The 103,919-nt window shown below is 44.2% G+C and overlaps 7 protein-coding genes and 3 non-coding genes across 15 annotated transcripts in view; 8 read left to right on the top strand and 2 right to left on the bottom strand.

Moving 5' to 3' along the window:
- Positions 1 to 304: 304 nt before the first annotated feature.
- LOC147320238 (odorant receptor 131-2-like) lies at positions 305 to 1,288 on the top strand. Its single transcript, XM_086307617.1, has one exon. The coding sequence runs from the start codon at positions 305 to 307 to the stop codon at positions 1,286 to 1,288; it is 984 nt and encodes a 327-aa protein (XP_086163743.1).
- Positions 1,289 to 27,459: 26,171 nt separating this feature from the next.
- On the top strand, positions 27,460 to 28,443 carry LOC147320237 (odorant receptor 131-2-like). The gene has a single exon (XM_086307616.1). The coding sequence runs from the start codon at positions 27,460 to 27,462 to the stop codon at positions 28,441 to 28,443; it is 984 nt and encodes a 327-aa protein (XP_086163742.1).
- An 18,002-nt stretch (positions 28,444 to 46,445) lies between these two features.
- LOC147320236 (odorant receptor 131-2-like) lies at positions 46,446 to 47,396 on the top strand. The gene has a single exon (XM_086307615.1). It carries the CDS (start codon positions 46,446 to 46,448, stop codon positions 47,394 to 47,396), a length of 951 nt encoding a protein of 316 aa, XP_086163741.1.
- Positions 47,397 to 49,788: 2,392 nt separating this feature from the next.
- On the top strand, positions 49,789 to 59,483 carry LOC147320235 (trafficking protein particle complex subunit 14-like). 2 transcript variants are annotated; one of them, XM_086308023.1, is made up of 13 exons: positions 49,789 to 50,052; positions 51,124 to 51,467; positions 51,588 to 51,683; positions 51,777 to 51,906; positions 53,479 to 53,565; positions 54,000 to 54,120; positions 54,443 to 54,590; positions 54,850 to 54,932; positions 56,505 to 56,656; positions 56,947 to 57,083; positions 57,161 to 57,239; positions 57,322 to 57,436; positions 57,504 to 59,483. In XM_086308023.1, exons 1-13 carry the CDS (start codon positions 49,860 to 49,862, stop codon positions 57,658 to 57,660), a joined length of 1,842 nt encoding a protein of 613 aa, XP_086164149.1. In that variant the 5' UTR covers positions 49,789 to 49,859; the 3' UTR covers positions 57,661 to 59,483. The 2 variants fall into 2 exon arrangements, with proteins under 2 accessions (XP_086164149.1, XP_086164150.1); XM_086308024.1 differs by having other exon boundaries at positions 51,127 to 51,467; positions 57,504 to 59,481.
- A 4,339-nt stretch (positions 59,484 to 63,822) lies between these two features.
- Positions 63,823 to 73,733, bottom strand: LOC147320234 (hydroperoxide isomerase ALOXE3). Its single transcript, XM_086307413.1, has 17 exons — positions 73,622 to 73,733; positions 73,407 to 73,448; positions 72,063 to 72,150; positions 71,727 to 71,921; positions 71,389 to 71,614; positions 71,155 to 71,236; positions 69,273 to 69,362; positions 69,072 to 69,187; positions 67,181 to 67,353; positions 66,959 to 67,102; positions 66,651 to 66,854; positions 66,435 to 66,521; positions 66,177 to 66,346; positions 65,976 to 66,085; positions 65,175 to 65,275; positions 64,906 to 65,076; positions 63,823 to 64,581 (listed from the first exon to the last, which is right to left on the bottom strand). The coding sequence occupies exons 4-17, from the start codon at positions 71,880 to 71,882 to the stop codon at positions 64,402 to 64,404; spliced, it is 2,010 nt and encodes a 669-aa protein (XP_086163539.1). The 5' UTR covers positions 71,883 to 71,921; positions 72,063 to 72,150; positions 73,407 to 73,448; positions 73,622 to 73,733; the 3' UTR covers positions 63,823 to 64,401.
- Positions 73,734 to 74,125: 392 nt separating this feature from the next.
- On the top strand, positions 74,126 to 74,198 carry trnav-uac (transfer RNA valine (anticodon UAC)). Its single transcript has one exon. It is a non-coding gene; the product is annotated as a tRNA-Val (tRNA).
- A 442-nt stretch (positions 74,199 to 74,640) lies between these two features.
- On the bottom strand, positions 74,641 to 74,712 carry trnaa-cgc (transfer RNA alanine (anticodon CGC)). The gene has a single exon. It is a non-coding gene; the product is annotated as a tRNA-Ala (tRNA).
- A 384-nt stretch (positions 74,713 to 75,096) lies between these two features.
- Positions 75,097 to 75,178, top strand: trnas-uga (transfer RNA serine (anticodon UGA)). The gene has a single exon. It is a non-coding gene; the product is annotated as a tRNA-Ser (tRNA).
- Positions 75,179 to 87,808: 12,630 nt separating this feature from the next.
- LOC147320229 (rap1 GTPase-activating protein 2-like) overlaps positions 87,809 to 103,919 on the top strand; it is a 37,160-nt gene continuing 21,049 nt past the window's right edge. For 3 of the 5 annotated variants that reach the window (XM_086308021.1, XM_086308020.1, XM_086308019.1), the window contains exons 1-2: positions 87,810 to 88,028; positions 95,998 to 96,033. In XM_086308021.1, the coding sequence (XP_086164147.1) occupies positions 87,985 to 88,028; positions 95,998 to 96,033 (80 nt within the window). In that variant the 5' untranslated portion in view covers positions 87,810 to 87,984. Of the gene's footprint in view, positions 88,029 to 95,997; positions 96,034 to 99,640; positions 99,815 to 103,919 lie in introns of those variants that run through there. The other 2 variants (XR_015131230.1, XM_086308022.1) reach the window with 2 other exon arrangements.
- Positions 96,454 to 98,024, top strand: LOC147320230 (uncharacterized). The gene is made up of 3 exons (XM_086307581.1): positions 96,454 to 96,779; positions 97,014 to 97,822; positions 97,954 to 98,024. The coding sequence occupies exons 1-3, from the start codon at positions 96,454 to 96,456 to the stop codon at positions 98,022 to 98,024; spliced, it is 1,206 nt and encodes a 401-aa protein (XP_086163707.1).

The following is a 103,919-nucleotide window of genomic DNA, read 5'->3' as shown; positions in this document are numbered from 1 at the left end:
ACGTCATCATGTCCCTGGCGCGAGGAGGGGGGTTGTAAGGAAACTGGAAAAAAATAATGCAGACATGTGATAGTCACATGAAAAGGTGTGACTACAGAGCGTATATACACAATGTGTGGGTAAGAAAATCTTGCTGTCCAGTGCCGTTTAGCGGAAAGCAGCCACAGCCCTCTAACCTATTAATTTCCTGCAGGAGGAGGATGACCTGAAAAGAGCTCTGTGGATCTTTCTGTTTTAAATGTTGGAATACTTTTTTGTGTTTTATTTCCACTGAAGATGTTAAAAACTGAATTTCTTTATTGAAATGTTACTTGCAAATCTGTCTCTGACCAATGTTACTGCTAACCAGCAGTATCAAGGGGTTTTGGAAAGAGTTTTATTTTCCACTCTGACTACACTGCCATGTTGTTTATTTCTCTGCATTAATGGAATCATGCTTTTTACTTTAAGGAGCAAAGCTTTGTTCTGTGAGACGTCGCGATACATTCTCCTGTATAACCTTCTGTTTGCAGACACAGTACAGATGGCACTGAGTCAGTTATTGTATATTATTGCCGCTTGTAGGATAACACTAACATATCCTGTATGTGGTTTTCTCACCATGCTTGCCAATCTTACAACTGTGGTCTCTCCTGTCACGCTGGTGGTGATGTCTCTGGAGAGATATGTTGCTGTGTGCTACCCACTGAGGCATGCTAGCATCATCACTATCACCAACACAGGTGTGGCCATCATTGTGATCTGGGCCATCGGTTCACTAAATATATTGACTCGAGTTCTTCTGCTGTTAGAGTTTCCTTTTGGAGCCCTTGATAGTCTGCAGATGAAAGACTTTTGCTCTGAAATAGCAATGTCTGGTGGGTCTATGTCTGATGATTACGACAAAGCCTTCACATGTGCTCTGTTTATTTCAGCAAGTGTGGCAATCACATGCTCTTATATCGGTGTTATAGTAGCAGCCAGGTCGGCCTCCACAGATAAAGCTTCAGCCCGTAAGGCTTGTAACACACTGCTGCTACATCTGGTGCAGCTGGGTCTCAGTCTTTCTTCAACCATTTGTAACCCACTACTCACAGCACTTGCAAGAGTTTTAACAAGGATAGTGTTTGTGCGCATCCAGAATGTTTTTTATGTTTGTATTTTCCTTTTCCCCAGATGTCTGAGTTCACTGATTTATGGTATCAGAGATCAAAGCATCAGACCTGTGTTCATATATTATCTTTGCTGTCGACTGAAATACTCAGTCATACAGCCAAGACTGAAGGCTGCGATCGAAGTAGAGTGTTAGTCAGAGTATACACCACGCTTACAAGCATACAAACCTCAAAGTACCGTACTGCAATTCTGGATAACTCCTGTTTCTGACTTGACTTTTGAATTTTTATTTAAAACCATACAGTTGTCAAATGACACACGTGAGGAATTGTTTGCTGCAGTTTACTAAAGGAACATAATTCTTTATAATTCTCTCAAATGATTACATGCTTTGGTAAAACAGGAAAGAGCGTCACATTTGTGTAACCCCGTAATCTGTGTACAGCCACTCTATCTCAAGCACTGCTCAGGCAAAGAAATTGCAGCAATTTTTAATTAGATGTAATTGGCCTACATCTGTCCTACTTCTAAACCTGCAGTTTAGCCTTGGAATTACTGCAGGTGTCCTAGAGGGTTTTCTTTCAGTTCCAAGTTGTGCAAATAAATTCAGCACTTTGGAAAACTAAAGGTGCTTTGTGTTGGTAAAGTTGTTCTCTGCTATCAGTCTTAAATAATTTGGTGAATTTTCAATCAACAAAACGTCTTAAATAGTTTGATCACAGACCTTTTGTATATTGTATGGTATTCACCCCATTACATAAATCGCCTTCAGGTGACTTTTGTGACTTTGTGATATATATATAGCTGTACTTTGCTTATTTACAGCTGCCAAAATGGCATAGATTATAGCGGCAACATGAGAGCATACCTTAAATAACCCAGCCTTACAGGTCTGCAGTTGAAAGCTTTTATTCAGGCAGCAGTGTGAGGTGAAGGATTCTCTGCAAGATACATGTAGATGTCACCAAACAGGGGCTGTGGGACAGTTGCTGGGGGAGAATATGGATCACGAGTCCCCAAAATGTGTAGTTTCTCCTTGTATCGTAGCTTTTTTTCCATGAACAGATGATCTGAGTGGTCTTGATTTGGGACAGGTGAGATTTTTATTCTACTGGACAGTCCATGTGTGAGTCAGTCATGTGACTGAAAACTATGGATTCAAAATTGAAAAACAAAACAAAAACAAAAAAACAATGAGAGAAAGGTTGCTGCCATTGGATGAGGTGGGAAATTAAGTTATAATGTGCTAACTTTGCTTAACATATGTTCACATTAAATAATGATGCTTCGTCAATGCATGAGATGACTGTTGCTGTGGTTTGGTGCTATATAAAAAAAACTTTATTTAGGGCTGGGCGATATGGCCTAAAATCAATATCACGATAAATTGAGCAGTTAACCTCGATAACGATAAATGGACGATAACCCCCCCAAGTGCCAAAAAAAACAAACTTTTTTTTTTTTTTTTTCATTTGATGGGGCTGTGGCAGGCAGCATAATTCCTCCAGTTATTTTGATAATATTATTCCCCCTAGACCTATTCATTGCAATTATATTATTACCACTTTAAAGGGCTGTAAAATGTCACTGAAAATAAATGAAGACAATAGTAGTAAGTACTTTTAGTGGTTAAGATTTATTAACTGAACAAAATAAAAAGTGTAGGATACAATATGTAACCATGCTCTCTAAAAAATGTATATCCCTTGTAAACAAAATAGTTTAATAATAAATATGTTTCACATTGGCTATTCAGAAAGTAAACAATGATTGTGCAAATGTAATGCCATCATGGACAAAGGCCTATCTCTGCTAAGGCCTTGAGGTACTAGAACTTGTAAACAAATAATGTCACAAACACAAATGTCAATTGAACACAGAAAAAACTATAATAAATACTAAGCACTGCCATGTGACTAGTGAAAACTATAAACTCTTAAACAAAAACTTGTGCTGCAGGTGGTGGAAGAGGTTGGTTGTGTTACCTTGACTTGACGCAACAGTCTTTTTGCAGAGTTTACATTTAACAATTTTTTGATCAATATCATCCTTGTTGAATCCAAAATGTTGCCAAACGATTGATGATGCATTTTTTTTGTTAACAAGCGTCTCCTCTTCCTCCTCCACCATCTCTACCTCCGTCGCTGCTGCTTCAACATTTAAATCGTCCTCCATTTGTTCACCCGTGTCTCGTCTTGTTATGCTGGGCTCACACTGTGCGATTTTTGGCCCATTTTGAGCCGATTTTTGAGTCGTGCGACCGTTTTGGCGATCGGCCCGATTTTGGCCTTCATCTGCGTCATGCATCGTATAGTATACGTGGGGTAACGAGAAGCGATTGACACCTCACGACGAGCTCCTGATCATCAATCGCTTGGTCGCGAGGATTCACGACCGTCGTGAGGGTGTCACCGCAGTTTGTCACACTGCGCACGCGCAAACACAAATGTCAGCGAAAAAGACGGAGCAGCACGACAGTGCAGCGTGTGATCTGGACACAAGCGACGGAGGCACAACTTGTAGAACTTTGGAAAGCTCATCCGAGCCTTTTCGATGTGGCCTCACAAAATGATCACGACCACAACAACCGTGAAAATAGTTGGATTTACATGCTGCTCAATCACAGCTGCCTGATCATGTTTTTCATTAGCAATTTAGCAAAGTTGATGGTGGTGGTGTGTCTGTGTGAGTGAAAGACAGAGAGAGCGACAGATTTTCTGTTATAACCTTAATTTTATGGAGGCACAGTGTGAGCACTCGGGTCGCATCAGAGCATCGGGCCGTATAGTGTGAGACCCTGCATCGTGACCTATGAACTTCTAACCCCTGCGAGTCAATCGTGCAGTTTGAGCAGGAGCTGAATCGCGCGACTGAAAAAATCGCACAGTGTCTGCCCAGCTTAACAGGTAGTAGAGTCATGTGACTCCACCCCGTCAAGTCTGTAACGTAGCACAGCGTCTTAAAGGGACATGAACATCGCCAACCTGCACATGCCTTTTCTTTTTTTAAAATATCGAATTTACCGACATGGGCAAAATGACGTCGATGAGAGTCATAAATTTCGGTAACGATAAATTTTTGATATATCGCCCAGCCCTAACTTTATTACATTTACAACATTACAATAATGTTACCTATTAGATTTCAATAATGTATCCACCATCTGAGTTACAGCACAGTCCTTTTCTAAAGTTTTCTACAGTTTCCATATCTTCTCTCTCTGCTTATATAAGCTTATATTATGAAATATGTGATGAATAGGACAGAAAATAGAAATTATGATACTCATTACATGAGTTTTAAAACAATCATTTGTCATTCTTATTTCTTTTTAAGTTCTCCCTGTTACCAAAGAACTTGCTCAAAGGGGGTCATACAGCTGTTGGTCTCTTTACGTTTTCTTTTTCTTTTTTTTTTTTTTTTTGCCTGTCCCGTTTGGCTCTTTTGCCATCAGAATTGTTGTCTAAAGGCAAAGAAAGATGCCCACTTTACCAAACTGACCATCCCAGCCTTGCCGTAATGGTCTATTTGATTCACCTTTTATTGTTTATTTTATTTTCATTTGCTGAACACGGGACAGACTTGACTGGGGGAAAGAAGGGGAGAAAGAAAGAGGGAAAGAGAAACAGCTGAGAAGAGGGACGGGGGAGAAGGGCAAAAAACAAAAACCAACAGAATAAGCAGAGAAAAAAATGCATATATCAATCACCTGGATCACCTGTTGAGAAAGAAAAAAGAAAACAAGCAGAAGAGAACGAGAGTAATAGAATAAACAACATCACAATATGACAGTAAATACTAAATATTAAACATTATTGTGCAGCTCATAAGATCAACAGCACACAGTGTGCTTTGAGGTAGGAGCCAAAAAGGGTGTAGTTTGTGGGTGTGATCACCCGTGTGTACACCTGTGAGCATGGACGCGCTTGTTTTTTTAAAAGGTTCCTTCATGTAATGATCTGCTAGAGGGTGTGGGGGGGCCACAGCCCCGTCCTCCAGGGCATGAAGCAGGTATGGAGGAGATCAAAACTCCAGACATCCAGAGGCCCCCAGAACACAAGAGACCAAGGAAGACCAACAGAGGGGCAGCTGCGCCACTGTCCCAGAAAGAGCTGAGGAGAGTCCCGTCTTTTTACGTTTTCACTGTATCATTGTCAGGCCTTTACCTTACAATATGAATTGCCTTGAGCCAACTGTTGTTGTCATTTGGTACTGCCTAAATAAAACTGAGTGGGGGTGTCCAATCCCAGGCCTCGAGAGTGTTAAGGTTCAAAATATTGGGGATGGAGACAAGAGAAAAAAACCACAATAACAACACTGGTCCGGCCGGGTTGAGTCAAACGATGATTTAATGATCACACACGTGGGAGATGGACACTGATGCAGACAGCCTCAAAATCTCAAAATGGTGGAGCATTGCTCAAACTTTTATAGCCTCTGGTGCCTCCACCTTATCATAAAAAGCCTAAACATTCACATGCTCTCTCTCACACAGCGCCTGAGCTACGACCTTGGCTCCCTGTTTATCTGCTCCTGCTGAAATGGGGCAGAAAACTCCAGCACACTCTGTTCTCTTCTACTCAGACAAATTAGACAATAACCTTCTGCGAACAGTATTTCTTATAACTCAGCAGTATAATGCATCATAAAACAATATCATTCATTCACAACAAGTCAGCAATTTAATGTAATGCAAATCAGTTTAACTAATGCAATAGTTATCAGCTTCTTCTAATTCAGGAGAATAATGCAAACTAAAACTACATAATAATTCACAATCTTTAATTCGGGGTATAACATGGCATAAAATAATATTAGAATCTAACAATTCCCCCTGATGAGGTCATTAGAATAATGACCTCACCAACACCCTTCAATTCAGTGTGGCCGGGTTCATCTCTTCTCACTCCTGAGGTCCTTTGTCCCCCTGAGGGGCAAACCATATGTAAGATGACCTCTGTGTTTGCGCAATTCAGATGCAAGAAAAACTAGGATTCCAACAGTAGCAGGTCCAGATGACACTCTCCTTGTCTCCCACTGCTTTCAGCCTTTATTCTATTGCTGCAGCTACCAGTGTCGTCCAGTTGGGTGATCCTCTGCTCTTAATTCTTCAACCTTAGGGGTTAGACAACCCTTCAGTCGTAACACAGATCAGGGGATTATTCTGCCCCGATTTCAAACAACGATCTGTGTATTCTCCAGAAAAAGGAACAGGAAGGTGTCCCCTTTTTGCCCAAAAGCCTCTCGAACTTCGTTGGTCTGGTGTTCCCGGATTTCCGCCAACCCCTTCATGGTTATTGCTGTGTTTATGGGATCCATCCTTTTGTGGTGACTAGCTGGAGCCCAAACGCCATGACCCTTGGACCCAGTTGATGTCTCGGCAGTCACTGTGTCTGACTCTGCTACGGAGGATCCTCGCATCTCTGTGACCTCGTCTGGTGTCTGTTCCTTTCTCTGTAAGAGACAGAAAACCAAAACACCTCTCTACCTAACCCTAATAATCTAATGTTATTATCTACTGACCTTCTAGTGATTCAGAATTGGTCTAAACATTCAGAATGTCCCAGGGACTTATTCTAATCATATCTTATGTGTGTGTAAGCAGTGTTTGCATTCAGCCCTCCGCACTCAAGGCATTTCTTACACTTTATCAGTCCGGACAGTCACGCCGAACGAAGCTTCTGACCTTCAAAAGGCCGAGTGCCAACTCGTTATAAGCACATTTGCAAGGTGTGTCTGAAAATTATTGAAACCCCTCTTTTTAACAAAAGACAAAGAAATTAACAAATCTTCTAAGCGCTATTCAGTTCATTTCAATGAGTAATGATTAAACATGAAAATGATAGTTTATGCTTTTTCACTGATTCTCTAAAAGGTTATAAAATGTTCAAATAATCCTTGTTTGATGTTAAAGCTCAACCTCCCCCCCCCTTTTTTGACACATTCCAATGTGTCAAATCAACGGAGCTAGAACATTCAAAAAAAGTTAGGCAGCTACAAAGTTTCCCAGACTCTTAAGGTGATCCGCGTGTAACGTTCTGACTCAGGTATTTAATATTTTAATAAATCTCGTTTAATTAACTGCCACTATTTAAACTAAACTTAAAGACATAATTTAAGAAAAGATCACAAAGAATAACATGATATCAGTGTTTTGTAAGTGCGTGCGGCCTTCTATGCTCGAAGCCTTTTCCCTCAATAGATCAGTCAGACATTCGCGCTGACTGTAGCTTTTAACCCTTATTAACTTGAGCACAACTCTACAATGAGCAACAAGTTGCAATATGTATAAAATGATCATGGTTACACCTGCAATGAAAAATTATATCATTATCCTAACACCTGTAAATAGAAGATTCATCAGAAGTTATAACAATCACAGGAACACAGATGTTAGTATAAGGTCAAAAGCTTCAATAAATGATCATCAATGCAATGTTTGTTGCATGATTCTCATACAATAATAATGCTGACATTAAAATAACAGTATAACACCCCCTTTTGTCCCGTTTCACTTGACACCTAAACGTTTATAAATGCCTCTTTAATTCTTGATTTTATTTCCCCCTTTTCTCCCCTTTCTGACCACAGCAGGGGGATCTTAGTTTTGAATCAGCCATGAATCCAGCTCACCTGATTCATCAGTGAGCTCCACCATCACTGGCGTCTGACAGGGTGGTGCTGCATACTCTTCCTTTAATGTCACTATTTTCAACCTGTTAATTAGAGTGTTTAAACCTGAAGTCGACTACGTCCACAACAAGTCAATACAGCTGTAAATGTGGCCAATTATCAATCTATTACCAATCAATAACAACAGATAACTTTTATTTTATACATGCTTTTAATCAACCACTCACCCAGAGGATCTCCAATCCCAGCAAGTTCCTTCTCCTCCTTTAATGAGTCTGTCCTCCTTCCATGCCCTGGTAACTGGTCCATCCAGAGCCATATGATCTCAAATATACATACGACAAGCCAAACCACACCTTGGTCACACCAACCCCTTCCCACCCCCAAGATGTCCAATGCCATCCTAGTATGGACTGTCAAAAGTGGCTTTAACGCTGACTGTCCTGACAATCCATCTCATACTTTTCCTGGTCAGATTTGCCAATCTCTGCACCAGGGTTTTAAACGTTTCGCCATTTTCATTAGGTTTTATTTTTTATTTAGTTTCGACTCCAGATTTTCAATTTTTTGCCAGTTGTAATTAGTTTTTACCAATTCTTTGCTAGTTTAGTCTAGTTTTTATTTTCTGAAAATCCTTAGTTTCAATTTAGTTTTAAGATAAGATAAGATAGAACTTTATTAATCCCTCGGGTGGGTTCCTCTGGGAAATTCGATTTCCAAAAAAGCACAGCACCGACAGAAGTTACAGAGTTATACACACACACATATATATAAATACAGAGACAATATAAATAAAATATACGAAGGGGATAAATAGAATAAATAGGAATAAAAATAAAAATACAAGTGAATTGCACATTTCAAGTATTGAGTCTATTGCACCGTTGACTATTTACAAAAGTATTGCACAAAAGGTATTGTACAGTGAGGTGAAGAGGCACTACAGCTTAGTTGTTCCCTCCTTTGTCCTCCTGTTTCCCCTCCTTCTCCCCTCCAGAGAGGAGTTAAACAGTTTGATGGCGTGTGGGACAAAGGAGTTTTTAAGTCTGTTAGTTCTTGTCTTTGGGAGAAGCAACCTGTCACTGAACAGACTCTTCTGGTTGTTAATGGCCGTGTGCAGAGGATGCCCAGCATTGTCCATAATGTCCATCAGTTTCTTTTTTATTTGTGTTTTGCAAAAATTAAGTGTAACAAACTCTCAGTTCCATCATATCAATCATGCTCTTCTGGTTATCCTTGGGTGTTGAGACTAATAACTATTAACTCTTGCCGCACCGAGTGTTCCTAATTTTGGTTAAAGTTAATTGATAACCTTTTGAAGGCGATTGTTTCACACCTTTATTTAGATGTCCCAGTCCTGTTATCTCGGGATACATCACGCTGCCTTATCTGGGGTTAGCTGTTTTCTTGGGATGCGAGTTAAGTGGGTGAGCTCTAAAAAGAGGGGGAGTGTGCTCCCCCTGATGAGGTCTTCTAGGTAAGCTAGGTTAACCTTCTTGTGTGAGCTTTTCAAGTGCACTTTTAAGGTTTGTGGGATTTTTAATTTTATAAATGTCCCTCAAGACCCCCTGATGACCCAGTAATTCATTTTTGCACACTGTAGTACACATTTAGTTTTTTGCTTGTAGCTCTCATACTCTACTTGCCACTCCTCTAAGTCCTGATGTTTCTTAGAGAGGACAACAGAACCTTTAAAATTATGTCACATGTGTGGGGGTGTGGCCTTGCCAATTGTTTTTCCCACCTTTTCAAAATGGCTGGCGTGCCCACAAGCACATTTTATGGAAGAGAGAAAGGTAAGCTTGATATTTACAATTAAAATGTTTTGTTAAACTCAGATTTTTATTTTATTCAAAAAATAAACATCTGGTAAATAATTTCAGGGGTCTTTAAGAATTAGGCTCATTTACTTTCACAGGGAACATGACTAATTTATTAATGTGTGCTCTACACATTGGGACTTTATATTTATATTTATTTCACTTTTTCCTAATACCCAACTTTTGACCAAGGCGGAGAGAATTCTTAACACAATTATTAAGGGAGATTCAAACATAGATTTTTCAAAGTATGAGAGGGTCAGGACCCACTAGAAGCCACACAAAGATTATCGAGATGCAGTGGCAGATGTAATAGAGAAAGACACAGGGCCACCTGAAATCTGTCATCCTATCTGGTGCAAAACCAACATGTAGTAGAATCTGGAATTTTGATTTTGAGTTAAAAATAAAATATGGGTAAAATGCAGAAATCTTTTCCAGTAAAGTAAAAAATAAGAGTCGCAATTATAGTTGAATCCATAACACCTAATTGTTTCTACGAGATCACGTCGTTGCTGAGAGTTATCAGTGATCTCAATGTGTGAAAGGAACTCACAGTATCTGGGGTTTAAGCTCCTCTTAGCTGAGAAACCCGGGACAAACATGTGAACAAGACCTGAATAATACCAGTAATGAAGACTTCTCTCCAAAGATCAATAAAAGAAAGCCCCAATCTGATGAGAGTCTAGCAAAATATAGTTCACTCCACTTGCCTGAAATGGTTAACAGTCCAAGGCATTTCAGTTGTAGAATGATTGGGTGCAACAATGAAACAGATGTGAGATGAGGGAAGTGCCAAATGTTCCTTTGTGTCTCCAAATAAAATCAGTACTTCCTCAGATATCCTAAATAAATTGACTTTTGTGAAATAGAAAGTTCAGTGCCATCACTTATTCCTGAACCAATAGTTTACAGCTAGTGAAGTGTCAGTGACTTCTGGGTTGGTCCCTGATCTTCATCTTATGAGATTTTTTATTTTAATAACACTTGATTCATTTAAAAGAAAAAAGAAAAAAAAGAAAAAAGAAAAAACGAAAATATTTTCTCCCTGTTTTTTTCTTATTCTCTGGGTCTCAGGAGGACATTATGTCCCTCTCCACTACAAGACTCTTGTTATGTCTACAAAACAGTCATATTAAAATCATCCTCAATTCTATTCTGGCACTGTCTCCCGACTTTTCCTGACCTGATTCTGCGCGTGGACGGAGCAGCAACACAGACGACTCGACTAACGTACTACCTTAACTTTACTATAGCAGGGCACGCACACATCAATGCAACCAAACACATTTTGCTATAAATCCAGTTAATTTTAGTTAGTTTTGTGAACATTCAGTACAGTTTTAGTTAGTATTTCTTTTTGTTTTGATTTTATTACCGTTAACGCAAATTCTTTCCACTTCTACTTTTCGTTATTTCATTTGTTGTCTTTAATAATAATAATCTCCTCTGCACCCTTGAATACACATCATTAACATGATCAACCTTTTGCTGCTTGTTATTTCACCATGTTATTGAATCAAATACTTCATGCTTATGTGGTTTACGACATTATATTTACCTAAATCTCCACTTTGTGTCTAAATGTTTGAAGAATTTTTGAGGGTCAAATTTTGAGAATTTGACCCTAAGTGAAAGTTATGGCGTTATCACCCCCTTTGGGGATTACCTTTTTCCAGTTTTGATGATATTCCTCCCCGTTCTTTATTTTTATTTTTTGCAAGTACCCCTTTTCGGTGGCGAGAAACTGTTGGTGTGGTCAAGCGGGTGCTGTAAAAACAAAAGCTCAGGACAGAACAGTCAGCAGTCATGTACTTCATTCAAAATTAACAAATATCAAGCTTCATATTGATCCTCTGAGTGTAATGGTACATTTTAATTTGCACTTCTCAAACCTAAAAACAATATTTTCTTTATTTTACTCTTGTTCTTGTGCAGCACCACCCCTCAGCACATGCCCCTGTTATTTTATCTTACTTTTAAATTGTTGACTACTTCAAGAGAGCGCCCAAAAGACGGGGACCAGTGTTTATCATTACATATCTCCATTTTGAGTGTGGCTGTCTATCATTCCCCTCTTATTCATAGACCTCGGTGGAGGGTTTTTTGTTTGTTTGTTTTTTTCTAAAATTAATTGACTCTCTATAGTGACCCACTATGGTTAATAATAACATGCTCAGTCATGAGTGGGATCAAACCTTTTCTTCACTTTAGCATTTAATATTCCCAACAATATAATGTGATACCTTAATTAAAACACAGCTACTAAAACACAATTTCCTTAATGCAAACATCAGTAGCTCAAAATTAGCAACCAAAGGGTTCAGTCTGCAGTTCACACTGCTGTGAAGCTACAGCTCTTTAGTCTCTGTCATTCTTCTGTTCTTGCAGACAAAACAAAGCGAAACAAAACATCCACCCTTCTTTTACAGGCTGGGTGAATTGTCTGTGGACATTCAATAATCCTAAAGTCAGCACCGTTTTTGTCTCAGTATCAAGTCAGTTAAACTTTTAGTCGTCAGTCATATGCATACATCCACACACATTCATACCAAAAGTTGCTGATAATGGAGTCTCACGCGCAACCTATTCGAGGCTCCATCACCAGCAAGATGACGTCATCATTTTAAAGGAAACAGCTCCTTGTTTGTTTTTCCTTCTTTGGACTGGATCGACTCGCTGCAATCCTTTTAGGCTTCAGGATCAGTGTCCCATATAAGTGAATTTTCTCCCAAGCCCATTATAATCATGGAGAAAAAATACTTTGCGACTGTTTTCAATAAGAATATTTTATAGCGCTTTAAAGTTCAGTCTCTCAGGCCTGGATTAAAGAGCTGATTTGTTAAATCAGGAACTCACAAAATACCAAAATATCACCACCGGTGGATCACACCTCTCAGATGTTCTTATCTCAGTGCACTGTAACAAAAGCAAAAACAAACGTAAACAATAAAACACTCATATAATAACAGATACTGGGGCCCATTGCAAACATGTCCAAAGTTCAAACCATCTTTCTCTCTCTTAGAGAAAGAGAACAATCCAAACCTCACTGATAGAATCAACCTAGTGTCAAACAAAACCCAAAAATCAACCAGAACTTCACACACTGTATTGTGTAGGCCTACAGGCACCGTAACTCCTTTTTTTTCACTGACAAAGACCTATTGGATTGACTTGATTCAATAGTGGACACTGGTTACACACAAATGTTTTGCTTTGGCGGAAACTTAAACAACTGAGTCAAATCAACACAACCTTTTCATATTCTCTCCGAAATAAAACTCACATCATTCACTCATCATTTTCACTCTGTACCACTGCTCCTTATCAGGCTGTGTGAAGCACAGTACACAATTCAGTGGAGGCCTTAAGCCATAAACAGACATCACGCACAGACATTGTTTTCACAACCAAACTACTTTAAACCGTGTCCCCTAAATCTACACAGATGCCCTCTGTGTGGCATGAAATGCATTTAACCAATAAACAATCAATGGCTTCTTATTGTTGTACCCGACTCCATATTCGGATGTTTGTGTGCAGCATTTGTTAGTAAAGCATTCTTCGTTGCATCAGCGTGTGTGTGTGTATCACTCTTTATTGCACAAGCTTGTAGATGTGTGTGTGGATCACTTCTCAGTGAAGTGAATCAGCATATTGATTTTTTGCAGGTGTGTGTGTCATTTCTCACTCAATCAACGAGTGCATATGTTCGTATGTGTTTCTCTTCATTCTGAGTCAATGCATGTAGATGTGTGTGTTTGTGTGGGTGTTTGTGTTCATCACTTTCCTGTTCTGGTGTTCTGGGTAAACCACGGCCTGAAGCGTGCCCTGGGGTCCTGCCCTCCTCCTTTTCAGTCCGTTTGCATCTGTTGGTGCTGCTGCTCAAAGTTCTGTCCATACTGGTTCTGACCCCAATTAGGGCAGTGCTTTTCTCCAGTATCCTGCATCTTCTCCTTATTCCACTCCTCCTTAGCTTGACCCTTTTGCTTCTGTAGCTCCTTCAGGGTTTTGATACGCAGCTCAATCGTCTGGATGTCAGTGTCAAGCTCCAGTCTACGCTGCTGCTCCAGCTCTTCCTCTGTTTCTCCCAGCCAAGTCAAGATTTTGTTCAGGTCAAAGTTCAGCTGCTGTCACTGCTGCTCGTTCTGCTTTGTTGTCATCTCCTTGCTGAGGTCCTGAGCCTGCAGAAGCTCCCAGTGCTCCATCACTCCTGAAGTCTGGGGGTCTGAGCTGCTGGGATCTGCCAGTCCAGACACCGTATCCTCTTCCTCCTCACCGTGTCAATACCTCCACGACACTCGCCCCTCAGTCGCAGATATCACATGTATGAGGAGTCCGTTTCTATGCCTGTACAATTGCAGCTGCTGTCCATTTGTTGCAGGCAGAAACGGCTGACATCCAGAGGGTGTAAATGAGAGTCTGCAGCAGCAACTTCACCAGTGGAAGACCTCAGTGTTTGTTCTGTTAGCTTAACAAAGGCCTCAAGGACGTTTCTGGGATGCTCATCTGGCCCCGGCAAGCTCCGGCCTGACTTCACGTCCAGCGTCTGGGACTGCAAGTCTGATGGGTTCCATTATCAGCCAGCTCCTCTTGAGCCATGCTCAGTTTCTGCTCTGATGTCTTGAGTTCTTACTGAGGGGCAGAAACCTCACAATCTTTTCCGTCCACTTCAGATTGAAGTACATCGATGTTTTCCTTGCTTTGCTCCACGTCCTTTTGCGGCTCTGCTGTTCGGCTCTTCTCAGAGGTCAGCTCCTGGCCGAGCCCCGACACCTGTGCCTTCAGCTTATTTTCTCCTGGTGTTTTGTCCATTCTGAGGTGCCTCCTGACCTCAGTTACTCCTCCTGTCTCTGGCACGCCCTTCTTGCTGCCCGATGGTCATTGTTGGTCCGTCACTGTCCTGCACAGTTTTAATGCAGAGTGGTTAAGGTCAGCATGGTTTTGCTCGGCCTCACTTTTCATCTGGGCTTAATGGGCGTCTCGTCACAGCTCTGTCAGCTGAAGCTGTCTTTTTCCATATGGCAAGAGTGTGAAGCGTGTGTGAGAGGGGTGTGTCCGATCAGGCACAATGCTGGTGGCTTTGCGAGTGCCTCGTTTTCCAAATCCAGATGTTTATTTCTCACGTACACAGCAACAGAGAGAACAGTCTGTTGTTGGGATGGCTGAGGTCTTTCACGATCTTCCTGGTCTTGGTCCAGCACCGCCTGCTGTAGATTGAGTGCAGGTCAGGGAGCTCGGAGCGGATGGTGCGCTCAGCTGATTGCACAACCCTCTGTAGAGCTTGTCTGTCCGGCATGGTGCTGTTCCCGAACCAGACAGTGATATAGCTGCTCAGGATGTTCTCAATAGTTCCTTTATATAAGGTGGTCAGAATCGGTGGTGGGAGGCGGGCCTTTCTCAATCTTCTCAGAAAGAAAAGACGCTGACAGAAATCTCCCCGTGTAGTGAAACGGGCCTTGGATTACCGCTCTCCGTCTCTGCTGCCTGAGATCATTTTCCTGCAGCACTGTTGACATTTTCAAGTTGTTGTTGTGGGTCCAGCTGCTTTAGCATTTGGTCAGGGTCACATCAAAGATGGTGGAGGAGAGAGCAAAGATGGTAGAGGGGAGAGCAGGAGTCCAGGGTCAGCTTCGGCTTCCCGGGCCGACAAAGCAGCCTGTAATCAAGCATAAAGAGAAAAAACAAAACAAAACAAAGACAAACAAAAACAAACGAACAGGAAAATGATGTTATTTTGGCTGCGTTATTCAGAGAGGGGAGAAACAACGGGACCAGGCCCTGTGTCAGCCTTCTCTCCCCCTTTTTTTGTTTTTTCTCACCATATAATCCACTCATGGCCCACTAAGCTGACAGGACAACACAGGTACATGTTAAAATTCTTAAGATCATGTTTAAAGCACAAAAATGGAATTTTCTTTCATTCAGTAATCACTTGTATTAATCAATCAGAAGAAAACATGTCACAATTTGACTTTTATTAACCACTAAATTTGTCGTGTTATCACTGGTTGTGATTTTTTTTTGAAGTTAAGTTGTTGTCCTGCAACCCAGAGGGTTTATTTGTTAGTAGTGGATAAACTTTATTATTTAACGGCGGGTGTATGTTAAGTTTCACTGCTTTACTTGCTGGAAAATCATCACGTGTTCATGGGTGTAAGCTGTTTCTTCATTGCGTGTATGTGCGTTTGTACATGGGCTAATTTAACGTTTTTTCTCAAACGAGGCATTTCTCTAGCACGTGCCTCTCTCTCACATTTCTCTGCTTGTGTGTGTTTTTATTTCACCTTTTTGTTGTGATGCTCCAGGCGCCTTCCCAACCTCCACAAGTCTGTTGGCCGCAATTTTATGTGTTAAAACTTCTCTTAATTTCTCCTTTAATTCTCTTCTAGCTGCTGTCTTTTCCACAGCTGCTGATTCTTGCTGAGTTTGGTTTCCATTACTATAATTTTGCTTGTGGGGGCAGTTGGTCCAGCCCCGTAGCCACCTGTATCAACACACTGAGAGATTTATTTAATATCATTTTCATCACTGTTAAATAGACCAGCAGGCAAGACGCCCACCTTTGCACTGCAGACTACATGCCAGTCTCCCAACACACTCCTCTCTGAGTTTCCGCTTTAAACTCCAACATCATTCACACCCTAGTCATTCAACACCTTATTTGTAGTATCATAATCAGCAAAATCAGCGTTTTACTTACAGGCATGTATCATTGTTTGCAAATCAAAATTATAAAACTCAAAAACACGCTAAACAGCAACAAAAGTCCTCTGTGCGCGTCACCGCTCATTTGCATGTTCACACACTGTCTAAAAATAGCTCGCAGCGCTGCAGCTGCACGTCACACAGAGTCTCACACAAAGCTCAGGCAAAACTCTATTATTTTATATTACAAAGACGTCTTATATTTACAATCACTGACAGGCCTGACAGATTCAGCACCTAACAAATTTAGACAAAATTTAAAATAACGGGTCTCACCGAAGAAAGTCCAACTTTTTTGTAGTCAATCAAACAGTATCTGTTACTTCTGGGAACAGTTTCTGACCTAACTTCTAAAATCCCTAACTCAATTTAACTTTGTCCAAACAAGCACATGACACCGTTTTAAACGGTGAGGAGACTCGGTAACTCCTAGCTTATTTCAGGATGCCCTGTACCCCACAGATAAGCCAAATTGAACTAACCCTGTTCGCCGACAGGTCAAGACCGCGCGTCCACGGCCAGGAGGGGGCGTAACCCCCGGGCTATGTGCTTCTTAGCAGGCTTCTGGGCTGCCGTCCTATAATAATTTTCACCTAACCGATTTTGAGAAATTTTACCATAACGGGTCTCACCGAAGAAAGATAACTTTTTTACGACCAATTAAACAGTCTCTGTTACTTCTGGGAACAGTTTCTGTCCTAATTTCCCTACCAAACTACCTGAGCCTTCAGCTCAATATCCAGGGACTCAAACCCAACATTATTACGTTCATATTTACTTCAACTTCATTAAATACTCTTAAGCAACTTTAACTGCATAACACACGGTGATTCTCATCAAAATCAAAACAGACACTCTACCAGTAATTTCAGTGAGTGGACTTTAATTTAGTCATATCCAATTTGGCACACTTTGGAAATAATTCAACAGGTAGTGCCTTACCTTTAGATAAGCCGGCTTATGTCCACTCACATCAGACCACTGGCTCGTGCCTGTCCGTTCGACAACCTCGGACCGTCCAAACCTTTAAATTCCACCCCAATACCACAGGACGAGCCCCCAAGCTGTTAAGGTTCAAAATATTGGGGATGGAGACAAGAGAAAAAAACCACAATAACAACACTGGTCTGGCCGGGTTGAGTCAAACGATGATTTTAATGAACACACGCGTGGGAGATGGACACTGATGCAGACAGCCTCAAAATCTCAAAATGGTGGAGCATTGCTCAAACTTTTATAGCCTCTGGTGCCTCCACCTTATCATACAAAGCCTAAACATTCACATGCTTTCTCTCACACAGCGCCTGAGCTACGACCTTGGCTCCCTGTTTATCTGCTCCTGCTGAGATGGGGCAGAAAACTCCAGCACACTCTGTTCTCTTCTACTCAGACAAATTAGATTTCTTATAACTCAGCAGTATAATGCATCATAAAACAATATCATTCATTCACAACAAGTCAGCAGTTTAATGTAATGCAAATCAGTTTAACTAATGTAATAGTTATCAGCTTCTTCTAATTCAGGAGAATAATGCCAACTAAATCTACATAATAATTCACAATCTTTAATTCGGGGTATAACATGGCATAAAATAATATTATAATCTAATAGTGAAGCCCCATTCATGGAGCTCAGTGACCAGTGCTTAATGGACAATGGAGCAAGGGTATTTAATGTTTCATTATAAGCCAGATTAGTCTTTAATAGGACTTTAAAATCAACATGAAATTGAAGAGACAAACACTGTAGTACTGAAGTATTATGTTCATTTTTCTTGATGTCCCTTAAAATCAGGTAAGGACATTCTTAATTGTCAGAAACCTTTTAAGAGCGCTCTGAACAAAGAACATGGCAAGGCAGGCAAAAATAATATGATGTATGACTTTCTGTAAATTCTGTAGCAGACAAGAATGATTACGTGAGCATCACTGCTGACAGTCACTACATGGTTACTGTCATACTGCTTAGTTTTTTTGCTCAATGATGGTGCCACCACAGCCACATTGCACTGAAGGAGAATTTCTCTAACCCAGATCTTAAACTATTGTGGTGGATGCATTTTAGCAAACAATTACTTTGGCTAGAGCGTCACATATGAGTCTTATGGTACGTACATACGTACGTGTATATGTGTGTATATGTGTGTATATATGTGTGTATATGTGTATATATGTGTATATACTGTACTGCCCCTTGTGGCTGTTCAACTTGTAGCCAAGCATCTCACTGATCACTGCTGCCGTATTGTAGATCAGCTTGTTATATATATATGTACGTACGTATATACACGTACGTATGTATGTACGTACGTGTATATATATACGTATGTACGTACATACGTATATATATACACGTACGTACATATATACACGTACGTACGTATATACATGTACGTACACGTATGTACGTACGTACACATACGTACACATACGTACATACGTGTACGTACGTACGTGTATGTACGTACTTGTATGTACGTATGTACATATATATATATAACAAGCTGATCTACAATACGGCAGCAGTGATCAGTGAGATGCTTGGCTACAAGTTGAACAGCCACAAGGGGCAGTACCCTCCATGGAGAAGGAGGCTAGAGGGCAAGATCAAAGTAGCACGGAAGGAGGTTAGCCAACTATCGGAGTTGCAGAAAGGTGCGACAAAGAAGGTGCATAAGAAATACAGCAAGCTGTCCATACCTGAGGCCTTGGAAACTGTCAAGCAAAGACTCACAGCCTTGGCCAGCCGCTTGAGGAGGTACACCAGAGAGATAGAAGGCAGGAGAATAAACCAGCTGTTCTCCACAGAACCAGCAAAGGTGTACTCTCAGTGGCAAGGGAACAATAAGAGAACAGCACCACCAAGGCTGGAGATGGAGCAATACTGGAAGAGCATATGGGAGAAGGACGCAACCCATAACGGCAATGCTCAGTGGCTAGTGGATCTGAGGGCAGACCACAGCGACCTCCCTGAACAGGGTCCAGTAACCATCACAGTGGCAGATATCCAAGAAAGGGTCTCCAGTATGAAGAGTTGGACAGCACCAGGGCCAGACATGGTTCGCGCCTACTGGCTGAAGAAGCTGACTGCACTCCACGAGCGTCTGGCAGCACAAATGAACCAGCTGCTAGTTAACGAGAGACACCCGGAATGGCTAACCGAAGGTCGGACGGTCCTGATCTCCAAGGACCCCAAGAAGGGACCGGTCTCCTCCAACTACCGACCAATAACCTGCTTTAGTACCACATGGAAGCTCCTGTCAGGCATCATATCGGCTAAGATGAACAGGCACATGGGTCAGTACATGAGCAGGACACAGAAAGGAATTGGTAAGAATACCAGAGGCGCAAAACACCAGCTACTGGTAGACAGAACAGTCAGCCGAGACTGCAAGACCAGACTGACCAACCTTTGCACTGCCTAGATTGATTACAAGAAGGCCTATGACTCAATGCCCCACAGCTGGATACTGGAATGCCTAGAATTGTACAACATCAATGGGACCCTAAGAGCCTTCATCAGGAACTCAATGGGGATGTGGCGTACAACACTAGAGGCCAACTCCAAGCCCATAGCACAAGTCACCATCAAGTGCGGGATCTACCAAGGAGATGCTCTGTCCCCACTGCTGTTCTGCATAGGCCTGAACACCCTCAGTGAGATCATTAACAAGACTGGCTACGGATACCGACTACGGAACGGAGCAGTTGTCAGCCACCTCCTGTACATGGATGACATCAAGCTGTATGCCAAGAGTGAACGAGACATCGATTCACTGATCCACACTACCAGGCTATACAGCAATGACATTGACAATCCAGCACATAACAGCAGGGTGCAAGATGCTAGCAGGCAAGGCATACATGGAACGCCATAACCAAGTGGCCGGCATAGTGTACAGGAACATCTGTGCCAAGTATAACCTGGAAGTCCCGAGGTCAAAATGGGAGATGCCCCCAAGGGTGGTGGAGAATGACCGAGCTAAGATCCTGTGGGACTTCCAGATACAGACGGACAAAATGGTGGTGGCTAACCAACCGGACATATTGGTGGTAGACAAACAGAAGAAGACGGCCGTAGTGATCGATGTAGCGGTTCCGAATGACAGCAACATCAGGAAGAAGGAACACGAGAAGAGAAATACCAAGGGCTCAGAGAAGAGCTCGAGAGGATGTGGAGGGTGAAGGTGACGGTGGTCCCCGTGGTAATCGGAGCACTAGGTGCGGTGACTCCCAAGCTAGGCGAGTGGCTCCAGCAGATCCCGGGAATAACATCGGAGATCTCTATCCAGAAGAGCGCAGTCCTGGGAACAGCTAAGATACTGCGCAGGACCCTCAAGCTCCCAGGCCTCTGGTAGAGGACCCGAGCTTGAAGGGTAAACCGCCCGCAGGGGCGTGCTGGGTGTTTTATATATATATGTATATGTGTGTGCGTATATATGTGTGTGTGTGTGTGTGTGTGTGTGTGTGTGTATGTGTGTGTGTGTGTGTGTGTGTGTGTGTGTGTGTGTGTATGTGTGTGTGTGTGTGTGTGTGTGTATGTGTGTGTGTGTATGTGTGTGTGTGTGTGTATGTGTATGTGTGTGTGTGTGTGTGTATGTGTGTGTGTGTGTGTGTGTGTGTGTATGTGTGTGTGTGTGTGTGTGTGTGTGTGTGTATGTGTGTGTGTGTGTATGTGTGTGTGTATGTGTGTGTGTGTGTGTGTGTGTGTATGTGTATGTGTGTGTGTGTGTGTGTGTGTGTGTGTATGTGTGTGTGTGTGTGTGTATGTGTGTGTGTGTGTGTGTGTATGTGTATGTGTGTGTGTGTGTGTGTGTATGTGTATGTGTATGTGTGTGTGTGTATGTGTGTGTGTGTGTGTGTGTGTGTGTATGTGTATGTGTATGTGTGTGTGTGTGTGTGTATGTGTGTGTGTGTGTGTGTGTATGTGTATGTGTGTGTGTGTATGTGTGTGTGTGTGTGTGTGTGTGTATGTGTGTGTGTGTGTGTGTGTGTTAATAATGTCTGTTTAAACACTTTCCTGTGATTATTTCTATGTTGGCTTGAAAATTAGTTTCTCCCTCTGTTGGTATTGCAGCTTACTGTAGCTTCCACATGTGTTTACTTTTCATGTTTTGTAGAGGTAAAGCATGAAATGGACATGGTGGACAGGCGTGTCAATTACATGCTTTGTCATGATATCTGGTTGCATATCAGCTCAAGTGTGTGAATGAAGTTGTTAATTAATGATAGTACCCTTGAGTTAACTTACAACACAAAGACACCCCCACCCCCCACCAAAAACACAGAAGTCTCCCAATCATCATGTCCACAGATGATCCTGTCACTTGAAAAAATTCAAAACAAAAGTGACGAAAAGGAAAGTGTAAGTTTTAATATGTGCATGGATCCAAACCGAAAACTGCACGTCATATGTTACAATGTGTGTCACAGTGCTTGACAGTGTTGTGTTTTTAGTCTTTTTTGGCTGTGGGTGGCTTTACTTTTTTGGTATTAATGATAAATAGATAATGGCAAAGACGCAAGAGTTGGTTGTACCTTTACATTTTTTTAACTGTAGAAAATATATTAGAAGAAAAATATAAATCAGTTTTTGTCTGTATCCATTAGTTTTTCCTCTCTTGGATTTCATCATCAACATCAGCATTTTCTTTTTTTTACTGTGTCTTTGCTCCTGTTTTCTTAATTAACCACTGCCATTTTCCTAATGTGCTAAGTCTAAATGTTGTTGTTGTGGCATTGTTGTTTTTCAGTGGCTGAAACCACTCAGAGGTACCACAGAGAGAAAGCTCCCATCTAACAAAGTCTCCTGATAACTCATTTAATTACATTAAATATTCAGAACCTAACTAATTAATGCTTTTAGTAAATATTGACATGATTAATGAATCCCATGGGTATTGATTAGCAGTCTTCGTGGGGAGCAGATGATGTGCATCCCAGCAGAGACAAATTATGGGAAAGTTAACAAGAAGTCAAAGGCAAATCGAGAAAAGTTCACTTCAGTGTCCTTAATGGATCCCATGGGCGTTGATTTACTAGTGCGTCAAATCTGAGTGATCCAACTAGTTGACTACTACTGGGCCTTTTAAGTATGCTCAATAGAAAAAACTCATAAACAGTTACATTGAAATTTGAAACCGTATAAAAACAAGAGGAAAACCCTTATTCTCAGATTTATTTGACAGGTAAACTGCACAACTACTTATATCTCATATTAGATATATAAAAATAGCTCCATGCTGAAGTATATTAACATGTAACAGCTAACATCTGAGAGATTTGGTGCATATGTGCTGATTATTTGTTGAACAGTGCCAACCAAAAATGCTTCAATACACTCTAAAAAGTAATTCACCAGGCCTTTTACCTTCACTTGATTAAATCCATGGCTACAACATAAAAATTCTAAGTTGCAAACTTTCTTTTTTGGGGTTGTGTTGAATTAATAATGTTGGTAATTACATTAAATTCATTTTATATGTAATTTCAAATTAAATCCCAATGTCAGTGGGCTCAAAATAAAATTCAAGTTGTAATTACTTAAAGAAATTGAATAGATAACGTATTTTATTTCCACTGTAACTTCTGATTTCAAGTTCCCACTTCACTAACCCAGGCAAATTCACATATGGTGCGTTGCATGGTGGACTTGCAAGCTTTTGTAAAAGACATTTCGAGGTAAATAACATTTCATTTACAATAACAATTCTAACAAAGCAAAGCATTTGTGCTAGTCACTTGTACTGGATGATGTGATGCTCATTTTGCACTACCACATGTAGCTAATGCTAGCCATTCTAAACTTTAGCACAGGAGAGGATAAGACTTATAAAGTTTAAGGAGCTTGCAAAGAAAAGCGTCTGGACTTCTTTAAGTTGCTTGAAGACGTTTCACCTCTCATCCGAGAAGCTTCTTCAGTTCTAAGGTCAAATGGTGGAGAGTCCCAGATATAAACCTAGTGGGAGTGACCCCCCACAGAGGGACAAAAGGACCCCTGATGATCCTCTAATCGCCTAAGACAAGATGTGAAACTGGGTGTGGGTCCCAATCAGCCAGAGTTTCAGGTGAGCTCATTGTGAAACCTGGCCCCACCTTATCATGCGAATTCCTGAGGTCAGATGGTCCAGGATGTGAGTGGGCATTAACGCGTCTGGGGAGGGATCTCAAAACTGGATTATAGATGGCAGAGAGTTGGTGTCATAAGCCCCGCCTCTGTTCAAAGATGGTCGCTCACAGTGGACATAGATGGCTTCTTTCACTCCTCTTTCAAACCATCTGTCCTCTCTGTCCAAAATGTGAACATTGGCATCCTCGAAAGAGTGTCCTTTATCCTTAAGTTGCAGATGGACTGCTGAGTCTTGTCCTGTGGAGGTGGCTCTCCTGTGTTCCTGTGGGAACATCTGTGCCGAGTATAACCTGGAAGTCCCGAGGTCAAAATGGGAGATGCCCCCAAGGGTGGTGGAGAATGACCGAGCTAAGATCCTGTGGGACTTCCAGATACAGACGGACAAAATGGTGGTGGCTAACCAACCGGACATAGTGGTGGTAGACAAACAGAAGAAGACGGCCGTAGTGATCGATGTAGCGGTTCCGAATGACAGCAACATCAGGAAGAAGGAACACGAGAAGAGAAATACCAAGGGCTCAGAGAAGAGCTCGAGAGGATGTGGAGGGTGAAGGTAACGGTGGTCCCCGTGGTAATCGGAGCACTAGGTGCGGTGACTCCCAAGCTAGGCGAGTGGCTCCAGCAGATCCCGGGAATAACATCAGAGATCTCTGTCCAGAAGAGCGCAGTCCTGGGAACAGCTAAGATACTGCGCAGGACCCTCAAGCTCCCAGCCCTCTGGTACAGGACCCGAGCTTGAAGGATAAACCGCCCGCAGGGGCGTGCTGGGTGGTTTTTTTTGTTTTTTTTAATATAAATTTTCAGTAACACTGGTGCAGCATAAAGAAACAAACAAACCAACAGAGACACACAAGAGGGAAAAAAAGAAGGCCACATATATGGGGAGAGTTCCAGAAAGGAACGGGGAAAAAGAATAGGGTAAATATGGCATATATGAGAGCATATGTGTGTGTGTGTGTGTATATATAAACAAACACCCAGCACGCCCCTGCGGGCGGTTTATCCTTCAAGCTCGGGTCCTCTACCAGAGGCCTGGGAGCTTGAGGGTCCTGCGCAGTATCTTAGCTGTTCCCAGGACTGCGCTCTTCTGGACAGAGATCTCTGATGTTATTCCCGGGATCTGCTGGAGCCACTCGCCTAGCTTGGGAGTCACCGCACCTAGTGCTCCGATTACCACGGGGACCACCATTACCTTCACCCTCCACATCCTCTCGAGCTCTTCTCTGAGCCCTTGGTATTTCTCCAGCTTCTCGTGTTCCTTCTTCCTGATATTGCTGTCATTCGGAACCGCTACGTCGATCACTACGGCCGTCTTCTTCTGTTTGTCTACCACCACTATGTCCGGTTGGTTAGCCACCACCATTTTGTCCGTCTGTATCTGGAAGTCCCACAGGATCTTAGCTCGGTCATTCTCCACCACCCTTGGGGGCATCTCCCATTTTGACCTCGGGACTTCCAGGTTATACTCGGCACAGATGTTCCTGTACACTATGCCGGCCACTTGGTTATGGCGTTCCATGTATGCCTTGCCATGCCATGTATGTATCTTGCACCCTGCTGTTATGTGCTGGATTGTCTCTGGGGCATCTTTACACAGCCTGCACCTGGGGTCTTGCCTGGTGTGATAGACCCCAGCCTCTATGGATCTTGTGCTCAGAGCTTGTTCTTGTGCTGCCATGATTAGTGCCTCTGTGCTGTCTTTCAGTCCAGCTTTGTCCAGCCACTGGTAGGATTTCTGGATATCAGCCACCTCCTCTATCTGCCGGTGGTACATACCGTGCAGGGGCCTGTCCTTCCATGATGGTTCCTCGTCTCCCTCCTCTTTCTTGGGTTTCTGCTGCCTGAGGTATTCACTGAGCACTCGGTCAGTTGGGGCCATCTTCCCAATGTATTCTTGGATGTTTGTTGTCTCATCCTGGACTGTGGTGCTGACACTCACCAGTCCCCGGCCCCCTTCCTTCCGCTTAGCGTACAGCCTCAGGGTGCTGGACTTGGGGTGAAACCCTCCATGCATGGTAAGGAGCTTTCTTGTTTTTATGTCAGTGGCTTCTATCTCCTCCTTTGGCCAGCCTATTACCCCAGCAGGGTACCTGATCACGGGCAGGGCGTACGTGTTGATGGCCCGGATCTTGTTCTTACCATTCAGCTGACTCCTCTGGACTTGCCTGACCCTCTGCAGGTACTTGGTGGTTGCAGCCTTTCTAGCGGCCTCTTCATGGTTCCCATTTGCCTGCGGGATCCCCAGGTACTTGTAACTGTCCTCTATGTCTGCAATGTTGCCTTCTGGTAGTTCAATCCCCTCAGTTCTGACTACCTTCCCTCTCTTTGTTACCATCCGACTACACTTCTCCAGTCCGAACGACATTCCAATGTCATTGCTGTATAGCCTGGTAGTGTGGATCAGTGAATCGATGTCTCGTTCACTCTTGGCATACAGCTTGATGTCATCCATGTACAGGAGGTGGCTGACAACTGCTCCGTTCCGTAGTCGGTATCCGTAGCCAGTCTTGTTAATGATCTCACTGAGGGGGTTCAGGCCTATGCAGAACAGCAGTGGGGACAGAGCATCTCCTTGGTAGATCACGCACTTGATGGTGACTTGTGCTATGGGCTTGGAGTTGGCCTCTAGTGTTGTACGCCACATCCCCATTGAGTTCCTGATGAAGGCTCTTAGGGTCCCATTGATCTTGTACAATTCTAGGCATTCCAGTATCCAGCTGTGGGGCATTGAGTCATAGGCCTTCTTGTAATCAATCCAGGCAGTGCACAGGTTGGTCAGTCTGGTCTTGCAGTCTCGGCTGACTGTTCTGTCTACCAGTAGCTGGTGTTTTGCGCCTCTGGTATTCTTGCCAATCCCTTTCTGTGCCCCACTCATGTATTGACCCATGTGCCTGTTCATCTTAACCGATATGATGCCTGACAGGAGCTTCCATGTAGTACTGAGGCAGGTTATTGGTCGGTAGTTGGAGGGGACCGGTCCCTTCTTGGGGTCCTTGGGGATCAGGACCGTCCGACCTTCGGTTAGCCATTCCGGGTGTCTCTCGTTAACTAGCAGCTGGTTCATTTGTGCTGCCAGACGCTCGTGGAGTGCAGTCAGCTTCTTTAGCCAGTAGGCGTGAACCATGTCGGGCCCTGGTGCTGTCCAACTCTTCATACTGGAGACCCTTTCTTGGATATCTGCCACTGTGATGGTTACGGGACCCTATCTCTCTGGTGTACCTCCTCAAGCGGCTGGCCAAGGCTGTGAGCCTTTGCTTGGCAGTTTCCAAGGCCTCAGGTATGGACAGCTTGCTGTATTTCTTATGCACCTTCTTTGTCGCACCTTTCTGCAACTCCGTTAGTTGGCTAACCTCCCTCCGTGCTACTTTGATCTTGCCCTCTAGCCTCCTTCTCCATGGAGGGTACTGCCCCTTGTGGCTGTTCAACTTGTAGCCAAGCATCTCACTGATCACTGCTGCCGTATTGTATATCAGCTTGTTAGTGTCGGTAATCGTGGTTGTAGGTATCGTCCGTAGTGCTGCATTAACATCATCTAGCAGACCTTCTGAGGGTACTTCACGTAATCTTGGTAACCGGCTATGGGGGATCCAGGTTTCAAGCTTGGCCATGATCCTATTTTTCAGGTCAGTTCCTCTCGCACTCAACGATCCTTCTCCTATCGCACTTGGCTATGTACCCAATCTCGGGTGGGGGTGAAGAAAATGCTTTAAACAATATGGAATCAACTTAACAGGCTATTAATATATTACTACTATACTATAATCTTCACGTCATCATGTCCCTGGCGCGAGGAGGGGGGTTGTAAGGAAACTGGAAAAAAATAATGCAGACATGTGATAGTCACATGAAAAGGTGTGACTACAGAGCGTATATACACAATGTGTGGGTAAGAAAATCTTGCTGTCCAGTGCCGTTTAGCTGAAAGCAGCCACAGCCCTCTAACCTATTAATTTCCTGCAGGAGGAGGATGACCTGAAAAGAGCTCTGTGGATCTTTCTGTTTTAAATGTTGGAATACTTTTTTGTGTTTTATTTCCACTGAAGATGTTAAAAACTGAATTTCTTTATTGAAATGTTACTTGCAAATCTGTCTCTGACCAATGTTACTGCTAACCAGCAGTATCAAGGGGTTTTGGAAAGAGTTTTATTTTCCACTCTGACTACACTGCCATGTTGTTTATTTCTCTGCATTAATGGAATCATGCTTTTTACTTTAAGGAGCAAAGCTTTGTTCTGTGAGACGTCGCGATACATTCTCCTGTATAACCTTCTGTTTGCAGACACAGTACAGATGGCACTGAGTCAGTTATTGTATATTATTGCCGCTTGTAGGATAACACTAACATATCCTGTATGTGGTTTTCTCACCATGCTTGCCAATCTTACAACTGTGGTCTCTCCTGTCACGCTGGTGGTGATGTCTCTGGAGAGATATGTTGCTGTGTGCTACCCACTGAGGCATGCTAGCATCATCACTATCACCAACACAGGTGTGGCCATCATTGTGATCTGGGCCATCGGTTCACTAAATATCTTGACTCGAGTTCTTCTGCTGTTAGAGTTTCCTTTTGGAGCCCTTGATAGTCTGCAGATGAAAGACTTTTGCTCTGTAATAGCAATGTCTGGTGGGTCTATGTCTGATGATTACGACAAAGCCTTCACATGTGCTCTGTTTATTTCAGCAAGTGTGGCAATCACATGCTCTTATATCGGTGTTATAGTAGCAGCCAGGTCGGCCTCCACAGATAAAGCTTCAGCCCGTAAGGCTTGTAACACACTGCTGCTACATCTGGTGCAGCTGGGTCTCAGTCTTTCTTCAACCATTTGTAACCCACTACTCACAGCACTTGCAAGAGTTTTAACAAGGATAGTGTTTGTGCGCATCCAGATTGTTTTTTATGTTTGTATTTTCCTTTTCCCCAGATGTCTGAGTTCACTGATTTATGGTATCAGAGATCAAAGCATCAGACCTGTGTTCATATATTATCTTTGCTGTCGACTGAAATACTCAGTCATACAGCCAAGACTGAAGGCTGCGATCAAAGTAGAGTGTTAGTCAGAGTATACACCACGCTTACAAGCATACAAACCTCAAAGTACCGTACTGCAATTCTGGATAACTCCTGTTTCTGACTTGACTTTTGAATTTTTATTTAAAACCATACCGTTGTCAAATGACACACGTGAGGAATTGTTTGCTGCAGTTTACTAAAGGAACATAATTCTTTATAATTCTCTCAAATGATTACATGCTTTGGTAAAACAGGAAAGAGCGTCACATTTGTGTAACCCCGTAATCTGTGTACAGCCACTCTATCTCAAGCACTGCTCAGGCAAAGAAATTGCAGCAATTTTTAATTAGATGTAATTGGCCTACATCTGTCCTACTTCTAAACCTGCAGTTTAGCCTTGGAATTACTGCAGGTGTCCTAGAGGGTTTTCTTTCAGTTCCAAGTTCTGCAAATAAATTCAGCACTTTGGAAAACTAAAGGTGCTTTGTGTTGGTAAAGTTGTTCTCTGCTATCAGTCTTAAATAATTTGGTGAATTTTCAATCAACAAAACGTCTTAAATAGTTTGATCACAGACTTTTTGTATATAGTATGGTATTCACCCCATTACATAAATCGCCTTGAGGTGACTTTTGTGACTTTGTGATATATATATAGCTGTACTTTGCTTATTTACAGCTGCCAAAATGGCATAGATTATAGCGGCAACATGAGAGCATACCTTAAATAACCCAGCCTTACAGGTCTGCAGTTGAAAGCTTTTATTCAGGCAGCAGTGTGAGGTGAAGGATTCTCTGCAAGATACATGTAGATGTCACCAAACAGGGGCTGTGGGACAGTTGCTGGGGGAGAATATGGATCACGAGTCCCCAAAATGTGTAGTTTCTCCTTGTATCGTAGCTTTTTTTCCATGAACAGATGATCTGAGTGGTCTTGATTTGGGACAGGTGAGATTTTTATTCTACTGGACAGTCCATGTGTGAGTCAGTCATGTGACTGAAAACTATGGATTCAAAATTGAAAAACAAAACAAAAACAAAAAAACAATGAGAGAAAGGTTGCTGCCATTGGATGAGGTGGGAAATTAAGTTATAATGTGCTAACTTTGCTTAACATATGTTCACATTAAATAATGATGCTTCGTCAATGCATGAGATGACTGTTGCTGTGGTTTGGTGCTATATAAAAAAAACTTTATTTAGGGCTGGGCGATATGGCCTAAAATCAATATCACGATAAATAGAGCAGTTAACCTCGATAACGATAAATGGACGATAACCCCCCCAAGTGCCAAAAAAAACAAACTTTTTTTTTTTTTTTCATTTGATGGGGCTGTGGCAGGCAGCATAATTCCTCCAGTTATTTTGATAATATTATTCCCCCTAGACCTATTCATTGCAATTATATTATTACCACTTTAAAGGACTGTAAAATGTCACTGAAAATAAATGAAGACAATAGTAGTAAGTACTTTTAGTGGTTAAGATTTATTAACTGAACAAAATAAAAAGTGTAGGATACAATATGTAACCATGCTCTCTAAAAAATGTATATCCCTTGTAAACAAAATAGTTTAATAATAAATATGTTTCACATTGGCTATTCAGAAAGTAAACAATGATTGTGCAAATGTAATGCCATCATGGACAAAGGCCTATCTCTGCTAAGGCCTTGAGGTACTAGAACTTGTAAACAAATAATGTCACAAACACAAATGTCAATTGAACACAGAAAAAACTATAATAAATACTAAGCACTGCCATGTGACTAGTGAAAACTATAAACTCTTAAACAAAAACTTGTGCTGCAGGTGGTGGAAGAGGTTGGTTGTGTTACCTTGACTTGACGCAACAGTCTTTTTGCAGAGTTTACATTTAACAATTTTTTGATCAATATCATCCTTGTTGAATCCAAAATGTTGCCAAACGATTGATGATGCATTTTTTTTGTTAACAAGCGTCTCCTCTTCCTCCTCCACCATCTCTACCTCCGTCGCTGCTGCTTCAACATTTAAATCGTCCTCCATTTGTTCACCCGTGTCTCGTCTTGTTATGCTGGGCTCACACTGTGCGATTTTTGGCCCATTTTGAGCCGATTTTTGAGTCGTGCGACCGTTTTGGCGATCGGCCCGATTTTGGCCTTCATCTGCGTCATGCATCGTATAGTATACGTGGGGTAACGAGAAGCGATTGACACCTCACGACGAGCTCTCGATCATCAATCGCTTGGTCGCGAGGATTCACGACCGTCGTGAGGGTGTCACCGCAGTTTGTCACACTGCGCACGCGCAAACACAAATGTCAGCGAAAAAGACGGAGCAGCACGACAGTGCAGCGTGTGATCTGGACACAAGCGACGGAGGCACAACTTGTAGAACTTTGGAAAGCTCATCCGAGCCTTTTCGATGTGGCCTCACAAAATGATCACGACCACAACAACCGTGAAAATAGTTGGATTTACATGCTGCTCAATCACAGCTGCCTGATCATGTTTTTCATTAGCAATTTAGCAAAGTTGATGGTGGTGGTGTGTCTGTGTGAGTGAAAGACAGAGAGAGAGCGAGCGACAGAATTTCTGTTATAACCTTCATTTTATGGACGCACAGTGTGAGCACTCGGGTCGCATCAGAGCATCGGGCCGTATAGTGTGAGACCCTGCATCGTGACCTATGAACTTCTAACCCCTGCGAGTCAACCATGCAGTTTGAGCAGGAGCTGAATCGCGCGACTGAAAAAATCGCACAGTGTCTGCCCAGCTTAACAGGTAGTAGAGTCATGTGACTCCACCCCGTCAAGTCTGTAACGTAGCACAGCGTCTTAAAGGGACATGAACATCGCCAACCTGCACATGCCTTTTCTTTTTTTAAAATATCGAATTTACCGACATGGGCAAAATGACGTCGATGAGAGTCATAAATTTCAGTAACGATAAATTTTTGATATATCGCCCAGCCCTAACTTTATTACATTTACAACATTACAATAATGTTACCTATTAGATTTCAATAATGTATCCACCATCTGAGTTACAGCACAGTCCTTTTCTAAAGTTTTCTACAGTTTCCATATCTTCTCTCTCTGCTTATATAAGCTTATATTATGAAATATGTGATGAATAGGACAGAAAATAGAAATTATGATACTCATTACATGAGTTTTAAAACAATCATTTGTCATTCTTATTTCTTTTTAAGTTCTCCCTGTTACCAAAGAACTTGCTCAAAGGGGGTCATACAGCTGTTGGTCTCTTTACGTTTTCTTTTTTTTTTTTTTTTTTTTTTTCTTGCCTGTCCCGTTTGGCTCTTTTGCCATCAGAATTGTTGTCTAAAGGCAAAGAAAGATGCCCACTTTACCAAACTGACCATCCCAGCCTTGCCGTAATGGTCTATTTGATTCACCTTTTATTGTTTATTTTATTTTCATTTGCTGAACACGGGACAGACTTGACTGGGGGAAAGAAGGGGAGAAAGAAAGAGGGAAAGAAAAACAGCTGAGGAGAGGGACGGGGGAGAAGGGCAAAAAACAAAAACCAACAGAACAAGCAGAAAAAAAATGCATATATCAATCACCTGGATCACCTGCTGAGAAAGAAAAAAGAAAACAAGCAGAAGAGAACGAGAGTAATAGAATAAACAACATCACAATATAACAGTAAATACTAAATATTAAACATTATTGTGCAGCACATAAGATCGACAGAACACAGTGTGCTTTGAGGTAGGAGCCAAAAAGGGTGTAGTTTGTGGGTGTGATCACCCGTGTGTACACCTGTGAGCATGGATGCGCTTGTTTTTTTAAAAGGTTCCTTCATGTAATGATCTGCTAGAGGGTGTGGGGGGGCCACAGCCCCGTCCTCCAGGGCATGAAGCAGGTATGGAGGAGATCAAAACTCCAGACATCCAGAGGCCCCCAGAACACAAGAGACCAAGGAAGACCAACAGAGGGGCAGCCGCGCCACTGTCCCAGAAAGAGCTGAGGAGAGTCCCGTCTTTTTACGTTTTCACTGTATCATTGTCAGGCCTTTACCTTACAATATGAATTGCCTTGAGCCAACTGTTGTTGTCATTTGGTACTGCCTAAATAAAACTGAGTGGGGGTGTCCAATCCCAGGCCTCGAGAGCTACAATTCTGCAGCTTTAAGATGCATCCCTACTCCAACACAGCTGAATCAAATTATCTCTTCAGCATGCCATCAAGTTTGGCAAAGGCCTGATAACAAGCCATTCATTTGATTCAGGTGAGTTGGAACAAGGATACATCTAAAAGCTGCAGGAAGGTAGCTCTTGAGGACTGGGATTGGACAACCCTGTCCTATAGAAACTCATTCCCATCACAAAGTACACACTCTACTCTTTTTCAAATGAGAACCATGGCCTCAGACCCAGAGGTGCCAATTCCTATTCCAGCTGCTTTACATTGGCTTAAAATTGCCCTAGATAAAACTGGAGGTCATGCTTAAGAAAGTCAACAACCCCTGCAAAAAGCAGAGACAAAATCCTGAGGTCGCAAAGCTAAACACCATTTACCCCTGGGCCGGATTCTAGACAAGGAAATAATTAACAGAATGACAATCACAATGGGACAGCACTGGCAGATACCCACCAGGAATGAATCTGACTTATTGCCAGCAATGCAAACTAAGGTCTCATTGTGGTTCTCTAGGGAGCTAATAACCTAAAACAGCTTTAATACCCAATATTTCCAAAAGCAGAGGTGGGACCAAGTCATTGTTTTGCAAGTCTCAAGTAAGTCTCAAGTCTTTATCCTCAAGTCTCAAGTCAAGTCTCAAGTAATGTCAGGCAAGTCAGAGTCGAGTCTCAAGTCACTGGTGTAAAAGTCCGAGTCAAGTCACAAGTCTGAAACTTTGAATTTCAAGTCCTTTCGAGTCTTTAAAAAAAACAAACGAAAAAATAATGTTGCAGTTATGCTAAATGTAAATATTAGACCATGTAATTTTAAAATCTGTGTTTTTCTCAACACATGACAAAATAGTGAACTTAGAAAATATACACAAATTGTGAAATTGCACCTCTTTAAAATGCAGCTCAATTAAACCTAGCTCCAAGAATAATTTTCACCGACAGTTCTGAGATAAGCTGCATGTTATTCTTGGATGCGGTTGTAGGACCAGCTTTAAAATCGCATGACAAAAATATCATACACATTAAAAAAAACTGTATCACCAACGTAGCCTGGACAACATTTGCTAGTTAGATGAAGTCAGCTATCTCATTGTAACATATTTATATGCATATTTATAATCATACGGTTCTTGGAGTGAGTGCATACACTCATGAAGTTTAGTAACTTCAGGTCACTGCAACAAGCCCAGGTACAGTTTACCGACGGATGGGTGCAGGACCTTGAAATGCACCGTGTAGAACGAAAGACCATCGTACGTATCATAAGTTTACCAGTCTCACAAATCGTCGTCATAAATACATAATCGTACTGGGCAATTAGTGATACAAAAAACCTGTTTTATCCTGTGAATAAAAGTATATGTTTTTGTCAATGTACCATAATAACAGAAGCGAAACACAATATTGTGTCAGGACAATTCACTATTTATGCACAATAAATAAAGGAGCATAGCGCGACAATTTCTGTTCAGCGCCAGACTTGCTTGTAACCTATATCACCAATTATGTTAAGAAAAATGACGCATTAACTACAACAGCAGACTGACCTTCGTGTAAATGCTTGGAGCAGACTAACCTGTGAGCTGGAGGGTTCTGGGACGTTATATTTGGTCTTTGAATGGCTGCAATCCAGACCATCCGTCGCCTCTTTGTTACTTCGGAAACATGGCTCGAACAATTTCTCTTCAACGACGTAATCCGATAACAACCGATCTCTTTACCCGTCGGCTTCCCGTGGCTGTCATGCGACCGGCTATTGCAGTTAATGATACAACAGCTTCTTGACATTTTTGTGTTTCTTTTTATCGCTGTGTGACTGATTTTAATTGAAAGCCTGCGTGCGCTAGTACCGCTTGCCACGAGTTCCCAGAATCCTTTGCGGTTCTACCCGTGAATGACGTCACATTTTCAATCTCTATATAATATGCATGTTAAATTTTATATTTGGGGTAAAATATCAAGTCTTTTCAAGTAAACCGGTTCAAGTCCAATTCAAGTCCCAAGTCATTGGTGTAAAAGTCCAAGTCAAGTCACAAGTCTTAGAACATTTTTTCAAGTCAAGTCTAAAGTCATAAAATTAATGACTCGAGTCTGACTCGAGTCCAAGTCATGTGACTCGAGTCCACACCTCTGCTATAAGCAACAGTGGCTGAGGTTTTTGCACCAGTGAAACGGTATTCATTCATCTTGCTCCCTAAACTTTGTTTACTACCATCTAACACAACCAGGTTAATCAGCAAGCATCCAGTGAGTTTTCTGTTTGATGTTTGTACAGCATTTAATTTTCAGATGTGTGAAAATTAATATACAACTTTTATGTTCCCCTCTGGGGTTCAAGGTATAATTGGCCATTTTTGACTACTTTTGATTTTACCTATGTAGCTCACATTTAAAAACTATTTACCTTGCCTTGTTTGGTATCATTCTCTTCTTCACAACCTCACCATATTAGCACAATTGATCTAAATTCAGACAAAAAACATAAAATCAGAGTAGAAAAAAGTTAAATTTTTTACTGTAAAAACCACGAACATAACTTGAAACGTAAATGGAATTTGTAAGTTTAAAAAATGCACCAGTTTTGCAAACAACAAAGTTATAAACTGTTTACCTAAAAATGCAGCCAAGGAGGTTTTTTATACAACCATTTCAAACTATTTCAAATTCAAATTTTATTTGTCACGTACACAGTCATACACAGTACGATATGTAGTGAAATGCTTGGAAAAAAAAAAATTGTCTCCACGGTATCATCCGCTAGTTTCCCGATGAATCCCACAACCGCTTCCATAAACACGTTGACGTCATCGTCGGAGCTGTTTCTGAACATGCCCCAGTCTGCGTCATCGAGTGCGTCCTGTAACGCGGCCACCGATTGATCCGTCCAGCGCGCGACCTTCCTCTGAACCGGAACTTCCTGTTTCAGCCTTTGTTTGTATTTTGGCATGAGGAAGATGGCGGCGTGATCAGATTTGCCAAACGGGGGGCGGGATTGTGCCTTGTAGCCGTCCTTGACCGTAGTGTAGCAGTGGTCCAGTGTCCTTTCACCCCTGGTGGGGCAGGTGATGTGTTGATAAAAGTTCGGCGCTGCGCGTTTGAGGTTGGCGCTATTAAAGTCCCCCGTCACAATAAGCGCAGCGTCCCGGTGTTGTGTCTGGTGCTGTGTGAGTGCCTCATGCAGCTCGCATAAGGCGGTGACCGTGTCCGCTTGTGGTGGAATATAAACGGCACTTACAATGACCGATGTAAATTCCCGAGGTAGATAAAAAGGACGACACATGATGGACAGTAGTTCCAGATTTGGTGTGCAGGAGCGTGTGAGAGGAACAACGTTCGCACTGTTGCACCAGTTGTTGTTCACCATTAAACACACGCCGCCTCCCCTTGACTTCCCCGAGTCCCGTGTCCTGTCCATGCGGTGAACCGAGAAGAACTCGGCCGGCTGGATGGCGTGGTCCGGCACCGCTGGGTTCAGCCATGTCTCGGTGAAGCAGAGGAGATTGCAGTCCCGAATGTCTCTCTGGAACTTTATCCTGGCCCTGAGGTCGTCAAGCTTGTTCTCCAGTGACTGGACGTTGGCGAGCAGGATGCTAGGCAGAGGTGTGCGGTGTGCACGAGCTCTCAGCCTGTTCCTGACGCCGGCACGCTTCCCTCTAGGCCGCCGCCGCTTCCCTTTGTTCTCCCTCGAGATCTCACTCGGCCAGCTCGGATCCGGAGTTAAAAACTTCGAATTGTGAGTACATTGTATACCAATAGAAACAAGAGTGTCACTGTCATACCTAATGTACCCAATGGTGATGATTTTGCCGATTTAGAAACGCTGAAAACTAACTTAAAAAACAAAGACAAAGAAAAAGTGGTCGGAGCAGTCGTGACGGCAGCCGACCTCACCGGCGCCATCTTTATTATTTACAGAACAATTGCGTGTTCTGCATCAGATAAGAAGGCACACAAATTATTTGTGCCACTCCAAAAAAAAAAAAAAAAAAAAGAGTTTCTGTTCCCTATAAGACAGAGGAAGACATCACAGGCCTGAACCCTGCAGGTCTACACAACAGGAGGTGTATCACTTCTCCTGTTTTCCACCTGGAGACAGTCCGTTCTCACTCCTGAGGTATAACACCCTTACGATTTGTCATGTCCTGCGGCATTAACGAGGAACGCAAAAGGTGACCTTCGGCATTCTTATGGTAGGTGCTGGGTTATGTGTGAAATACAGTAAAATGACGGTGCCACAGTAAACACGTTCAAGCCATGTATTCCAGCCCTAACCATATCCCTGACCTTATTATATTACATTACATAGTGTTTTCCAAAGCAATTTAAGGAAAATGAACAACATGTGTGGGTTGATTCCAAACGGTTCTCATGTTTCCTCATTTTTCCGATCTCATCATTTAGGAACATGTTGGGTGCCTGGAAGCATAACATGTTGACGATTTGTCACCTAGCGCAAAATATGACGTCTCAGGAGTGAGAATGTGTTGTATTTACAGTGCAGTCAATCAGAATCAGCATACTTTCTAAATCATAATATGTTCCAGATTTAAGAAATAGCACTAATATATACAAATCGCTCAATAATAAATATCAAGGATTAATATAGGTGATTATAAATAAATATCAAGAATGTTGACAGGAATATTACAAAGTAGAAAAGAGTGCGTGCAAAAGGGTGTAATTATTGCAATGTATACAGTGTGTTAGATGGAGGAGTTGTACAGAGGGATGGCCACAGGCAGGAAAGATTTCCTGTGTCATTCGGTGGTGCTTCTTGGTAATCTCAATCTCTCACTGAACGAGCTCCTGTGACTAGCCAGGAGGAATTATCCAACATTGTCTTTATCTTGGACAACATCCGCCTCTCCGACATCGCCTTAAGAGAGACCAGCTCCATCCTCACAACATTACTGGCCTTGCAGATCAGTTTATTGAGTCTGTTGGCAATCCTCAACCTGCTTCCCCAGCATGCAACAGCATAGAGGATCGCACTGGCCACCACAGACTCATAGAAAATCCTCAGCATTTTCTGGCAGATGTTGAAGGACCTCAGTCGCCTCAGAAAATAGAGACGACTCTGGCCCTTCCTGAAATGTGCAGTGGTGTTTTTAACCCAGTCCAGTTTATTATCTATGTGTACTCTGAGGTACAGCGGTTTGCAAAAGTATTCGGCCTCCTTGAACTTTCCCACATTTTGTCTCATTACAGCCACAAACATGAATCAATGTTATTGGAATTCCAGGTGAAAGACCAACACAAAGTGGTGCACACGTGAGAAGTGGAACAAAAGTCAGACTTGATTCCAAACATTTTTTACAAATAAATAACTGCAAAGTGTATGTACAGTCATCCACAATGTCAACACTGACCCCCTGGATTGAAACAGGGGTCAAGTGTTTCCTGGTCTTCCTGAAGTCCACGATCAGTTCCTTGGTCTTTGCCACGTTGAGCTGCAGATGATTCTGCTCACACCACGTGACAAAGGAGTCGATCACAGCCCGGTACTCTGTCTCATCATCCCTGCTGATGCATCCAACCACCGCAGAGTCATCAGAAAACTTCTGAAGATGGAGGCCTCTGTGCAGTGGCTGAAGTCTGTGGTGTAGAGGGTGAAGAGGAAGGGGGAGAGGACAGTCCCCTGTGTTGCTGATCACCTTGTCAGACACACAATGTGGAAGACACACATATTATGGTCTTCCTGTCATCCAATCCAGGACACCAAAGAAGCATCGACCTGCATCGCTGTTATCTTATCACCCAGGAGGGTCGGCCTGATGATGTTGAATGCACTTGAAAAGGTAAAAAACATGACCCTCACAGTGCTCGCCGATGATGGCATCCTCAGCTCCAAGGCAGGGCTGGTAAACAAACTGAAGGGGATCCTGCCGGAAAGTAATTAAAACTTTCCTTCAATCATGGCTTGGTAGGTGCATGACATGCAGGTAGTGCATGTCATGCAGACGGTGGCTTGGCAGCATGTGTACGTGCAGGTAGTGCAGAACATGGATTGGCAGGACGTGGATGTACAGGCCCTGATGGTGTGTAGACCCTCCGGCTTGGGCAGAGCAGGTCCAGACAGCGTGCAGACCTCTGGCTCAGGTGTGGCAGGACTAAGTGTTCCTGGGCCACACAGTACAACAACCTCTGGTTGAGACATGGGTGGGCCAGATGGCGCACTGACCTGTTGATGAGATCGCAACAGGCTCTGGTTGCTCTGGCTGGGGCTGCCAAGGGTTCACAACTGGCTCCAGTCCTTGGTGCCACTTGGGCTCAGGTGGAGTTGGACCCACTGGCTTGGTAACTATAGCAGGTGGCAGCATGGAGGCAATGGCAGGTGGTGGGGAGGCTGAAGGAGAATGGGCAGGCTGAACACCCAGCTGCCAAAGTAGGATACTGGATGGGCTCTCCTGAGACTTCAGCAGATGTGGAAGGATGCTGGACAGGCTCACCTGTGCTACAACCATTGTGTAGTGCGTAGTGCCGATGTGGGACAGTTTCCAATTTCATTGTACTATTGTACCAGGTATGACTGAGCAATGACAGTAAAGAGGTATCTTTTATGTCTTATACAGTTTCACTGCTATGCGAATAACACCCAACTTTATCTGACTATGAACCAGTCTCGGCAGATGACTGCCCCTCCCTGAGTCAGGCTCTGCCAGATGTTTTTTCCTGATAAGACTGAGACTGTGGTGTTTAACAGTAAAATCCCTCGTGCACAACTCTGTGCTGCCCTGGGTTCCTTTGCTAGCTCTTCCTGTGACTATGTCAGTAACTTGGGTGTACTGCTGGATAGCTCGCTCAAACTCGATAAGCAAGTGTCTGCTGTAGTGAGATCTAGCTTCCACCAACTGCGCCTTAGGCATTATGGTCCACATGAGGACCTGGAGAAGCTTATTCACGCTTTTATGACCTCCAGGCTGGATTATTGTAACTCCTTGCACGACGGTCTTCCCTCTTCTCTTCTTCTTACACTGCAAACAGTCCAAAATGCAGCAGCCCGCCTCTTGACTGGTACCAGGAAATTTTGCCCTATTACTCCTGTTCTAGCTGGCTTGCATTGGCTGCCCATAAAGTACCGTATTCAATTTAAAATATTACTCCTTACATTCAAAACTATTAATAAATTAGCGCCAAGTTATCTTAGTGAACTTCTCAAGCCACATACTCCTGCTAGAACACTCAGATCTGCCACTCAACTACTTCTGACCCAGCCCAGATCTCGGCTGAAGTCCTGAGGTCACCATGCATTTGCTCCGGCTGCCCGGGACTGTGGAACACCCTTCCTCTCGACCTCCGCGCATCTCATTCTGTAGCACTGTTTAAATCACGACTAAAAACCCACTTATTCAATCTTGCGTTTCCCTCTAGTTAATATTTCTTTTATGATTTTATATGATGCACTTTTATGCTCATTTAATTCCTTGTTTGTTCTGCATCTGTTGCTTTCCTATGTGTCAGTGACAGCTACCTGCTTGCATACCTAGTACTTGCTTTGGTCCTATTTCTGTTATCTTCCTTTTATTCTCTATGTTACCTGTTAAGCACCTTGGTTTTTAAGTGTGCTTTGTAAATAAAGTTTATTATTATTATTATTTTTATTATTATTACTCCCTTAGGCAGTATTATTAGAAGGCATAGCATATATTTACACTGCTTCATTGCTAATTTATTTATTATTGTTAACAAGTTTCAACCTTTAAGATGCAAGTTAAGGAAGTTTTTAGGAAAGGCAGTGGAGATTAAAGTTTTCTCCAATCATATTGAACTTGTTTGTGCTTGTTAAATTTTGTCCCTACAGGGATACACATAACACTCCATTAAGATTAATGATGCCAACAGGATAATTCAGTATTTATCATTTGAATAATTAATGTGCTGAAATAAATAATCAAGGGACTGTTAAACCTCTGAGTATTTCATCAAACTAAAAACAAAGTTTACAAGAGAAAAAACATAATTATTTGGAAAGTTTACTCACAGCTCTTACTTCAAATAATTGTTCGTTTCCTTTGTTAATGCTGCTGTTTACAAAACTTTAGAATGAAACCTAAACCACTAACCTGACATCATTTAACAACACTGCATAAAATACCTTTTGGAACCTGTGGTATCCAAAATTTATGATAATAATGACAGCTTGTGTCATTGTATGTACTACATAGATAAATTAAAGCATGACCATCATGCATTTTAATTTATTCTTAAAAGGATAATATTTTGGACTAAAGGAAAGAATTATAAATTGGTCAATTTTGTAACTCTCAAAAACTGTCTCAGTTGAAACACTCTCTGTGAAGCTGGATTTAATATTTAGAAGTATTATTTAGAACATGTTTAGTCCCACCTTCTGCCAGCACAGAACATTGGCTCACTAGTGAAAGGACCCATAAGTCAGGGGAAAATAAGGACACTAAATGTATTGTTATTACTATCAGGAAGTCCTAAAAACTCCCTGAAAAACCTTCAGCTGATCCAAAATGCTGCAGCAAGAGTCCTGACAGGGACTAGAAAGAGAGAGCAGATTTCTCCTGTTTTGGCTTCCTGTTAAATCCAGAATTCAAAATTCTGCTCCTCACATACAAGGTCTTAAATAATCAGGCCCCATCTTATCTTAATGACCTTGTAGTACCAGCCACCTGCTCAACCACCAATTAAACCTCTACTGTCACTAGCACAGTCACTAGCTCAGACATCTGATCAGCCATCCGCGGTTTCCACGCTGCCATCTGGCAGCTTCCACTGAGAGATCAGGTGAGCTCATCCTGTAAAGGATTTTGTTTTGCTGCAGCCCAAGAGGCATCCAGTGCTAGCTGTGTGTCCTATGCAGCTCCAGCTAACTTCACCTCAGCCAGAGGTCTCCGCACTTGCTGGCCCTGCATCACCTTGGGGGCGAACGTGGCTCAAGAGTTGGGAGTTCGCCTTGTAATCGGACGGTTGCCGGTTCGAGCCCCGGCTCCGACAGTCTCGGTCGTTGTGTCCTTGGGCAAGACACTTCACCCGTTGCCTACTGGTGGTGGTCAGAGGGCCCGGTGGGGCCAGTGTCCGGCAGCCTCGCCTCTGTCAGTGCGCCCCAGGGCGGCTGTGGCTACAATGTAGCTTGCCATCACCAGTGTGTGAATGGGTGTGTGAATGGATATGTAAAGCGCTTTGGGGTCCTTAGGGACTAGTAAAGCGCTATATAAATACAGGCCATTTACCAATTACTTTCTGAGGGTTCTCAGAAAGAAAAACACCCCTGAGAAATTGTTGGTGTCCTATCGCTGCACAATACAGTGTATCCTGGCCTATTGTCTCTGTGCATGGCTCTCCTGCTGTACAGCAGCACAGAATAACGAGCACCACAGGGTTATATAGGTTGCCCATGGGATAGTCGGCTGAGAACGTGAATAAAATCCTTCAAGAGCCATCTTAGCCTGGTCATGTAGTGTTTGAATGTCCACCTTCAGGCAGATGTTTCAGAGCCATGAAAACAAAACCTAACAGATTAAAGAACACCTTTACACCATGCTGCAACTTAACAGACGATCAGATCCAATATAACCTTAATGCACAATGTTTACAATAACACAGTGTCATGTTTACTTTTTACAACTGCATGTTTACCACAGGTTTTACATTAACACAGGCAAATGGGGTCTAGGACAAAATGAGAAGAATTGTGGGTTGTTTTTTAAATAGACATATTTGTATATAGAAATTTCCCCCTCTGGTGTTCCTGCCAATATATTGAGCCGCAGGCTTTCGTGTGGTAACTGAGGGAGTAGTGTTATTGATATTGAAGCAGGAGACCTGGAAGAGACCCTTGTGTCAAGGTGAACAGCAGGACTCAAACGCAAGACTCAGAATAGTGCAATTATTTACAGTGAGGCACCAGGTGCTATCTACAACGTTGAAGGGAAAGGGGCTCCAGGGAATCTGGGGAAGAAAAACACATCCACGCTCCTCTCTTTACAAAGCCAGTCACTCACACATCCCAACTTGCATTCCACACTGACACTTAGTCACAAACAGGAACTTGGAGGAGGTACTTCTAGAAGGAGGTCAGTAGTGCAATTAGCGTTCATGTTGGCAGACCACTCCAGCTTGTGATCCAGTTCGACTCCCACATTCTTATAGGATGTGACTATTTCAACATCAGTCCCACCAATGCAGACAGGGGAGGGTCAGGATTTGTTTAAACCTCTTCTGACAGGGTTCCTGGGTTGTTTACCCAGTATTTTCAGTTCATTCATGTTCAGTGTATTTATCACTTGCTCTCATTTCCTGTTTTTCCTGTGCCTGCTAGTTTCATGTGTCATTAGCCAGATTATGCTCAGCTGTGTACTCACCGGTCTCTCATTATCATCCTCATCAGTCTGTGTATTTAAGTCTTCAGTTTCCACTCGTTCACCGTCGTGTCATTGATGTTGTCTACACCGTGCATGTGTCCAGCCCAGCCAGCTCAGTCAGTCGTGTTTGATAATTAAAACTAAACAATAAGATTAAAATATTAAGAGTTTAAAAAGGGGGGCAGCACGGTGGTTAGCACTGTTGCCGCACAGCAAGAAGGTCCTGAGTTCAATTCCACCATCAGGTCTCTCTGTGTGGAGTTTGCATGTTCTCCCCGTGTTTGCGTGGGTTCTCTCCGGGTACTCCGGCTTCCTCCCACCGTCCAAAGACATGCAGCTTGTGGGGATAGGTTAATTGGACAATCCAAATTGTCACTAGGTGTGAATGTGAGTGTGAATGGTTGTCTGTCCCTGTGTGTTAGCCCTGCGACAGACTGGCGACCTGTCCAGGGTGTACCCCGCCTCTCGCCCTATGACAGCTGGGATAGGCTCCAGCGCCCCCCGCGACCCTGAAAAGGAGAAGCGGAAGCGAATGGATGGATGGAGTTTAAAAAGAAAGACAGAGACACTAAAATATCTAAAGAACCTGACAAACATAGGGAGCCGCAACAACAGGCTGTCACGACCAGGTGGCCAGACACAGGTAAGTGGACTCAAATGCAGACACCACATGGAGGCTCGGAGGTGTAGTGCAAACGAACAATTTATTTGGCACTCAAAAAATGGCACACCATGGAAGTTGTTACACCCCGGCCTAGCCAACCGGAGTGCAACACGAAAAAAATTAAAATAAAGGAAAAAAACACACGAGAAAAAAACTACAGCTCTCCACCAAAATCCCAAAACTAAAGTATCGACAAATCTATTTATAACACGGGGGAGATCGCAACCATGACCAACTGACACACAGGGCTTAAATACATAGAAGGAGCAATCAGGGAATGGACCACAGGAGGGAAACACAGCTGGGGCAAATTAGACCTGACGAGACAAGGAAACATAAACTGAACACACTAAGATAACAACAGACCTTCAAAGTAAAACAGGAAACACATGACAGTCACGCAAAAACAAAACACTGACAACACCGAAACGTAACATTTCCCCCCACCCAAAAATCAAACATGTAACCCCAAGTGAAATGTTTGATCAAAAGCGGATGAAGGCTGGTGGAGGCTGGAGCGGTCCCCCGGACCCTCCAGCGAAGACGGATGAAGTCTGGAGCGGTGCCTCGGACCCTCCAGCGAAGACAAACGAAGACTGAAGCGGTGCCTCGGACCCTCCAGCGAAGGCGGACGAAGGCTGAAGCGGTCCCTCCAACGGACCCTCCAGCGAAGACGGACGAAGGCTGATGAAGGCTGGAGCGGTCCCACTGACCCTCCAGCAGACGACGAAGGCTGGAGCGGTCCCTCGGACCCTCCAGCGAAGACAAACGAAGGCTGACGAAGGCTGGAGCGGTCCCACTGACCCTCCAGCAGACGAAGGCCGGAGCGGTCCCTCGGACCCTCCAGCAAAGACAAACGAAGGCTGGAGCGGTCCCTCGGACCCTCCCGCAGAAGGCAATCCCGGACGAGCCCCCATATGTTACACCCCGGCCTAGGCAACCGGAGTGCAACACGAAAAAAATTAAAATAAAGGAAAAAAAACACACGAGAAAAAAACTACAGCTCTCCACCAAAATCCCAAAACTAAAGTATCGACAAATCTATTTACAACACGGGGGAGATCGCAACCATGACCAACTGACACACAGGGCTTAAATACATAGAAGGAGCAATCAGGGAATGGACCACAGGAGGGAAACACAGCTGGGGCAAATTAGACCTGACGAGACAAGGAAACGTAAACTGAACACACTAAGATAACAACAGACCTTCAAAGTAAAACAGGAAACACATGACAGTCACGCAAAAACAAAACACTGACAACACCGAAACGTAACAGAGGTAAAAGAAACAAAAATGCTATACGGGAACTAATGACGAGAGGGAAAACATAGACCTCTGAACATTGGCTACCTACTAACATAAAGTTTCTGATTATGGTACTAAGAATCTGTAGCTACAAACACACTGATTAGCAAGGGCTAGCAGATAAGCTGTTACCAGGAATGCTGAGAAAGTAAACAAGTCTTGGCTAGACCATCTCCAAAATAATTTTTAAACCAATAAACAAGATTCGCACCGCGTGTGCAGCAGCGAAGCCAGAAGGAAATAGTCTCTTTATCGGGCTGGGCACGTTATTTGGGATTTTCCGGAGCAGGCATACAAGGTGCAGGGTCACAGGGTTTCTCTGAGTCACTGTAATGAAAGGAGTGTAGAGTCAATGCATGCCCCACACAGCACTCCAAGAAGTGGTGGCAACAAAATACATAGTCTTACTTGTCTGGGTTGACGGCGAGACTAGGAGGGGATTAGTGGTCCGAGTGAGGCTAAACCAGTTCGTGTACACTCACTGTGAAGTGCAGGGCAGGGAGGCAGGCAGGTGAATAGGGTCGAGAATAGTAGCAGGCCAGCGACGGGGAGTTGAGTGGTTACAGGCAGCAAGATCCAATCCACTGTGAAGCTGCAGAGGCAAGTAGACAGGGTTTACTGGGCTAGGACTCTCACTAACGTGGGTTAGCTGACATTCCAGCGAGGAATGTCTTCTTCTTCGTTTAACGGCGGTTAGCAACCAACGTAAAGGAGCATTACTGCCTCCTACTGTTCCAGAGTATGGGACAGACATTGAGTTTACAATTTGTATCACAGCGAGCAATGTTTGAGAACGCTGGTCTTAAGAGCCTCCCAGCAAATTACACACAGGTGCCACAAACGAGGGGTGTGGTGACTCTGCCCAGTGATGGATTTACTGGCATGCAGGAAAACCCAGCACTCACCCGGACCATGACACAGGTATCCTCCTACCAGAGCCTTGCACTAGTGTCTGGTGAGTCCTTCAAATGAAGACAAAGTCCAGAGAAGAGACAGTCCAGAATCTCATATACAGGAGTCATCTGGGCTCTATTACCAAAACAATGACTTGTAGTAGACCAAGTAGAACAGAGTGGATATAGTACGAAAGGATTCAGACTAACCAAAACTTCTACAACAGTCTCACAGCACAATCTCTGGGTGTTCTAACAGTAAGATTGTTCACTTGTTTGATTGCTTCAAATCGGTCCCATCTGGCAGCTCTGGTGTTGCAAAAAACACATTTGCTTTGCCAAAAGGGGCCCTAGAAACTGAACATCGGCTGCTCTTGTTAGCCAATATTTTTATATATGTGTAGTGTAACAATCCCACAGGTGACTTGTGGAAGAAAAGAGAACAAAAAAAGAAAGGGGTAGAAATCTGTCAGTATGAGTATCACATGATGTGACATCACATGAGATGACGTCAATGAGGTGTCATAAACAGTACGTGACCAGATGGCAAAAACTGCAGATCAACTGTGGTCATGTGGAAAGATTATCTGTTAAAGTTCTGCAAGGAAGTATTTTGGCTTCTTTCTCTGCTCCAAAGATCAAAATCCCTCAAAGCTAAAACATTAATTTTGCTGTGTGCTAATTTAACATGTTTTTAATGTTTGTTTAACATGTTCTTCACAAACGAAACTCTGACAAATATCACTGTCGGGCAGCAGAATCAGCTATTTCTCGAGATAGTGTTTTCTTGCATTGTCACAACACTAACATGCTGTGTATTTCTTTTTATTAATGCAACCATGTTGTTTACTCTAAGAAGTAAACCCGTGTTTGGTCAAACCTCTCGTTACATTCTTCTCTACAACCTTCTGTTTGCAGATACTCTACAGATGGCACAGAGTCAGCTCATGTTTTTACTGTCTGCTTGTAGAATAACGTTGCTGTATCCGATATGTGGTGTGCTAGTGTCACTTGCCACTCTATTGACTTTAATCTCTCCTCTCACACTGGTGGCGATGTCTCTGGAGAGATATGTAGCTGTGTGCTACCCACTGAGACATGCTACGATCATCACCGTCAGAAACACAGCGCTGGCTGTTTGTGTGGTTTGGACACTAAGTTTGCTAAATGTTTTAATAGAAGTTGTTCTGATGTTACGTGTCCGATTCCAGGATCTGCTGCACCTTCAGATGGAATATTCCTGTAACAAGGAGAAACTGACTCTTGATCCGATATCTGATCTCTATGCCAAAGCCTTCAGTTATTTTCTGTTTGTTTTAGCTGCAGGGGCATTCATTTTTTCTTATATTGGTGTGACTGTAGTAGCCCAGTCGGCCTCTACAGACAAAGCTTCAGCTGAAAAGGCTCGTAAGACACTGGTGTTGCATTTGGTGCAGCTTGGTCTTAGTGTCTCCTCAACTATACATAACCCAATATTTGTCTTTATTTACAAAACTGTGGACAGTGTCATAGTTGTGCGCATCCGGGTTGTTATTTATCTTTGTATTATCATCCTTCCCAGATGCCTGAGTTCTTTCATCTATGGTCTCAGAGACCACACCATCAGACCTGTCCTCATGCTCAATCTCAGATGTCAGTGGAAATGTCAACCTTTCCTCTGAAGAGTCTCAATTGAAGTCATTCTCATCACTTAATCAGTGTGATTTCTTGACAAACACCCATTTATTCAACTTGAGAATCAAGGGGAGGGGTAATTTAGAAAAAAACAAACATTAAATGTGATGTATGAGTTCATACTAGGCGTGTTGGTTTGTGTCTATGAATTTAGTGGGGTATGCTTGGGTTTACATGACATAAAATTTGTCAGACGGTGGGAACGATGTAGCCTCCAGCCGGACGTTAAGCAAACTTCAAAGAATTGTAGCAGGAACCACTCTGATGTGTCTCTGACTGCTTTGTCCAAAACATGCAAAATCATAGATTAATAAAACACGATACTTTATGCAGCTGGCTATGTTTATTAACAGAATGTGGAGATTTAATGGCTAAGGTGATATCTTAAAAACTGAAACAAATATTTCAGAGATATTTAAAGTTAGCATGCTTACAGCTCAAGGTTATTTAAGTCTGGCATCTCTTTTTTTCTTTGGTGTGTCCTCAGAGCATTTTTTTACTTTAAAACATTTAAAACTATATTTGTTGTGGGGTTTCTGAAACAAAGATTCCAAATGACACAATAATGGTCAAAAATGTTACTGACCAATACTGTCTCCCCCCCTTACGTTAGCTGCTTTCATCAGGCCAGTGAGTTCTGTGATGGGATATTACTCTATTACATATTGATGGCATATTTTAACAATATCACTTCAGTAATAGTTATATGCATGTAGAATAGCATCACAAATGTATATTTATGCTTTACACCCTGTGACATGGGCCAACATGTAAGAGTTGTGGAATATCTTTGTCTAAGATGAGAGGGCGGCAGACATGGTCAGGGACCAATTTCTCAATGTTGCAACGTTTGATTAAACCACTTCAAAGACTCTCACCAAGGGTTTGCAGCTTGCTTTTGTTTTTTATTTCCATAACAGTAACAGTGAAACTCAGCACACATCTGAGAAAGTGATTTTAAATAGAAGTCAGGAATTTTTCATCATTTCTAAAAAGATGCATAATCCAAGTGTCTGGGATGCAGGGAAAAAAGAAGCTAAATGCAGAGCTCTGGTGAACAGTGTGTTTATTTACAGTGTCCAAAGGTGCTCCCTTTCAAACTCCCAAGTGCTGCTTCATCCGTGCAGTCCCGTGAGCGACTAGTGTGTCCCGATTCTCCTTTCCGTCCAAATAACCTAGGGGAACCTGAGACCAAATACACGGTTAGCTGACTTCTTAACCAACAATCTCCCACACTCTCAGTTTGCTAACGCTACCAGTTTGGCGTAGGATGAAGGCTGATTAGAAGCAGCTGGCAGAGCAATCAAGCACGGGTGAGTCGAGAGCCGCGTGGACGAGCCTCCAGGGGGAATAATAATAATAATAATAATAATGGATACTTTATTGATCCCCATGGGGAAATTACTTGTTTTTCTCTGCATTTGACCCATTCACTCAGTGAAGCAGTGGGCAGCCCACTAAGCAGGCGCCCGGGGAGCAGTGTGTAGGGACGGTACCTTGCTCAGGGGTACCTCAGGGTAGCCGTTAAGTGGATTCGAACCGCCGACCTTCCGATCATGGGGCGACCACTTTACCTACTGAGCTAGCGCTCACTTCCCTAAACAACTGCCACAGCTGGGGAAAAGAGAAAAATCTGCAGTAAGCGTTAAGTGACTGACAATTCTACAATCACCAGTTCACACCACTGTACTTAAATACTAATCATTCCTTTGTCTCCAAGGCGAGTCCCTCTTCTTCTCTCCAGGCTTTATGAACAATAACGGTCGGAGATGTCGATCAGTGGTATGTGCACAAAGTTTGAATCAGATATTAATACATCAAAATTGTTGCAGGGGACTACTTGTTATCACTGCTATAGAAAACTTTTATTGAAATCTCTAAAACAAAATCAGCACAAACAAAAATGTTTGACATCAATTTTGTTTGATTTAAGGAAGGTGCGACTGCAGCTTCACTCATGGAGGACCGAGAAAATGGACTATTCAATGCACACACACCCTCACACACACACAGAGAGACACACGCACACCCACACACATGCACACACATAAGTAAACACGTGTGTGTGAACTCAAAACGTCAAAAAGCAAAGCAAACATGTCTGCATCGGTACATGGATGTGAATTTATCTCGTTTCTAATCAGAGCCACACTTAAGTGCAATAAATCATGTAAAAGGTCCAGATAGCTGCACTTAAATAACAGCTAAATAAAACCCAGACGCTCCTCTCGGTGCTTATTATTTTCAATTTCATGTGAGTTTGGCAACGGCGAGAAACTTGGTGTCGTAGTACCATGGACGTCCACTATGGGGCGCTAACGGTCTCATTTTCCCCCATTCGGCAGGTGTCCGTGCTTTTACTTTGAAAGTCGCAACAGGAAGTGCGCGTTTCATTGTTAGAGCGTGTTGACTGTGGTCCTGCTGCCGCTCAGCCTCCTCCCGTCGTCGCCATGGTGCAGATGATGGAGTCGCAGTGCGAGTATTTCATGTATTTCCCGGCGGTGCCGATCACGGACCTGTCCGACCCGGCCCGGTACCGCACGCTGCCCCGCAGGAGCCACCTGTACCTGGGCGAGACCGTCCGCTTCCTGCTGGTGCTGCGCTGCAGGGAAGCCGGAGCGACGCCGACCGAGCACGGCCCGGGTACGTGAGGGAGGGCCGAGGAGAGATGAGTGTACGAGCCTGTGATAGTCAGACAGACGTGAACATGAAAACACGGAGACAGAGTCTGGTGTGGGAGCAGCTGTCACAGAAACCTGCTGAGGCTCCTCCTGTAACGTTAGGATGTTACATTTTCGTGTCCCGCAGGTGTGCGCAGGATATCCTCGTTATGCCGTCTTACATACGTCACGTGTATTTATATGCATGAGTCACGTTAGTCAGGAACAAACAACAAAGCCTCAGCAGTAACGGCCGCACACTCACGGTTAACCCTTTGTCTGCATTTATGGAGGTCATACCTGCACCACCCAGAAACCTCCACCTGACTGTTATGGCCGCGCAGTTTAGGTCAAAGCAGGCTCAACGTCTGCGGTAACAGAGCACGAGAAACTAACACATCCAGACAAATGCATTCATTAAACCTGCGCTTGGCCAGCAGTAGATACGAGCTTCAAACGAAACCATGTAGGTGCAGAGCGGGACTCACATACAATGAACCAGAGTTAAACTCCTGAGATGATCCGGCCGGGGGACCCGTACTGATCCAGGACCAGAACATCGCTCAGTACCCAGCAAACTGGAGCTGAGACGGTAAAATCCCAGCAGCCATGATGGATCAACGCAGGGCTGAAATGCTACTGTGCAAAAAGCAAGTTCAGTTACTGGGAAACGAAGCAGCAAAAAGATGCAGTAAAACACATTTAAATAGAATAAAATATCGTATGAAACAGGAACTTACCTGCCTTAAACACCTGCACAGATGGGGCCGCAAACACGAGCTACTGTAGGACCGCAGCTCCACCTGCAGGGATGAAATCCCACAGCTCCAACACGGCTGCAGCACTGAAACAGGAAAAGATGTGAAGGTTCAAAGAGTGAGCGCTGCCACTGAAACAAAGAACCGTTTGGGGAATTTGTTTTCGCTTAACTTTGTTAGTCATTTTCTCAGAAGTCTGAGTTACAGAGTCAAACTCTTCAGACTTTTGTACTTAAAAATGTTTCTTTGGGTGTAAAAAAGCTTCCTTAAGTCTGGAGCAGAGCTGTCTCTTCCAGCAGGGGGCGCTGATGGCACCGCGGCAGGTTTTGGGACGGAATCGGCCAGCAGCCGGGCGTGGAGGGAGCTGGCCGGATCTCTGTGCGCCGTGGCGAGCGTGAGTCCGGGTGAGAGCAGTCGTCACCGAGGCAACCACCATCAGCATCACCACGACTACCAGAGCAGCGGGGACGAGGCCAACGAGGACGGCGAAGAGGACTACATCGCGGCGGCCGAGGCCGCCATCGCTGCGCTGGGCAGCAGGGTGGACTCCCGGTGCCGGAGCTTCAGGGACTGCAAACCTCTGCTCATCCACAACTCCTCTGGGACGGCGTCGAGGGAGTTCCGCAGGGCGCCCGTCCAGGTAGACGCGCACCTTTACCTGTCTTTGATACGGCGCTCCTCTCTCCAGCTGTTAGATTAAGATCCTCAGAGGCGATGCTTTCCTCTCAGGCGCCATGATGTGTTTGCTCCTCCCTGTCAGTCTCCTCTAGATGAGCCGGTGGTCCTGACGGATGAGGTCATCTTCCCGCTCACCGTCTCTCTGGACAAACTGCCCGTCAGCACCCTTAAAGTCAAGGTCCGCCTTCTTCTGGACGCAGATATCTGGTGTTGTGTGAAGACTTTGAGTTGTAGCTGCTTCGCGCAGTAATTTTGCTCCATGTGCATTCAGGTGATGGTCACGGTGTGGAAGAAGGAGGCGGAGAAAGTGGAGGTGCAGGAACTCGGCTACCTGAGCGTGCTGCAGCAGAGAGAGCCGACGCACACCTTCAGACACGACCTGAACACCTTCAAGGCTCAGGGTAGGCACTGAATGCTTCATGGGAACGCCGCGGGTAGACAGACCGCTCCATTAACCCTTTAGAGCCGGTCGGAGCGGGCACGCTCTGTTTTACGTAACTATTTTTAAATCCCGGTAGCTCTGCAACCACGTAAGCTAGCGCAATAATTTTTTTTGCATATGAAACTGGAGGAGTTGTACTTACATCTTATGCCATCAGCTTGTCCTCGGTCACGGTTTCCTTCCACATAAAGCTTTGCAAAAACTGCATAAAAAGCACTTGCAGCAACAAAAACATAATATTCCAGAAACACGCTTTGCCGATCCGATCAGCTGTTCGTAACACTTCCTACGTTGGAATAGACGTCAGCGCGAACTTTTGCATGTCCGCCATTACCTGCCCGAAACCGGAAGTGACGTCATTTTTGCGGAAATGTAGTTTTTTTTTTTTTTTACCATCAGGGCCTCATGAGCCTATACTGCTCTTTTTAAAAGTTATCTTTGACTTTATAACTTTCTGTGTGGTTTCTGGGATGCTGAGGACTCATATTGCACTGCTGGAAATAGTTTATTTTGATGCACATGCTGCTTTTTTGCAAATTTTCTTTATAATATTTTTTTTTCCTGCAGTGTATAAAAATTGGTGTATTTCAAAAAGAAAACTATGAAGACACTCAAAATAAATTTCCTGTGGTGGGAAACTATTTTGTGCAACTTTTTTGTATTTATAGTTTTGAGGGATAAACCTCTTAAATTTCTCTAACTAGAAATATATGTTAAAATATATGTTATTGCACTTTTTTGCAATTTATGTAATTACTATGCACTTAATGCAGACATATTATTAAAATCTGGGCTATAATGGTTGTATTGATGTATAGCAACTTGAAATGCTCCCAAAAATGGCTCCACAGCAGGTAAAAATATGATATAAGCTTTGGTGGACTTGGTTCTATGGTCGGTCTTAAAGGGTTAAACATGAGCCACAGCCGGGGCTGAGAGGAAGCAGGTGGGAACAGCGCGCACCTGACAGTGACTCACACAGGTGACGATGAGAACAAACAAGATGCAACAGGAAAGTAACCTTCAAAATAAAACAGGAAGTACTGAACAATTATGAATCAAAGTAACGGGATGACGAGACATTTAATCATTATTTATTTTTGATGTCTGGCTCTCTTCCACAGCAGGGGGTCACGTGAGTGTGGGGGGGTGTTATTGTAGGCTCTGCCTGACAGCTGCTCGAGGTGACACCACCTGAGTCGTTAGCAGAGCATCCGTCTAGATTTCAGTAAATCAAGATAAATGCTGTAACAGTAAAAAACAATCAATGACGGAGGTCAGTTATGGACATATGATCAGTTTCATTGATCAGTCACGAGTTAAATCAGCTCCTTCACTTCCGGCCTCCTCGGCTCCTGAGTCGCCTGAGATGGGGTGGGACCCATTTCCTGCTCCGTCCTCGCCTCTGAGAGCCTCGCTGAGGTTCCCACACTGAGGGCGGGACTGTTTTATCCTGATAAACAGAATTTTAATGATTTTATAAGATGTCACGTTGTCCTCTGGGAGGTTTAACACAGCTTCTGATCCACAGTGAGCACCACCCTGACCGTCCTGCCGCCTCCAACCGTCCGCTGCAAGCAGATGACTGTTTCTGGAAAACACCTCGCGGTCTTAAAAGGTACAGAACGCTCTTCATCATCACTGTGATGTCACTGTGGTGACCGATGCTTGCATGTCAGGGAAGCCTCCAAGCTAAGCGACATAAACCCAGCTGTGTGCTGCGACATGAAGCTGAACAGGGCGGCGATCAGCAATAGATGCATCACCTCCTTTAACCTGACGTCCAGCATGCCAGCGCACCGCCGGCACGCCGAGGCGTCGCTGAGCCCCGTGAAACGGTCGAGTCTCTGCTCCGTGGTTGTGACTCTGATCAGCAGGACGATGTAGGAATATTTTGGTATTTAATCTAAAAGCACCAGCAGAGGGCGCTGTTTTTTAAATCCTCGTTAATTAAAGGCCGAAACGAATCCGTAAATAAAATAAAATCGATTCAGTTGCTTGGTTGCAGTGGTTTGATTCCAACTGTGATTCTGTTTCCTGTCCCGCTGTCAGTGCTGAACGAGTCTTCTCAGGAGGAGGTGAGTGTTCGGGATGTTCGCATTTTACCGAACCTCAACGCCTCCTACCTTCCCGTGATGCCCGACGGCTCCGTGCTGCTGGTGGACAACGTGTGGTGCGTATACGACCCGTTCAAATGGTTTGTGCCCAGAGTTCAGAAGGCGCCGCCGTGGCTGCTGCTGTCTCTGCGTGTTAGTTATGACTTTGTGTTTGTTACATTGTATTTAATGACAGTGTTGTGTATACCTTGTTACACTGTGTTGGATTTTTATCATTTGTATCATTGCAGATAGTTTTTAGTAATGATGCTACTTTGTGTTATACTCGATTACTTTGAGTTTCTGGGACTTTGTTCGTAAAACGAGTTGTTGTGCAGTCAGATTGTGTGTTTGTGCGATGCTCCTGAATGTCTGTATTTGTTGTTCTTCGCTCTGCAGTCATCAGTCCGGTGAGGTCGGCATGGCGTCCTTCTGCCGGGTGGACAGCCTGGCCTGCCGTCTTCCCAGCATGCTCAGCGCTTTGGAGGAGCACGACTTCCTGTTCCAGCTGCACCTCAACGACATGCCGCAGGACGACTCCAGTGAGGTGCGTTCGTGTTGCGTTGTGTGTTTTATAGTTTGGTGCACAGTGCGCTCTGGTGACGTGACAGTTTGTGTTCTCCTCGCGATTTCCTGAAGAAGGAAAAGTAAACGACGTGTTTCTGTGAACGGCTGTGTCAGCGCAGGATTTATTAGGACTTTGAGGGCGGACACACTGTAGAGCAGCTGTGACGCGACGGTCGTTCCTGCATTAATGCGTCCTTTACTTATTTCGCTGCTGTCAGCATGTGTGTGCTTGTGTTCAGGGGCTGGAGGTTCCTCTGGTCGCTGTGCTGCAGTGGTCAACTTCCAAGATGCCTTTCACCAACTGCATCTACACCCACTACAGGTAAGGCTGGATGAAACGCTCCACACGTGCTGTGTTAGTCTTGGTAAGAGATATCCAGGCTCGGGGCTGCAGACCTCTGCTGTGGCCACCAGGAGCGACGGGAAACATCTCCGTGCATCCGGACATACACTGAACAAAAATATAAACGCAACACCTTTGTTACTGCTCCCATTCCCCATGGGATGGACGTAGAGACCTAAAATTCATTCCAGATACACAATATAACCATCCCTCCCAAACAGTGGTCACAAATCAGTCCAAATGTGTGGTAGTGGGCACATCTGCTATATTGAGATAATCCATCCCACCTCACAGGTGTGCCACATCAGGATGCTGATCTGACATCATGAGTAGTGCACAGGTGTACCTCAGACTGCCCACAACAAAAGGCCACCCTGGAATGTGCAGTTTTGTCTCACAGCAAAATGCCACAGATGCCACAAGCAATGAGGGAGCGTGCAGTTGGCATGCTGACAGCAGGAATGTCAACCAGATCTGTCGCCCGTGCATTGAATGTTCATTTCTCAACCATAAGCCGTCTCCACAGGCGTTTCAGAGAATATGGCAGCACATCCAACCGGCCTCACAACCGCAGACCTCGTGTAACCACACCAGCCCAGGACCTCCACATCCAGCAGGTTCACCTCCAAGATCGTCTGAGACCAGCCACCCAGACAGCTGCTGGAACAATTGGTTTGCACAACCAAACAATTTCTGCACAAACTGTCAGAAACCGTCTCAGGGACGCTCAACTGCATGCCCGTCGTCCTCATCGGGGTCTTGACCTGACTCCAGCTCGTCGCCGTAACAGACTTGTGTGGGCAAATGCTCGCATTCGATGGCGTCTGGCACGTTGGAGAGGTGTGCGCTTCACGGATGAATCATGGTTCACATTGTTCAGGGCAGATGGCAGCTGAGAATGTCCCAGTTCTTGCATGGCCAGCATACTCACCGGACATGTCACCCATTGAGCATGTTCGGGATGTGCTTGACCGGCGTATACGACAGCGTGTACCAGTTCCCACGAATATCCAACAACCTCGCACAGCCATTGAAGTGGAGTGGACCAACATTCCACAGGCCACAACTGACAATCTGATAGACTCCATGCGACGATGTGTTGCACTGCATGAGGCAAATGGTGGTCACACCAGATACTGACCGGTTCTGGGTCCCCAGACCCCCAATAGCGCAAAAAACTGCACATTCCAGGGTGGCCTTTTGTTGTGGGCAGTCTGAGGTACACCTGTGCACTACTCATGATGTCAGATCAGCATCCTGATGTGGCACACCTGTGAGGTGGGATGGATTATCTCAATATAGCAGATGTGCCCACTACCACACATTTGGACTGATTTGTGACCACTGTTTGGGAGGGATGGTTATATTGTGTATCTGGAATGAATTTTAGGTCTCTACGTCCATCCCATGGGGAATGGGAGCAAAAACAAAAGTGTTGCGTTTATATTTTTGTTCAGTGTATTTCCTGTCCAGCAGCAGGACGACACAGCGTTTAGTGTTTTTCCTGCTGCTTCTCTAAATGACCCGCCGTCCTCCCTCCCCTCCACTCAGGTTGCCCAGTATCCGTCTGGACCGGCCGCGCTTCGTCATGATGGCCAGCTGTCCGAGCACCGTCAGGGTGAAGGAGCACTTCAAGGTCAAATACGTTCTTCTCAACAACCTGCAGGACTTCCTGGCTGTGCGGCTCGTCTGGACTCCAGAGGGTCAGCGAGTATTTTGATTCATGTTTGATTTTTTGAAAAAATCCACCCTGCAGCTGTTTGAAAGGAAACCTGTGAGCGGGTTTGTTTCTGGGACTCATGGCAGTCTGTGGGGACTCAGCCTCTAGTGGACGTTAAGGGGAGTGCAGGCTGATGGTGCTTTGTCCAGCTGGTTCTGGTTGTGTTCTCCTCGTGGATGGAGACGGTTCTCTGGACCAGATTCAGGAGAATCGCGCCGCTCTCTGTCAGTCGTGGTTCAGACCGAGTAATGTGTTGTTTGCTTGCTCGCTCAGGTCGAGGTCAGGGGGAAGACGCAGCGCTGTCTGCCGTGGTCTGTCACACCCCTCTCAGTAACCTGGGTCACTGCCGCAAAGGAAGCACTCTGTCGTTCAGCGTGGCCTTCCAGATCCTCAAACCAGGACTGTACGAGGTACGCCGAGCTTTGAGCGCCTGCTTCCTTATCTCGCCCGCTCACACGGGACGTCATGTTTTCTCCTGTCTCTGCAGCTGAGTCAGCACATGAAGTTAAAGCTCCAGTTCACAGCGTCGGTGTCCAACCCTCCACCCGACGCCCGGCCCCTGTCACGTAAGCTCTGAGCAGGAAACAAACACAAAAGGCTTTGACCTGCGTCTGTTCTGATTTCTGTGTCGTGTCGAAAACCATCCAGGTAAAAACAGCCCGTCCAGCCCGGCGGTTCGAGACCTCCTGGACCGACACCAGGCCAGTCTGGGGCGCTCTCAGTCCTTCTCCCACCAGCAGCCGTCTCGGTCCCACATCATGAGGTAACTTTAGTAACTTCAGCTTCATATCACATCGAGTATGTCGTTTAATCTTATCTGTGTGCGACAGGACGGGCAGCGCCATGGAGCGACGGGCCATCACGCCTCCCGTTGGCTCTCCGGTCGGTCGGCCGCTCTACCTGCCGCCGCAGGACAAGTCGCTGCTGTCGCTGGACAAGATCGCCAAGAGGGAGTGCAAAGTCCTGGTGGTGGATCCTGTCAGCTAGGCAGCGAGAGGAGAGGCTTTTATTTTGATAGAGAAACGCTCACGAGAAGAGATGACAAAGAAGCTGACTTCATGTTACTGCAGGAAACACCCCTGTGTTTGATCAGCTGACCAATCAGAACAACGAGGAAGAAGTTCATCCTTCAGCTGAAATATTTCATGTTTTATTGTATTTAAAGACACGTTGGGTTTTCCAGCTCGTTTCCTGGAAGCGTTCTTTAAAGTTTTATCTTATATTTATCTTTAAAGCATCGTCCAGATGGAGCCACTGAATCGTTTTATGCTCCAGGTGTGTTTTACAGGATGAAAGCTGCAAACACGCAGCTCAGCTCCACAAAGAGCTGAAGAACTGAGAATTTATTTTACATTGTTTAGTAAAGTTTCCAGGAAATGAGCTGGAAAGTGCCAAACCTGCAAAATAAAGTGTTAGCTTTTTACTTCTGTGTTATTTTCAGAGTAAAAGACATTACAGGTTAAAAACGTATTAACCTGAGGACAGTCACAGTTAACGTTTTCTTTCAGTGTTATTTCCTCCATCGCGTCACAAACGGTAACTTCAGCAGAATGTTGCTAATAAAATGAATGTAATGGTCCAGGCTGTTGTTGTGAGTCTGCAGACACCCGGAGCTCCCTCACAGCGTCCCTCTGAGGACACTCAGCCTTTTATTAAAGAGCAGCACGAGTCTGCCGCCTTGCTCACGGTGTTCTGGTTCATCCTGGTTATTAACTGGCGCACATTAGCAAGACAAACTCATGAAAACTCGGGAATTCAGCTGGGATGCAGGCAGGAATCTCCAGCACTCAACCTGGGAAAACAGTTTTTTTCTGGTTTTGGCTATACTTGATGTTTTTAGGGGAGGGGCTACTGTGTCAGCGGTAGCTCCTCCCACTCCAGGTAATAACAGTGACCATCATTGCGTTAATTTATCGCAGTTCTTGGTTTATCATTAGTGAAACAATAAGCTACCAGCGAGGACACAGATGTAGCCAGAGTGTATCTGCTGTCACTGATAAAAATCAACACATGAGAAGAAGTGAGCGTTTCTTTAACGTCAGAGGTCACATGATGCACCCAGGCATTTGATTGGCTCTGCTCTGTTCTCTGTGTACTTCTACGTTCTTGAAGACATTTCATCCAAGAAGCTTTTGCAGATCAGGAAGGATCTCAAAACTGGACTGCAGACAGTTGGCGTCACTAGCCCCGCCTCCGTTCAAAGATGGCCGTTCACAGTGGACATAGGCTGTAGCTGTGTCCCAAAACGTCGGCTGCATCCCCCGGAGGCCGCATTTGAAGGCCGATTACGTCACAGCCAGACGACAAAGGCTGTCCAAATTCGTAGACTCCTTCAAATGCGTCCTTCATTTCCCCGAATTCGAAGGATGGGTCGGGTGTGTCCTTCGTGGCCCACCATATCCCAGAATTCATAGCGCGGCCCAGCCAAATTTCAGCTGCCAACAATGGCGGCCGCTACTAAGTTTTAAAATTACTCTTATTAATCTTTCTGGGTCACAAAATAAACTTTTAACATATATTAAGGTGAGAGTGTATCTGTGTAAACTTCAAATATCTGCTCGGTTTATCAAGACACCACATATTTGCCAAAGTGCTTCGACGTTTTCGGAGACGTCTGTTACCCACCCGCTCGATAGCGAGCCGGGGGGTTCAATGGTCACTCCAGCTGGCGAGAGCAGCGGACTCCCGGCTTCATCGTTTTCAGACCCCCGCTCTTTTGCTACTCAGGTTATATATGATATAAGTCACTCGGATAACTTAAAAATGTAATTATTAGCCTTTTTTTCTGTTTTATTTGTTCCGGAGTAAATCGGTTCTGCTGAGATCAAAGTTATTAGATTAAATACAACTCTATTAATCCATCGGGTTGGTTCCTCTGGGCTTTTCTCACAGCTGAATAAACGTGAAACAGAAAACTGATTAAACAGAAGTGTGAGACGGTCGAGAGTTTACACCAGTGTCCTGTTAGACAGCAAGGAGCAGAGGCAGAGTTTATTAAACTCCACCGAGACAGCGGTGACGCAAATCTGAAGGCTAGACCGTCCCATTTCACAGCCTCGCACTTCCGGCCTCCTTGGTCTTTGCAGGACCCGGCCCACGTAGACTAAGAAGGCCGGGTCCTCTGAAGGATGCAGCCGAGGGTCTGCAGCCTGAAAGGCCGCATTTTAATTACGTAACTGCGACAGACAAAGGCTGTCCCAATTCAAAGGCTGCTCGAAATGCGGCCCTCAAATGCGTCCTTCATTTCCCTGAATTTTAAGGACATGGCGGTGTAGACTTCGTGGCCCAACATATCCCAGAATGCATAGCGTGGGTGTGGATAATTTTGCTGAAAAAAAACGGCGGATGAGGGGCGCCCGAAGAGTAAACTTTAAGTAAGTACTGAATATTTTGTCACTTATTTATGTGCAAATGTTTAATAACGAAGAACATTAAACATTACTGTTGGCCACATGTCGGCAAAGTCATGTGACGTTAGTGACGTTTGTACTAACTTGGTTTTAAAGCCTTTACTTCAAAATATTCGCCGTTCAATAGCTGAGCTTAATCACAGAATGATCAAAGCTCATGTAGAAACAAACAAATGAACAAAAGATTTTCTCCTTCATCTCTGTCAAACACAGCTGTATGACACGTTTCCAGCTGTTAGTATCATGGTTGCTAGGCAACCGGGGCAGCGCGACAGAGGCTAGACCGCCCATTTCACAAGCCTCGCACTTCCGGCCTTAGCGGTCTTTGAGTACGTGGTGCTTGTGGACGTTAAGGCTGCAGACCCTGAATTGGGATACAGCCTTTGATGCTTCTTTCACTCCTCTGTCTTCTCTGTCCAACATGTGGACATTGGCATCCTCAAAGAGTGACCTTTGACCTTTAGATGCAGATGGTTTAGGGCATAGGTGTCAAACTCTGGCCCGCGGGCCAAATGTGGCCCGCAGCCTAATTACATTTGGCCCGCGAAGCCACACCAAATTACTATCAGAGCTGGCCTACTGCTATTATACAGCTAATATATATATTGTTTAGTATTAAGCTTTGCTTGTTCCATATTCAGTTTTCCAGCAAAATGTGTTTGAGTCCATAAGAAAAGATTCATTCTTATATCTGGAGGAAGATTTTGTTTCAATAAATATTAATGTTAGCCCGCGCCTTTGTTCCAGTTTTGAATTTTGGCCCACTGTGTGTTTGAGTTTGACACCCCTGGTTTAGGGGTTGACAGTATTGTTCAGTTTGTTTCTGATCCTCCTTCGTTGGTGTTTGATCTTGTTTTCTGTGCGTCTTTGCTGATTTGATGAAAGCCCCGTTGGGATAACCACATGTTTCTTTACATGTGTTCCTTCTGTTTCCCTTCTGGTTCCAAGTTTGACAATTTTATCTATTTGTATTCAGTTAGGACATCATTGTGATGATTGGCTGTTACACTAATGTCACTTCACACCACACGTTTGCCTGTTTGAAACAGGAAAATAATGCAAACAAAAAGAGATAAAAGCTGTTTCTTAGTACTTGTTGCTGCTTCATGTTCTGTGTGATAGTTTCCATCGAATTCACCAGAATCTGCAAAGCTTGTGACTTCCAGTGATGGACGACAGACTAACTAAAACAAAAGCCTTCCCTTTACGTGCAGTAAGACTTTAGACCAGTGGACGTCCTGCAGGGACACTCAGTACTGACCACCACCACACACAAAGATACACAGGGTAAAGATAGACAAAAGTGGAAAAGCATCAGCAAAGTTTGAACAGTGTGTTTAATACATGAGTGAAACATCAGGTCTGTGGATGGTTTTGGTTTTCAGAAGATCGATTACAAAAACAGGACGTGGATCCTTAAAGTCCACGCCTTTATTCTCTGATTGGACGAGAGTAGTTTCATGACTCATAGTTCAAAGTAATCCTTATTTGTACAGAGCCTCAGTGGAGCGCCGCTCTTTGTGACATCATACAGAGCTGACAGTGAAAAAAGTGAAACCTGAGTTTTAGAGCAGTGTGAAGCCCGACGTCATGACCTGTAACAGCATGTATACTAGGGCTGCCACGATTAGTCGACTAGTCACGATTACGTCGACTATCAAAATCGTCGACGACTGATTTAATAGTCGACGCGTCGTTTGAAGCTTTGTAAGATCACAAAAGACGCAGGAATAAGTAGCAGGATTTAAGAGTGTAATAACGGACTGAAACAGAAGATGGCAGCACTGCATGTACAAGGATACCAGCTGCCGTTAAACCCAGAAGAAGAAGCAGCTGTGTCCCAGAATTCATAGCGCGGCCCAGCTCAGTTTCCAACAATGGTGGCAGCTAGTTAGTTTTAATATTACTCTTATTATTCTTTCTGGGTCACAAAATAAACGTTTAACATATTTTCAGACGAGAATGTAGCTGTGTAAACCTCAAATATCTGCTCAGTTTATCAAGACACCGCATATTTTCAAAAGCGCTCCGACGTTTTCGGAGACGTCTGTTACCCACTAGCTCGATAGCTAGCCGGGGGCTAGGCTAACTAGAGCCGTGAGAACACCGGACTCCCGGCAAATCGTTTTCAAACCCACCGCCGTCTTTCGCTACTCAGGTTAAACATGATATATGAGTCACTTAGATAACTTAAAATGTTATTGTTTGGCTTTTTTTAGTATTTTATTTGTTCCTGAGTAAATCGGTTTGTCTGAGATTAAAGTTATAGTTTTTACACAGCTGAATAAACGTCAAGCAGACAGCTGATTATCAGAAGTGTGAGATGCTGGAGAATTTACTCCGGTGTCCTGTTATATTTTAGATAGCAAGGAGTTTATTAAACTTCACCGAAACAATCTGCAAATGTCATTAAAATTTAATAAACTATCATCTTGTCTTTATTTTTAGTTAGCACCTGAAACACTTAAAGCTGTAAGCTAATGATAGTTATATAAGAGCAGATGCTGCTGGTGCAATAAGCTGTATGGATGATGATCTGATTAGTGACTAATCGCAAAAATAATCGCTGACTAGTCGACTATCAAAATAATCGTTTGTGGCAGCCCTAATGTATATGATGTGTTATTAGCTTCTATTTTGGATTGGCTTTCATCATATAAACCCCCTGAGAATAAAACAGGCTGCATGTAAAATCCTTAAAGGGCTCATTTTACATAAAGATTGTTACCTTCAGTTCTTTCTTATGCTCGTAGTTCTGGACATAATTTTGAGAGCAGGACTTTTACTCAAAGCTTTCTTTGAGTTTCTGTTGGTACTTGAAGGAGAAATAAACTCAGAGTATCCACAAATCTAACTGTGACAAAAACAGGCACCGAGGCAGTCAATGCACAAAGCCTGACGTTATTGGTCGAATATTCAGCCACGCGCATGAGAAGGAGTACAGCTGACAGCGCCTCCTCTGTTTCTGACTAGCTTCATTTCCAGCTGACAAAGATGCCTGTGAAGGTCATCGTAGTCTCAGGAGCTTGGAAAGAAAAGCGTCTGGATGTTTCCTCCGACAAGATTGTCCTAAACACAAACTTAACAACGTAGTGCATGCAGCAGAGAGCACCAAGGAATGCTCCGACCTTTACATTGGAGAGACTTCATAAACAAATGGCACAACATGGAAGAGCCACCTCCACGAGACAAGACTCAGGGGCCCATTCAATTCAATTTTATTTACACAGCGCCAAATCACAACAACAGTCGCCTCAAGGAGCTTTATATTGTACAGTAGATCGTACAGTAATGCATAGAGATAAAAACCCAACAATCATATGACCCCCTATGAACAAGCACTTTGGCGACAGTGGGAAGGAAAAACTCCCTTTTAACAGGAAGAAACCTCCAGCAGAACCAGGCTCAGGGAGGGGCGGGGCAATCTGCAGTGATTGGTTGTCCATCTGCATCTAAAGGTCAAAGGTCACTCTTTGAGGACACCAATGTTAACATTGTGGACAGAGAAGACAGATGGTTTGAAAGAGGAGTAAAAGAGGCCATTTATGTCCACTGTGAGCGACCATCTTTGAACAGAGGCGGGGTTTACGACATCAACTCTCTGCCATCTATAATCCAGTTTTGAGATCCTCCCCAGACGCCTTAACGCCCACTCACATCCTGGGCCATCTGACCTCAGGAATTCGCATGATAAGGTGGGGCCAGGTTTCACAATGAACACGCCTGAAACTCTGGCTGATTGGGACCCACACCCAGTTTCACACCTTGGCTCAGGCGATTAGAGGATCATCAGGGGTCCTTTTGTCCCTCTGTGGGGGGTTTCTCCCACTGAGCTTAAATCTGGGACTCTCCACCATTTGACCTTAGAACTGAAGAAGCTTCTCGGATGAGAGGTGAAACGTCTTCTTAAGGTCAAGATGATTTCTTTCCAAGCTCCTTAGACATTAGAATAGAGACTTACTCTAATATTTAAACTCGTGTACTCATGTAACACAGTGTGAGCTCACACCAAAGTCACTTCATTGACGCCAAACAAAGTAATTTGGTGAGCTCACAAAGCAAGACATTAATTTCATCGTGAGTCCTTCACCAGAGTCGGAGAACATCTGAGTTTAAGGCGCGTTACAGTCACCTCGAAGAAAAGAAAAAAGTTAGTACGTGAAAAATGTTGCGGTTTGAAGAGAAGTATCCCAGCAGAAACGATTAGTCCGTCACATGATCAGATTTAAAAAACAGGAACGATTATCGATAATTAGGTGCATGGAGAGGTTTTTTTCCTGTTGGAAATGATGATCGCAGGTGAGGACGATGACAGTTACTAAATGGCCACGCTGTTCTCGATGCGCTCGGGGCTCAGGTACGGATACGGCAGCTCCAGCTGGCTGTTACGCTCTGCGATGGCGTCAGAGATGTCCCGGAGCTGTGCCTGCACCTCCTCCAACAGCCTGCGGTGAGCGTCCTCCCTGAAAATAGCCTCCTTGTAGTGACAGAGAGGAACCTGCAGGGGGACACACACAGATTTAATCTTCAAAAACGTGACAAATAACGAGACGCATTACAATGATTTGAAATGAAAATGATCAGAAAGAGAACCTCAGAGGAGGTGCAGAGGGTCGGAGTGACAGGAGGATGGTGGGATAGGAGGAGATGGAGGCAGTGATTGGCTGTGGTGTCCGAGGAGGAGGAGGAAGACAAAAGAAAAAGCTTATGAAGAAGAAAAAATGTAAATGATGAAAAAGAAGAAGATGACAAAGATTTTGAAGAGGAGGAGTTGAGGAAGAAGTGAGTGTAAATGTTTTATGAGGAGTGGGCGGAGCCTCACAAAGTCGATGGCTGGCTGCGACAGCCCATTCAGCGCCATCAGGACGCGGCACGTCGTGTTCACATCTGGCAGGAAGGACATGATGTCATCTTCTGTGACGGCGCCTTTGACCTGCGGAGGAGGGCGCAACATGGCGACCGGACAGTTTGGCACCCAGAAGGCAAAGTCCAGCTGGAGGACAGCAAGAGAGAGGAGACAAACGTGAGGCGGCGGGACATCCTCAGCAGGAAGCCGCGTGCTTTTCCCATCTCTCGCAGTGGCCGACTCACCTGGGAGAAGTTGACGGCAGCGTGCAGAGCAGAGCAGGAGTAGATGAGCGCGGTGACAAACTTGGCCACTTCTGCTCTGGTGTGAAAGCGCTGAGGGAAACCTGTGCAGAGGCATCATAGTCACAATGTTCAGGTGAATGCATGCGTGCACATGTGTGTGCTGTGGGCGAGGGCGGAGTCAAAAAGAGCTGCTCAGTGTTCCAAGCACATAAATAACAAATGTTAATGAACATAAAAACACACGAACATGGAAAACTATCCTGTGGTCAGCTTTATATAATAACATACATATTTATCTCTAATTATTTAACCACTAAAATCCAAAAGTTTTGCTTTTAATATTATATCATTACATCAAACTATCAATATTTAATACCATACAGTGTCAAACACACATCTGCTCAGTATCATTTTATATTGGTGCAACTTTTCAGATCCTCCTCCGCACAGATCCAAAGGTCGACACAGTTTGATGTCGGGTCCCTCTGCTCGTCCCTGCAGAGCCCCGTGATGCTGTGAGCTGACCTGTTACTCTTACATCCACCGACTGAAGCGCTGCCAGTGCGTGCAGCTCTCCATCAGGAGCTCCACCCCCCACCTACACCTCTATACCTACAGCCATCTCCACTTTACGCTTGCAGTTCCACTGCAGCATGAAAGGAGACTCAGCTCTCTCTAAGAACAACTAGCAGTCATTATCATTATTATATTATCGTGAACTAACTTAACGTGTAAACACAGTTTGCTGACAGAATCGTTTGAAACGGTGCAAAGTGATTTGGAGAAACTGCTAAAACGCACCATTACTGAAGCCGTGAGCGTTGATGTCTGTGAGCCAACCATGGAGCTCGGGGTCACGCTGCACCGCGTCGTCTCCATGGTAATACAGTTCCACCCAGCTGGTTACAAACCTGCAACACACACAGATCACAGAGGATCTCCTGTTGCCATCGGATAAAACATTTGCACGAGTGTTCATGTTTCTCAGGTGTGCTCGTTTACCTGTGCACTGTGTCCCAGATCCTCAGAGCGTCCTGGGCGTAGAAGCTCTGCGGCAGTTTGTCCAAACCGCGGTCGCTCAAGTCTTCGGGGACGCACAGGGTTCGATAGGAAATCCTGGCCGATCCCCTGGAGAGGAGAAGGGGTAATGTCGCCAGACCAGAACCGACAGCCTGGAAGGACGAGACCAGGGAACACAACAGATCTTACTTTGCTTGTTTGTTCTCCTCTTTGTGGTTCCTGTTACTTCCTGCATTTTACCTGATCAAACAGTCCTTTGGAGGCCAGCAGCGACGCTCTGGCCCCGAAGTTTATCTTTAAAGATGTCTTGACGTGCGGCAGTAGCAGCTGTCCATAAAAGAAATGAGAGAAAAGACAGCTCAAGCCATTTAAAAGCAGAAATGATTGGATACAACAATTCTGTTCTCTGATCTCCTGTGGGTGAAGTCGAGCGAGCTGCAGGGGAGCGGGGTTTACCTGGTGCAGTGGGTGTGCATCTGGGAGCTGCCGCAGCGTGGCCACGCAGCACAGCTCTGCCATCATGTGAGTCCGCAGGTAATGTGAGATCAGCTGGTGGCACTGGAAGTCTGCACTGTGAACCCACATCTTAGCCAACAGCCAATCGTAGCCAGAGTCAGAGGGCAGGAAGACCGGGTTCTGAGGGCCAGGTTTCTGCTGCAGCTGAAGGACGGGACCACATTCCCAGGGTGAATGGGCTGAACTTAGACAACAGGATTCCAACTGAAGACAATCGTCACAGTCAGGTTTCTACATAACAAGCAAACCTGGATGGCGATGGGGAGCAGCTGCCCCTGCTGGTTCAGGTGGAGAAGGCACAGCGGGGCGGACAGATACGTCTGCTTTTCATTGATCACGTTGGCTGGAACACCGTCTAGAACCTCGTAGTCCAACAGGTAAATGTTGCCTTTCTGTCACAGCAAACAAACACACTGATTAAAAAGGGCAGCTGCAAATAACGCACAGCTGAAAGTCACAACAGCACACACCTGTAGCTCTTTTTCGAGGGAGGAGCCTTCAGGCAGGAAGGGGCGGAGCATGTCAGAGGTGACAGACAGGTTTGGAGGGAGGTGGCGGGTCTCACGCAGCATGAGAGGGTTGCTGCCGTTCAGACACTGGTAGCCAAAATACCAATCCTCCATCCAATGAGCCTTAACGAACCCTGAGAGACAGAATCAACCATCTCATTATTCTTTGTCACGGAGCCCGATCGCCGAGTCAGGAAGCAAGAAGACTTTATTTGTCACATGCAAGTTGCCCCCCCCCCCGACATTATATACACAACACAGACATCACATGGGGAGACAGGTCGGACACCGGTAGTATTACGGAAAAACACTGAAATATAGACTACAATGGGAAAGTCCAGGAGGGGAAAAAAGAGACCTCTACTCATGCTGGGCTCCTGGGAGGAAAGCATGAGAACAGGAAACAAAAAAACTCCTCTGCACAGAAATGTCCACAGCACAGCAATATAGAGCACGTGACCAGCAACAGGGTCGGGTAGGGGGTGTAAGCCGGGGCGCACACAGCCATCCTGCCCAGACCCGCCGTGTCCTCCAGGAGGGAACAAGCATCGAAGGCGTTTGAAAAGGGAGGAGGGATGAGTGCTTATCAGTGTCTGTGTGTGTGCGTGTCCAGAGTTCAGCTGAGACAGTGTCCTTCACCCTGCCAGGCTAAGTAAACAGTCTTCCAGCCAACCCAGGTGGCCTTGCAGGGATGGGAAGAACAGACTCAACACAGTCGTTATCAGGGTGTTGTTGTTCGGCTCCAGCCTTGAGCCCACAGCTGGCGCCGAAGGGATAGCAACATGATCATGGTGGTTTTTACTTTAGTGCGAACAACTCATGAGAATTTCAAAGCAGTTCTAACAGTCCAACACTGGTCTCTCAATCTCCCGTTGGAGAGCCGCGAGCTTCTCCATGATGTTATCAAACTTACGCTCCGTGATGTTGTCAGTCTTGTGCTCAAAGAGCCGATTCTGAGAACTCACGATCACAGTGAGCTGCTCCAAGATGTGATTCAATGTACGCTCAGAGGTCTTATTCTGAGTGTTCACAGCAGCCGTAAGCGTCTCCAAGCTCTTAACCATGCTGCACTCAGTGAGCCCATGTTGAGAAGCTGCACCTCGTCCCATCATTTCAATCCCAGCGGGCAGCCTTGTGGGGGTTTGAACAGCCGGTTCCTCTTTCTTAATTCTCCGATAAGTCAGGGCCAAGCCAGCTCCGATCAGCCAGAACCCTGTTATCATGGTTCATAGGTAGATATCTTCAGCGTCCTCAATCCATAGTCCCGCCAGGCACACGATCCTCTGCCACCCGTCCATCGTGTATCCGGCAGGGAAAGTCCCTCCAGGGCACTCAGGCTCACCCGAGCCCAGACTTCTCGTTGAGAAAAGGGTGTCAATAGCATTCAGAGACCAGTTGATCAAATCCATAATTCTCTTTAGGTTTTAGAGACAGACTGTGAGAGAGTGTTCCAGGGAAAGTAATACAAACGAGACAAGACAAGGACATAGAGGCTAAGCAGGGAAGATAAGGGAGAGGAGGAGAGGAGAAAAGTACGACCGCCTTCGCCAAGAGCCAAAGAGGCGATCGGGCTCAAAGAACTACCCACAAACACACTACAAGAGATACAACGCTAAAAAAAAACAATTACAGATGCTCACAAAACACAGAAACCTACAACAAAGCACAAAATAATCAAAAAGACACAAAACTACTAAAACATAAATACAAATGATGAAAGAACGATACAGTAAATACAAGAATAAAGACCCAGAATAACCACAAGGGGAAATAAAAACTTTGCAGCGATGTCCTGTAGCTAGAAAGGTTCAAAAACACAAAGATGAATGAGATGTGCTGCATTGTTTCTTACTGGCGATGCCATTCTGTTGTGCGCTGTAGGTGAAAATCATCTCCAGCTCTGAAAAACTCTTCCAGGACTCGACTCGGGTGGTGAAGCCGTTCAGATAGTACAGGTTAGTAGCCGGACTGAGGACAGAGGGACAAACACAGCTCAAGCCAGCTGGTTCAGACCACATTTCATTCACAATGTGCACCAACTGTTAGCATTCACCTCTTCTGCGTGTAAAGAAGGTTTGGCCCGAGTTCAAACAGACTGTTCACGTCAACGCACTGCGGAGCGCCATCAACGAAGATTCGCCACCTGAACGAGAGACAACCAGTTTTCAAGCTGTCAGTTTCAAATTTTGTAGGATGGGAGACACCAAAAATGGCACATGTCATTCATCTCTGTGTTTTTGAATCATTCTAGAAAACACACACACACACACACACACATATACATATATATATATATATATATATATATATATATATATATATATATATATATTAGGGGTGCAACGATACACAAAAAATCACGGTTCGGTTTGATATTTTTTCGATACAAAAAAATGTTCATGCTTTTTTAATTTGTCATTTATTAAAAGTATAAATATGTATTTAACTCAAAAGTACAGGTTTTAAATTTAATGTTGCTGAAACAACAAAGTAATAAAAAAAATTAATCTATCTGATCGAGAAATCACTCATCTTTGGAAAAGAGAGTGTATTACAGAGAAATGGCTCTTTCCAAAATAAAAGCTATACTATACGCTTCTATACTATTAGCTAACTGCGTTAACACACTAGTTCCCACCAATGTAATTGAGCATTGCGTGGCACATCCAACATACTGTTTTACTTTTGTCCATGACGCGCTTACCTTCAGGGTCATACGTCACATGAAAACCAAAATAGTTCCAAAGGTCAGATCTGAATGAGGGTGGGGGAGGTTCAATTTGCCATGTTGCAACGAGCTTAGCTTCTGTCTTGCTAGCTTGCGCTGCGCTCAGTGGATCTGCGCTCGACAGTGCAGCCTAGGCGGAGTAGTCAAACGCAGATCCACTGAGTGTTCAACACAGACAGCATCGTCAGAAGGAAAGTTGATGAAATAAATTAAAAATTTTGTATTGTTCATACATATGCGTATGAACCGAAAGCACTGTATCGAACGGTTCAATATCGATACGAGTATCGTTGCACCCCTAATATATACATATGCTTAGCCTCTTGTATATATGTATATATATATGACACGAACAGGCATGGAGACGCTGCGCAACATTCTTTTTTTCAGTATGATACTCTATGATGTCAGAAATAGCATATTCAATTTAGTTTTAATTATACAGCAGCAAATCACAACAACAGTCACCTCAAAGTGCTTTATATTGTAAGAGAAGGCCCTGACAATCATATGACCCCCTGTGAGCAAGGACTTTGGTGACAGGGGGAAGGAAAAACTTCCTTTTAACAGGAAGAAACCTCTGGCAGAACCAGGCTCAGGGAGGGGCGGGGCCATCTGAGTCCACTGTCAGAGGCCATAAGAAGATCATTTGTAACCTTCACTAAAGCTGTTTCTGTGCTGTGCTGAGCTCTGAAACCTGACTGAAACTCTTCAAATAACCTCTGCAGATGATCTGTTAGCTGTTTGACAACTACTCTTTCAAGGATGTTTGATATAAAGGAAGGTTGGAGATTGGCCTATAATTAGCTAAGACTGCTGGGTCTAGAGATGCTTTTTGAGTAAAGGTTTAACTACAGCCAGCTTGAAGGCCTGTGGTACATAGCCGATTATTAGAGATAGTTGATCATATTTAAGATCGAAGCATTAATTAACGGCAGGATCTTCTAGATATTTCAGCCAGTTCTGCTCCAGCCATATGGGTAAAGATAATATAATACCCCATTTTAGCATTCAAGGTCATAGATCAAAGGTCAGATATCAGTGTGCTGTAAACATGTTATCGTGTTTGGATGACACCGGCCGCCCACAGAGTACAGCTCACAAACACTGCGTGCTGCCCCTCTGCAGGACTCCAGGATGTGGCCAGTCAGAGCGCTGTAAGAGGACCAAAGGTAAACCAGCATGCTAACACTGTGACATCAGGTACCTGATGAGCTGCTGCTGATGTTGCAGCTGTCTGAGCCTCTGCTGCTTCAGCTTCTCTTCTGTCTCCTCCTCCAGCAAACACACTGTGGACCAACAACAGGAAGAACTGCTTTTAGATTCAAAGGAAATGATTTGCATGGGCACACCTGCAGGATGATGTGAGGAAATAAAGAGGTTTTTGTGCTTGGGTCCACATGCCTCTGTTTCCTGCTAACGGTCATTAAACGTCACTCACACTTTCCACTCCGGAGCTCCACGTCGCCATCTGCTGGCCGCAGCCATCTGTCGCACAGGAACACCTGTGTTTCTGAGTCTGACCCCTGACTTTTAGACAGCCTGCAGACCTCCACTCTGCTGCAGTGCCAGTCCAGGTTTGGAAATCTGGTCTGAACCTCGAGCCGGAGCCGAACCAGAATCAGGCGACCCAGAGGACTGCTGGCCTGAACCCGGACTGGACACACCTGTGAGCATGACAGGAAGACACCGTCAAAATAAAACTCCAAGTACTGACCATAAACCATGCCCTTCAGTACTCCCAGCGAACGCTACAAATGAATGAATCTCAAAACTCACCGATCCTGGCAGGAGATGACTGTTGCCGTCGGTCACACGGATGGGCGGAGTCTCGCCCTCAGAGCCAATCAGGCTAAGCCACAGGTGGCTAAAGGTTCCACAGGTGGGGCCAGGTGAGGTGTGAACGGTCACTTCAAACTCCTGACAGGAAGCCATTATGTTGGGCACGATGGGCACAAAGTTGGACGGCGCCACCTGTTGGCCCGAGTGCAGGTTTGTGAGCCTTTCACCCGCGAATTAATATTTAAGACATGTTGTGACCTGTTTCAGGAGAAACTGATGGAGGAGGTTAAGCTGTTTAAGCCGAATCACCTGACAGACACAAAGACACTTCACCTCTGGCTGGAGGGATGATCAGAGCCTCACGTGGTGAAACGGCCGCTTCAAGAGTCTTTACTGAGGTTTCACCTGAAGCTCACACTTCCTGTTTTATTTGTGAAGATGAGAATCGCCACCATAACTGTCAGTGTCACTATCATCTCAGGACCATCAGAGCTGCGTTAAGGCTGAGAAAGGCTACAGCGAGGCCCTTAAAGATGTTACACTTTGATTATTTTGTTGGAAAGTTTCTTATTTTCTCTCCATGTTTGCTGTCTTTGTTTTGCACCATGACACAGAGAAAACTTCGCTACGTCTCTGTGAAACTAATAGTGAAACTGCGTTGCTTTCAGCTTTCATTTATCTCAGAAACAAAAACGACTCTTACAAACACATTTCTGTCTTTGTGCTGTGCAGGACTCCCGCTGATGCTGACATCAGCTTATTTGTTTACCTTGCTCACATTTGCCTTGGAAATGAAGGGCAGTTAGCGTGGGCTTCCAGCTAACACACTGGCTTCTCCTGACAGATCCACAAGCAGTAAACACTGCTCTCTTTCTTGTTAAAGGTCACGTTGTCAGCCTGACGAGGAAGCTTCCTGCTCCGTGCTTACAAACAGAAATCAGCCATAAAAACACCGGCTGCTGATTTTCCTGTTTCCTCCTATTTTATCATGTTAGAGATGAACCTACGAGTTACATTATCTACAGCGGCTCTGACCCAAGGGTACGTTTAAAAAACCAAATCATTTGTTTATTGGGTAGCAGGCCTCGTTTCCTATAAATAATCCGTAATGAAGAAGTCAGCGCAAAAATCCACTCAATATAAACTCTGCACTTATTTAGTCTTCACTCAATCCTCGTATTCGTTGGACTTTTGATTTTAATTGAACATAAAACAAAAAATAAAAACGTGAAATGACAAATTTAATTAAAAAGGAAATGTGATCATATTATATTGAATGCCATTTAACTGCTACATGAGAGGAAGAAATATATTACTGTCCTGAATTATAAATAACAAAAACTCAACTGACATTGAGTAAAACAATTAGACAAAATCAAATAAAATGTATATTTTTAAATAAAATAAATGAAAATAAAACTTATAAAATATCAGATTTAGATTCAAATTAAAGTTGGAGCGACTGTTTTTTAATGTCAGATTTGTATGAATGAGTGAAGCAAATGAATCAAATTTTGGTACAGAAAGACGGTCAGGTCAGCTTCTACTGGTGGGCCAGATTAAAGGAAAAATTTGCCCTCTTCACCCAAGAGGTGGTGGTGGTGGTTTGGGGGGGTCTCTCTGCTGCAGTGGGAATTTTGCTCCCACAAAATGAACAAAACAAAAGTGTTTGTTTACCTGTCAGAAGATTCTGGTTTCTGGTAATGTTCTAGAAGATTTCTGCATGAAAAACAGGAACATAAAAGAAACTATTAGGGAACAAGCAAAACAGAGTATACACCTGAAGGCCGTTAAAGGGATGGAGACAAACACCGGAGGCAGGTGTGTTAAGAAAAACTAAAGTATGTGAATAAAAAGCTGACTGGCTGAGAGAAACACACAGGTAAACATACCTGCAGAGTGAGCCTCCTCTGCTCCGGCTGAGCTGCCCAGGAGTTGCTTCTCTCCCAGGCTCTCTCTCACCCGAGCTCTCTGTTTAGTGCTCCGCCCATCAAGTCAACGGCACATCCTATTGGGTTAAAACAACACCTGAATAACAGGTACTGCTTTCCCGCGTTGTTTCCTTTGTAAACTGATTAATTTAAACATTTTAACAAGCATATAACATATCAACTTATGGATGAATACTGAGAAAAACAAAAGTGTTACCACATATTAACAACAATAATTACAACATTTTTTACGATTGCATTCATTTCTTCTATTCTATCTAAAATTGATACTTTACAAAAGAAACAAATACCCTAAATCAAGTGACGCATTTAAATAAACAAGATTTACATAAACGTGTAAATAACATTATATACTAAATTTAAAATGAAGTGTCTAAATATATGTCTTACTGTTCATGTATCATTTCAAATATTAACATAAATATGAACAACGGCTACATGTGGGGTTCTATAGTGTAGCGGTTATCACGTCTGCTTTACACGCAGAAGGTCCTGGGTTCGAGCCCCAGTGGAACCACTCACTTTTCATTATTGTTTTTGCTTTTAGGTTATCAATGTGACTGTTGATCAAAACAACTGTACGACAAGAAGATTAAATGCTACATATTCTAATACCTGCCGGACTACATGCCGGTTAACGTCATCACACAAAACGAAAGGATATGAAGCATAACATCCGGTTTGGACAGATAACCTTCAAAATAAAAGCGAAGACTATAAATCGTATTTTTCTAACGTAGCACAAAGGAAAGGATTCAGATTTGTAAAAATCGAAACCAATGTTTTTTATTGTTTATAGTTTGTTTATTTATTGTTTAATATTCGTAAAACAAATATAAGGTTGACATGAATAAAGACATGAAAACCAGAAGAGCCAGTTCACCTGTAATCTGTCGCACGCTGTGGTAAGTGTTTCAACAGTGAGATGAGAAAGAAACGATTAAAACCTAAAACGAACATGGAGATGCCGGGGATTGAACCCGGGACCTCATACATGCGAAGCATGCGCTCTACCACTGAGCTACATCCCCACACGTGTGATTACATAGGACAGACAGGAGTATTTACTGGTAACGGAGGTCGGTGTACTTAAATTTTCCTCGGTTATGTTAAACATCTGAAGCTTTCCTTACAATGACTATTCTAAATGTTTAAACGGTGAAAACACACTCAAAGAGCTCTAAATACACGCATGTGACGACAGTGAAATATGAAACGTTGCGGAAAACCTGATAACATGATGACGAAAAACAGGCCTAATAATTCACTTTAAACCCTCCTGATATCCTCGGTAAGGCGCGTGAAAGGTTCATGTCACCTGGCTGATATTAAGAAGACCCATTCTCCAGCAGTTCACGTGTGATGTTTTCGCTGATACCGGATAAGTATGATTGGGAAGGACACAAGTGACGTGAGCTGCGATGGCCGAGTGGTTAAGGCGTTGGACTTGAAATCCAATGGGGTCTCCCCGCGCAGGTTCGAACCCTGCTCGCAGCGGTATGCTCTCTTTTTTTCCTTAAGAGGCACATTGTTAACTTCACCTCACGCGTTAAAGTTAACTCTAACTGATACGTTAAGGTTAACTCACTATTTCTCCAGTGAAGTTCTAGCCAGAACCGACTAGTTTTCGTACATACATACCTGTGAACCTGTTTGGTCAGTCACTGGAAGAGCATCTATACAAAACCTGCTACATAAGTGCTTTATATATAAACACCTATGTACATATGGAGGGCCAGGAGTGACAAAACGAATTAATTACATGCACCATTTAATAATTAATTAAATGTTTCAAAGTCATCAAAGTCATTTCAAAGTACACCAGACTCATCTGTGTGATGATGATGCTTCTTCTTTTAAACTCCTTATTTGCTGTAGCCACACATGAGGGCCACTTATTCTTCAGCTGAAGGCGGCTGCTACAGCAACAACACCTTCCACAGAGAGCACATGCTAGCAAGAGAGCTAGTGTAGCACAGAAGCAGCAAAGAGCAAAGGCTCGTCAGTTTGGAGTTATTTCACACCTGTTACACCAACAGCTTTTCTTTGAAGGACCTTTTCTTCTTTATTTTCTTCTCCCAGCAGTCAGAGCAGTTGGGGCAGGTCTTCCATCGTCCTTGTATTTTTCCATCTCTCTGTACTGGAACTATAAGCACAGGATGGTTTCAATCTACCAACTGTTAGATTGTGGGAGAGGAACACTTCAGCTGCAGATCTCTGTGACTAGAACTGGGTATTTCTCTCTTTGAGTTATTTGGATGGATGCAGCCTTGGCCAGGTGGAGCAATAACCCAACCCTGTCTGCTCTCATCTGCTACGTTCCTCAGTTTGATTAATATTAAGCTGTTGACTCTTTGAGTGTTCTGATGAATGGTTTGCCAGGAAAGCGACTTATTGAACAGAAGAACTTCTTGTAAGCAGAACCTAAACCTCCATGGGGACTTTTAGAGGACGAGCATCACAGCTCACAGCTTCGACCTTTGGGTATTGGTCAGATGTCACTTTCCTTCAGTCTGATCTTCTTTATGTTTCCTGCTGCTTGTCTGATGGAGAAGAACAGCATGAACGTGTAACTGAGGTCCAGACAGCAACAGAGAAGCTGAGTGTGCGTTTATGTAAGTGTGACGACCACAGACAGGATGATTTTCACCTAATACCACCAAACCGAGGTGAAGCTGTGTTTCCTCTGGGATAAGGAGCCTTCATGGTGTTGTGAACATGTTGTCTACTCCTGCTGTAAGGACAGAACTCCTCCCTTTTGGCAGGCAGCTGTGATGAAATTCATGAAATTGTAAGGTGAAGCCTCGGTTCAGGTGAGGTCAGGTTTGGGAGATAATGTTCAGCCTGCTCTCAGCATCACGAGGCCTGCTGGCAGAGGTCAGGTATCTCACAGCTCCACAAGTATGCTCAGAGTTCGACCCTGCCAGGCTGCCAGGAAGCTGCTGCATCCCCATCACGTGATTTGTCCACGCCTCCAGCGTTAACCTTCATGCAGCCTGTGTCACAGACTTGAGGCAGAGGCTCTAATGAAAGACGCCGTGCTGGATCTTCGGGGTTTGAACTCTTAGACTGGAGTCTAAATATGAGAATACATCCAGCCCTGCTGCGACATGAAGACATAAGCATTGTTGTTAGGATATGACATGTGTTTTTTTTATGTTTATTAGCAGCTTTTCTGTAAAATCCTTTATTTTAAACTGAAAGTAACGGACAGGTGTAACTGTAACAAACGCTTTCACCACCAGGGGGCAGGGTTTCCTAAAAAGCGTCAGTGTGGCTGCCTCCTCAGTAAGGCGAAAATGCAGACGAGGGCCGAGACGAGGTCGGTGCAGCAGTCAGCTGAGCCTTTCTGTGAGCTGACTGGTTAATTACTGCTCCTAAACTGGCTGAATGTGTGGCTGTGATGGTGGATGGTGTGTCTGAGCTGGGAAACACTCCAGTCCTGGGACCTCACACAGTGTTTGCAAACCTGAGGCTGCTGTTAGCTCACATGAGCCCTGTCACACTTAATTAGACACTAACAGCAAAGAAAGGAAGTTGTTTTTACTTAAACCTTTTTTGCTTCTCTGAGCTCGTGTCTGTCCACCGCATCAAATCCATCCATCTCTGTACGGGAGGGCTGTGACTCTCGGACTGCTCTGACCTTTGTCTTTATGCTGGACGTGACTAACAGACTCTCTGGTGTCTCAGTCAGGGCTCCAGATTTTTGAGGACTTGTTCTCAGAGCCCTTTGATTGATATTTATGACAAACCATTTTCAGCTGTGTGCTTGTCTGCTCTTGCTTTGCTGTCGGGGCCTGGGAAGTTACGGTCTTTGTTCTGCCTGTCCTGGAAGTTTGCACTACATTTAGAAACGGAGCTCACGGTAGCAGCTCCATCCTCCTGGAATCATCTGAAACTGACTCTCACTGCATCAAATCAATTTTATTTATACAGCAGCAAATCATAACGGCAGTCTCCTCAAGGAGAGCTGGGACCAAAGTAACAAAGGTCACCATCAGTAACACACTACAACGGCAGGGAATCAAATCCCGCAGTGCCAGACGTGTTCTGCTGCTGAAGCCAGTGCATGTCCAGACCCGTCTGAAGTTTGCCAGAGAGCACATGGATGATACAGCAGAGGATTGGGAGAATGTCATGTGGTCAGATGAAACCAAAGTAGAACTTTTTGGTATAAACTCAACTCGTCGTGTTTGGAGGAAGAAGAATACTGAGTTGCATCCCAAGAACACCATACCTACTGTGAAGCATGGGGGTGGAAACATCATGCTATGGGGCTGTTTTTCTGCCAAGGGGACAGGACGACTGATCCGTGTTAAGGACAGAATGAATGGGGCCATGTATCGTGAGATTTTGAGCCAAAACCTCCTTCCATCAGTGAGAACTTTGAAGATGAAACGAGGCTGGGTCTTCCAACATGACAATGATCCAAAACACACCACCCGGGCAACAAAGGAGTGGCTCCGTAAGAAGCATTTGAAAGTCCTGGAGTGGCCTAGCCAGTCTCCAGACCTCAACCCCATAGAAAATCTGTGGCGGGAGTTGAAAGTCCGTGTTGCTCGGCGACAGCCCCAAAACATCACTGCTCTCGAGAAGATCTGCATGGAGGAATGGGCCAAAATACCAGCTACTGTGTGTGCAAACCTGGTAAAGACCTATAGTAAACGTTTGACCTCTGTTATTGCCAACAAAGGTTATGTTACAAAGTATTGAGTTGTATTTTTGTTATTGACCAAATACTTATTTTCCACCCTGATTTACGAATAAATTCTTTACAAATCCTACCATGTGGATTCATGGATTTTTTTTCACATTCTGTCTCTCACAGTTGAAGTGTACCTCTGGTGCAAATTACTGACCTCTGTCATCATTTTAAGTGGGGGAACTTGCACAATCGGTGGCTGACTAAATACTTTTTTGCCCCACTGTATATGCTTTAGCAAAAAGGAAAGTTTGAAGCCTAATCTTGAAAGTAGAGATAGTGTCTGTCTCCTGAATCCAAACTGGAAGCTGGTTCCACAGAAGAGGGGCCTGAAAACTGAAGGCTCTGCCTCCCATTCTACTTTTAAATACTCTAGGAACAACAAGTAGGCCTGCAGAGCGAGAGCGAAGTGCTCTAATAGGCTGATATGGTACTACAAGGTCATTAAGATAAGATGGGGCCTGATTATTTAAGACCTTGTATGTGAGGAGCAGGATTTTGAATTCTGGATTTAACAGGAAGCCAAAACAGGAGAAATCTGCTCTCTCTTTCTAGTCCCTGTCAGGACTCTTGCTGCAGCATTTTGGATCAGCTGAAGGCTTTTCAGCGAGTTTTTTGGACTTCCTGATAATAATGAATTACAGTCGTCCAGCCTGGAAGTAATAAATGCATGAACTAGTTTTTCAGCGTCACTCTGAGACAGGATATTTCTAATTTTAGAGATGTTGCACAAATGGAAGAAAGCAGTCTTACATATTTGTTTAATATGTGCGTTGAAGGACATGTCCTGGTCAAACATGACTCCAAGGTTCCTCACAGTGTTACTGGAGGCCAAGGTAATGCCATCCAGAGTAAGAATCTGGTTAGATACCATATTTCTAAGCTTTTCAGGGCCGAGTACAATAACCTCAGTTTGATCTGAATTAAGAAGCAGAAAGTTAGCGGCCATCCAGGTCTTTATGTCTTTAAGACATTCCTGCAGTTTAACTCATTGGTGTGTGTTATCTGGCTTCATGGACAGATAGAGCTGGGTGTCATCAGCATAGCAGTGAAAATGTATGCTATGTCTTCTAATGATGCTGCCTAAGGGAAGCATGTATAATGTAAACAGAATTGGTCCTAGCACTGAACCCTGTGGAACTCCATGATTAACCTCAGTGTGTGAAGAGGATGTTAAAAGTCCGCTTGTTCATTGTAACTGTTTTATACTACGTTACCCATGATGCACCTCGGTATCTGTACTTCCGGTTGGGAACGTGTTCAGCGCAGTTCTGCACAGATGAGAGGTGTGTCGGAGGAGTAATGTATTTATTTGCATTCCTGTGTGAGTTAATACTGTGTGCGTGCTTACCATGTGAGTATTGTAAGATGAGAGTGATGCTTGTTTGACTTCATCTGTGTAATTTGGTACGTAAGAAGCTAGTCCCGTTGCTATTGCTAAGATGCGTTTTTTGGCCTACTACAGGCAGCCTTGTGTTCAGCCCATATTTCATTCCATATACGACTTACTGTCAAGCATTGTGGTTGTAGGTGGATGTAACTATTTACTATGTTTATTCTCTGAAGCGTTGTAATCTGCAGAGGTCTGGTTTGCCAATGTATACGAGCCAGAAATTCATTTATGGTCTTAGGGTGCCATCTAGTGGCCATGAGGTTATGGCAGATTGTATAACATTACGCTGGAAACCCACAGTACTGTAGAAGGGGTACACTGCTATCTATAGTGGTTAATACAAATGTTTGTTCTTCCTGTTTACAGATGACCACACACACCCATATACACACTCACACCCCCTTTACCTGCATGTGAATACTGTAATGCCTCCCTACCAACGCTGTACATCCTGTTGATGTCATCTGCCACCTCCTTATTAAAGTTATTTGAACTACATCACTGTGGAGTACCATTCCTTCTGACCGAGGACGACTCAGTTGAAGCGTGATCGGCAATCAGTGCAAACATACATTACAGAGGACTCTCCATTTACATGCACGAACTGGAGTCTATTAGATTGATATGATACAAACCACTGCAGCACAGTACCTGTAATACCTACAGCATGTTCTAATCGCTCTAATAGGATATTATGGTCGACAGTATCGAACGCTGCACTGAGGTCTAGCAGGACAAGCACAGAGATGAGTCCACTGTCAGAGGCCATAAGAAGATCATTTGTAACCTTCACTAAAGCTGTTTCTGTGCTGTGATGAGCTCTGAAACCTGACTGAAACTCTTCAAATAAACCTCTGCAGATGATCTGTTAGCTGTTTGACAACTACTCTTTCAAGGATGTTTGATATGAAAGGAAGGTTGGAGATTGGCCTATAATTAGCTAAGACTGCTGGGTCTAGAGATGCTTTTTGAGTAAAGGTTTAACTACAGCCAGCTTGAAGGCCTGTGGTACATAGCCGATCATTAGAGATAGGTTGATCATATTTAAGATCGAAGAATTAATTAATGGCAGGACTTCTTTGAGCAGTTTTGTAGGAATGGGGTCTAAAAGACACGTTGATGGTTTGGAGGAAGTAATTATTGAAGTTAACTCAGAAAGATCAATTGGAGAAAAAGAGTCTAACTTAACATCAATGGTACTAAGAGTAGCTGTAGATAATATTACATCTGTGGGATGATTACTGGTAATTTTTTCTCTAATGATAAGAATTTTATTTGTGAAGAAGTTCATGAAGTCATTACTAGTTAACGTTAAAGGGATGGTTGGCTCAACAGAGCTCTGACTGTTTGTCAGCCTGGCTACAGAGCTGAAGAGAAACCTGGGGTTGTTCTTATTTTCTTCAATCAGTGATGAATAGTAAGATGTTCTGGCTTTGCGGAGTGCTTTCTTATAAAGCAGCAAACTATTTCTCCAGGCTAAATGATGATCCTCTAAATTTGTGACACGCCATTTCCTCTCCAGCTTACGAGTCATCTGCTTTAGGCTACGTGTTTGAGAATTATACCACGGAGTCAGGTACTTCTGATTAGAGACCTTAGTTTTCACAGGAGCTACAGTATCCAGAGTCGTACGTAGTGAGGAGGTGAAATTATTAACAAGATAATCGACCTCTGTTGGGGTAGCGTTCAGATAGCTGCTCTGCTCTGTGTTGGTACAGGGCATTGAAGATGATAACAGTGGGTGGATTATATTCTTAAACTTAGTTACAGCGCTTTCAGAAAGACATCTACTGTGATAAAGTCTACTCTCCTCTGCTGTGTAATCAATTATTGTAAATGTAAATGTTATCAGGAAATGATCAGACAGGAGAGGGTTTTCAGGAAACACTGTTAAATGTTCAGTTTCTATGCCATATGTTAAAACAAGATCTAGAGTGTGATTAAAGTGGTGGGTGGGTTCTTTTACATTTTGAGAGAAACCAATTGAGTCTAATAACAGATTAAATGCCATGTTGAGGCTGTCATTTTTAGCATCTACATGGATGTTAAAATCACCCACAATAATTATTTTATCTGAGCTCAGAACTAAATTAGATATAAAGTCTGAGAAATCAGACAGAAACTCTGTGTAAGGCCCAGGTGGACGATAGATGATAACAAGTAAGTGTTTCACAGCTGGGGTGGACGAGGCTGAGCATAAGGCTTTCAAATGAATTAAAAGTCTGTCTGGGTCTTTGGTTGATTAATAGGCTGGTGTGAAAAATTGCTGCCACACCTCCCCCTTGGCCTGTGCTTCGAGGTTTCCAATCAGAGGACAGATGGGTTTGGCTGTCAGAGGGATGCTTTACTGAGCTGCAGGTCATGGAAGGGTAATAGAGTTTGACGCTGGAGGATCTTTAGGTAAATATCTCATAAGGCTCATACAAGCTAGGTCCTTTAACTTTTGGTAGCCGTTGAAAGGATACAGTTGTGCAGAGGCGGAGCGTGGCTTACTGGGCTTAAGCCCGGGTTGTTTTGTCAGAAGCCCGGGGTCTTTTGTAGTGTAATTTTTTCATAGTTAGATGCCTGGCTGACAACTGTATAAAACAAAAAGTACACACAATATTCGAAGCACATAGTGCACACTGTGGGAATTTATGACTGTGCGTGAATCCCCCCTGATATTGGTATAATCCGAGCTCAGGCACTAAGCGACTGAGCGAGGGGGCGGGGCAGCTGCTGCCCGTGAGTGCGCTGTTGGAGAAACGGAGCCAGCCATACTAGGAGAGCTTAAGTTTGACCAGGTACCAAAGAAAATCATTTGTACCGTACAAATAATGTAAATATGACGGTGCATCACGAAAGATTGATATCAAACTGATCACTTGACCCATATTACGTTACTTGCTCTTCAAGTGAATCAACAAATGGCGAAATGAAAAGCCGAACAACAACAAAGCTGTTTCTTTAGAGAGTCTCAGCTTACATGTGTTTATTTCATATTCTCAGTTCTTACCCTCCCCGACTAAATCGGTTTCAGTTATGTACTGAAATATAAGAATGGACATTAGAGGCTTCTTTCAAAGAAAAAACTCAGGTAAATGTTATTTTATATATTATGCTTTGTATGTTGTTCAGTATATTTCTATGCAAAACAAGAGGGGTTTCAGTACACAGCAGGATATTCACATTTGTAACCAGATATTTACACTTTAGGGAGAAAACATAAAACATTTTTACTGCACAACATCAATTTAGAGTAAACTTTTGTTTTAGATAAATATTGAAATATATTTTGAATCAGTTAAATGTCAGAATAAAGAGAGACAGAGCTTCTATTTTAATCACTTTGATCAAATGTAGGAGTACATATACACTAAGTTTGTTAATTAATAAGAAAACTCCAGACGATTCCATTCTGAGCTGAAGAAGCTTCTGATTGGTTCGTAGAGTCCATGTGAGTAAACTGGTGGCACAGCTGTGGATGCATATAAGGCAAAACACAGAGCCTGTTTCTGTGACATGGGAACATCAAGAGATGTCAACCAAAACACCAGAAAAAGAATCGTGGAGCTCCATAAGTGTGGCTCAGTTTGAATACAATTTGGTGCCATTTACAAGAAATACAGACAGTTTCTCTCTTTACTCTTAAAGTTAACAAATATGTTTTTATATTTATCTAAAAAATAAACATTTAGTCTGATTTGATGTTACAATTAAAAAAGTGTTTTTATCTGAAGAGTAAATATCTGGTTTCAACTGTAGATTTGATGATTGTCAGCACAGAGAGGGAACAAGAGCAGGTGAGACACACCTGTTAGTCACATGGTTGTTTACCAAAAGTATCACCGTATCACAGGTCCTCATGTATCTCGTACCTCGTGTTTCTTTTTAGGTTTGTTATTTTTCAAATTCTATATTTATTAAGTTCTGCAGCTTGTTTGCACAACAAGACTAAATAATTATATAAACTTTTCTCAATCTAAATATTGTACTTTGGTATTATTAAAAAACAAGTGTAGTGCAGGTCTATGATGGTTTTTAGTGCTGCTATCATCTAGTTCTGATTCTGGTTCTGTCTTGGTTAAGTCCTCAGTAGTCCTGATTTTGAACTGTTGTAGTCCGGTTTTAATTCTGGATCAGTTCTGGGTCTGGTTGAATTGGGGTTTAGTCCTCGTGTCTTGATACAGCCAGACTTTGTTCTGCCTCGCTGCTTAATTAAAAACTAGTCTAAGGTGTCCTGCACATGTGATATATATTTTTCCCTCTATGAAGTCATTCTTTTTTGAACAAAACTCAAAACAGAGCCAATTAATCTTTCAGTCATTTCTAACCCCCCCCCCCCAAGGGGAAAAAAAAATCCCACATGCATACTACCCTTTTGGGCTAAGCCCCGGGTGTTTCAGATGTCTGGCTCCGCCTCTGCAGTTGTGGTATACCAGTGTTCAGAAACACCATTATTACTTTAGTGTTACTTTAACACAAAATCAGGGTTGACCCGGGACAGCTGCTATGAGTCACACTATGCAGGCCTTTTCACATCGGACGCATGCGCTGTGCTCGCCGCTAACTAAGAGCAAAGGATCCAGAATTTGTTGCGCTGGCTGCTGAGCTCTGCTTGTATATCGTTTAGTAGCGGCCGCTCTACGTGTACTAGATCCACCTGATCCTTGTCGTTTCAAAACATGTATCTCTCTGATTTTATCTCCTCTCACGGTTAAGCGATAAGAGACGTGAAAGGGCATTTATTCTTCCATGACCTACAGCTCAAAAGAGCGCCCCTTCGACAGCCAAACCCATCTGTTCTCTGATTGGATATTTAAATTTGTGATTGACATGACATTGACCAATCAGCTGAAAGGAAGAAAAATTGGGTCAAAATTTGTACTTGTAAGTTGAAACTTGAGTGCAGAGTTTCCTCAGTGTGGCCTGCTCCGGCGACTGACTTCAGACTGATGTTAAATGTCCTGCAGGCTCCAAACGCTCAGCGTGTTACCGGCACGGCTCTTCCACGATGACTTTTGCAGCTCATAAATGTTGGTTGTACTTGTATATTTCTTCTTAATACATTTGTTGTGCTGTGTGTGAGATTGTGTCTCTCAAGGGTCATATTATACTGGGTAGATTCATGAAATGAATTGAATTACCTAAGCTACATGCATGACTCCATCATATTCCTCCTTCATCGTGCAAAATGAAAAATATGGTTTTATAAATAGCTTTGTGTGCACAAACTGGTTCCAGCTCTGCAGTGTAAACGGTGCTTTTCATTGGTGGTAATGTGATGTAAATGTATTCAGCTGCTGGAGGGTTTTCATGGAGAATTAAACCTGAGGACTCCAAAATTAGAGGAACCCCTCTGAACGCTGCGCTGCTGCGTCTTCATTTACATTTTGATCTGCGACCTCTGAATCATCGTAGCAGTGACTGAGCTTTTTCTCTTGTTGCCACACAAACGTTCGCTCTACTGTCAGCACGGTAATACATTAACCGCCTTTACACTCGCAGCCTCTGCGTGTGTTTACATGCAGTTTAGCCGGGCTGCACGCATGCATCAGGATCACCGAGGTCAGACGGCCAGAGTCTGACGTCAAAGCATGTTCAGATGAGACACGACAGGTGAATCGGGAGAAGATTGACAAAGATGTCAGCCTGACACGCTCTCAGCTGGTTATGAGCTAAAGAAACAGTTAAATGTGTAAAATGTGCCTTTGCATCACTGCTGGAACATTTTCAGCAGCTCAGCTGGTAACGTTTGCAGAAAGTGCAGTTTAACCCTGTAACACCTACCGTAGAACCAAGTCCGCTAGAGCTTATCTTTATATTTTTACATGCTGTAGTGCCATTTGTGGGAGCATTTCAAGTTACTATACATCAATATAACTGTTATAGCCCAAATTATAATAATATGTATGCATTAAGTGCATAGTAACTACATAAATTGCAAAAAAAAAAAGTGCAATAAACTACAAAAAAATTGAAAATCGTTTTTGTTTTGTTTTTTCCATATATTGCTAGTTAGAGGTTTTTCAGCGGTTTATCCCTCAAAACTGTAAATACAAAAAAGTTGCACAAAATAGTTTCCAACCACGAGAAATTTATTTTGAGTGTCTTCATAGTTTTATTGTTGAGATACACCAATTATATACTGCAGGAAAAACTAAAATAAGTATTATAATGCAAATTTGCAAAAAAAACAAACAAACAGCATGTGCATCAAAATAAACTATTTCCAGCAGTGTGATTTAAGTTCTAAGCATCCCTGAAACGACACAGAAAGTTATAAAGTCAAACATGACTTTTAAGGACATCAGTATAGGCTTATAAGGGCCTTGAAGGTAAAAAACTACATTTTCCGCTGACCGGCTTTAAAGGGTTAAAACCTGTCTGTCCTTTCAGTGATGAGTCAAAGTCTGCTTTAAATCAGGACACACTCTGAGAAGAGTCCAGTTCAGAGTTTTTAGTAATGAAACGAGTATAAGACACTCCTGGGGACTGGTTTCCTGGTCCAATGAGAGCTGTGGGAGTACCATGGGGGAACAACAAGTCATTTACTGTGAAAATAAATAAATAACAGATTCTTATTTTTTTTAAAAACCCTAATGAAATAAGACACCTTAAACAGACAGGCTTGGCTGGACAGACGAACTCAGAGGACAAAGTAAAGCTGTTAATGGAGAATCCGGCCAAACGAGCAGGAAGATACACAAAGCTTAATCCTTCATCTTAGACCAGTGCGATGATCGGAGCAGTTAAAGGTTCACAGATTTTTAACTTGGCTGTCCGCGGCGGCGGAGTCCAAACTTCATATGAACATCGGCACGTGGACTGATTCCCTTTATACAACAGATGCCCTGCTGTCAATGCCAAAGTGCTTTTGAACATTCACTCTGATGGCTGCGTCAGAGAGCAAACTGGGGTTCAGCGTTGGGCGTTCAGGGATCAAACCCCCAACCTTCCAGTTATTAGATGAGCTGCTCTGCCTCCTGACCCACAGACCTGAAGAATCGAGCCTTGTTTCCCCGTTAGCCTGGTCACCACGGCAGGCATGTCCCACTGACAGCTGACAGGCCAGACATTCAGGTCGAGGTTATCGAGAGCCCTCAAAGGGCGTTGGATGGGACAAATGCTCGCACACCTGGAGGGTCAGTGCTCATTTGCACGTATGAGCTCTAGAACTGCCACAGTGTAGGATGGGCCATCAGAGGAACCGTAGCTTTAATGAGCCAGTGTCCGTTTCACTGCGTGCGCGTGGACCTGTGCGGCTGAACCTCTGAGACAAACATGTGGTACTGACAGGAACTGCCCCGAGGCCTCGTCCCAGGCGGACACGCCCAGAACACCCCAACCGGCTCCTTCGGGTTTGACCTGAGCAGTACACAAACATCACAGTGACATCAGGTCGAGTGGACGGCACAGCTGAGCAGCATTGGCTGATGATCCTCCCATGCCAGCCAATCAATAACAGTGGGGCGTGGCTTTCTTTAGTGGGAGGGTCGTAACCTCCAATAAGACATAAGTGTTACGCCTTCAGACTGACGTGAAGGTGTGGATTTGTGTGCAGTAGACAGTGAGTGCAGACTTTCCTACACTGAGTGAATCAACAATGGGAAGAGAAAGTTTCAAAGGTGGTCATTTAGGAACGTGTGCGAGGTTTCCGTGCTGTGTGTGTGTTTGTTAATGTTGGTACGCCTGAAGCCCTCCTGATTAAAAATCCTTCCTCGTTCTTTTTCCTTTGTGATGTTTTCCTAAAACTGATGGATTCACAGATGAGAGTAAAAACTGCCGTCAGCTGCAGCCGTGTTGCATAATAGCAGGTCCCGTAAACCGACACGTGCTTCCATCCATTTATGTCCATTTATTATGGATGATAAGTTTTCAGCTCCTCTCCATCAGGCTGGCAGAGAGCGGGTACTCCCTGTAAACCTCCTCCTGCTATCCCTCTATGTCTCTCTACCCTCGCTCTCTCTCTCTGCTGGCTCTGTGCTGTGAAGTGAAGTGGGAGAGGAAGACGAGAGAGCAGCGTTACCGACAGGAGGAGGAAAAAGGAGAGGGAGGCGGCGGGAGTGTCTGACAGAGAGGAGAGTATTTATAGGAGGAGAGATGAGGAGTTAGAGCGACAGCGGAGGGAGAGGGAGGCAGAGGTACAAAGAGGGAGAGAGAGGGAGGAAAACCCAGACACAATAAGAAGAAAAGAGAGACAAAGAGGAGGAGGGCGAGCGAGGCACCATGCTGAGGAGGAAGAGGAGCGTGTCGTTCGGAGGCTTCGGATGGTAAGAGTGCTCGCCCTTTGATGAATGGCTGAATGGTCTCAGCAGCTCTGTCCGGCACACTTTCTCCGGGTTTTTGAGTTCATCTCCAGCTCGAGCTGCAAGGAATGACATCACACTGACATCATCAGCTGTGAAGTCAAATTGTTACATTCACGTGGAGGGATTGTGAATGTTGTTTAGATCAGGCGAGGGAAGCTGAACGTTAACGAAGTTAAAATGGGACCTTTTTTGAATGGACGTTGGTGGGAAAGTTGTCGGGGCTCTGCGAGTTCGTTCTTTGTGAGCGTGAGACGCTGTTCTGTGTCGTCTGTGTTTCCAGTCGACCGACGGCGAGTTAATCAGCAACTTTCTGCGTTCGGACAAATCCAAAGGACAGTTTAGCTCTGCAGGCGTTTTCTGTCTTCTCGTCAGCTTCATTTGTTCTGCGGCACCAAAGAGGACAGCGTGCTCACACCCAGCACAGCAAACACATAATACATGTCTGTTATCAGCTATGCACCTTCATCCACACAGTGCATGAAGATGCAACATTTTCCTTCTTTAATGAGAAAATCTGATATTCGATGTCCCAGCTGCTTCTTTCTTCTTCTTCTTGTTGGTGGTTTTGTAGTTAAACTCTCAGCTGACGCGTTCCATGTCTTTGACCTCTGCGTGCGATCATCACCTGAAACAAAAAGTGGTCACTCTGAAGGAATCAGGCTTTATAGGATCCAGTTCAAAAAATGGGTCATTTCATCATCAGAGGTCCTGAAGTGAGTGCATGCATGCCTCGTCTGCCCCTCTGCACGCTTCCTGGAATCGGCCAATCAGAGCAGCTTGTTTCAGAGCGGCTAAACTGATGGGCTACAACATTCAAAGCTCCTCTGCCAGAGTCCAAAAATAACAATAAAGTATTTTAAAAGCTGCTTATTTATTTTCTATTTCACAGTTTATACACAAATATATTCACAGCACCTCGTTACTTATTTTAGATTTAAAGAAACAGTGACTGGAAATGTAAAAGTTTCACATGGAGCATTAACCCTTTAGAGCCGGTCGGAGCGGGCACGCTCTGTTTTGCGTAACTATTTTTAAATCCCGGTAGCTCTGCAACCACGTGAGCTAGCGCAATAATTTTTTTTGCATATGAAACCGGAGGAGTTGTACTTACATCTTATGCCATCAGCTTGTCCTCGGTCACAGTTTCCTTCCACATAAAGCTTTGCAAAAACTGCATAAAAAGCTCTTGCAGGAACAAAAACATAATATTCCAGAAACACGCTTTGCCGATCCGGTCAGCTGTTTGTAACACTTCCTACGTTGGAATAGACGTCAGCGCGAAGTTTTGCATGTCCGCCATGACCTGCCCGAAACCGGAAGTGACGTCATTTTTCGCAGAAATGTAGTTTTTTTTTTACCATCAGGGCCTCATGAGCCTATACTGGTGTTTTTAAAAGTCATGTTTGACTTTATGACTTTCTGTGTCTTTTCTGGGATGCTGAGGACTCATATTGCACTGCTGGAAATAGTTAATTTTGATGCACATGCTGCTTTTTTGCAAATTTGCATTATAATATTTATTTTCGTTTTTCCTGCAGTGTATAAAAATTGGTGTAGTTCAAAAATAAAACTATGAAGACACTCAAAATAAATTTCCTGTGGTGGGAAACTATTTTGTGCAACTTTTTTGTATTTACAGTTTTGAGGGATAAGCCTCTTAAATTTCTCTAACTAGAAATATATGTTAAAAAAGCAAAAACGATTTTCAATTTTTTTGTAGTTTATTGCACTTTTTTGCAATTTATGTAATTACTATGCACTTAATGCAGACATATTATTAAAATCTGGGCTATAATGGTTGTATTGATGTATAGCAACTTGAAATGCTCCCAAAAATGGCTCCACGGCATGTAAAAATATAATATAAGCTCTGGCGGACTTGGTTCTATGGTAGGTCTTAAAGGGTTAAAGCTAATGACACAGATCTGGATCCAAAACCCTGAACAGACCTTAAATCACATGCTGGGACCAGAGAAGAGCGTAACCTTGGTTACGACAAATGTGACCCAAAACACATTATATTACATTATATTATAAATAATATTTATATATTATTAATTACATACAAAACAACAAAATATGTATGAAATATTTAAATATTAATAATGAGTTAGAAAGTTTATTATGTAAGTAAAAAGTTTATTATTTACTCAAATTATTTATGTAATATACTTTATAAATTAATTATTTAAGAAATGTTTTATTTATTTATATGTAATGTTTATAAATGTATGTCATGATAAAATATTAAATGTATGTAATAAATGCCTGAAAAAGTCAAATCTTGGCAAAGGCATTTTTTTTAATTATTAGACCACAATAATATAAAAACTTCAACTATTAATCGGTATTATTAAAATAATTATGTATTAAAAACATTATTAATTTATAAATTCTTGAATATCTGTTTAAATAAAAAAAAATCCAAAATGTAAAATGTTATATTATTATTATTTTTATTGGTTTATTGTTATTATTAAATACATCATGGAATTATGGAAACCAAGGTGTGAAACTGGGTGTGGGTACCAAGTTGGTGTCGTAACAGAGGCGCTGGTTTACGACACCAACTGTCTGACATCTATAATCCAGTTTTGAGTTCCCTCCCCAGACGCCTTAACGCCCACTCACATCCTGGGCCATCTGACCTCAGGACATCACATGATAGGGTGGGGCCAGGTTTCACAATGAGCTCACCCGAAACCCTGTCTGATTGTGACCCACACCCAGTTTCACACCGTGGCCCATGTGATTAGGTAGAGGATCATCAGGGGGTCCTTTGTCCCTCTGTGGGGGGAAACTCCCACTAGGTTTATATCTGGGACTCTCCACCATTTGACCTTAGAACTGAAGAAGCTTCTCGGATGAGAGGTGAAACGTCTTCAAGCAACTTAAAGAAGTCCAGACGCTTTTCTTTGCAAGCTCCTTAAACATTAATTAACATTCACATAAGAACTCATGTTTCATTGGTCACTGTTGGTCCTCCATACAGCTGCCTGTGTTTGACACTAAAATGTGAAATATTTACAGGAGAGAATCATTTGTGTCTGTGGGGTTAATGAACGCTGCAGGTCGGAGGAGGAGTGAAGGTCAGAGGGGAAACCAGCAGCAGCTCTGCGTCCTCTCGTCCTCGCCTCAGTGAACCTCAGCCTGAGTCTGTGACCAGAATTCACAGCGAGTGGAAACTCGGACACAAGCTCTTCAATCATTCACCTCCTCCCCTCACACCTCCTCCCCTCACACCTCCTCCCCTCACACCTCCTTCTCGTCTCCGACCTCCCCACCTCAGACCTCCTCTCATTTTACCCCTCGGTGTTTCATCCTTCCTTCTCCTCAGACCTCGGTCTCTCTCCTCCTTCTTTTCTGTTGCTGTTTTCTTTTGTGTCTCCTTGTTTCCTTCCACATCCCCTTCTTTACTTTTATACATCCTTGTTTTGTTTTTCTACTTTCCTTCTCTTCGTCCTTCTTTCCTTGTTTCCTTGCTCTGATTCTGTTTTCATTCATGTGCCTTTATTTCCTTTCACACCTCCTTCTGTCCTTAAAAACTTTTTGTCCTTATTTCCTTTTATGTTTCCTTCTTTCACTCCCTATATACTTCTTCCTTTTCATACTTCCTTGTCCACTTCTGTGTTTCCTGTCCTTCTTCCTTCCTTCCCTGGAGTCTTCTTGCTTCATTGCCTTGTGTCCTTCTATCCCTTCCTTCCAGGTCAAATTAGTTGCTTCCTTCTATGTTTCCTTCCTGTCCTTTCCTTGTGTTTGTCCTTGTTTTCTTTTAGACCTTGTTCTAGTTTCATTCATGTGTCCTTCTTTCCTTCCCTCTATGTTTTCTTTACTTCATTAAATATCTTTTTGGGATTATTCATACTTCCTTATGCCCTTAAATACATTCCTGTGTGCTCATTTCCTTCATATTGCTTCCATATTCCCTTCCCTTGCACACTTTCCTGATTCTGTTGTTATTTCCTCCTATGCTCCCTTGGGTCCTTTCAGACATGTGTCCTTTTCCCCCTTCTTTTCCACCTTCTTTCATTGCTTCCTTGTTTCCTTCGGCGATACCTTTCCTAGTTTTTTTAATAGTTGAATTCCTTCAACACTTTCTCCTCATTTTGTTCTATACCTCCTTCCTTTTGTCCTTTCCTTGCGTTTGTCCTTATATCCTTCCAAACCTTCTTTTCCCTGCAGTGTCCTTCTATACCTCCTTCATGTATGTCACATTCCTTTCATTCATGCATCATTTTTGCTTCCTTCTTTCCTTGTTTACTTCTTTGTTTACCTCCTCCTTTCCATCTGTCCTTGTGGTTTCCTTCCATGCACTCTTGATTCCTCCATCTCTGTTTCTTCATCCTTTTATAGCTCATGATTTCCTTACATAAAAAGAAAAGCTCCTGTCCTTCCCCACCTCCTCCTTTCCTTCCTCTCTGTCTCATCATAATAAAATAACAGATGGTACGCCCTCACAGATTACCTCATGCCTCCTCGTCGTTCCTCTGTCCTCCAGCATTTAGACCAAGACGACTAATAGAGTTGCACTATTAAATAATGCAGGACCGGCCTCGGGCGGCTGCAGGAGCGTTTATATCAAACCCCGGGATGCTCCGCCCATCCTGCTCCACCCTCGTTCTCTCTTTGATGGCTCGACTGTCGCTGTCATCACAAACAGTCACAGGACTCAAACCTGTGGCTGCAGCAGCTGCTGGAGCTTCACCCCGAGACGCCGACATGTTTTATCCTTTATGTGAGGACGCCATGTTGGTTTAACGTGTTAGTTCAGACTTCTAGGTCGCTCTGTTAGCGCTGTTTCCATACTCAGTGTCTGAGAGCGGATAGGTCAAAGGTCACGGCCCAGATGAGCAGTGTGATGGTCAGACTGAAGCGACATCAAAGACATTTTATTGTTCGAGGAGTTTGTAATTATTTTATTTTCAAACAAAGAACTCTAAACGTGACGATTTTAAAGTGCAAAACTCAATAAAAGTGAGAAATCTGCTGAATCATGTTTGTTCACTGAAGCAGGAAATCAGCTGTTTGTGTAACAAACTCATGTTAGTGGGAGTGGAGGGGGGCTGAGTCGCTGCTGCAGCCTCTGCTGGTCGCTGGAGGAAGTGCAGGTTTGAACGATGTCAGCTTTGTTTCCAGGTTGGGTTGGAGGGACGAGTTTGGTTCAGCGCAGTGGTGACAAACAAACACACAAACACACACAAACACGCAAACACACACACGCACACACGCACACAGAGACACGCACACACGCACACAGAGACACGCACACACGCACAAACACTCACACAGGCAACTGTTTCCTGTGCTTTAAAATAAAGCAGCATGCCTGCACTCTCTACTGTCGGCCATCTTTGTGTGTGTGTGTGTGTGTGTGTGTGTGTGTGTGTGTGTGTGTGTGTGTGTGTGTGTGTGTGTGTTGTTGGATGAGTTATTTATGGCCTGTGGGAGTGGAGTTTTCTCAGAGTCATCATACTCAGGCTTTTAAAGTTCTGCTCGACCACACGCTCTCCTCTCCTTTCCTTCTTTCCTCTCCTCCTCTCCTCCACACTTGTCACCTGATCTGTGTCTCCTGTTAACTCTCACTTGTGGTTTTCAGGCTGTTTCCTGTCACAGTGAGGTTGCTAACATCTGTGTCAGGTAGGGCTGGGCTCTATCATACTGTTCATGGTAATACCGGTGTAATGTTGGGCAACGATAGGAAAATGAAATATGGCGATAGAATTTGGGTAAAACGCGCATGCGCAGGGCCTTTGTTTACATACGCACATGGCGGCGACGCAGAATGAGAAGAGCGAGAGTGGATCGTTGAATGAAACAGATGAACCAGAACTGGTTTCTAAAAATGCTGCAGCTTCACTGGTGTGGAACTGGTTTAGCTTTCGTCCGTCAGACACACAACAAAGCACTATTTTTGGTAGCGCATGCTAGCGGGCCGTCGTTATTACCGTGTTGTTTGGAAAATACGGCGCACTTAAAATCATCCTTTGATTTTCTGAAAGTCGACAGAGCCCCTTATAATCCCGAGTGCCTTATGTATGAACTCTGGTTGTGTTACTGACCTGGAAACGATTTTATGTGCACGGCGCTCGAAAATCTGTCACATGTTTCAGTACGACTTTGCTAAGCTACGAAGCCGCACCGCTTGATGGATTGTCGGAGCATTACGGCTATTGTAGGCGGAGCCTCGCGGAGTGATACGTGCTGTGCTTCAACATAATGTTACCGTGTTGTGTGTGTTTAACCTCTTTTTAAGTGTTGTGGATGTTATACATGGTTATGCTGAGGATGTGTCGGCCAGTTTCCAGTGGAAATGCCTTTTGGTTAAACTGTCAGCGAGGAATTTGCACTGTTACATTTTTGTATAACTTTAATGCACATAAAAAAACAGCTGCTTGTTTAACCCTCCTGTTATGTTGCGGGTCAGATTGACCCAGAACAGAAGAGATGTCACATGTCATCTGCATCACTACAGAAAGCGAAAAAAATCTAAATTGACCAGGAACGTAATCAGTGCTCCTTCAAGCCAACATAACAGGAGGGTTAAGTGAAAATACATTGATGGGTTTTTGCACTAATAAAGTTGTGGAGTTGTGTTTTGTCTCATGTCAATTATATCATCAGTTATATCGTTATCGCAAATTTTCAAACGTATATCGTGATAAATATTTTTGGTCATGTCGCCTGCTCTAGTGTCAGAGTCTATCAGTGACGAGCGCTGTGGTGTGTATGACAGATAGACCTGTGTTACAGCATGCATGAGACATGAGCCATGTCTCTGCAGCGTCTGGATGCTTTATCATCAGCACTTCCAAGGACACCGTGTGAGTGAGGTGTGATGCAGGTACTGATGAACAGCGGTTATTTCACACCCTGGGTGGTTTGGACTCCACCCTCCAGTCAGACCTGTGTGTGGTGCTCAGGAGACCGAGCCCGGTGAAAGGGGGCGTGCTCAGCCCAAACAAGTCCCTGGGTCACCCCGCAGTGGGGCAAAGAGAGAGGCTGAGGAGCTCAGCCATTCAGGTCGAACTTATGGAAACGCAGTCGGTGACAGAGAGACAAACGTCCCGTTCTGTCCCTATACGTCACGTCAAAACCTCTGTGCCTCAGGCTACGTCCACACCAGCCCAAATAGATTTGAAAACGCTGTTTTCATCTGAAAACGCTCCGCGTCCACAGTAGCGTTTTCAAAGAGTTGTGCGTCCACATTGAAACGGTCCAAAACACTTACGTTGCAGTCCTGCACATGCGCAAAAGCCAGTGAGGATTAAAGAATTAGAAGGAAAGCAATCTGCAGCACGTACAGACTGATATTAATCTGTAACAGGGCTGTCAAAGCTGAGACCAATCAAAACCACTGCTGTGTAACGCCCTCCGCTGTCTTAGTTTAATTGGTCACATGACTGCATCACACGACTAAAATGCGTCATCGTTTTAGAAAGTCTGCGTGTTCGAGTGTCCACACTGCGACGGGACAGCTCCGTTTTGAAATGTATTTGTTTTTCGAGAGCGTTTCCAAAACGCGGCGTTTTTCCTTGAGGAAAACGCCGCCTCAGTGTGGACGGGAGGCCAAAACGGTGTTTTTAAACAAAACGGCTTAGTGTGGACGTAGCCTCAGGAACCCACTTTCTACCACTGGATGACTTTCTGTGAAGTCATCCAGTGGTTCATGCGTCTGCTGGTTTGTGCTGTTTTATTGCGCTTCAGCCGTCATTACAGAAACACGCCTGATTCGGTGGCGCTGCAGCACTTTAATAAACAGGTTTTATTGCTGTGAACCTCACACCTCACTCAGGTTACTGAGGTTAATAGAGAATGCAGATAGAAATCTCGTCCTCCACCTCGGCAACGTCCTAACGTTCCTGCTGTTATCAGAGCGCGCTCAGTGCACCACATGTTAACGGTGTCTCTCTCTCTCTCTCTCTCTCTGTAGGATTGATAAGTCTACAGTCAGCACTCTGAGAGCTCGGTGAGTAACAACCCTGAATCACACGAAGACCGCACTCAAGTTGTTTCACTGCCAGAAATAATATCTGTTCTCTGGAGAACAGCTTGTTATCTGCAGCTTCTTCCTTTTAAAGGGCCAATCTGCTCATAGAGGATGGTTCCTTATTGTGCCGGTCCATTAAACCAAGCTCTGGAACCGGCTCTGGTCCGGTCACTTTACACAGCTGCTCAGCAAAAAGCAGTGAAACCCCTCGGTGGTGCCCAGAGTCAGCATCAGGCCATAAACCGAAGCTGTCAATGAAACCAGTTGTGCTCACTTCAGCCAGATGTGCTCCTTTATATTTAGTCCATTGTGTTTGCTCGTCCACCCCGTGCAAATGAAGCCCTGCTTCCTGCTTCCTCCATCCATGGATCCAGACCTGCACCTGTAGGCCCAGGAGGGATGGTGGGTTCAGGTCAGGATCCATGGATGGACGGATCATGGTTTAAAGGATCTGGTGACTTTGTTGAAGCTTCTGATGATCCTCATGGTTCTGATGGTCCTGATGGTTCTGATGATCCTGATGGTTCTGATGATCCCGATGGTCCTGATGGTTCTGATAGTCCTGATTGTTCTGATGGTCCTGATGGTCCTGATGGTTCTGATGGTCCTGATTGTTCTGATGATCCGGATGATCCTGATGGTTCTGATGGTTCTGATGATCCTGATGGTTCTGATGGTCCTGATGGTTCTGATGATCCCGATGGTCCTGATGGTCCTGATGGTCCTGATTGTTCTGATGATCCTGATGGTTCTGATTGTTCTGATGGTCCTGATGGTTCTGATGGTTCTGATGATCCTGATGGTTTTGATGGTCCTGATGGTCCTGATGGTTCTGATGGTCCTGATGGTTCTCATGGTTCTGATGGTCCTGATGATCCTGATGGTCCTGATGATCCTGATGGTTCTGATGGTCCTGATTGTTCTGATGATCCTGATGGTCCTGATGGTTCTCATGGTTTTGATGGTTCTGATGGTCCTGATAGTTCTGATGATCCTGATGATCCTGATGGTTCTGATGGTCCTGATGGTCCTGATAGTTCTGATGATCCTGATGATCCTGATGGTTCTGATGGTTCTGATTGTTCTGATGGTCCTGATGGTTCTGATGGTTCTGATGATCCTGATGATCCTGATGGTCCTGATGGTTCTGATGGTTCTGATGATCCTGATGATCCTGATGGTTCTGATGGTTTTGATGGTTCTGATGGTCCTGATGGTTCTGATGGTTCTGATGATCCTGATGATCCTGATGGTTCTGATGGTTTTGATGGTTCTGATGGTCCTGATAGTTCTGATGATCCTGATGATCCTGATGGTTCTGATGGTCCTGATGGTCCTGATAGTTCTGATGATCCTGATGGTTCTGATGGTCCTGATAGTTCTGATGATCCTGATGATCCTGATGGTTCTGATGGTCCTGATGGTCCTGATAGTTCTGATGATCCTGATGATCCTGATGGTTCTGATGGTCCTGATGGTTCTGATTGTTCTGATGGTCCTGATGGTTCTGATGGTTCTGATGATCCTGATGATCCTGATGGTTCTGATGGTTTTGATGGTTCTGATGGTCCTGATAGTTCTGATGATCCTGATGGTTCTGATGGTCCTGATGGTCCTGATAGTTCTGATGATCCTGATGATCCTGATTGTTCTGATGGTTCTGATGGTCCTGATGGTTTAATTAGACTGACAAACTGCGGCGCACAGATCTGCGGCGGTTTGACGCAGATCCACACGAGCTGTTGTTACAGACACAAGAAGACTCCAGGTGAGATTCAGGCGACTGCTGTTGCCCACAGAGAGGATCGAGCACACAACCTGGAGGCGAGCGAGACGCTAACAGATGCTGATTATGGATTTAATGAGCTCAAAACATTTCTAACTGCTGTTTGTATGCAGACAAATATTTCCAGTATGAAAAGGAAGCGCCGCTCAGCTCATGCAGGATTTACAGGAGGAAATCGATATGAGCTGGTTTCAAAGGTGAAGCAGATTACTGTGAACAAAAGAAGCAATTATACTGTTCTTAATGAGCCAAATATTGAGAACTGTGGAAATGCTGATAAGGACGCTGCGTTTATGCTCCTCTGCTTATTTCTTTCATCAGTTTGATCTGTTTTTGAACATTTAGCAGGAACAAGGATGAAAAAGTGAAATCCTTGTGCTGACGTGCTGGAGCCTCCACATCTGTGTAGCCTGCATGTCCACTTAAACTTGCTTTTTTAAAAACCTGTGACATCCGTCAACTAGAAGTTTGAAGACTAAAGTCAGGCTGACTGCTGCTTTACTCCAAAGCTTGTCAAACAAAACTTTGACCTGGAAGCTTTAAAGAGACGTTTGTTTGGGTGCGTTCGCACGTCACACCGCAGAGTCCGGAGCACAACACGGAGCACGTTGGAAGCTCTTTGTCTTCCTGTGAGCCTAAAGACTGATCTGATTTCAGCTGGAAGATGAAGATGCTCTCTGCGGTGGAGCGGAAGGATGAGTGCTGGGAGCTGCAGTCGCTCGCTGCTCCCGACTGAGCCCGAAACCTGAGAGAGAGGGCAGGTCACAGGTTTGATCCCAGGTGTCAGTCTGCAGCGCGGCCACACAGCGAGTTGGAGAGGATCATGGGACATGTTCCACAGGTGACGCTCGCCGTTACAACCGACAAGTGAGTGATATTACAGAGCAGCCATAAAAGCACATGGTGCAATCAGGCCTCCGTAAACGGGATCGTTACCATCGGGCGGTGTGTGCGTGACTCATGCATGAGCAGTCACACCAAGTCTGCACGCTCACTTCACATGCATGCCTCGTTTTGGCTGCTTCACTTTGCACATCGTACACCTGAAGAACGAGCACGTAGCTTAAACGCCAGAAATGTGCGGACAGCTCTCGTAACGCACGTCTTTAATAATCCAATAACACGCACTGCCTGTAAGTCCTTCGTCAGAGGTCTTCCTCCCGTGTGTCTGCCCACATGTGGCCCGCTGTGCGTCTGTGGGGAAGGTGACCGCGTGTCCGACAGCTGTTTTCCCTCCAGCAGGTTCGCACTTCAACGTCCACACGTGCTGCTCGTCACCCCGAGAAGCTCATTGGTTGGTTGGGTGGTGTGGATCGTCTTCCTGCAGAGGCGCGGTGTCTGTGTGTGAGCTGCTTCATCACCTCCGCCTCATTCTTGGCCTGTTAGTACAGTAACCTCACAGAAGCCATGTTATTTGTCACATGATGTCATTAAAAAGTTACGTAGTGTGAAATTATCTCTAAGCTGTCAACATGTTTATTTCCGCTGGAGCCTCTGCTGGACGCCAGAGGAACTGCAGCGTGTGGCTGTGCCTTTACTGAGTGCAGGTAATCTGCGATGTAAACTACTCTAGGATGAAGTGAGTGTGACAGGAAGCTGACGGTAGTGATGGCGAGTGTTTGTAACGCTCACCTGCACAGAGACGCTTTAAGGTCATCGGGATTTCACTTCAGGCTGAACGTGCTGAAGCTCAGAGCCTGATGAGGGGGAGAGATGTGCAAACATTCACGGTCCGGACTCAAACTCCACCACATCCAGTTAGAGCATCCTCCCCTCCGCCCCTCCCCCCTCCCCTCCCCGCCATCCTCCATCTGCTACTGGCTCTCTCGCTCGCTCTCTCTGAAAGATTAAGGCGCTATAAGCTTAATGGACCCTGACGTTACAGGAGAGAGAGAGGGGAGGGCTGCTGGTGTGTGAGAGCTGAGTGAGATGCTCAGTAACCGTCGGCAACGCAACAATGCCACACGACCACTGGTGAGTCTGGCAGTCCCTCCATCTGCATGTGTGTGTGTGTGTTGCCTTGTTTTTGCTGTTTTCATTTACAATGCGATCATGTGACTCCGTAGTCTCAGCTCTGAGGTGTTCAGGTGTTCACTGAAGTGTTGGTCCAGTTTACGTTTACACGTGTAAATTACTGATGACAGACACTCCTCGCTCAACGATCAAACTCTGGAGTTTTCTGTGAGGACGGTTTGCAGAAACGCAAAGAACGGCGGCGCCGATTGGACGCTTTCAGCCAGGAAACTGAACATCTGTGCAGCTGCACGCTGACAGCTGCAAGACAAACAACAACGAGGAAGATTTTCTCAAGTCTCGACTTAGTGAAGAAAACCTCCTCATACTCACTCAGCACCAATTATAGCTCACACACACACACACACACACACACACACACACACACACACACACACACACACACTGGGAAATGTGAGCTGCAGAGAAATGTGTGTGTGTGTGTTACACACCAGACCGTCTGTCTACAAACAGGAGCCAGCAGTGCTGCTCGTGTCCTACTGTCGTTTCTGTTTGTGATGCTGTTGTTGTTGTTTGTCTCTGTGCCGTCTCCGTGGCGACTCAGTTTCATCCGTGTGAAAGACAAAGGCGCAGAGCGCCGTGGCTGCAGGGGAGGAGAGCGCACGTTTCTAAAAAGTCAGTCTTATTGTTTCGTGAATTGCCTGCAGCTCTGAGCGAAGCGTGGCGAGTTACACAGCGGCAGAGTACGGCCTCATCGGCGCCCCCTGCATGCAGTAGTGTTCACTGCAGACACAAAGGGAGGAGCCATCGTTTCAAAGTGCATGACGTTTAATACGTTCATATCTCGTGCTGACAGCGACGGTATATTATGTCGTCTGGAACAGGAAGTTGATGCGAGCTGCTGACTCTGTTTCAGCCTGGTGAGGGCGTATTCGCTCCCTGATGGGTCGTATGACTCACAAAAACTAACAGAGGCTGCCTCAGGGTCACCCATCTACACCACAGCTGCTGTGAGCGTACGCTGTCATGTGCTTTGAGCAACTAGCTCTGTTTGAGTAAACTAGCAAAGTGCCGCAGCATTTTTTTAGCTTAGCCTTCTGTTTGTGTTTGTTCTGCTTCCTGTTTTATTTTGGGAATTGCTCTTCCTGTTGCTGTTTTTCCTTTTTTGGATTTTCAGCTCCACCTTTATCGTTTCCACCTGTGCTCCACTCCCACCTGTGTCTCTTGATCACTCCATCCTCACACCCACAGAAAATGTGCCATTTTGGGACAAAGTTTCTCCATGAACGCTAAAGCCCACGGCGAGGTGCTTCCAACTGAGCTTACACAAAGAAGCAGATAAAAATCATTTATTTCAAATAACACAGTCAGCACCCCTGCTGTGTTTTGCGGGAAACCCCGTTTCTCGCACGCTCCTGCGTTTCTGACTGATCAGTCGAGTCTCATTCCCGAAAGCTGCTCGGACACATTTAAGCGTTTTGGTGTCATACGCGGCAGGTCTGTGGTTCTTCAGCTGTCAGCGAGCCACACGTCGACCGAGTCTCTGGGTCAGAGCAGACGTTTGTGCTGCTCCTGGCAGGTTCTCCAAAGTGGAACTGATCCTGGGTGGGAAGCAGGACACGAAGGGGATCAGTGGGTGTGGACCAATCAAAGGCCTCGGAGACCAAACTGGTTGTAATGATCACAAGGACGTGAAAGGTGTGATCCGAGCTGAAGCTGCTGTTCTAACACAAAGAAACAGGAGTGAAAGCGTGGATATTCACACAGTCATGACCACGAAGCCGCCGCCGCCATCCTCACTGTTTTATTTTTAATGAAGCTGGAATGTTTCACTTCGTTTCATTTTAAAGGTTCAAACTGGGATGGGCCCTCCTGTTGGAGAAACTCGAGGGTTGAATTTAAATTTTAATGAAGAGCTTTGATGTTCGTCTGAAACCCAGCGAGCCTCCTGGCTGTGGGAAACGTGACAAAATCCATTTTTCATGACTGCAGAGAATCACCTGTACAGGTGGATGTGTCACACTATGCCCCCGGTTTATGAGCAGTAACTGGTGCGCAGCTCGCCGTGACGCGGCCGTGAGGACGAGCTCTGTTCACATGCAGACCCTGATGTCACATTTAACACGTGCACTGTGTTCACAGCTGGTCCTGTTGGCTGCAGTTCCCCCAGGGGGCGCTCTCAGAGAGTCCTGAATGGGCAGCATGCTGACATGGATCAACTCTTCTGTCCTTCAGCTTCTCCAAATTCGTAGACTCCTCCGAATGCAGCCGACAAATGCGTCCTCCTTTTCCCCGAATTTGAAGGATGGGTCGGGTGTGTCCTTCGTGGCCCACCATATCCCAGAATTCATAGCGCGGCCCAGCCAAACTCCAGTTTCCAACAATGGCGGCCGCTACTAAGTTTTTAATATTACTCTTATTACCTTTTCTGGGTCACAAAATAAACTTTTAACATATTTTCAGGCGAGAAAGTAGCTGTGTAAACATCAAATATCTGCTCGGTTTATCAAGATATCGCATATTTGCAAAAGTGCTTCGACGTTTTCGGAGGCGTCTGCTACCCACCAGCTCGACAGCTAGCCGGGAGCTCGAGGGTTACTGAAGCCGCAGAGAACGGCACAACTCCCGGCACATCATTTTCAGATCACCGCGGACTTTTAAGTCACTTAGACAACCTAAAAATGTTATTGTTGGGCTTTTTTCAGTGTTTTATTTGTTCGTGAGTAAATCGGTTTGGCTGAGATTAAAGTTATTAGATTAGATAAACCGCCTTCGCGGTCTACGTGGGCCGGGTCCTCAGGAATTTGGACACCCTACTGTCTCGAGGATAAACAGAAGAAAAACATTTAGCCAAAAATAGAGCCCCCTTTATTCTGTTTTTAAAAGTTTCCAGTATTTGAATAAACCCACGCGCCCAGAGTGAGGGGCCTGTGGCGGCCATCTTTGACTGACAGAAAACTCAACACTGGAACCATTGAACATTTAAAGAGCCGAGCCTTCGAGGGGAACTGTTTTAGTGCCGGACTCGGCCTGCGCTCCTCCAGAAAACGTGCCGCAGGCGTCAGAGTGTCAGGAGCCTGCTGTTTGAGTCTGGGGCCCTGGTGCATTGTGGGAATGGCTCAGAGGGACGTGTTGACATCAGTGTGTGTGTGTTGGATGAAGGTGATGTTATTGGCTGTGACGTTCAGTCATCAGCGCAGATAACGAGCCAGCTGAGAGTCGAGTTAAACTGGTTTTATTTTAAAAGTGAAGCTCGGGGGTCTTTAACACACGCACACTCTCGTGCCGTCTCGCTGCAGCGCTGTGGACGTCGTGTACCTCACACACCTTCTCTGACCTTTTCTCTCTCTGCAGGCTTCATGTTCTCGGTTCTCGTTGACCTTTGTTTTCCTTCCTGGTCGCTCTGAGCGCTCCCCGAGGAGCCAGATTTGGGTCGGTGTTGTAGACGAGCAGCAGAAGATGCAAACAGAAATGTGAGGCGACTCGAAGCTTCTTAAAACAAGCTGCAGTTTTTAGCGGTGGTGCTGCTGTAGTCTGATGAAAACAAACTCTAACATTTTCACCCAGACGATGAATTAAACATCTGTCTAAACTGCCTCCAGTGGACATAAGAGGAACTGCAGTTCCTGTGGTCAATAAGCACTCGTGTGCCTCTGTAGGCTGAAGCTTCCTCTGAGGACCCCGGACTGACTGAAGTCTCCCATCATTGTTCATGGAAGCCCTGAATGAGGCTCTCACAGAGCTTTAGACCACATGGCTGATGTTCTCTGATTGCTGATTGGATGCTGTTCAACGTTCTGCTCGTGTGTTCACTGAACCTCTGCAGAAACGCGCTGTGATGAATCAGATCTGCTTTAATCCACAGTCACTGCGAGGAATCAGCCGCTGACCTAATTACAGTGAAACAAAGAAAGAAGAGTACATCTAACTGGTGTTTGGAGCAGGAGGAAGAGGAGGCGGTGTTAATCACGTGTTGGAGCGCCTCAGGTTTTACTGCTGCACAGGTCCATCAGCCTTCTGAATGACCGTGAAACACCAAGTGTACCTAAAATAGTGGCGTGGACAGACGGGGAGATGCATTTCCTCCTCTGATGACTGTGTTTGA

The sequence above is a fragment of the Aulonocara sp. 'chitande type north' Nkhata Bay genome, linkage group LG10 (genome assembly GCF_057382095.1).
Source record: "Aulonocara sp. 'chitande type north' Nkhata Bay isolate Kocher_YH1m ecotype deep benthic linkage group LG10, A_spYH_male_GT1.1, whole genome shotgun sequence".
Lineage (NCBI taxonomy): Eukaryota > Metazoa > Chordata > Actinopteri > Cichliformes > Cichlidae > Aulonocara > Aulonocara sp. 'chitande type north' Nkhata Bay.
The sequence above is the reverse complement of the archived record's forward strand: the minus strand, read 5'-3'. Positions and strand labels throughout refer to the sequence as shown.

Coding starts and splice junctions, on each gene's coding strand:
- LOC147320238 (XM_086307617.1), top strand. CDS start 305: ATGTTACTTGCAAATCTGTCTCTGACCAATGTTACTGCTAACCAGCAG.
- LOC147320237 (XM_086307616.1), top strand. CDS start 27,460: ATGTTACTTGCAAATCTGTCTCTGACCAATGTTACTGCTAACCAGCAG.
- LOC147320236 (XM_086307615.1), top strand. CDS start 46,446: ATGTTCTTCACAAACGAAACTCTGACAAATATCACTGTCGGGCAGCAG.
- LOC147320235 (XM_086308023.1), top strand. CDS start 49,860: ATGGTGCAGATGATGGAGTCGCAGTGCGAGTATTTCATGTATTTCCCG. Junction 53,566..53,999: donor ACACCTCGCGGTCTTAAAAG/GTACAGAACGCT, acceptor TCCCGCTGTCAG/TGCTGAACGAGTCTTCTCAG. Junction 54,933..56,504: donor TGCATCTACACCCACTACAG/GTAAGGCTGGAT, acceptor CCCTCCACTCAG/GTTGCCCAGTATCCGTCTGG.
- LOC147320234 (XM_086307413.1), bottom strand. CDS start 71,882: ATGGCTTCCTGTCAGGAGTTTGAAGTGACCGTTCACACCTCACCTGGC. Junction 71,615..71,726: donor GTCATCTCCTGCCAGGATCG/GTGAGTTTTGAG, acceptor TCATGCTCACAG/GTGTGTCCAGTCCGGGTTCA. Junction 64,582..64,905: donor CGCAGCCAGCCATCGACTTT/GTGAGGCTCCGC, acceptor GTCCCCCTGCAG/GTTCCTCTCTGTCACTACAA.
- LOC147320230 (XM_086307581.1), top strand. CDS start 96,454: ATGGTGGGTTCAGGTCAGGATCCATGGATGGACGGATCATGGTTTAAA. Junction 96,780..97,013: donor CCTGATGGTCCTGATGGTCC/TGATTGTTCTGA, acceptor TTCTCATGGTTT/TGATGGTTCTGATGGTCCTG. Junction 97,823..97,953: donor CAGACACAAGAAGACTCCAG/GTGAGATTCAGG, acceptor GTTTGTATGCAG/ACAAATATTTCCAGTATGAA.